The sequence below is a fragment of the Sphaeramia orbicularis genome, chromosome 10, assembly GCF_902148855.1.
Source record: "Sphaeramia orbicularis chromosome 10, fSphaOr1.1, whole genome shotgun sequence".
Lineage (NCBI taxonomy): Eukaryota > Metazoa > Chordata > Actinopteri > Kurtiformes > Apogonidae > Sphaeramia > Sphaeramia orbicularis.
In genome coordinates, this window is record NC_043966.1 from 10,160,613 (window position 1) to 10,304,791 (window position 144,179).

Consider the following 144,179-nt stretch of genomic DNA (forward strand, 5'->3'; position numbering starts at 1 on the left):
GTCATCACGCATACACAACGAAGGCGGAATTGCTAAGCAGAATCGTTAAGCAGGCAGGCAAACGATTCCAAGGAATTGAGCAATTGGGATCTGGTTCTCAAAAAAGAACCGGTTCTCGATTCCCATCCCTGTCCATGTATGAGTTTCAATTTGTATCATATTTGATACATCAGGTCTCAGTGCTCAAATTTCATTATTTTTGAACAAACAAAAACATAATATAACACAACCATTATTAATAAATTGGTAATTCCTTTTCTAAATTGGCAAAGTTCTGCCTCCTTCCACATTAATGTCAGTCTTGTAGTGTCACTGGAAAGGCCTCTGGTGAACGAATTCCTCCCCCTGGTGGATTATCTGTGTATTGCATGTATCTTATTGTATACATCAGGTTTTCCAAGAAAAAAAATGTCACACTGACCATGTAGAGGGCTTCAAAATTCATGTATCAAATATGGTACGTTTGGCGTTATAGGGTTAAAATTTTACCTTCATTTAACTAGGAAAAAAATCCCATTGAGATTAACCCATAAAGACCTAAACATCCATCACCGACCAAAACCATCTACCGATCTAAACTGTTTAATACCTGTTGATCCACTAATCCTATCAATACATGTAAATAACTGGTGTAAAATGCAGTTTATCATTTTTTCACGGTCATCAGTTATGACCCATTTGGATGTTCAGAGGCTCCATAGTTACTGTGGAAACACCATCATCTTCTACAGCATTGATTCATCAGTAAAACCCATGGAGTTGGATCAATGACAGTGGACGGACACACTGGGTTTATGTTCAGTTAATGAGAGATTTTATTGGTATCGGTTGAGCGGTATCGGCGAAACTATTCCTAAAAAAATCGGATCTGAGGCAAAAAAATCCAGATCAGGACATCACATTTTTTTTTGGCCACATATGGGCAAGGAACCAAATACAGTAATTTCATTGACCTTGATTTTCTACATGACAATAACAAATTTTGAACAATTTCACAAAAGTAATAAAGTCTTGTTATATCCTCCAATAACACACTAAGATTGAGATTTTGAATTTCAGGGCATTTCTATGAGTGAACTATAAAGGGTTAAATCTCTAACAGATGCACCTATTTGCACTGACTTTTAATACAAGTGTTTGACTTATTTGTTTTATCTCTGGCTGTGTTTTAAATCAAATATTTGTATTGATTTTCTGGCGTGAAAGAAGAGATACAATACATGTTCAATTAAAGACAAAGAAAACAAACATCAAACTCCCAACCGACAAAACAAAACCAAAATCAATACAAAATTTAAACAAATAAATAAATAAATAAATAAATAAATAATTGATAACCCCCCCCCCCCCAAAAAAAAAGAAAGAAAAAAGAAAAACATGGACCTTTGGTTTACTCCCTTTAGAGCCCCACACGATACAATAAATGAAATAATGTCTGACTGTGTTTTACTATTTTTCCTATTATCGTGCATCTCTTTTCTTCAGTTCAAGTCTATCTTGTATTGATTCATATTTCTACTAGTTTTATAGTATCTTATATTTTTATCTACAACTTTGTACAGCACTTGGGGCACTTTGCGTTGCTTTAAATGTGCTATAGAAACAAAGTTGACCTTGACCTTGACCATGAAAGATCTAAACAGCCACTGGCAAATAAAAGTATCTACTGAAAATATTCAACCCATAAAGACCCAGTGCTATATTTGTGGCTGTTCTCTCACATTTTTTAAGTGAGATATTACCGTTTATTATAATTTTTCAGTCAATATCCAGTAGTTTCCTTTATTTAATTTATTGATCATGTAGATCACAGGTGTCAAACATGCGGCCCGAGGGCCAAATCCGGCCCGCCAAAGGTTCTAATCCAGCCCGCGGAATGATTTTATGGAGTGCAAAAATTACACTGGAGATGTTAACAGTCAAGGGTTTTAGCCTAGTGTGATCTAAAGAAAAATAATAGTCTAATAACCCTTACAATAAAATGTGAAAACCCTGAAAATTAATTACAATTTTAACAATATTCTGTCTGTTACTAAATGTTTTGCGGATCCAATTTTTAAGTTGTGTTAATAAGTTTACACATAATATTGTAGACATTCTTATTTTAGTTACACGTTCCAAACTTCAAAATTTCAACAATATTATGTTTGTGTAACATTGTGTGTAATGCACATGTACAAGTGAAAAGTTGAGGCATAATATTGTTAAAATTTAGCTTATTTTTCTTAAGAAATTAAATTTTTTTTCTGATAATTCGCATCTTTTTTGGGAAAGATAGTTTGTAAATGTAAATATTTTCATAATTTAATGTTTTTTATTGCACTAAAATGAAGAGAAAAACTGGGAGTTGTCATGATTTACAGGTTTTTATGCTATTATTTTAATGGTTTGGCCCGCTTGAGATCGAATTGGGCTGAATGTGGCCCCTGAACTAAAATGAGTTTGACACCCCTGATGTAGATGTTCATAAAGGCTCAGATTAAAGTGGAGGATTATTATATCAGAAACAGAGAAAATGGACGTAAAGTGACGTTTTCTGCAAAGATATCTATAACTAAATGTAAGTGTCTGCAAGTGTCTGAATTCACTGTTGTTTATTAAACTACATGGGTTTTACTGGTGACAGTAAAAAGACATAAGCATATGAACACTATTTCTGTGAACTATAGATTGGACTCTGTTTTTATTAACCCTTAAAGTCCTAAAAGAATAGGTTTGTGACAACTTGTAATTTTTTTTTTCTAGTTCTAGTTTTAGCTTGAGAGAAAAGGCGACTTTTTCAGTGAAATATATCAAACTGAACATAAAAAAGCATCTAAAACCGCTGCTATTTTTCGAACTACATGTTTTTTTATGGTGAATCAGTGTTGAAGATAATGATAGTGTTTTCACATTCACTACGGAGCCTCTGAACATCCAAAAAATGCACATCTGATGACGCTGAATAGCTGAAAATCCGCATTTTACCTGAATTATTTAAATATATTAGTACAATTAGTGGATCAACAGGTATTAAACATTTTAGATCAGTCGATGCTTTTGGTTGACGGCGAATTCTTGGGTTTTTGAGGGTTAATAACTTTTAATTATGCCAACACTTTTTAATAATTTAGGTAAAATACAGTTGTTCATCTATTCATGGTCATCAGATATGACCCATTTGGACGTTCAGAGGCTCCGTAGTTACCGTGGAAACAAACCATCATCTTCTATAACAATGGGTACGGTTACATGATGTTTTTTAAATCCAATTTATTTTTCCAGAAGAAATTAATTCGGAACTAAAGTATTTTCTCTTCTGTTTACATGGAAATGTTAAACCTGAATAAAGGTTTACATGAGGTATTAATGAGGTAGATCAGTGAGCAGAAGGGTTTGTGCAGCCCTTCTGTTAGCTTAGCTTAGCATAGTCACTGCATTTCCATGGTCACACGTAGCCAGTTTTTTAAAAGTGATTTGTTGTCTTTTGTAAGTGATTTTCTGAAATCCGATTCTCCCAAATTATTTCTTTAGATCTGCGACTTACTGCACTCTTGGGACTGTTGTGTTGACGGAAGTTGGAAAAATCGTTTTTGTTGGAAGGGATGCATGCGCAAAATTAGCTTTGCTTTACCGTTTTAGCTTTGCATTAGTTTTATTTCCCAAGATTTTATTCCTGCAGTAAGTCACATGGCCATGATTTGAGCCTCAATTTGTGATCATATTGACCCCAGCGGACTAAAGGAATGATTAGGGAGAACTGAATTTCACAAAATCACTCATAAAATACTACGAGTCACCTATAAAAGCCTGGCTACGTCTGACCATAGGAATGAAGCCATTATGCTAAGCTAGGCTAAACTAAGCTAACAGAAGGGCTGCGAGAACAAGGCAATCGGTGCACTGCAGTGCAAACTGATTTGCACATTTATCGAACTCATTAGTGCATGGCAAATGAATGAAAAAAAACAGGTGATGAACTGTTCCTTCAGGGTTTTCCAGGCTGGTAGATCCCATCAGAATAGCCCACTGGAACGGTTTGGGTTGACCAGACTGCATTGCATATTCTTCCGCCAGCGCAGAATGTGTGCGTCATCGCGACGGGACAAGACAACGAGCATGTGCAGAATGGAAGGAATAAAGTCCAAACGGAATAAAGGGTTTACATGTCCAAGGAAGAATTTAGTTTGGAATAAAAAGCGGATTAAACCAGTGACTTTATTCGGATTTAAATTTAATCCGAACTAGAAGCACTCGGAGAGCGCAGACCTCCGCCAAGGCTGATCAGTGCCCCCCCCCCGTGGGCCCCCCCACCCCCGATCACCACCAAAATGTAATCATTTCTTCCTTATCCCATTTCCAACAAACCCTGAAAATTTCATCCAAATCTGTCCATAACTTTTTGAGTTATGTTGCACACTAACGGACAGACAAACAAACAAACAGACAAACAAACAAACAAACCCTGGCAAAAACATAACCTCCTTGGCGGAGGTAAGTAGTCTTTTTCAACTGGAATAAGGTGTTTACATGGGCATCTGAAATAGGATCTATCGTTTATTCAGATTAAACCAGGAATAAAAGTTGTCATGGAAACGCACTCACTGATTCATAAATAAAACCCATGTAGTTTGATAAATGACAGTGGTTTTGGTGCTAATTTTATGTTCAGTTGATAGATTTTACTGGAGAAGTCACTTTTTCCTCACTTTTCTCTGTTCCATGCAACACCAGGGTGCCATTTGTCAAAAAAAACAGAAGGGGGGAGCGGGGAGGCAGCTGTTATATACATGGGGATGAAATAACTAACGGAACTAACGCTGGCATGAAACTAAAGAGGATCTTACACGAAATTTTCACAACTTCTCGCCTGTATCCACTGGACCCCCTCACTAATGCTGGGTCCCATGAATTTGTCACGTTTACCCCCCCCCAAACGGCGAATTCTGAGACTGCCGACAGTTTGGTTCAGGTCAACGTAAGTGCCAGTAATGTAGTATATAGGTGGAAGAAAACTGTCACAACCTGCCTGTTAGTTCAGTTGGTTGGCTGCGCCCCCCCCCCCCCCAAGGATGAAATTCACTGAGCAGAAGGATGAAAAAAACAGAGGGGGTGTTGATCCACCCATCCCCCCAAACAAATCGCACCCTGCATACAACCACGTTTCTGGAAAAACTGCTATTTTCTCCAGCGTTCTTGCCTTTCATGCACAGAAAATCTCCAGTTTCGGTCGCTGAAAATGATCATTTCTGAAATGTCCGTAGATTTTGCAAAACTCTGTTTCTGTGTTTGTATGTTTTCAGATGGAAACTGGGTTCTAGGTCCCAAATGTGACAGTATGAGCCATAAAATGCACCAACATCATGTGTTTATCCTAACGCTAACCCCATGATAACGCTCCAGGGCTTATTTATGATGATGTAGATGAAAACCGATCTGGTGTGTACGACGACGATATAATGGAAAACTCAGGTGGGGAAATATGTGTTTCTATAAATAACGTACACGTGTGTCTGTGTCAGTGGGTTAAACTGAACGGTGAGACAATTTCAGCAGCAGAATGTGATTAGACGTGAAAATTAACCCTTTCATGCATGAATTATGAGAACCTTAGTCAAAATTTTTTTCTGGAGTGTTTTTATTCCTCCTTAGGCATGAAAAAAACAATGTGATTGAGTTTTTTTTTTCTTTTCATGGAGTTACATAATATCCATGCATTTAATTTTTCAAGTAAAGAAACGTGTTTACAACCCAATATCAGAAAGTGAGATGAAAACAATGAAATAAAAACATTTTAATGCTGCTAATCTGATGTTTTCTCACATTTTAACATATTCTAATGCTAGTTATTACTCACTTCATGGAGATAATATGCAAAAAAACAATTACTGTCCAACAAATAACAATTGATTTACACTTAAATATGTTAGTGCAGATCAGGTCTATCTAAAACAGCAAAGTAACAGTAATGGTCTGAATGTCAGTGTATGGGATGGTGCATAAGTGTCCACTGTGTTGGCTGATATGGAACGAAAACAACAAAACCCATTAATATACAAGAGAACAGCTGGAGAAGAACTGTCCACTGGAGTGACCACTATGCATGAAAGGGTTAATCTAACTCTGGTCTAAACTTGGTCTTAATCCCTCAAATCCAGGCCAATCCACTTTACTTATATCACACATTTAAACAACAAGAACATTTCCAAAGTCCTGCACATTATAAAAACAATAAAACCATTTAAAGAAATACTAAAAACAATGAATGAGTACATACAACTACAACAATGTTCTGAATAAAACAATAAAACAAAATGGTTAAAAGTGCTAAAATCAATAAAAATAAGTAAATAAATAAATTAGTGGTGGGCAGCGATTAAAATTTTTAATCGCGATTAATCGCATGGCTTTCTGCGATTAATCGTGATTAATCGCATAATTGTTGGGGGGGGGGGGGGGGGGGGGGGCATCAACAGCATGTATTGCCTTTCAGTGATATTCCAGACTGGAAGTACTCCGGTGATAAAAATAATCACACGTCAGTGCTTCCAAACAACTGTGTCCTTCTCCCCCCCACCATCTGAAGACATTTAAAATGAAAATGTCCATGTAAAAAACCACTACTTTTACACATGTTTATGTCCCCACCAGTGTATTTACAGTTGTGAGTGACTGACAGGAGTCTTAAGCCCACTAATAAGTACTGATACTAATAAGGCCAATAATATGTGATGTTCAGTTGTTCAAAGCAAGCAAAAGGGGCCCTGAAGTGGTCAGAATAAGTGGCACTAACGTATGTTTTGTCCTTTCCGTGTTACCGTAGTTAGTTCGGACATAGAACTAACAGACATGTTTCTTTCACTCTTGTTTGTATGGCCCCAAAAACGTTTGCCTGTGAGTATTTTATGTTCAGTTGTTTTAAGAATGAATAGTATCAAATATCTCTGATGTGAGCCTTTGTTGCTGAATAAAAAGACGTTGTAAATCTTAAATTAAACTGTAAATGCTAATCGTTAGCGTGTCTATGGATTTTCCCATTCAAGTTAGCATCGAGATAAAATGACTGCTAATACAACATTCACATCGTAAATGAGTAAAGGTTAGTTCAAAGGCTGACATATTAGACCTAAACACAACCAATGAATTTACATAAACTTAGCATGAGCCTGCATAAAGAATTAGCAACCCATCTGCGACTGCTAGCATAAACAAATTAGCTTAAACATCAGCATTACTTGTAAAGTTCGCCGGTTTTCTCCTCTCAGCCAGCACGTGCACACAGCACCGGTGTGTGGACCGGCAAAATAAAAGCATGAGTTTCAAAATAAGAGTCCGTATGTATAAATCAACTAAGACTTACTTGAAAGGCAGAACAATAATAAAACAGCGTTAACGTGAGATAAAAAAAATTGTCGGCGTTATTTAATGAATGCGTTAACGCGGTAATAATGTGTTAACTTGCCCACCCCTAAAATAAATAAATAACAGACACAGAGGACCACAGAACTTATGCGCAGTTAAAACCCACAGAATAAAAGTCGGTCTTAAGACACTCTCGTCTTGGTCTTCATATGGTTTTGACTCTAACACTAATCCATCCCTCCAGAAAAACGCGATTATGTGATCCCATAATTCAATGCATAATCAAGTAAATAGCATACATTATGCGGGGGTCCACATTTTTTCAGAAAGGACACATATTCACCGCAATAATAACATATTTCTGCACAAAATATGCAGGGCAAACATGATTTCATAATCCAAGCATTTTTCCACAAAAAGTTTCAAAAATATTTCATTTTGACTTGTTCATGGGTAGTGATGGAATATGCGATACACAACGTCATACGCGATACGCGAGGTAAACAAACCACAAACCTCAGATCCTGCAAGATGATGAAAAACGCAGCTCATTTGCCAACAAAAACATTTGCAAAAGTCAAATTCACCTAGAAAAAAAATTGTTATACCATTAGTACCCCCCCCCCCCCCCCCGCCCCCCCCCGGTTGAGAACCACTGACATAGGGAACTGTTCAGAAACTGGCAAATTAATCTCAAAGATCAATTTAACCCTTTCATGCATGAATTATGAGAACCTTAATCAAGATTTTTTTTCCTGAGTGTTTTAATTCCTCTTTAGGCATGAAAAAAAAAATTTGATTGATTATTTATTTATTTATTTTTTTAAATCAACCTGTTTTTCATGGAGTTACAAAAATGTCCACTCAGCTACACCATGAATTTTATTCTTGAAGCAAAGAAACATGTATTTAAAAACCAATATCATAAAGTGATATGAAAACAGTGAAATGAAACCATGTTTAATGCAGCTAATCTGATGTTTTCTCACATTTTAACATATTCTGATACTAGTTATTACTCACTTCATGGAGATAATATGCAAAAAATAAATATTAACAACTGATTTCCACTCAAGAACCGATCAAGAACAGCAAAGTTACAATAATAATATGAATTGCAGTTTATGAGATGATGCATAAGTGTCCACTGTGTTGGTTGATATGGAACTAAAACAACAAAACCCATGAATATACAAAAGAACAGCTGTAGATTAACTGTCCACTGGAGTGACCACTATGCATGAAAGGGTTAAAGACTCGTGTTAAAATCGAGATCATAATTTTTATTTATTTATTTTTTTAAATCGTGATATGATATCGCCCACCCCTACCACATAATCAAAGATTTTTGCCCACATTTTTCTGGAGGGCCTGACTAATACTCCAAACAACCCCAGTTTATTCCAACAAATTCAATGAGCTAATATTTGTCTTAAAACTGTCCATTTTCTCACTTTAGAATCTGATGTTTTCAATATTTGTGGAAAAAAATACGTGTTTCTGAAGTTCACAAATGATTTCATTTTGTTTTTATTTACATTTTATACAATGGCCCAGTTGGGGTTGTACACTAATAACTGTTCATGGCCTATTTACAAGGCAAGGCAAGGCAGGTTTATTTGTATAGCACATTTCAGCAACAAGGCAAGTCAAGGTGCTTCACACAGGACATTGAAATACAACGACAGGAAAAAAGAAACACATTTAAAACATTATAAAAGAAACAGGTAAAAGGTGATTAAAAACAGCAAGTAAGAAAACAAGACATAAAATAAAAAAAAAAAATAAAAAAAAAACACATTAAAGTAAGAGTTGCAGTGCAGAGTTTCGAAAGAGAATATAAAATTTAAAAAGTCAAAAGCCTTTTAGTCAAAGGCAGCAGTGAACAGGTGAGTCTTTAACCTTGACTTACAAGCTTTTTCTACATTAAAACTAGTTCTGAAGCTAACCATGAATCATGTTTACATATAATTTCCATGTAAACTGAGGAACATTTTCCCCATGCAATCGCTTCCAATAATGTGCAATAACCCTGTAAAATGTGAATTATGTGCTGTAAGTCATGCAATAATCCCCTGTTCTTACAAAAACAATACAATATTAATATTAATTCAATACTTATTCAAATACAAATGCACTATTTTTTGTTTACTTGCATAGATATGGATACTGTTAATAGTGTAAATATTTTGTCTGTTCATTTTTATGTTCTATTTGTATGCTACTTTTAGTTGTATTCTTACTTTTGTTAAATTTTATATTCTATTTTCTTATTTTACTTTTTAGGTTTTTTTTTTGTCATTTTATTTGTGCTGTATTCTTGTTTTATGACATATTGTTTTGTTTTTTGTTTTTTTTTTTCATATTGCAATGACTGGAGTAATACTTCTAATTTCACTCAATAGCAGTAAAGTCTATTGTATTGTATTGTATTGTATTGTATTCTATTCTAGCCAACAATATTAACCCTTTCATGCATAGTGGTCACTACAGTGGACAGCTATTCTACAGCTGTTCTCTTGTATATTCATGGATGTTGTTGTTCTTTTCGTTGTTTTTTTTTTTTTTTTTTTTACACATACAGTATCTTTAAGTTTTAAGACACTACATATCTTTTCTGACATGAATTGGTAACATTATGTAGATCTCTCCTGAGCATAAACCCCCAGAATCACAAGCCCTCCCCATAGTTTTCATACAATTTATCACTAAATTCATGTTTCTGTGCATCGAAAATTAAACATGTGGTGTCCAGCTGAGTGGACATTTTTGCACCTCAATGAAAAATTGGTTCATAAGAAAAAATTTTTTTTCATTACTATTTTTTTTTTTTTTAATTTTATTTTTCAGAAGAATTTTTTCGATCGCGTTGTTTTTTCATGCCTAAAGAGGAATAAAAACACTCAGGAAAAGATTTTGATTAAGGTTCTCATAATTCGTGCGTGAAAGGGTTAAACAATTTTGTTAAAGTAAAAACTATTACGTCTGGTACATTTTATTAACCTCCTGAGACCCAGGAGAGTGCAAATTTTGGCTTTTTAAAATTCAATAACTGCCTATATCGGAAACATCCTGATGAAACAGTTTTTTCCTGATGTATTTTTACAAAAATTTATGGAATGTTCTTTGCGGTGAGCAGTTTTGTAAAGATTGTAAAACACTGATTGAAAGACTGTAAAGATAAGATAAGATAAGACAAGACAATTTAAGATAAGGTTAAGATAAGACAATTTAAGATAATTTAATATAAGACAATTTAAGATAATTTAAGAAAAGACAATTTAAGATAAGATAAGATAATTTAAGAAAAGACAATTTACGATAATTTAAGAAAAGACAATTTAAGATAATTTAAGATAAGACAATTTAAGATAAGATAAGATAATTTAAGAAAAGACAATTTACGATAATTTAAGAAAAGACAATTTAAGATAATTTAAGATAAGACAATTTACGATAAGATAAGATAATTTAAGAAAAGACAATTTAAGATAAATTTAAGAAAAGACAATTTAAGATAATTTAAGAAAAGACAATTTAAGATAAGATAAGACAATTTAGGATAAGATAAGACAATTTAAGATAATTTAAGATAAGTTTAAGATAAGACAATTTAAGATAATTTAAGAAAAGACAATTTAAGATAAGATAAGATAATTTAAGATAAGATAATTTAAGAAAAGATAAGACAATTTTTTTTTTTTTTTTTTTTTGTGTAAAGCTGTCAAACCCATAGTTGGGTCTTCGGAGGTTAAACTGTATTTATTGTCACTTTTGCTGTTTCTAAACATTTTCTCAGAGACAAAGACTTCGTAGTGGGACCATTTCACATCATTCATTCAGCACCTTTTAAAAATACTCGTTTCATATATGAGTTTCTATCTAATTTGACGCATACATCAGGTGAATTTAGTTAAATCAAATGTGCGATCTGATTCGTACCTTCACAAACTGTCTTATAAATTTAGAATTTTTCTAAGTGGGGCTTTAATATATTCATGCTGTAAGGAGAACGGCGGGGGGGGAAGAGTGTGTTCTTTGGAGATGAGATAAAACTCTTCATTAATTTGCACTATTTAACATCTGTGGCTTTGGCAGACAGCTGCTGTGTGCGATCCTGCAGTGTTACCTTGGACTGTGGCGTACACACCCCTGTTAACCTGACAGTACAGTCACAGACAGTCTGTAGAACGAACTTACAACTGAAGATGCATTATTCAGGGAAGGATAATCACTACCCACATGATGTTCTGGGAGGATGAACACATCACAAAGCACGGTTCTAAGACCTGTAGGTTTAAGAAATACAGATACTGGTCAGGGATGGGAAAATATGATGGTTTTATTAATACTGGTGAACACATTTGGATTAATTATCTGTATAAACCGTGTCTAAAGCAAAAGCGAAACTATAAAGATAAGATAATTTGAGATAAGATAAGAAAATTTAAGATAAGATAAGACAATTTAAGATAAGTTTAAGATAAGACAATTGAAGATGATTTAAGAAAAGACAATTTAAGATGAGATAATTTAAGATAAGACAATTTAAGATAATTTAAGAAAAGACAATTTAAGATAAGATAAGACAATTTAGGATAAGATAAGACAATTTAAGATAAGTTTAAGATAAGACAATTTAAGATAATTTAAGAAAAGACAACTTAAGATAAGATAATTTAAGAAAAGATAAGACAATTTAAGATAAGTTTAAGATAAGACAATTTAAGATAATTTAAGAAAAGACAATTTAAGATAAGATAAGACAATTTAGGATAAGATAAGATAATTTAAGATAAGTTTACGATAAGACAATTTAAGATAATTTAAGAAAAGACAATTTAAGATAAGATAATTTAAGAAAAGATAAGACAATTTAAGATAAGTTTAAGATAAGACAATTTAAGAGCATTTAAGAAAAGACAATTTAACATAAGACAAGATAATTTAAGATGCGACAATTTAAGATAAGATAAGATAATTTAAGATAACGTAAGATGCGACAATTTAAGATAATTTAAGAAAACACAATTTAAGATAATATAATTTAAGATAAGACAATTTAAGATAAGATAAGATAATTTAAGATAAGGCAATTTAAGATAATTTAAGAAAAGACAATTTGAGATAAGATAAGATAATTTAAGATAAGATAAGATAATTTAAGATAAGACAATTTAAGATAATTTAAGAAAAGACAATTTGAGATAAGATAAGATAATTTAAGATAAGATAAGACAATTTAAGATAATTTAAGAAAAGACGATTTAAGATAAGATGATTTAAGATAAGATAAGACAATTTAAGATAATTTAAGAAAAGAAGCTGCAAGAAAAGATCTTTTTCTTGGAATCTGACCTTTTCTCCAAGTGCAGCACACACGAACCTGAAACAACCCTGATGTCTGATGGTTATCTGACATTTTAAAGTAAGATTCAAAGTCAAACATTCAACTTCCATTTAACGCAAGATATGTCTCACATTTTGTTTGTTTGTTTCTGTCTTTCTTTCTCTCTTTACCCTCTAAAGCCTGAATCATTAAATCATTGGCAGAAAATTCCAGTTCTTTGAAACTGGAGCCTTTATTGGTCCTTCTGAACAACCAAAACATTTTTTTTCAAATATCAATTTCCATGTATGAGTTTCAATTTTGTTTCATATTTGATACATCAGGTCTCAATGCTCAAATATTATTATTTTTGAACAAACAGAAACATAATATAACACAAACATGTCTAACAAATTGGTAATTCCTTTTCAAAATTGTCAAAGTTCTGCCTCCTTCCTCATTAATGATAGTCTTGTAGTGACACTGGAAAGGCCTCTGGTGAATGAATTTCTCCCCCTAGTGGATTATCTGCGTATTGCATGTATCTAATTGTATACATCAGGTTTTTCAAGAAAAAAATATCACACTGATCATGTAGAGGGCTTCAAAATTCATGTATCAAATATGATACGTTTGGTGTTATAGAGATAAAGGGGTCATATTTTACTAAACCCACTGTTATTAGTCTTCGGTACATTTATTTGTGTATTTGGACCCTAATACTCTTGTCCACTAAAGAGGACAAAAATGCATTGCTGTGTCTCAGGAGGTTACACAACATTATGATCTTGGGCTTTCGTTTCTTAAACCTAAAAGGTGTGAACTCCAATTTCCTTCCATCCCATTTACACCCTGTCTGAGGATAAAAAGGTAAAAACTATCCATGCATTCATTTATTTTCCATAATCGCTTAATCCTTGAAAGGGTCAGGAGGGGCTGGGGCCTCTTCAGCTGCAGATACGTGGACGGGTTTAGTCCACTTCAGATTTATTTAGATTACAGGTCTAATAATAACAACATGATTATATCGAGGGACTTCACAAATTCAGGTCAAGGCTTTAAAAATAGTATACGAAAAACAAAAAGAAACCTGGTAAATCCTCAGAGGACAGAGGGGACAGAACCAGGCTCTGGGTCGGAACCATCTGGACTCTTAATAGAAAGAGGAGAGAAAAGAATAAGGAAACAGCAACAAAACACAAACACAGGCAAACAATGGACGGGATGGAGGAAACAAGCACACATTAGGAAAACAGAGCTCCAAAAGTAGAGGAATGAGGAGGACAGAGAGGAAGAACAAAGGACTGCAGGGAGGTTTTCCACTTCATGGGTTCATCTGACCATCATCTGGATGTGGTCTGGTCTGGTTAAGGCCATAGATCACAGGTGTCAAACATGCGGCCCGGGGGCCAAATCTGGCCCGCCTAAGGGTCCAATCCGGCCCCTGGGATGAATTTGTGAACTGCAAAAATTACGCTGAAGATATTAATAATTTTAGTTCAGGTTCCACATTCAGACTAATTTAATCTCCAGTGGGTCGGCTCAGTAAAATACTGTCATAATAACATATAAATACTCACAACTCCAAATTTTTCCCTTTGTAAATGTAAACATTTTCATGCTATTTTACTGTATTTACACTAAAACAAACTAACATTTCACAAAAACACAAATAACCTCAACAAATATGAACATTCTGAAATGTCTGAAGTGTAATTTTATCAATATTCTGCCTGTTATTAAATGTTTTGTGTGTTTGTACATCCACTGTGATCTGTACGTTGTAATTTACATGTGTAAATGATAAACTGAGACAGAATATTGTTAAAATTGCACTTAGTTTTCTTAAGAAATTTCAGTTTGTTCATGTTATTCACATTATTTCAAAGGGTAGTTGGTACATGTAAGCCTTTTCATTACATAATTTTACTTTTTTTCGCTCTAAAACATAGAGGAAAGTTTGGAGTTGACATTTTTTATATATTATCATGTTATTATTTTACTGGTTCGGCCCAGTGCAGATCAAATTTGGCTTAATGTGGCCCCTGAACTAAAATGGCTTTGACACCCCTGCCATAGATGTATCTGCAGTAGAGGTCACACGAAATACGAACACTTTGAATAAATGAATGAATGAAGTTTGGTTTGTTATATTACAATAAAACACTCCTTTTTCAGAGGTGATGAACAAACCAAACTTTATTCATTCATTCATTCATTCAAAGTGTTCATAACCTCTGAAAAAGGAGTGTTTTATTGTAGACATGTGCACCTCTAACTAGTAATTATCTAAACCTGGCCTTAGCTAATTAACTTTATTTAAATATGTAATAATAACAATAACAATAACAATAACAATAACAATAATAATAATAATAATAATAATAATACATTTCATTTAGATAGCGCTTTTGATCAAGGTGCTTTACAATACAACAATAAAAGAGTAAGAGCATAGAATAAATGTGAATGAATTGTTTATTTTGGTTTGTACATTAATACCATTGCACATTCTGCTGTGAAATCAAGAGAGAAACCACTACGAAATGACTTGTTCATTTCTTGCACTGTAAATAAAACACACTCACTGTACTTCCTTGTTTCAGTTTAACATAATTTCAACGTTTTCTTGTTTACTTGGTATGATACGATAATTTTCTTAAAAAGGAATGGAGGGCTGAATTTATGTTTAAATAACTTGACTTTTTTTTTTTTTTTTGATGTAAGCCGACAATGAGCTTCCCCTGTCTGAAAGACGAGCAGCCGCCACTGGTTTGTAATGTTTGAGTCTTAGTTTATTTGGTTTAGTTTATTATCTTTGGTTTGTGAAATTTCCAATATGACATATTTAATTAAATCTTTAATGGTAAAGTTATTATTTTGAAGCAGTTTATTTCAGTTTCCAATGTGATTTGAACTCGTATAGACCCAAACATTTTATTTTTCATTTTGCAGTGTTAGACACAGTTCCATACCCAGGTTTGCATAAATAGATTGTGTTTTATGATCTTAGTTTATTAACTTTTCGTTTAGTTTATTTACACAACCGGTAAATTAAACATATGAAATTACATGATTTAAACTGGAAAATACATAGGATAATATTATAATAAATCACTTAGGCAAGCGTAAGCGTTAGTAGGACTTAAAGGATTAGCATTATCAGAGTCCAAACAGTAGTTAATAGAAATAATGTTCATATAGAAATAAAACTCTTCTTACAAATGTAAAATTTCCAATATGACATATTTAATGTAATTCTTTAATGGTAAAGTTATTATTTTGAAGCAGTTTATTTCAGTTTCCAGTTAGAGACAGTTCTGTACCCAGGTTTGCATAAATAAATTGCGTACAGATCAACTGCACCAACACTCTGTTACTGCGCCTGGTGTATGAAATAATTCTGAATTCTGTCACTTTTTCCTCTATTTTTTTCCGTTTAATTTTATGATCTTAGTTTATTTGGTTTAGTTTATTATCTCTGGTTTGTAAAATTTCCAATATGACATATTTAATCTATTTCTTTAACGGTAAAGTTATTATTTTGAAGCAGTTTACTTCAGTTTCCAACGTGATTTGAACTCATATAGACCCAAACATTTTATTTTTCATTTTGCAGTGTAAGACACAGTTCCGTACCCAAGTTTGCATAAATAGATTGCGTACAGATCAACTGCACCAACACTCTGTTACTGCGCCTGGTGTGTGAAATAATTCTGAATCTAAAATGCAAGAAAAGCGACAGACATCCCAGAGACAACCACATGTAATCTCAAGGGTTGACAGCCGGAGCAATCAACCCTCCAAATCATTCAGGATGATGGACGGCTAATTTTCCTTTTACATCTTAATGATTAATCCCCCTGCAGTTTGTATTTATATTTGTGAACAGCCGTGGAGCATCCACGCTGACGCTGATGGTCTGACTAACAGTGGCTCTTATTCAAATTAGCCTCCATGTCCCACTTTTGCCGCCAGAATGGAGACGCTCAGGGAGTCAACACTGGCTTCCAGACACGCTCGTATACGTTAGAAAAAGCTAAAGAGAGGAGTTCCTGTCACTGCTGGGTGTGTTTACCGGCAGTCGCATAAGCACCAAGGAAAATTAAGGAGCGCTCGTGGGCTGAATACTCGGTGTGACCCTGGCTTACATCTGAACGAGGTGTTTATTCCGATTAAACTCCATTTTCTGACTTTACATAAGTGAATTCTTGGCTGACATTTTTCAACCAACTGTAAATGGAGCTTAGAAAACACACTTTGGGTAAATACTTGACAAATAATAATAACATTCAGTCTTGAAAACAAGACGCACTTGGAATAAAATATTTGTTTTTACCCCGTCTCATGAAATGATTATGACAGTATGATTTATTCTTGATAGATGAAGTGTAACTAGGACTCAATATGGAATCACCGAACCTGGTCAAGGGTGATTATTGAGGTGAGTAAACAGGAATAAAAAGAGAAATGTGTCTGAAAACAACAAAATTATCCCAAAAACAACCAAACATCCACCAGCGACCAAAATCATTCAGTAATATAAAACACCTGTGTATTTTGTATTTGTGGACACTTGGAATGTTTGACTCTTGATCATTTATAATTGATCATATGTTTGAAAAGTTTTAACCCATAAAGACCCAGTGTGACCTCTGCGGTAGTTCCAAAATGAATTTTTCTCTTTATTTAACCTTTCTTAAATGGTTAATCACCATTTATCATAATATTATCCTCTGTACTTTGCGTTTCTACAATAAAAATCAGGTATTTTCCCATGTTTAATTTACTGGTCATATAGATGTTCATAAAAGCTCCTATTAAAGTTAACTGTCATAATGTCAGGAACAGAGAAAAAAGAAGAAAATGTGACTTTTTCAACAAAATGTATCATTAACTGAACATAAACCAAGTGTCTCCATCCACTGTCATTGATCCAACTCCATGGGTTTTACTGGTGAATCAATGTTGTAGAAGATGACTGTGTTTCCATGGTAACTGTGGAGCCTCTGAACATCCAAATGGGTCATATCTGATGACCATGAAAAGGTGACAAACTGCATTTTACACCAATTATTTAAATGTATTGATAGGATTAATGGATCACAAGTTATTAAACATTTTATATTGGTAGATGTTTTGCTCGCCAGTGGTTGTTTGGGTCTTTATGGGTTAATAGACTTTTTTCTGTTATGACGTATAACGCGGGTCACGTGTTGTGATTAGACGCTACATATAAAACACCTGTGTAAGTTTCTGTCCTCAGTCTGATGAAGGGCCTTGGCCTGAAACGTCACTAAATAAATGGTTTGGGAGCTCACAGGTTGTGCGGACCTTCCTTTATTTTTTCACGTTCTACTTTTTGGGATCCTGCACACCTCTAATTTTGGATGTGCGTGTCGTTTACCTTTTTTCATGTAAAATACATTTATTCATCTTTTCATGGTCATCAGTTGTGACCCACTTGGGCATTCAGAGGCTCCGTAGTTACCATGGAAACACCATCATCTTCTATAACACTGATTCACCAGTGTGTGCGCAGGGTGCGATTTGTCAAAAAACACAGGGGGATGTCTTTTTTTTTTTTTTTTTTTTTTTTTTTTTGTCAGAGGCGGGGGGTGGGGTGGGGGGTTGCAGGGCAAAACAAATCTATCACTTCACAAATAAATCATAAATCTGAGCATATTTCCGGAAAATCCATTTTAACTCACCATTTTATTTTTGTGCGTTCATATTTTTGTTCAGTGTAGTAAAGCACCTATAAGTTTCACTTTCACTTTATAGTCTGCGCGTTGTTATTGTGAGGCACGTACGGTAGTGATGCACGAGTCGGGTTTTTTCAACCCACGGGGCAATTGTGGAATTATTTGACCCGACCCAACCTAAATAAACTGACATTCTTTGACACGCACCAACCCGACCCGCCAGTAACCTACTGATCCAAGCATCGCTAACGTACGGCCCAGAACGCACCCACATATAATCCCTGGATGGTTCTGTCCATAGACGCACTACAGCAGTGGCAAACATACAGCCTGTGGGCCAAAAGCGGCCTGCCAAAGGTTCTAATTTGTCCCACAGTATGAATTTGGAAAGTGCAAAAATTATACAAAAGTTATAAAGAGTCAAAGGTGTCATAGTTGTTTTAGTTCAGGTTCCACATTCATCCCAAATGGTACCACTGGCTCCCTGTTTTATATCGTTTTCATTTCAAAATTCTGGTGCTAACTTTCCGGGCTCTACAGGGTGGGGAAGCAAAATTTACAATGAACATTTAGTTGTTTTTTCTCAGCAGGCACTGCGTCAATTGTTTTGAAATCAAACATATATTGATGTCATAATCATACCTAACACTATTATCCATACCTTTTCAGAAACTTTTGCCCATATGAGTAATCAGGAAAGCAAACGTCAAAGAGTGTGTGATTTGCTAAATGCACTCGTCACACCAAAGGAGATTTCAAAAATAGTTGGAGTGTCCATAAAGACTGTTTATAATGGAAAGAAGAGAATGACTATGAGCAAAACTATTACGAGAAAGTCTGGAAGATACTATTAAAGAAGAACGGGAGAAGTTGTCACCCGAATATTTGAGGAACACTTGCGCAAGTTTCAGGAAGCGTGTGAAGGCAGTTATTGAGAAAGAAGGAGGACACATAGAATAAAAACATTTTCTATTATGTACATTTTCTTGTGGCAAATAAATTCTCATGACTTTCAATAAACTAATTGGTCATACACTGTCTTTCAATCCCTGCCTCAAAATATTGTAAATTTTGGTTCCCCACTCTTTATATGTGGGGGTTCGGTCCATAACTAACGTAATAACTAACGCTGGCGTGAAACGAAAGTAAAACTTTACACCTTTACACCTTTCAACTTTTTTACAACTTCCAACTCCCGGGTTCTATTCCTCTGTTATACAGTGTGTGTGTGTGTGAGAGAGAGACAGAGCTAGTGTCAGTGTTTTAGAACTACCGTAGTTCCTAGGGGCCAAACAACGTCCGTCTTATTAACATCTCTTTCCTCGTTGTTGTCTTTCACCTGAACTGATCCCAAACAGGACTGTACTGATGGTGGAGGGTCTCCAGTCTCTTCCCTTCAGGCTGACATCATATCGGTTGTTTTTTTTTTTTTAACCTTATGGAAGCAGCTATTTCATATTTCGAGTCATTGTGCACTAGTTCCATATGTCTGTGTGGAACTTGTGCGGATTTAAAGTTCTGCATCGAACGACGCCTTTCGTTCCTTTTTCTTTTTCTCAACATACTGTGCTGTTTCGGTTCGGTACGTGTACCGTTACAGGCCTATTACACAGACCCCTGCAGCATTGGAACATGTGTCTATCTTAAGTTGTAAAAATAGTCTTAACACTTTACATTTAGACACACAACACGTCTGCAACATAAAACCGTCACACATACACTAACAGTCAAAAGTTTGGACTCACTTTCTCATTTAAATGGCATGAGATGGACTGCAGATGGCCAACAAGTGTTCAGCATCACTGGGAACTCCTTTAAGACTTTTGGAAAACATTTCAGGTGACTACCTCATGAAGCTCATTGAGAGAAAGCCAAGAATGTGAAACTCAGTAATAAAAGCAAAATGTAGCTATTTTGAAGAATCTAAAATATAAGACATGCTTTGAGTTATATCCCACTTTTTTTTAACTACATAATTCCATATGTGTTCATTCATAGTTTTGATGCCTTCAGCGAGAATCTACAATGCAAATAGTCATGAAAATAAAGAGAAAAAAAAGGCAAGTCCAAACTTTTGACTGGTAGTGTAAATGTACACTGCTACACAATATTCAATAAAACCAAAACAATTACTGAAATTGCAGCAGAGAGTAACAGAACCTACCTTTCCACAGCACATCTAGCACAAACTGAGGAAAAAGACCGCACAATGACATCATTAAGTTGCGTTGGCAGTTCAGATTTAAAGTGACAGTACAGCAGTGGCGATTTCTCATAGACTGCAAGTTCCCCTAAAATTACGAAAATTAAATGGTTAAATATGTACGGTTGTGTTGACATTTTATTGACTACAAATGTGCTACAACACGTTCATCTCACAGATGAGTTTGTTCAGAATCAGCTTTATCACAAATCAACGGACGTGATGTTGTTCACTTCTCCTCCATTCCCATGTCTGTGTTTTCTCCTCCATCTCTGCTCAGTGCATTTGTCCGTAGACTCCAGGCGTCTCTGGGCTTCAATGGGACTGAGTGGAACAGTTTTTTTCATTGCCTCAAAACTGGACGGTAATTGGATAAATGCCACAATGTTGTCCCGCCCCCGGACGCCGGGCGTCTCTGGGGGTGAATGGAGCTGTGGGCGGAGCTTGGCCGGGCTGGACGCCAGAATCCCACGTGCTGATTGGAGGATCGGTCAAAAGGCTGAATCCCATTTGATTGACAGCTAGTTTTCAGATCTGCTCCTTCACTGACACGGTTCAGTTTCATACCGTCGCACATTCTGCTGTGAAATCAAGACAGAAACCACTACGGAATTACTCGTTCATTTCTTGCACTGTAAATAAAACACACTCATTGGACTTCCTTGTTTCAATTTAACATAATTTCACTGTTTTCTTGTTTCAGTTCCATAATTGAATCATTTCTTGTCGAGTTTAATATTGTTTTGTAGATAGTTAAATCAATCAAACTGTCGGCTAGGTCGCAGTGAAAGGAGCATCTGTAGTTTAAAAAGGCTGAAGTCTTACACCTGCAACACAATGGGCCAAGGTAATCTAAGCAGAGAGGACACTGGTCCAGTCCCTGGAAAAGACGCCTACTTGGTACGATAAGGTAACTGAGCATTTTCTTAAAAAGGAACAGAGGGACGAATTTATGTTTAAATAACTTGACTTTTTTTGTTTTTTTTGTTTTGATGTAAGCTGACAATGAGCTTCCCCTGTCTGAAAGACGAGCAGCCGCCACTGCAGTACAGGTATGAACAGTACAGGTATAACATTAACAAAACTCATTATAAAACCTTCTTTTATAATACTAAAGTAATGTTTCTGAATACCCCATCAGGATTTGGTGACAAGAAAATACAACAAAATTTTTAATCTGGTTACACAAACAACGGGAAACGCATATGCAACCCATAAGTTACTTAAACTGAAGATATCTGCAAGTGTTTCTGGTAATATTCACTTCTGGAAACTCACTCTGTATAATGATAAAGTGAAATAAAGGTTGTTATCTCTGGCATGTAATTAAAACCAAGGGAACATCACAAGTGAAGACGCTAAACATGTTTCTCCAGGATGTGACGTCAATGCTTTTGACTAAACCTTATCTGTGTGGAATTCCAGATTAGCGAGTGTAAATGACTTCACCTCCAGCTTCCTTCTTTTGTCAGATGGAATCTACGACTTGAGAAGCAATAATTTCCATTAACACTAAACAAAAGCTCTTGGAAAGAAGTCATCCAAAGCACTAGAGTTTCCAGCTGCACGTTCAAGTCTCTTGTGTCACATGACGTGTCAACGTGGCTTCGCAGCGTCGTGAGTTCAGAGTCTGTGTTAATTATCGGAACTGACATCTGTTCAAAAGATCTGAGGAAAAACCCCTGATGCGAAAGTACGAGTTGACAGTACTCGCTTTTCCATTGACTCTCAAATATAACTTGCGCATAAAAATTTACCTAATGGAAAAATGACAATTTCGCCAAAACTCTCAGTTTTTGCACTGGCAAGAAGTGGTTTTTCGGTCGTAGCGCAAATGGTATGTCATGCAAAACTGCAATGGAAAGACCTTTTTTTTGCAACTAGAGTCAGGTGAATTAAAAAAACGGATGTTGACGGACGTTACAAGCGAAGAAGAAGAAACATGTCGCGGTATGTGTGGACACACCAGGAAACCCAATTATTTTTTAGTTTAGTATGAGATAGAGGGGTAATATATAATAATAATAATAATAATAATAATAATAATAATAATAATAATAATAATAATGAATATATCTGTAAATCAACACCATATTCATGTTCGTTACCATGTCTATGTAATGACTTCTCGTGTCATCTCGCGATAATAAATAAACAAATCATTGCGTTTGTGATTTAATGGCAAAACCAACATTACACAGTACTGTTTTTTCGACATTTAGAAAATATCGGTAAAGTTTTGCACAGATGTCCAATGGAAAAGTGACTATTGATGTTGTGCTGTGGTTCAAACCCTGTCTGTTAAATCTGAGCCAAAACATCCTCAGTGCACTGGGACTGGGCATCTTTAACCCTGAAAAGCCAGAACCATTAAATCATTGGCAGAAAATTCCAGTTCTTTCAAACTGGAGCCTTTATTGGTCCTTCTGAACAATCCAGTCCAGTCCAACTTTATTTGTAAAGCCCTTTAAAACAACCGCAGTAGACCAAAGTGCTGTACAGAAGAATTATTACAACCAAAATAGAAGGATAAAATACAAGAATAGATTAAAAAACATAAAAAGCCATACAATTAAAAACAACAAAAAATGTAATAAATAAATGAATAGATAAATAAGAACAATTAACCATTACCAAATAAAAACAATAGAAGAAAATAATACACTCCCCCAATTTTTTTTTTTTTTTTTTCAAATATGTGCAGATGAGTGCAGAACTAAAACAAATTGCCAGTATGTTTGTGTTTAAAAAGAGGCATAAATAAATGATTTTCCAGGGGTAGATTGATAAATACACTCCATAAGATGTTTGTTTGTTATTTAGATGTGAATTTTGCAATGTGTTGGTGAATGTGTTGTAATATGGATGAGTGACTAAATGTACATGTTTCAAAATTGCTGATAAATTTGGGACAGTGTTGTTTTCAGTAAGCATGGAAAGGTTTGAAGGGGTCGGATTAGATACGTTTGTACTTCTTCCTACTTTTTTTTTCACTCATGTAAATTTTGAGGCTTAAGACGTTGCAGTTTTAAGTAACCGTTTTGTTTTGTTCTCCTTCTCTTGATTATCATTTATTTGCATTTCTGTTTTTAAATTGTCATTTACATGATCAAAATAAAGATATCAATCAATCAAATATTATTTTCCATGAATGAATTTTAATTTTGTATCATATTTGATACATCGGGTCTCAATGGTAAAATATTATTTTTGAACAAACAAAAACATAATATAACACAAACTGGTAATTTCTTTTCAAAATTGTCAAAGTTTTGCCTCCTTCCTCATTAATGACAATATTGTAGTGTCAGTGGAAAGGCCTCTGGTGAATTAATTCCTCCCCCTGGTGGATTATCTATATATTGCATGTATCTAATTGTATACATCAGGTTTTTCAAGGAAAAAAAAAAATCACACTGATCATGTAGAGGACTTCAAAACTCATGTATCAAATATGACACGTTTGGCGTTAAAGGGTTAAATTGTGATGATGACTATTTTACCTGCACAAGATATTTCACCTAATCAAAAAAAAAAAAAAATTCCCATTAAGTTGTTTACATGGATAAAGAAAAGGAAGACGCCACTAATATTCCTGTTTACATGTAATTGGTTTAAAAGGCATCGATGAGTAAATGTGTCAGTTTTCACATGAAAACGTGGACAGAAGCTGGAGCTGCTTATGCCGTTCTGCTTCTTTGCACTAAAACAGGGTTTTTCCTGTTTTCCTCTGGTGGACGACCTGTTCGTCTGTACATACACAGACTCCCTCTTTCATTCCTTCAACCATTTGTGCATTTGTAAAGCACTGTCGATGTCTTTCATATAAAAGTAAATGTGTTTCTCCTCCTAAACTGTGAAATGGACTTTCTTCTGAATGTGCGTCTATTCAGCAGCCTTCAAAACTAGTGGTTTATGCACAACACCCTTTTTTATGGTGATTTCCAAATCAGTTTTTTCCTACATTCAACCTTCTCTCAGTAATTTATCACCAATTATTGTATTATTTTGCACATTCTGCATTTTTCAGTGACAATTAGGTATTTTGGTGTGTTTCATTCAATGACTTTAAAATGACTTTCCAATAAATTTTACTCTCCACTGAACATTTCTTCAGTGATTCATTAGCATTTGTTACAATATTATCCTTTGTATTTTGCATTTTTCAGGAAATATCAGGTATTTTTCCAGGTACATTTGGTTTTGGTTTTCATCATGTAGATGTTCATAAAAGCTCAGAGTATATTCAAAGGTTATCATATCAAAACAGAGAAAACTGAAGAAAAAAGTGACTTTTTCAACAATATATATCAGTAATTGAACATTAAAAAAAAGCATCTACAACCACTGTCATTTGTCGAACTACATGGGTTTTATTTTACTTTACTATTTTACTAGTATTTATGTGAAATAGCATTTTACCTGTGTTATTATTAAAACATATATTTAGTATTAGTGCTTCAAAAGTTATTAGATTAGATTCAATAGAACTTTATTGATCCTTTGGGCAAAACCCTCAGGAAAGTGAGGTTCCAATAGCAGCACAAACACTGAAGAGACACACAAGAAATGCTACAAGAAAATAGCAAAGTGAAGTAGGCTACTAGTAGGAACAGCAAGTAGCAAGGTGGTAATAATAATAATAATAATAATAATAATAATAATAATAATAATAATAATAATGATAATAATAAATTAAAACCACAAGCGGTGTTAAGACCCTCGCCCCCCCGCCTCCCCACACAACCACTGAGGCCACTGACAGTGTGAGAGGACACCTCACATTCTGTGAGATACACGCATTTGTACTTCTGAAAATGAACGTTTCATCACAGGCTCATCACAGCCACGTCCAACATTTGATCAAACATGTACGTGATAACTTTTGATCACACACGTGTGCAGGGGATTTTCCCCCAGTTTGGTCCAAATTGGATGTAAAAATTTTCCCATTATAACAGATAGGAAGTGGATTGAGCCAATAAATCAGTAAGTATCAATGATATCATGTTGGAATTTACATTTTTTTACAGATCTGATCGGAATATGACCAAAACATGGGCTATTTCTGTAATAGAATAAATACACAGAACTGGGTGATAATAAATGGCATCTGACATTTTCCAAAGCTTTTAATTTGGCCGGTAAGCTACAGGACCATTGGTTCTATTTTTTACTTGTCCTACCATGGGCTATGTCTGGACCAAGTTTCATGTTTGTATGTGAAAAAAATTTGGGGAGGGCTCCCATCCGCGTAATATATTTTGATTTTTGAGGGGGCGCTGCCGAGTCATGTTGCGATATTTTTTCTTGGCGACTTCAAATAAAAAAAAAATTTCACCAGGCTGGAATTTCTGGTCAAATAAAACTGACTTTTTGTTAACGTTCAGGGGGTCAAATTTGCATTCAAAGAGGTGAGAGGGAAAAAAAAAAAAAAAAGCAAAAACAGAACCATGCGATTTTAATTCAGCCCTTGCCAGCATGTATGTCTGGGCTCGGGCCTAAAAATAGGCAATTATGTTGTGTGTGTGTGTGTGTATATATACATATATATATATATATGTATATATATATATATATATATATATATATATATATATATATATATATATATATATATATATATAGTTTAATAATCACAGCAGTAATAGTTACAAAATGTCATCATCAATAAAAATATGTAATACACACACACACACACACACATATATCGATATCAACTTATAATATCCCATATGTTTAGCAATTTCTATCCCTCATCTCAAATAATATATTATATACCACAACACAATACAATACAATATAATATAGTGTAATATAATACAGTATAATATAGTATAATACTACACAAAACCATACAAAATATTATAATATAACAAAACAGAATATAATATCTTTATTGTCATTGTAACAAATACAATGAAATTCAAAAGTGCCATCCAATCCATCATATATAAAACCCACTACAAACACACAAATAAAAGCTGCTAAAATAAGTAAAAAAAAAAAACAATCAGAGCCCCATCACTCACACACTCACACACACACACACACACACACACACACACACACATACACACATACATGTGCATATATTCTGTTGTTGCACTGGTCCCTTTAAAACATATTTCACATCATATGTGTTTTTCTGTATGAAGTATGGTGCCTGCTGTTGGGTAAACACTGTTCTTAAATCTGTTTGTCCTTGTCTTTAGTGTTTGTTGTTGACTGTCCAGGGTGTGAAATGTCCTTTATGATGTTTTGTGTTTGTACAGTAAAAACAATAAAATAAATAAAAACTATTCTAAGAAATGACACTCACATACAACAGTAAACATGTGCAGTAATGACAGGCAGGCATTTGTCTTTGATAAAGCAGAATTAAATACTTCAAGTGAATTCTCATTTGAAGATGATTCCAGCTGAGTTGAATATGAGCTGAGTTTAGAAACACCGCGGTGTAATTCCATCGTGTCACGAGATGGCAATGCATCATCCTCGCTCCGATTCACAGATCAGCCCCATGACACGTATAGTTTACGACCAAAGAATATGGAACATGTAAATAGTGAAGAAATAAAGGGAATGGGGTTATGAGTGGAGGCACCGGGGGCAGCGTTTGGCCGGGAACGCTGCACAATTGACAGGCTGTCATAAAATGTGTAACGTGGCTGTATGTTTCCATTTGGAGCGTTTAGCTGACACCGTTGTACGAGTTCTGTCGAGCACGATTAAGATCTGCCATTCAGTGTGTGTTTGCGTGTGCATTTCTGAGCTGAGCTGAGCACAAGTGTTTTTGTTGTGTTTTTTGTTTAGAGTTTATATTAATGCACAGTTTGTATCCCTAATCTCTAGGACTGTTTTAGCATCCAGCTGTGTGCTGAAACATTAGCTCTGTCTGTCATAGTCTGTGCATATTTATGCATTTTTTAGCTCTCATGCCCTTGAAAAATACCTTCCACCATCTCCAACAGCGCGACTTAAAGCTCTAAAGATGTTTTTATGTTACATTTCAATGGCAGTGACTCTCCTACATACACAGTACCTTACCCTCTGAATTTATCTGGGTCATGTGTAAGTAGTGTAGTGATAAATTTAGCATGTTACTATTGAGACACGTGAGCTGTGCAGATATTTTTCAGGTTTTAGAAACATTCTTCAGACATGTGACCATAAACAACTAGAGCATCTACTGATCCAAAAGGTTTAAACCTTGGATCAGGACAACAACAACAATTATTATTATTTTTTATTATTATTATTATTATTATTATTATTATTATTATTATTATCAGTGTTAGGTGGGGGTTTATGTGATTTTATGAAGTGAAATTGCAGAAATTTGCAAAAATGCGTGAAGTTGCAAAAATATGCGTGAACTGGAAAAACATGTTTTAATGAAATAAACAGATTCTTCTCTCACACCTTTTTTTTTTTTTTTTTTTTTTTTTTAACAGTTAATGCACTTCTTGGTGTACTGCTTAATGAAAAATGTCTAATTACATCCTATGATAAGCAAACATACAGAAGTAAGCATACACTACATCACAGAAAGTGCTGGTCGTTTTAGTTCTTTATGGCTCAAACATGGTACAAGTGAGTCACAAGTGTCAAAAATAAAATCCAGTGAGGTAGAACAGGCAGTTTGTTTCAAGGCTTTTAGAGCCTTTATGTTCATAGGTCATTATTTTTGGCCTTTTTGAAAAAAGTGGATCCGCATGATGTGTGGTATTTGCTTCATATTGCACTGAATTGTGTGATCATATAATGGTGTTTTTCTGGAGGGACTGATTTTCCAAGCGTAGCTAAAACATGTCTGCCGCTGCAGGGAGGGAGCCTCTGTTTCCCACAATGCACGTCCCGACAAAAAAATTCCGAAGATGCTCGAGTTTCCTCCCGGCTCTGAATGTAAACACACGGGGTTTGTTTATGGTGGATGGCACTTTGAAACTGTTCACCATAATGCAAGAGATTCAGGTGAGTAATCACAGAAAGACTTACAGATTCATGATACTTAGGCTATGACTGAGGTTTGACAGATTTGACAAAAGTCTCCCACACCTTTAACATTTGTGAGGCATATGTTTTAAAAAAAAAAAATTCCTTCCTGCTTCGCAAAAGTTAAAATAGAACAGGCCATTTCAAGGCTATTAGAGCCTTTATGTTCATAGATCATTATCACGGCAGGAAAAAAAATTTTCAAATGTTTCATGCTGATAAAGTGGCTCAAGCGTCGATTTTCTCTTATGTTTCAATGTATGTTGCAAGTTGAGCAATTAAGTTGTACCACTAAACCACTTTTTTTTTTTCTTCCAAAAGCTATATTTCTTAAACAGTTTATTTCAAATCCAAAGTTATTGTTCCCAGGGATGCACCACATCCTGAAATACACGTATATACTTAAGCTGGAGGCATTACCGTCATGGGCTCACTTTAAAGTCACTCTGAGTAAAAACTGGTACAATCCACCCCACTCTCCCCAGCTGGCCACACAAGCAGACTGCATGAATGTAACTGTCTTCAACATGAGGAAAACACGGTGTTTCAGTTATTTTTTGACCATTTATTTACACAAAATACTTCAATCTGAAGTTGACAATGCATCCTTGTTCATATTTCACCTTAAATAAATCATTGTCTTCCACACATCTAAACCAGTCAGATAAACTCCAAAGTGCACTGTCTGTGATGTACACAATGTGTGTGATGCAGGACGTAGAGCCCCGCCCCCTGGGTGAAACGCCTGGCTTTTAGTGAGTCCCCTGTCTGTGTCACAGGCATGTGCACATATAAGGCCCAAAGGGGGCTTGAGCCCCTGCCCTTTTTGCCTCTTAGAAAGTGCGCTTTTTACTTTTAAAAACTAAGTAAATTCCTGTTCTGCAAAGGAATGTAAAAGAAAACGGCTGTATAAAAACATCATGGTTATCTAGCGTACGCATTTCCTTGTTATAGCGTGTCATGATACTGGATGTGTGTGGAGTCTGATGCGCTTCTCTGTCCGCTGTCTGTCACTGAGGGGCGGGGCTTCCCCATGCTCCCCCATGCTCACACGCTTGTCCGGAGAGAGAGAGAGAGAGAGAGAGAGAGAGAGAGAGAGAGAGAGAGAGAGAGAGAGAGAGCAAGAATAGTACAGTCCGCAGTCACATCTGCACTGTGTAGTTCCTGCACAGATGAGACAGGACAGTGGATTGACTTCAACCTTTGTGGTTTATAAAGCCAACCCCCCCCCCCCCCCCCCAACATTACTTGAATGTATTGAATCACAGCGGAAACAGGAGGAATCATTCACTCCACTTGATTTTACTGACAATTTACATTTGTCTCCAGATATTGAGTTTGTTGTGCCTTTGCTGCTGTGAATGTTTCTCCAGTAGGAACAGGAAACTCCGACAGCAGTCACAGTAGGACTGGTTTATGTGGAGCCTGGACTATTTTTATTAAATGAAAGCTGCATTAATGTGCTTCATGGGAAAAATAGCATATTAGCCTTAGCCTACTAGTTTGGAAGTTATGACTCGGTTTTGGGGAGTCGGGAAATTGTTGTGTTTATTGTGTAGCTAAACTCAGGTCTCAGACTATGTTAGCTGTGCTACGTCAACAACAAATCATTGAGATCAACATGTTGACTGCAGTCCTGTAGGGATGCAGGCTGAACTACAGACTAAACAGGACTGTTTTTTCTTGTATTTATTTCTGTATTTTTGTCAATGTTCAGTGTTTCACAGTTGAATGTTCATGTGTTACAATCTTTATCTTCAACAATACATAGCCTGATAATAAGCCAATGTTTTATTGCTTTTTAGAATTGCAGCTGAATCGCGTGTCCTCCAAACCTCAGTATTATGATCCATTTTGACAATAACACTGGGTTACAAAAAAATGTTTTTTGCAAGTTGTCGAGGTTTTTTCAACTGAATTAGGACCATTTTGCACCGCTAAATCCAAAAATGACATCTGTTTTTCTCAATCAGGTCAGGTTTTTTTGCTAATTTGATTTAGAAAAATTTGATCCTCTCACAAAATATAATAATTAATACCAAAATAAGACTGGTAAGCACACTTTATGAAACTTTTGACTTGATTCCTGTTAGGTACAATGGTGTATTCACCGCAGATGTAGCAGAATACGTCAGGCTTATTTTTGCAAGATCTTCTAGTCGAAGCCATTTCATTCACATGTAATATTAAAAAAACATTAATCATAAATTGGCCAAAGTAAAATCTTCAGAACTCGTTTATTGCAAGAAATATGAAAGAATTTTGTATCATATGATGTGAAAATGCCCATAAATGCAAGCAAAAATGTTAAAAAGCCAATATGTAGCATAGTTCAGAAAGTTGACCTGATTGAGCAAAATGAATGTGATTTTTGGATTCAGCACACCAAAATTATCCTAAATCAGCTCAAAAAACTTAAACAATAAATTTGTTGTTGACCAGTGTAATTTGATGACACAAGAGAAACAGCAATTGCATCACTCACAGCTACACGATATACACAGGTATGTTGTTGTTGTCATCTATGGCTACTTTATTCATTTTACATTAAGCCACATATTGTGTTATTAAGGCCTGAAAAAAATTTGGTGTACACATACTGCCCTTTTGTGACTTGGAGCCCCTGCCCCTCTATAATCCTGTGCACGTCCCTGCTGCACCATAGACATATATGTCAGGGTAGAGACTGCGATCTGGTAGGATCGGCGATTCTACCAGTAGAAACTCCGATCAGAGTCTCTACAGGTAAAAACTCCGATCAGAGTCTCTACCGGTAGAAACTCCGATCCTACCTACCTAACCCTAACCCTAACCCCTAACCCACATCTGGACTTTTTAGTTAGTCTCAGCATGCTCACATAATATATAAATAATTTATGGAAAGCACCAAATATTAAAACCATTTGTGAAATATAAAATGACAACAATTTTCTCAAAACCTTTGGAATTTCAACATTAACTTTGCATTTGGCAATTCTATTGGTAAGATCGGAGTTTCTATCAGTAGGATCGGAGTTTCTACCAGTAGAGACTCCGATCAGAGTTTCTACTGGTAGAGGCAACGATCGGAGTCTCTACTGGTAGAATCGCCGATCCTACCAGATCGCAGTCTCTACCCTGACATATATATGTCGAGGCCCAAAACGGAATCTGGCCCGATTCAGAATTGGGCCGGCCCAGAATGGAATTCTATTCTAGGCCGGCCTAGAATGGAATCCCGCTGCTGTAATGTTATTTTTATACCATGTTTAATGTAAATGATCCACAATTCCATAATTTGTCATAATTTTACATTTTCAGTCTTACATACCTTGAGTAACTATTGTCAATTTCAGTCGATTTCACTGTACCATATATTGGTGGGGAGTACCACTAGGTTCTATTTGTAAATAAAGTGTATTATAGTTTACAATTAAAATGTTGTTTGTTTCATTTTTTTTTCACATATTTGCAAATTCCATGTATTGATTTTTGTAATAATTTAGATCATTTGCATTAAACATGATATAAAAATAACATTATAGCAGCAGGATTCCATTCTAGGCCGGCCTAGAATAGAATTCCATTCTGGGCCGGCCCGATTCTGAATCGGGCCAGATTCCGTTTTGGGCCTCGACATATACACAGACGCTGCATTGACTGCTATTGATTACCCAATGGAACTGACTTTGCATGAATTTGGTCATTTAAATATGTAGTTTCTTATGTTTATCTCCATGTCGAGTTGACGCAAATTAAAGTCGCTTCACATGTAGTGAGCTACTTCTGCGGTGTTTGTGCAGCTTAGCTTTCTACATCTGACGGGGCGGTAGCTTCTGTGTAGTGAAGCTTCATGCATGGCAGAGTAACTGGCAGCTTAGCTCACTACATTTTCCAAGTAGCTTGCCCAACACTGCATACATATAAAATGATGATGACTGAAGTCGTTCACTTCTTTGACAAAGTTAAAAAAAAAAAAATCCTTAAGTATAAAATCATTCAGGAATATTAAGTTGATTTGGTATTTTGGTTATAATGAGAATGCTTGATGCTGTACACATTTAATTTAATGTAAGCAGTGGGTCAGGTGAAAAGGATAGGCAGAAGATAAGCTTTTGCTTCTAGCGTATTCCTTTTTTGGTTTTTATGTTCTTTATAATTATTGTGCTAAGTGATTGATTGATTGACTGATGTATTTATTTCGAACATGAATGTCAAACAGAAGAAAATAAATAAACAAAACACTTAAACATAAGACATATAATACATATTCGAAAAGGAGTGAGAAGAAGTACAACTTACAAACTCCCACCCCTTCTCCTTATATAATTAATAACAATAATAACCTTCCTCGTCTAATCATATCTATACACTATACCATAATATGGCTGATACTTACTAGTAAATAATTAGGTTTCTGGCTTTATATTATTATGAACAAATATAATATGATTTACATAAACACATATATGTAAATACACATTCATACACACATATACACCTACATATATATACACACACACATACACACCTATACATACATTTACACACACTTACCACATACTTGTACATCTTTAGAACACCCAGTGATCCCCAAGCCCTCCCTCATCCCTGTACCTCCAAAAAATAGTGTCTTTGTACCTGTTTTTAAATTCTTTCATGCTTGGACATTGCTTTAACTCTATATTGAATATATATATATATATATATATATATATATATATATATATATATATATATATATATATATATTGTATATTTAATGTACAAACCAAAATAAACAATTCATTCGTTCATATTGTATCGTATTCTATGCTCTTGTTCTTCTATTGTTGTATTGTAAAGCACTTTGATTGAAAGCGCTATATAAATAAAAAGCATTATTATGATTACATATTTAAATAAAGTTAATTAGCTAAGGCTAGGTTTAGATAATTACTAGTTAAAGGTGCACACGTTTACAATAAAACACTCCTTTTTCAGAGGCGATGAAGAAAATCATTACCCTTTTCGCTTAAACACTCCCTGTCTTAATTGTCAACTATGAATAGGAGGAAATATCTGGGTACTTTGAGGCGACAGTTTCCAATATTCAGTTAATAAACCCATGGAGAACCAATCTTTATTTAGACAGATCCAATTGTAATATGGAGATCATCACCGGTGTCACTAAAAATGCCACCCAGTCCTCTCCTCCCTGATGATGAAAGTCTCCGAGAGGAAAAACAATATCTCGCAGCTCATTGCGAAGATGATAATTGTTGTTCCTAGTATAATGCAGTGTGTGGGAGTGTGGATTACCAGCTGGCTTGGGAGTTGACGCAAAGGGCCGGCTTCAGCACAACAAGCGTATCATAAAATACAGATAAGGTACACGGATACACACCGACAGCAGAATATACCTGTAAGAGGGTGCATGGCGACGACCTTCCCCTCAAACCAGTGCAATAAATAACAGGAAGTGCCATTCATCTGGAGGTGAATAAGAGAAGGGAACACAATGTGACAACAGCTGGGCAGATGCAGCAGCCGACACAAGATTTGTTGTTGAGTAAAATAAGATTCAGGTGGAATAAATGCCATCCAAGGCCTTCTGGTGCTGCACGGTTTCAGTCTGAATGACTACAGGAACAAGTGGTTCCAGGTACAACAAACCAACAAACCCCGCCCCTCACATGTATTGTACAGTCTACTCTCGTTAAACCGCCCGCCGTTATACCACCATTTCCGCCTATCGCCATCCGCCAGCCCAGTTCCATGCACAAACAACACTTATACCATTGATTTCCCGACCGTTGTACCGCCAGCGTGATTGCCATCGAGTACACATACATTTTAACAATGCACTGAAACAAACGCGCCAGACGCTGATCGCGACAAGCTACGAGTAGGTCTACGGAACGGCCACCGTTCATTTATCGCAGAACACTCAGAAGGTCAGGATGTCGGGAAGAGGACGTGGGATTAAGCCAAAGCCTCAAGATGATGGGGTGTCATTTCCCGACACGGTATAATAATGTTTAAAATGTTTCCCCACTTTAAATGATCCCTTACAACACAACAGAATCAAGATTTATTTAGAAACGCAATTAGAACGGGTTAACGGAGGCAGACATCATATAGTAAAGACATGCACATTATGGACGCAACCCGTTGTAACGCCATTTTCGCTATACCGCCAATTTGGCCGTGAACGGAAGTTGGCGGTATAACGAGAGTAGACTGTAGCTTATTTTGGGATCGATCCAGCTGATGTCATCATGTCTTTATGTGTGTGCTGATGTCACCATATCAAATGCCCAGATACATGTTAAAATAACAGACAGAATTACAACTTCTAGGCAGTTTGTTTTTGAACATTTCTGAATTCTTGTGCTAATTCATGTGTCATTGTCAGCTTTCATCTCCTCTTTCATGGAGTTGATTAAGTTCGAACAATGTCCAACAAGAAAAGCACTCGGAAAGCGCAGACCTCCACCAAGACAGATCTGCCTCCCATGCGTGCATGTTTGTGTGTTTGTTAGCAAGATAACTCAAAAAGTTATGGACGGATTTGCATGAAATTTTCAGGAAATGTTGATACTGCCACAAGGAAGAAATGATTAAAGCCCCCCCCCCACCCCTGATCACCACCAAAATTTAATCATTTGTTCCTTGTGCCAGTATCAACATTTCCTGAAATTTTCATGCAAATCCGTCCATAACTTTTTGAGCTATCTTGCTAACAAACAAACATGCAAACACGCATGCAAACACACAAAGCAAAGTGATCACAATACCTCCTGGCAGAGGTAATAATACATCGAATAACAAGTGGTTCCAGGTACAACAAACCCCGCCCCTCACATGTATTGTAGCTTATTTTGGATCGATCCAGCTGATGTCATCATGTCTTTACGTGTGTGCTGATGTCACCATATCAAATGCCCCTATACATGTTAAAATAACAGACAGAATTACAACTTCTAGGGAGTTTGTTTTTGAACATTTCTGAATTCTTGTGTCATCGTCAGCTTTCATCTCCTCTTTCATGGAGTTGATTAACCCTTTCATGCATAGTGGTCACTACAGTGGACAGCTATTCTCCAGCTGTTCTCTCATATATTCATGACTTTTGTTGTTTTCACCCCCACAGTAGACACTTATGCATCATATAACTTTGCTGTTCTGGATAAACCTGATCTGCAGTAACATGTTTGAGTGTAAATCAGTTGTTATTAGATTGTAATAATCATTTTTTCTTAAACAAAATGTTTTTTTTTTTTTGGTGTATTATCTTCATGAAGTGAGCAATAACTAGTATTAGAGTATGTTTAAATACGAGAAAACATCAGATTAGTAGCATTAAAAGTGTTTTTATTTCATAGTTTACACAGGATGTCAGTAAATACACGTTTCTCGGCTTCAAAAATTAAACGCATCGTATCCATTTGAGTTGACATTTTTGCAACTCCATGAAAAATAGGTTCATAAAAAGGTGTCAATAGCATTGGGTTTTTTTTTTGTTTTTTTTTCATGCCTAAAGAGGAATAAAAACAGGGCGGAAAAATCATGATTAAGGTTCTCATAATTTATGCATGAAAGGGTTAAGTTAGAACAATGTCCAACAAGAAAAGCACTCGGACAGTGCAGACATCTGCCAAAACAGATGTGCCTCCCGTGTGTGTGTGTGTTTGCGTGTTTGTTTGTTTGTTAGTTAGCAAGATAACTCAAAAAGTTATGGATGGATTTGCATGAAATTTTCAGGAAATGTCGATACTGGCAAAAGGAAGAAATGATTTAAAGCCCACCCCCCACCCCTGATCACCACCAAAATTTCATCATTTCTTCCTTGTGCCAGTATCAACATTTCCTGAAAATTTCATGCAAATCCGTCCATAACTTTTTGAGTTATCTTGCTAACAAACAAACACGCAAACATGCACGCACGCAAACACACAAAGCAAAGTGATCACAATACCTCCTGGCAGAGGTAATAATACATCGAATAACAAGTGGTTCCAGGTACAACAAACCCCGCCCCTCGCACGTATTGTAGCTTATTTTAACATCGATCCAGCTGATGTCATCATGTCTATGCATGTGCTGATGTCAGCATATCAGCTGCCTCTATATATGAGCCAAGTTTGAAGTAAATTGAAACAGAATAGAAGTTTTTATACACATTTCAGATTTCACTCATTATAAGTAAATGGGAGAAGAAAAAGATTTTAAAAATTCTGAAAAAATTTAAACTTTGACTTACTTTTTCCAAAACGTGAACACATCTTTTTTGGGTCACTGGTAATCTGTAAACCCAATTTGGTATACCTAATAATGACCTCAGATAAATGCAAAAAAAAAAAAAAAAAATTAGGCTGTTGCTCTGAGCCATCCCAAAATTTATGATTTTTTAATAAACTATTAGGGCCAAAAATAGGACCAAAATTGGGACATAAAAAGCTACCTAGGTGTCAGTGAATTTTATCTTGAAAACATGAATGTAAATGGTCTTATATAGCACTATAAATAAAGACACTGTTAAATTTGTTGATCCTAGTGGTTTTTCTAATCCAGACATGTGGGTTTTTCATGAATCTCAGTCTCATTCCTGGTTTCGTGCGTAAACCATCGTGTCCACTGGCGTTACATGCAGAACCTGCCCATTTAAACACAAATAAATCGTGAGTGATTTTGCAACAGCGGTCATTTTTGTGAAACACTCTTCCTTGCATATTTACTCTGATTCCCAAAATGTATTTGTGAGAAAATAAAGAGATATTCAAAAAAATAGAAGCACGTAATTTTCATGTCCTTTTTACTGTGTTACACGCGGATTTTAGTATAAAAATAATATATAAATGTGTTTCATCTGAAAAATGCTTTCTCTTTTATCTCAGTAAATATTTATTGTAAAAACAGACCCAATGTGCTTCTAAACTTGCTTCATAACATTAGTCTAGATCTGGTTTGAATTTTGAGCCCCCATGTCCTGTTTTTAGGGACCAGTTTCATAGAAGCACCCACATAATAACCACTGAATTTACTCTGAGCTGTGATGAAAATCTGCTAGATAGATAGACAGACAGATACAGTCGCAGAGAAAATCATTAGACCATCAAAAGTCATCAAAAACAATGGTTATGCAATCAAGTACTAACTCATGTGTGTGTCATGTGACAAACAGACAGAAAAGAAAACATGGAATGTCTAAAAGCACTGTTCTTGTCAGTAAAATGACATAGATATTGATGTAAGAACTGAAGTGATTTTGGTTATTATCAAGAAAAATAGGACCAATGGCCCTGCAGCTTACCGGCCAAATTAAAAGCTTTGGGAAATGTATCCATATGCCATTTATTATCACCCAGTTCTGTGTATTTATACTGAACAAAAATATAAATGCACGACTTTTGTTTTTGCTCCCATTTTTCATGAGCTGAACTGAAAGATCTCAAACTTTTTCTGTGTACACACAAGGTTTATTTCTCTCAAATATTGTTCACAAATCTGTCTAAATTTGTGTTAGTGAACACTTCTTCTTTGCTGAGATAATCCATCCACCTCACAGGTGTGGCATATCAAGATGCTGATTAGACAGCAGGATTTTTGCACAGGTGTGCCTTAGGCTGGCCACAATAAAAAGCCACTCTAAAATGTGCAGTTTTATCACACAGCACAATACCACAGATGTCACAAGTTTTGAGGGAATATGCAATTGGCATGCTGACTTCAGGAATCTCCACCAGAGCTTTTGCCTGTGAATTGAATGTTCATTTCTCTACCATAAACCATCTCCAAAGCTGTTTCAGAGAATTCATGAAGAAGACTGTGCGAGGAAAATGGTGGTCACACCAAATACTGACTGGTTTTCTGAACCCCCTGGACCACCCAATACAGTAAAAGTGCACATTTTAGAGTGGCCTTTTATTGTGGCCAGCCTAAGTCACACCTGTGCAATAATCCTGCTGTCTAATCAGCATCTTGATATGCCACACCTGTGAGGTGGATGGATTATCTCAGCAAAGGACAAAGGAGAAGTGCTCACTAACACAGATTTAGACAAATTTATGAACAATATTTGAGAGAAATAGGCCTTTTGTGTTCGTAGAAAAAGTTTTAGATCTTTGAGTTCAGCTCATGAAAAATGGGAGCAAAAACAAAAGTCGTGCATTTATATTTTTGTTCAGTGTATTATATTACAGACATAGCCCATGTTTTGGTCATATTCCAATCAGATCTGGAAAAAAAAATTCAAATTCCAACTTGATATCATTGATACTTACTGATTTAATGTATCAATCCACCTCCTATTTGTTATAATGGGGACATTTTTTAAAGTGGCACCAAATCCAGAATCAGATCCGGATCCAAATAATTTCAATACCTTGTGTTGGCATCATCATAAAGAAGCTGTATACCAAGTTCGAAGTCAATCAGAATTGTAGTTTCAGAGAAGAAGACAAAACATGTCGGCCGGTAAGCTAAAAACAGAGGAAAAATAGATAGATATCAGCTCTGAAATTCAACTGTTATAAGGTATTTTTGTTGTTATCCTTATATGTGTCCAAACAAATGTACCTTTAGTTGTACCAGGCCTTAAAATGAACAAGAAATTGAAGAAAACGAGGGGTGGTCTAATATTTTTTTCCACATAGAACGATAGAATGATAGAACGATAGAACGATAGAACGATAGATAGATAGATAGATAGATAGATAGATAGATAGACACCAACTGTAATAATGGATATTGTGGTTTAATTATTGTATTTGTTTAGATAAAAAAAATATTCTATTAAAGTTTATTTAAATGGCACTCTTTGCAGAAAGATTTCACAAAGCGCTTTACAATAAAATCAGAAGGAAAATACATCTGCAAAAGGAAACACACAGCTACATACACACGCTCTGAGACCTTCCAGTATTATGGGATGGATGGATGGATGGATGGATGGATAGATAGATAGATAGATAGATAGATAGATAGATAGATAGATAGATAGATAGATAGATAGATAGACAGAACGATAGAACGATGGAACGATAGAACAATAGATAGAACGATAGATAGAACAATAGGTAGAAAGATAGATAGACAGATAGATAGATAGATAGATAGATAGATAGATAGATAGATAGATAGATAGATAGATAGATAGATAGATAGATAGATAGATAGATAGATAGAATGATAGATAGAACAATAGAACGATGGAACGATAGATAGAACGATAGAATGATAGATAGAACGATAGATAGAACAATAGATAGAACGATAGAACGATAGAACGATAGAACGATAGATAGATAGATAGAGCGATAGAACGATAGATAGAATGATAGATAGAATGATAGAATGATAGATAGAACGATAGATAGAACAATAGATAGAACAATAGATAGAACAATAGATAGAACGATAGAACGATAGATAGATAGATAGATAGAACGATAGAATGATAGATAGAACAATAGATAGAACAATAGATAGAACGATAGAACGATAGATAGAACAATAGATAGAACGATAGAATGATAGATAGAACAATAGATAGAACAATAGATAGAACAATAGATAGAACGATAGAACGATAGATAGAACGATAGATAGAACGATAGATAGAACGATAGATAGAACGATAGATAGATAGATAGATAGAACGATAAATAGAACAATAGATAGAACGATAGAACATAGATAGATAGATAGATAGAGCGATAGAACGATAAATAGAACGATAGAACGATAGACAGACAGACAGACAGGTTTACTGAGGTGTTCTTTAGTTTTCCTCAGTACAGATGGCCTTGGACTTGTGCTGTTTCAGGAGGATGTGGTCCTCTGGCCTGGTTCCCACCCCCTGTAGGAGCGCTCAGAGAAGCTCCGGCAGAGCCAGGTGAGACTGCAGAACCATCTGGAGGAGCTGCTCGCTTTCATAGTGCAAAGTCTCAGCTGGACATTAATGACAGTATTGTCTGGAGCCATAATGAGTCCTGGGTCTGGCTCGTGTTAAAACATCTTTGGCACTTGTAGGTGTGAGAAAAGGGACATGAAGACGCTTTTGGAAGAAACTTTCCTGAGAGAAAAAAACACATGCATGCGATGTGTTTCCCAAACTAAACTTATACAGGAAGTTTCTGAATATCCACACAAAAATAAGTTCTACAGGGACTGAGAGTACAGATTCAGTCACACTGAGTCTGGTGGCGATGGAGGTTTTATGAGCAGTGGATTCAACGGACGTAAAAGCCTCTGGTGAAGAGTTTACAGTTCTGTGTGACTACCATCAAATGTAATCATTCTTACTGCTTCTTTTATAAAACTGTTATTTATCTGATGTAAAAACCTATTATTACCCTCTTCTTTTCTTTCTGGAAAAATAGTAAAAAAAGACAGTATGACTTTTTTTCCCCCCTCCGTGTATTAAAAAGGGTTTCTCCAGCGGGCTCTAAAACACCTCCAAATAGGAGTTCTTAGGGGGAAAATACTAGTCTCAGCCCTGAGTGTTGCTATGCAACCGCATAAAACCCAACTGAGGGATGATACCTTTACTCAAGTTTGGATGTTTTTTAACTTTCAGCACCTACTGTGTTGAGTTTAAAACATGCTCAGCACCGTTAGGAAGTTCAACACAGATTCCTTTCAATGGGAAAACAAATGTATTAGTGCAGAGGCAGACCCCAGTGGATATGAAAACTGAGCTGTGAGTACAAGTTTGGAACAACCTGGGAGGAAACAACAAAAATCAGTTCATTTTTCCCATCTTTAACCCTTTCATGCGTAGTGATCACTACAGTGGACAGTCACTCTGCAGCTGTTCTCTTGTATATTCATGGGTTTTGTTGTTTTAGTTCCATATCAACCAACACAGTGGACACTTACGCATCATCTCATAAACTGCAATTCATACCATTATTGTAACTTTGCTGTTCTTGATCGGTTCTTGAGTGGAAATAAATTGTTAATATTTATTTTTTGCACATTATCTCCATGAAGTGAGTCATAACTAGTATTAGAATATGTTCAAATGTGAGAAAACATCAGATTAGCTGCATTAAACATGGTTTCATTTCACTGTTTTCATATCACTTTATGATATTGGGTTTTAAATACATGTTTCTTTGCTTCAAGAATAAAATTCATGGTGTAGCTGAGTGGACATTTTTGTAACTCCATGAAAAACAGGTTGATTTAAAAAAAAAAAAAAAAATCAATCACATTGTTTTTTTTTTTTTCTTCATGCCTAAAGAGGAATAAAATCACTCAGGAAAAAAAAAATCTTCATTAAGGTTCTCATAATTCATGCATGAAAGGGTTAAATACTATCCTATTTATGTCAGCCTGCTCTTTTCAACATGATATCTTGACTCGTGTAAATATAATTGCCACTTTTAATTGGCGTGTTATCTGTACGTAGTATTAGCTTTCTGCATGTTTTTATTAGCCTCCTGTCCAACCTGAAACGATGCGTCAAATACCACGCACTGAGGGTTCGGGTTCAGGTTATGTGAGCTGGAGATCGTTCTTTTCTTTTACCTTTATTTAATCAGGAAGTTCCACTGAGATCAGAAATCTCTTTTGCAAGGAAGACCTGGCCAAGGTAGTAGTCATACAAAGTCCAAACAGTATAAAACACATACATGATACACGATAAACAATAAAACACAATAACAACGAGAAAAGCACTCGGAGAGCGCCACGGTTCGTTTTTTTTTTCGGTTCAGTACAGGAAGAAAGAAAACCCCTCAAAATGTCTGTAATGCATTTATGAATTTTTGAACATTTTTCCCCCAATTTTTGGACGCAGTAGAATATAGAAAAACAGGAATAATATAATTCTGCTGCTACAAATCAAATAGAAAATATAATAAATTATTAATATTACTAAATGTATTTTAAACATTAGTATTGCACTTTTCCCTGAAAGGTAGTTTTGAACAAACAAGAAAAATCTAATCCCAGTTCTGTCAGTTCACATTCTGCATAAAAATAACAAAAAAATTCCACATGAAATGCAACATTAACAAGAGGACAAACTGGTATTCTGTTGAAACAAACTGAAGAGAAACACTGACAACACAATGAACCAAATTATTTATTTTAGGACAGAGAACAAACTGTTTAGGACACTGTGTATTTGTGTGTGCCTGTGTGCACGGGGGATTTTTTTTTTTGTCGGAGGCGGGGGGTAGGAGGGGCGCGCAGTTATATACCTGGGGTGCGGTCCATAACTAACGTAATGAACGCTCTTGTGAAACGAAAGTGAAACTTTACATACTTTCAGCATTCTATTTATTCCTCTATTATACAGCGTACGTGACAGACAGACAGACAGACAGACAGAGCAGGTGTCAGTGTTTTAAAACTACCATAGTTCCTAGGGGCCAAACAGCGTCCGTCTTATTAATGTCTCTTTCCTCGTTGTTGTCTTTCACCTGAACCTGAACTGATCCAAACTGGACTGTAATGATGGTGGAGGGTCTTCAGTCTCTTCCTTCCAGGTTCACATCATACTTCTTGTTTTTTTTTTTTAACCTTATATCAGCTGCTGTTTCATATTTCAGGTCAATGTGTGTTCCTTTAATATGTCTGTGTGAAACTTGTGCGGATTTAAAGTTCCGCATCAAACGACGTCTTTCATTCCTTTTTCTTCTTCTCATCATACTGTGCCATTTCGGTACAGCTGTGTACTGAACCGAACAGGTGTGTACCGAAACGGTTCAGTTCGGTACGTGTACCGTTACAGGCCTAATTAGTACCATTAGTTCATGGTACCTAACAAAGCAGGTCCACTCACTGTTCATGCACCGGTGGACCTTAAAGACAAGTAAAGTTTTGCGCAGATGTCCGACGGAAAAGCGACTACTGTCTTATAATGTATGTGGAAATTACCAAAAAGACTCACTTGCCCGATAAAGGGTTAAGCATCTTGTTGGACACAGTCATCTTTGCTTGGTCCATCACGAAAACAAACATTACACCGTCCCAGAATTACACCCTGTTTATGAGTGAGCTGCTGAGCACAAACAAAAGTGTTGTACATAGTTATTAGGGCGGGAAATATTAGTCTGGCGTCATCAATTTATGCAAAATCTGACACTTCAAAGTAAGTGTTCCACCCTGAGAATGTGTGAAACGGGTTATTTGGAACTATTTTGTCGAGAGTCCTTTATAAATGTTAGTGGTTAAGCGGCCATTTTTGGATCTAATCCCAGTCCTTGTTGAAAAGCAGAAAACCCTTTTAGTTCCACTGCTGTATTGATTGTGAGCAGAAATGTCTTCTGTGGATTAGACTGGGGGATAGCAGGGGACAAAACAATCACTCTTACCCAATCCCTCATTTAAATTACAATAACAAACTACTTTTCAAATGGTGCTTGTTCCAGCACGTTTGGCTTTACTGAAAAGGAGAAAGTCTTCATTTTGCAAAGCATTAATCAGTATTTACTGGGTGAAAATAAACGTGATAATGTATAGCAGTGGCGTAAAAATCGTACGTGACCTGTGAGTAACCCAGAAGGAAAATTAGCGTAAAAATGTGCCTTTTTCACCTCGACTCTAAACTAAAGCCTGTGCGAACACCCAGAGGAGTATGTTTACTGATAACACCTCCTCCCAGACATGAACAGACCATGAGTGATTTATTTTCCATCTTTTTCTGGTTCTGTTGACACCAAACAGCTAACACTTTTATTTAATTACCAGCATTGGAGAAAATGATTCATCAGCCTGAATAAGTGAAAGGACTTGTACTGGTTTGCGGTGTGTTCAATGTCTCGAAACCATGTTAAACTGCTGTTTCTGAACATTTATGCCCCCCACCACAATTTGCTTTCCTGAAAATAACACGGACTTCAGACAGATTTAAGACAGAATAGGATTTGCGAACTACAGTTAACGCTCGTCTGTTAGCACGTGTTGATCTGGGTCGACATGTTTTTCCATTACGGCCTCACAGCAGGTGGCATCTATGCACCAAGCTCCTTTCCCAGGGTTTTCCAACACTTACAGGACCAGGCATGGTCAAGATGACCCTGAATGAAGGTTGATGATGAAGGTTGTCTGATCTATATTTAACATGTTTTATCCCATGACTGACAGCTCTATTTTTTTTTTTTTTTTTTTTTTTTTTGTGATGATGCTTCACCCTTAAAGACCGAGTGGTACTTTTGCACTTCCCAAATATTTTTTTTCTCTAAATTTAACCTTTCTTCAGTGATTTATTTCCATTTACTGTAATATTCAGTCCCTCCAGAAAAATGTGATTATGTGATGTCATAATTCATTGCATAATCAAGCAAATAGCGCACATTATGTGGGGGTTAGTATTTTTTCAAAAAGACTGCAAATTCACCTCAACGTTATTATCATTAACGAAAACTAACGAAATCATGAAAACTAGAATTGAAGAAACATTTTCGTTAAAATAAGATAAGACAAGATATTCCTTTATTGATCCCACAATGGGGAAATTCAGTGTTGTCAGCAGCATAAAAACATACACAGACATACACATAAAAACAAACAGTCATATAAATTTGAATAAAAAAGTGTTTAAAAGGAGAGTGCAAATATTGTTCGATATGATGTAGTGCAAATGGTTATAAATATAAATATATATATATATATACATACATAAATACGGATTGAATATATACAACATAAGTGGAATGGAGGGAGGGTTGTTACTACACATTGTGCATTGATCTAATGGGAGCAGGACTGGTTGTAAATGAAATAAACAAAAACTATAATTAAAAGAAAAAACAATAACTAACTGAAACTGTATTGTGTGTTTACAAAACTAACTAAAACGTATAAAATTATGGATAAAATTCCCTTATAGTTTTCGTCTTTGTCAATGTCGGATTGATACAAAATCGATTTATTTCGCTCTAGCAGTTTTCACTAGGGGCACCATATGACACTTCACGGTCCGTCATTTGTCGTTTAGAGTCGTCTTCTGGTCCCCACTCTACCTGGAAACATGGAGATTAAAGTTGGGAGAAAGCAGCAGAGTCCTGTCTGGGATTTATTTGAATACAACAGCTAAGAAGATAAAAGATATAAAAAAAAAAAAAATTACAACTAAAACTAAACTAACACTAAGCATTTAGAAACAAATTAAAACTAATAAAAACTAGCAAACCTGCTCTAAAAACTAATTAACAATACCTGAATTAGAGAAAAAAAGTCAAAATTCAATAAAACTAAACTATAATGAAAAATCCAAAACTATTATAACTGATTCACCGTAATAATTGCATATTTCTGCACAAAATACACAAAATATGTGAGACTCACATGATTTCATGATCCCCGCGTTTTTTTGCAAAGTTTCAAAAATATTGCATTGTAGAAGTTTGTGACGTTACTGGCCAGACGCCTTATTCTGTTAAACTGAAAGAACAAAAATCCTCCAATCCATCAGACTGTGTTGAAAGACATTATGCAACACCTCCATTTGGAGAAAATCAAATTTTCACTAAAAGATAATGTGAAGTTATTTTATTCAATTTGGCAGCCCTTTATATATTACTTTAATATTAAGTAATCAAGGCAGACCCCACACACACACACACAGACTTTTTTTTTGTATGTGTGTACATGTGAGTGCAGGTGTAGTGTTCTTGTTCTGACATCACATATGTTGGATACTATATATGACTTTTTTTATATTGTCATTGTTCTAATTTCAATAAAAGGAGTTAAAAAAAAATTTAAATATTGCATTGTAACTGTAACACGCGACATTATCGGTTCGCACTTCCACAGAAGGTAAACTAACCACAAACCTCAGAAAAAAGCCTGCAAAATAATTAAAAATACAGCTCATTTGCTGACAAAAATATCTGCGAAAGACAGAGCAAGCCAATACCTTGATGTCCTACAGGAAATAATATTTTACACCCCATGCAACTGGAACATAAAAGAAAATCGACGCTGGACAACCACTTTTCCAGCGTGAAAGGTCTGCTGCAGCAGTGATAATGTTAAATGAACTTAAATAATAGCCTTGGAACAGATGACATGTTCTACTTCACTTTAGTGATGCACTTGTGACTCAGGAATGTTAAAGCCATGTTTAAAATAGAAAATAAAGAACTAGGCTGCTGGCTCGATGCCATCGAGGAGGTGGTGGACAGAAGGATGTTGGCAAAGCTGACCTCCATCATAGATAACCCCTCCCACCCCCTGCACCGCACCATAGAGACCCTGAGCAGCTCCTTCAGCACCAGACTTTTACATCCCCTGTGCAAAAAGGAGCACTTCTGCAGGTCATTCCACCCCACACCCATCAGTCTGTAGAAGAGGACACAGTGACCCCCCCCCCCCCCCAATATCACACCATGTACATGTGCAATCACTATGTAAATATGCAACGTGACATCATGAACTGCGTACAGATAACACACCACTTTTAATTGCCATGTTATCTGTTGGCATTATAAGCTTTCAGCGTGTACATTTATGCCACGTAAAATAACATGGCATTAGCACGATTAGCGGCTAGCACAATTACTGATTAGGGTTAAGTTTAGGGTTAGCGATTAGTGTGATTTCCGGTTAGAGTTAGCGATTAGCGGCTAGCGCATTGACATGCCATCAAATGGTTTTAAATAACACGCAAAAGGATGATAATGTGTGTATATAGCACGCCAAATGCAATAAACTGGCGTCACGTACAATGCAATTTCATGAGATCAGTCTGAAATATGTAAATATCATTAAATTTTATTCTTCAGTTTTTATACTTTTATCATGAATTGCGTACAGATAACACACCGCTTTTAATTGCCATGTTATCTGTTGGCATTATAAGCTTTCAGCGTGTACATTTATGCCACGTAAAATAACATGGCATTAGCACGATTAGTGGCTAGCACGATTACTGATTAGGGTTAAGTTTAGGGTTAGCGATTAGTGTGATTTCCGGTTAGAGTTAGCGATTAGCAGCTAGCGCATTGACATGCCATCAAATGGTTTTAAATAACACGCAAAAGGATGATAATGTGTGTATATAGCACGCCAAATTCAATAAACTGGCGTCACGTACAACGCAATTTCATGAGATCAGTCTGAAATATGTAAATATCATTAAATTTTATACTTCTATTTTTATACTTTTATCATGAATTGCGAACAGATAACACACCACTTTTAATTGGCATGTTATCTGTACGCATTATGATCTTTCAGTGTGTACATTTATGCCACGTAAAATAACACACCATTAGCGCGATTAGCAGCTAGCGTGATTCGTGATTAGGGTTAAGTTTAGGGTTAGGTTTAGGGTTAGCGATTAGTGTGATTTGCGGTTAGGGATTAGGGTTAGCGATTAGTGTCTAGTGCATTGACACACCATCAAATGGTATTAAACAATATGCAAACAGATGATAATGTGTATATATAGCATGCCAAATGCAATAAACTGGCGTCACATACAACACAATTTCATGAGATCAGTCTGAAATATGTAAATATCATTAAATTTCATACTTCAATTTTTATACTTTTATCATGAATTGCCTACAGATAACACATCGCTTTTAACTGGCATGTTATCTGTGCGCATTATAATCTTTCAGCGTGTATATTTATGCCACGTAAAATAACACACCATTAGTGTGATTAGCAGCTAGCGCAATTAGTGACTAGGGTTAAGTTTAGGGTTAGCGGTTAGCTATTAGCATAAATAGCGATTAGCGCAATTTGAGGTTAGGGATTAGATTCAGATTTCAGATTCAAGTTTATTTGTCATTTCAGCATGTAAAAATACACAGAAACGAAATATTTTACTCAGGTCCCCGATTGTCAGGAGCATTTAGTAAAAATAGTGTAAGTTACTGATAAAATACTAACAATAATAAAATACTGATATAAAAAAAATTAACAATAACAATAACACCCCCCCTAAAAATTACTTATAAATAACTAAAAAAAAAAAGTATTATTTATAAAGTGCACAGCAGTAAAGTGCCAATTTAAAAGTGCATTCTGGGCTCAAAGTTCAGCAGGAGTTCATCATTCGGGTTAGCAATTAGCGGCTAGCACACTGAACAGCCATCAAATGGCACTAAATAACACACGAAAGGTTGAAAATACGTATGTATAGCACGCCAAATGCAATACACTAGGATCACATACAATGCAATTTCATGAGATCAGTCTGAAATATGTAAATATCTTTAAATTTCATACTTCAAGTTTTATACTTTTAAGAACGTTTATTTCCTACCTTCCTTTTTTTTGCATTGATGTGTTGCATATCGCTGCTGTAAACTGTTAAATTTCCCCATGGGGGGCTCAATAGTCTTATGTTATGTTATGTTATCTTATCTTAACTAAAACAGAACCAGCCGTTTCTGTGATGTAGTGTATGTTTACCTCTTGTATGTTTGCTTATCATAGGATGTAATTAGACATTCTTCATTCAGTAGTAGCCTAGTTAGAACACGGTGCGGGAGAAGAATCTTTTTTTTTTTTTTTTTTTTACAATGAATAGCATGTTTTTCCAGTTCCCGCATAATTTCGTAACTTCCCAGATAGCAAAGAGACACTGGGCCGGATCTGGAACAGAATCGCTGACCGAGTCGGCCCGGAACCGTTTGGCGGATCTGGCCCAGTGTCCAAACGCACAACGGGCCAAAATTGGTACGGCTCCGCGAAACGGATATGGTACAGAAGCGGCCCGACTCTGGCCCAGCTCCGTCCCAAATAGCAAAAAGAGATATTGGGCCGGACCTGGAACAGAATCGCACCCCGACACGGCCCGAAGCCGTTTGGCGGATCTGGCCCAGTGTCCAAACGCACATCGGGCCAAAACTGGTACGGCTCCGCGAAACAGATCTTGTACAGAACCTGCCCGGTTCTGGCCCAGCTCCATTGTGCCGGAGTCTCCCGCATTCCAGATGCGTTTCAGACCCGTTTGCCAGATCGGTGCCAGACCCGTTAGCCCTGTAGAAGATCTGTTTTGCGGAACAGTACCTGTTTTGTCCAGATGTGCGTTTGGACACCGGGCCAGATCCGCCAAACGGTTTCAGGCCGTGTCGGGGTGCGATTCGGTGTCAGATCCGTCCCAGCGTAACCGAGCGTGTGGAAGATGAGCCCTGACGGCATGATGTGTAAAAAGGATGACAGTTTTAACTTTGGAGGCACTTTATTTCTTCACAGCACTGTCTTCAACATCAGCATGAACCTGCGTTTTTACACACATAACACACTTCCTGCCTTCACAATAAAAGCACTCTGTATTACATCCTGTCAGTCCGCATGAATAAATCATTCTATAAATCGGCAGCACAGAAACATTGCTTACACCAGCATCTCTTTGCTCTCTGAATTATGTATGGCATTATTATTGCTTTTGTTGTTGTTATTATTACTATAACTATCATCATTAACTGGCCTAATGCTGTAGTCGTTGTTTAGGCTATATGTAAAATACCAAGATCAGACCAGTCTAGACAGGTCATGAATTTGCAGGGGCTAATACCTGACTGTGGAAAAATTAAGACCAAAAATATCTACACGCAAATGAATGTTTGAAGCTGAATCAAGGATGTAGTCTATGTATCTGTTTAAAATGGCTTACTTTTTAGTCTGAGTCGTGTTTGTCTGTACAACTAGATCTTCAATCAAGAACCAATGCATATAGATGAAACAGTTTTATTTAACGCTAGGCCATATTAACAAACACATGTATGAAAAAATTTAAACAACTGATAGAACACAGTAAATTGCGACAAAAACTGAACTGACTGTCAAACTGACTGGAAAAGCCCGAAAACAAAAACTTAATGCCTGGCTCAGCGTTGACGCCTCTCTCCCTCTCCTGATGCCCGCTCCATCCAAACCATCTTACAGCTGCTGACTCCACTGGTGGCGGATCTGGTGGAGCCGCATTTTCTCACAGTACCTATAATGTAAAATAGACACAAACAGAGTGAATATTTTTTCAAATAATTTTTTAGGTAAGCCCATAGCTGCCTGTGAGTATGTGACAGTGGGAAGAGCGCATAAATGACAGAACAGATTGAATGAATATGTAATATGGGGCGTTGACACGCAATTGTGTGTGTGCTGGGAGGAGAAAATGTAAATACAGTATATTCAATCCAAACCCCCCACCCCCCCTACACACACACCTTTAAAATGAAAAATGAGTGAATGAATGAGTCATGCAATACCTTCTATGACTAGACTCCTCCAACGTTACATTTCCATGCATCTGGATCATTCAGCGCACTGTTACCATTAGTGCTGGTGTATCCCACAGCAGTTTCTACAGCGTATTGTCTCCAGTAACGTACACAAAACCCTCATAAAAATAGGGCTGTCTGCAAGACTTTGCACCTGTTGTTATTTGCGCAATCTTTGTAAATCACCCACAAACCGCGGTCCAGCCCCACACACAAAATTGTGCAAGCAAATTACTAAACGCAAATTATGATCTTCGTAGATCCGGCCCTTAATGTCCAAAAACTGCGATCAATCATCAACAAATTTATTTAATAAATTGTCTGTCTGTTTGTCTGTGTGTGTGTGTGTGTGTGTGTGTGTGTGCGTCTCTAAAATATGTAAAATGAAAAATCCATCTAATAAATGGTAATGATAAGTAACCTTTAAAAATAGAATAGAATAAGAACAAGTCCATCTCTAATGTGTTGATCCGCTGCTGTTTTCTGACATGAAACTACTTTAAGCTTTTTCTCTGATGTGTGCCTGATAAAGTTTATCATGACAACATCCATAATATTAGGGTTTTTGTTTTGATTTTAGAAGAGGTGAGAGTTGACATGATTAGATATGTTCACACAAAATTTGGTGACGATTGATCATAATTTTCAGACATTAATCCACCTTAAGCTTTTTTTTTTTTTTTTACTTTCACAGTTTTAGACTGTTCGTCTGCAGCCCTGTTATATGACCGTCATATAGCTTAGCATAGCATGTTAGCTAATATAACGGATGCTAATAGTTTGGTCACTACATTACCGTGTAATGTGTGACTGACGTTCACCTCTTAACTAGCATTTGGCATTCATATGCGCCTCAAAATTCACTACACAACATTACTATAATTTTTATTTTCAATCATTATTCAATTTATTTACATTATTTAATCATTCTTTTTCATCAGACACAGTCACGGCAGCTTTCCCCTTTCCAGACTGTAACAACCGACTATTCTACTAAAACAGACAAACAACTGACTGAGGTGAACAGAGTTATGTTTGGAAAAACTGTTACACCAATCATCATACTAGTTTGACATACTTTGAACCAAATACTGCAAATCAGAACAAAAAATCAGAGTACTCACCTGTAATGTGGAGTGTGTCCATACATCTGCATCCGGATGACAGTGGAGCTGGACTAACTGGACCAGTCAACTTCACTGAATGGGGTTAGACTTAATGAAACAACTAATAGATTTTTTTTTTTTTTTCTCATTCCTTTATTCAAAAATATGATTACTTATAATTAATTATTCAATTATGACACTTTTTATATTTAAATGTATTTATTTACTATTGTTAATTCCAAAAGGTTCAGATATATCAGAGGACATACACCCCCGTGATTTTTTTTTATTTGTTCCATTCCATTAAATTCCGGCGCTTCTGGCGTAAACCTGTAACACTGATGTGGGCCAGGTCCGTGTGCCTGTCCTGAGACAGAACCAAATCCCGCTCTTACACAGTTTCGGCGCTTTCGGCTGAGTTCCGTCAAACGGCATTTCAGCGGACTGGCAGGAATGTCACATTTCCATTGAGTTACTTCCAAGGGATAAAGCGATTTGGGGACATGGCCGCGATTGTCATTATTGATCATCAGTGATCACAGATCCCAGATCATTGATGGGGGGTAACCCGTGGGACCCGTGGGTGGGGCTGGGGTGGGTTAAGAAAATGTCACTTTATTTGGGGTCGGGTTGGAGCGGCTCAAACAGATACATCAGATCCAGCTAATGATGATGATGATGGCGGGGGTGACACCCCCCCCACCGTCCGTTCGCTGACCACCCCCACCCCAGTCCGACAAAGGAAAATACAATACTTTTCTATAGCCTTTGTGCTTTTCATCTTAATAGAATATTTCATTTGAATAGTCAGCAGAGCCTTTAAAAATTATGTGTAAAAGTCAAATGAGGCGCAGTGGCCACAGATGTGCATCTGAACACTTTACATATTGAACTAACATGGGCTTTAAAGTTTTACTGTGATTCCCCAGATGGCAAAGAGATACTGGGACGGATCTGGAACAGAATCGCCCGAAACCGTTTGGTGGATCTGGCCTGGTGTCCAAATGCACATCAGGCCAAAACAGGTACTGCTCCGCCAAACGGATCTTCTAATGGTCCGGCTCTGGCTCAGTTCCGTTCAATCACATCTAGAATATACACGAGAATCATGCTGGCCCAGATTTGTTTTACGACTCTGGTCCAGATTCGTATTACGATTGTGGTCCAGATCAGTATTACTACTTTGAAAATCAGTCTTGGTTGTGTGATGGGAGACTGTTCTGGGCCGAATCCGTAAGCCAGCACAACTCCAGAACTGCTAGAGAGAGCTGGAAGACGGATCCGATGCAGATTTGGTCCAAAGTCAGAAAACGGATGTGAGCTAGAAACGGATGTAAAGGCTTTCATGCGGATCCGGCCCAAAGGTAATTGCTATCTGGGTTTGCACAGTTTTTGCATACTCCCGCAATTTCACATAAAAACCCCACATATTCCATCGCATAATCAAATCTTTTTGCCGGCATATTATCCTCTTTCTGTATATATATATATATATATATATATATATATATATATATATATATATATATATATATATATATATATATGTATATATATACACTACCAGGCAAAAGTTTGGACTCACCTGGTTTTTCTTTATTTTTATGACTATTTTCATTGTAGATTCTCACTGAAGGCATCAAAACTATGAATGAACACATATGGAATTATGTAGTTTAAAAAGGTGTGACAAAACTCAAAGCATGTTTTATATTTTAGATTCTTCAAAATAGCCACGTTTTGCTTTTATTACTGCTTTGTGCATTCTTGGCATTCTCTTGATGAGCTTCATGAGGTAATCACCTGAAATGTTTTCCAAAAGTCTGGAGGGAGTTCCAAATGATGCTGACTTCTTGTTGACCATCTGTGGTCCATCTCATGTCATTTAAATAAGAAGGTGAGTCCAAACTTTTGCCTGGTAGTGTATATATATATATATATATATATATATATATATATATCCGATATAACCGATTCCTTGGAATCGTTCTCCTGCCTGCTTAACGATTCTGCTTATCGATTCCGCCTTCATTGTGCATGCGCGATGATGTCACATGTACGCTGCATTGTTTTGGTCAGAACATAGTCAACATGGTGTTGAGGCAGATATGGTCTAAACCAAGGTTATAATAGTTTTGGATTTTTAATTATAGTTTAGTTTTAATTAGTTTTGACTTTTTTTTCTCTTATTCAGTTAGTTTTAATTAGTTTTTAGAGCAGGTTTGTTAGTTTTTATTAGTTATCGTTTTTTTCTGAATGCTTAGTTTTAGTTTAGTTTAGTTTTAGTATTAGTTTTAGTTATTTCATATATTTTATCTTCCTCATCATCCTATTCAAAGAAATTAGTGAGGCGCGGATATGGGTTACCCTGGACACTTTATTTGGGAGTCGGGTTAGGGCGGCTCATGGACTGAGCAGAGACACAATGTACCATACAATGTATAAATTCCCTATAGCAGGTTGAGGGGGGGTGCAATCCATACACAACGTCACTTACGTGAAACAATGCGAAGATGTGCAAAGCATGAGAGGAGATGCACAAAGCAGCCAGCAGTTAAAGCAGATAGAAACATATATAAACCAGCTAACCAGCAGTTAAACCAGATAGAAACATATATAAACCAGCTAACCAGCAGTTAAACCAGATAGAAACATATATAACCAGCTAACCAGCAGTTAAAGCAGATAGGAACATATATAAACCAGCTAACCAGCAGTTAAAGCAGATAGAAACATATATAAACCAGCTAACCAGCAGTTAAAGCAGACAGAAACATATATAAACCACTTATAAACATATATAACCCAGTTCCTCATCAGTAAACCACACCTTAGCAGATATCTCATCTCTTAATCATCTCCAGTTCCATTATTAGCTAACTTTGCTTCAGTTCAGTTCAGCTAGCTGTAGCTAGTACCATCAAACGTTTTTTAACATTCTAACAGGTTCCATACCTCTGTAATTGGATTAGTTTTCATCCTCCTCTTTTCTCCTCTTCTAAACTGTGCAGTTCAGGGCTTGGAAGGTCTTTTCATGGTGATAAACTCTCCAGTTTTAACCTGGATGCTAGTTCAACACTGACTCTGTCCTTTAGCTCTGCTCTGTCTGTCACTCACGCGCACACACACGGTACGCCAAAAAAAAAAAAAAAAACCCCGACCCATGTGTCACTACAGTAAACCCCAGACAGGACGGTGCTCCTTTGTCCCAGCTTTAGTCTGTATGTTCCAGGTAGAGTGGGGACCAGAAGACCACTGGAAACCACCAGTGACCAGACATGACAGACTGTGAAGTGTTGTATGGTGTCACCAGCTCAAACTGCTGAAGCCAAAGAAATGAATTTCATATCAATCCGACATTGACAAAGACGAAAACGAAGGGAATTGTATCCATAATATTTATACCTTTTAGTTAGTTTTGTAAGTTCACAAAACAGTTTCAGTTAGTTATCGTTTTTTTCTTTTAATTAGAGTTTTTATTAATTTCAGTTAACGAAAATGTTTTTTCAATTTTAGTTTTCGTCATTTCGTTCGTTTTCGTTAACGATAATAACCTTGGTCTAAACAGACGACACCAGGTCCACTTACTTAGAACACTGTCAAAGCTTCCATGTCTTCTAAAGGGTGGAATCCCTCCAATATCCTCAAACATTTGTCCACAGCATGTGAATCATTTACAGGAATGTCACGTATTTGATACTCAGCGACGCTTGTGAATGTTTATTTTATTTTATTTTACCTTTATTTAACCAGGAAAACCTCATTGAGATTAAGAATCTCTTTTTCAAGAGTGTCCTGGCCAAGACGGGCAGCAGTACATTAAATAGTTACAGACAGACTTCCATACATAAAACAAATACATAAAAAGCACATAGACAAGTCAAACCTTCCAAAGTCAACTCAAAAAGTGCTCATGAAATGTGGACAAAAGTGCGTCAGGTAAAACATCTGCAGCCAGATGTCTCCCTCTCTAAATCACACAACATCCTCTTAAAAGTGTCCAACGAAACCAGATCCTTCAGTTTCAGGTCTTTTTCTAGTTCATTCCAGGTGAATGGGGCCGCATACCTGAAGGCCTTTTTCCCCTGTTCAGTTCTAACTTTAGGAACAGACAACAAGAAAAGATCCTGAGAACGCAGATTATAAGAGTTTGTGGTTCTCTGACTGAATGTAGCGGCAGAGTGAAGGCCGGGCCGGTTCTGGTGCGGGCAACAAATGTCGTAACTCCACAAATACAAGTTTCCGAAGGTAAGAAGGGAAAGGAAATGAGGTGCACAACAACAGGAGACAAGCCGAGCTGAGTCGAACCGGTTCCAGGTAGTAGAAATGCGGCAATAGAGGAATCAGTAAAGTGTCTTTAGTTTCACTTTGACTGTATGACCCCCCCCCCCCCCCCCCCCCCCCCCCCCCCCCCCCCCCCCCCCCCCCCCCCCCCAACCGTTACGGCGTCATCAGTTATAATTATTTGTACATACTGTATATGTTATATTTTCTGTGCAGAGATGGAAATATAAAAGACAGTTAATGCAAACACACCCGTTTGTACTCTTTTATTCCCTCACCCAATGAGAATCGCTAAGGAATAGGATCGATAAGCAATATCGATAATGGAATCGGAATCGTTAAATTCTTAACGATTCCCATCCCTAGCTGTGAGACATGCCACATCAGTAGGTATAGCTTTAAGATGCTGCAGCTCTTTCATAATTCATAGTTTGAGTTCTTGTTTGTTCAGTATTAATTATCAGCCTTGTAAATCACAGCTGGACTGACTGTACATATCCTGACCAAGGAAAATCAAATTCTCACTTTGTGCAGTAATCTACACCTGGCTTTTCTGCCTCCGTCCATAATAATATACATTACATAAACTGTATTTTACGCTAATTAATTGTATGTTTTGATAGGATTAGTGGATCAACTGGTATTTATTTATTTTTTTTATAAACCTTAAATATTCTTCCATCAAATCTCATTAGAAAAATCAAATACATTGTTGGAATTACCCATAAAGACCCATTGTGACGTTGTGTGCTAGTTCCCAAATTAATTTTCTCTCTATTTAACCTTTCTTAAGTGATTTATGCCCATTTATTATAATATTATCCTCCGTATGTTGCTCATTTTCAATGAAAATCAACTATTTTATTATATTTGATACACTGATCATGTAGATGTTCATTAAGACTTAGATTAGATTTGAGGGTTATTTTATCAGAAACAGAGAAAACTGAAGAAAAAATGACTTTTTCTGCAAAACATATCATTAACTGAACATAAAATGAGCATCTCCATCCAACGTCATTGATCCAACTCCATGGGTTTTACTGGTGAATCAGTGTTGTAGAAGATGACGGTGTTTCCATGGTAACTACGGCGCCTCTGAATGTCCAAATGGGTCATATCTGATGACCATGAAAAGATGAAAAACTGCATTTTACACTAATTATTTACATGTACTGATAGAATTAGTGGATCAACAGGTATTAAACATTTTAGATCGGTAGATGGTTTTGGTCGATGGTTTATATTTGGGTTTTTATGGGTTAAAATTAAAAAAGAAATGTGTAAAAATGCCAAATCATACGGTATAACTTTAAAACCCATAAAATTCTAATATACCATTATAATATAACACTGACTATGGAAAGTAATGAGTGAATTTGAGTTACATTAATGAATACACTGCCTTCTGAAGCATAACTGGTGCATCATTAAAGACTAAAGTTATAGTGAAGCAGTAGGCAGAGCCACCATTATTGACTATTTGGACCAGGAAATTAGTTTTACACCCCGATGACATTAATATCTCCTAAACTCTGCATGTTAGCCTGGTCCTCACACTTCCACTTCTCAAAAAAAAAAAGTATATTCCTCATTTGTCTTAATACAGTATGAAAACCAGTATGAAAAAGTCTCTTATTTCCGTCCTTTTGTCTGTTTTGTCTTGTCTTTTGCCTTGTCGTCATGGTTGTTTGGTCTTTGTTTTTTATGTTCTGCTGTTTCTTTATGGTTTTTGTTATTTCTTATTGAATAGCGCTGGTGTACTGTTGTTTTTAAATGTGTTCTGGATTTAGAAACTGCCATCAGCCTTGGGTCTTTTCTCTACACCGGCACAATCTGTGACCTTATTTCTTCTACATGCCGATGTAATCAGAGCTGTGAATGTCCCTGATTGTTTGTGCATAGATGAGCAGGTTACAGTGATTAGAGCTTGCACCTGATTTTTATACAAGCTGATGGAGATTTTTCTTTTCCTAATGAACCCATGAAGACCCTAACAACCACAGTCTGCCAAATCCATATACTGATCTAAAATGTTTAACACCTGTTGATCCACTAATCCTATCAGTACATGTAAATAATTGGTGTAAAATGCAGTTTTTCATCTTTTCGTGGTCATCAGATATGACCCATTCGGACATTCAGAGGCTCCGTAGTTACCACAGAAACACCGTCATCTTCTACAACATTGATTCACCAGTAAAACCCATGGAGTTGGATCAATGACAGCGGATGGAGACACTTGTTTTATGTTCAGTTGATGATATATTTTACTGAAAAAGTCACTGTTTGTTCAGTTTTCTCTGTTTCTGATACAATACCCTTTGAATTTACTGAGTTTTAATAAACATCTACATGATCAGTGACTTAAATATGAGAAAATACCTGATTTATACTGACGAAACTCAGAGGATAATATTCAAGTTTCAAGTTTATTTGTCATGTGTTCAGGGTACAAATACCATGGCTCTCCCTGCCAAATATATATAAAAAAATAAATAAATAACAAACAAATAATAACAATCACAGCAACAATACAAATACTTAATAAATAGCACTAGCCCTCCTATTGTGATACAAAATAAATAAATACAATTATAAAAGCTGTAAGTCAGGCTGCAGGTTTTATACATATATATATATATATATATATATATATATACATATATATATATATATATATATATATATATATATATATATATATATATATATACAGGGTGGGGAAGCCAAATTTACAATGAACATTTAGTTGTTTTTTCTCAGCAGGCACTACGTCAATTGTTTTGAAACCAAACATATATTGATGTCATAATCATACCTAACACTATTATCCATACCTTTTCAGAAACTTTTGCCCATATGAGTAATCAGGAAAGCAAACGTCAAAGAGTGTGTGATTTGCTGAATGCACTCGTCACACCAAAGGAGATTTCAAAAATAGTTGGAGTGTCCATAAAGACTGTTTATAATGGAAAGAAGAGAATGACTATGAGCAAAACTATTACGAGAAAGTCTGGAAGATACTATTAAAGAAGAATGGGAGAAGTTGTCACCTGAATATTTGAGGAACACTTGTGCAAGTTTCAGGAAGCGTGTGAAGGCAGTTATTGAGAAAGAAGGAGGACACATAGAATAAAAACATTTTCTATTATGTCAATTTTCTTGTGGCAAATAAATTCTCATGACTTTCAATAAACTAACTGGTCATATACTGTCTTTCAATCCCTGCCTCAAAATATTGTAAATTTTGCTTCCCCACGCTGTACATATATATATATATATATATATACATATATATATATATATATATATATATATATATATATATATATATATATATATACATATATATATATATATATATATATATATATATGTACAGCGTGGGGAAGCAAAATTTACAATATTATATTAATTATTACAATATAATACCAAGGAACCGGTTCTCAAAAACAAACCGGTTCTCAATCCCCATCCCCAGAGGCTGGTGGTTCATGTTCAAAGTGCTGTAAGACATACCAGATCAGTAGGTACAGCTTTAAATACTGTTTCAGCTCCTGGAGATGACTTCACGTCATGCTCAGTTCCGTGTATTGACATAAATCATTACTTTATTTAACTTCCTCTGAACTGGACAGAACAGATAAAAGGACCGGGACATGAAGTGTGAGGATGTGAAGCACCTCATCAGAGCCTCATTCTGTAAAAGATCTGATTTGGCAGAGCTAACGTTAGCTAGCGGCAACTTCTTTCTGTCGTTTAAGAGCTGTAACTTTACTTAACGATGTCATCCTCTTCCTCTGCTTTTTATCGTCACATGTAGAGTGGTAGAGAAAACAGATGGTGTTTTAGAAAAGTGAACAGAAGTGACTGTCACAGGTTAAACCATTCTATTACAGTCAATGAGTCGAAAAGGTTTTTTTTTTTTATTATACCACTGTTTACACATGATGTTTGTCAAATTAAGGATAATATCACACATCAGTTTTATGTAAAAGTGCCGGTTTTGGCCCCCGGGCCGCATGTTTGACACCTGTGTTTTAAAGTGCTATACAAATAAAGTTGGATTGGATAAAGTTGCATTTCGTGTTTGTAATTCTTGTTGTTAAAATTTATTCATTCATATTGCCAGGGTGAGATTTGTTAGAGGGGATCACCACCCCCACCCCCACCCCGGTTTTTACATCCCTACTTCTGCTGCATTAATTTCATCCTCGGGGGGAACAACCCCATCAACGATTAAAAAAATGCAACTGAAATAACAGGCAGGTTAGGCTGAGTTTTCTTCCATGTTTACATCTGTGTCAACAGAACTGTGGATTAACGCAGAAATCAGACACGTCTCTGTCTGCGTTGTGGGACCAGGCTGCGTCACATGACTAGAACTGAAACGATTAATCGACTCAAAGCGATCCAAAAAAAAATCATTCAGCCACAATTCTCCTGAATCAAAGCTTTGTTTCCTTCATTTCTCTGCTGTTAAACATTGGTTCCACTGTTGTGTTTCACACAGACTCTTATTGTGACGCACAAAGAAGCTTCGATTCAGGAAAACTGCAATAGAATATCTCCCTTCAATCAATTCGAGTCGATTAATCGAATCGTGAATTTTTCCATTCACTTCAAGCACCTAATCGATGAATCGTTTCAGCTCTACACGTGACCAAATAGGAGATAGTGCTCAGGGTTATTTTATTCATGATGAGTTGTTAATTGGTAAGTGGATGTGAAAGTGATTTGGTGGGTGAAGCTGTGTTTCAGGTTGTGGTTCCTGCTGAGTTTAAAGCTGAAGTGTTGAAAACGGCACATGGACATTTTGGAGTGTGTAAAACCCATCTGTTGTGACTTTATTTGGGGAAAGATAAAGTACAAGTAATTTGTGTTTGGATTTATTATAATTTCATGATACATACGCAATTTCATGTTGATTTATTTCGGAGTAAAAATATACAGTATATTTCATTTGTGATTTATGTTAAAAGTTGAGCTAAAACAAGCCATAGTGAATACTAAGATGAAGATAACTACGTTTCCCATGAGGCTTAGCATTACCCAAGAAGCATAGGAAATTTTCACGGAAGTAGATGAGTTGTGAGAAAAGTTGTATGTGTTTTCAAGTTGCCGCACGCAGTAAAATGACTGCGTATTTTTAAATCGAGAGTCTCGCTTCGTTATTTTTGGACGTAATTTGGATAATTACAACACCATCTGCATGTCCTTAAACACTTATATTAAAGATGAATGTTCAACTGTTTGACATGTAAAACGGCCTACTGTTAACTTAAAGAAGAATTAGGCTTGTGAATTGCTTGTTTTTACATGATTAAACAAACCCCAAACCTCCACCCTTTGTTTTTTTTTTTGTTTGTTTGTTTTTTTTTTTGACAAATCACCCCCTAATGTATTCTGACAGACAAAATATATACATAAAATATATAACACATTTTTTGTACGACTGAACTCATTCAAGAGTTTACAATTTTTTTTATGTTTTTTTTGCACAACTATCAATTAATATGTGTAACAGGGTCAATTATTTTGCAGCAATGTGGGTGTGTATATTATATTGTGTATTGTTATAATTACACAAAGTCTGTTCATTTTATTTTCATTTCTTTGGTTGGTACCTGACATTGTGGGCCTCCGGGTCAGTGGGTGGAACTATTGGTTTTGGTCTGTTCCCCTGCGAACAATTTACGGTGAGACACTGCGCACTTTAACCGGAGTTTTCGCGCCTTTGCCTCTTCCCTTTTGTTTTGGATTTCTGTGGGAGAGGTAAGCAGCCGTGTAGTTCGTAAAAATGTTTGGTTTAACCTTTGTTAATTTAATTTTTTTTTACATGAACCAGCTAGTTTAGGCTGTATTCGGCGCTTATCATGTATTTAAACATATTTCTTTGTCATTTGGTTTGTGCAGGAGTGTGTTTTACGTAGGATCGCTGACTGGAGGTCTTTATGTTTTATCATTTTTGTCAGGTATGCTGTATTTTGTTTTAATAATTCAATGTATTTTGTGCCCTTTTGTTCCGGATTTCTGTGGAAGAGGAGTGTGTTTTACGTGGGATGTTGACCGGAGGTTTTTATGTTTTCTGTCACTTTTGTCAGTCAGAACAATAAACGGAGACTGCCTCCAAGGACACACATGCGGGTCTCATCATTAAAAGAAAAAGAACACAACGCAGAGTCCGACACCACCGGTTACATATGCACATATTTCTATCTTACGCACACACATATTTTGACACCAACCTTACCCCATATGGTCGCATAAGTGTGACTTTCTTTCCCTGTGGTCTTTTTAGATCCACTGAAGATGTCTCTGCAGCTTCAACATTACCAGACTTGTGATTTCCTCCTCTTTTAATACTTTTTCCACATTCCTTTCAAAAAACGAGGTGAAAAATGCTAAGGAAACAGCCTTTTGGTGTAGATAATGTGCATCACATACTGTCAGAGACGCAGTCCACTGAGCCGTTTCACACAAAAACAGATGCTGCTTTACTATCTTTATCACTGTTGTTGGATCAGAATGCAACAAGATCGGACAACAAAGGTCTCAACTAAAGTCCTTCTTATAGTCGCTCATTATGGTAAGGTTTTGCAGCCCTGGGGGTACAGAACAGCTGGTAGAATGCCCTTTCTTATACATCAGTTTACTCAACAGCGCTCATGAAGGAAGACTGTATTTTAGAGCAGTGTTTCCCAACCTTTCTGAGCCACCCACATATTTTACATTAGAAAAAGCACAAGGCACACCACCAAACAAAAATGTCACAAAAAGTATATTTATTGAAATTTAATGCAAATCTAGTCTCAATTTCCTTCCTCAGTGTGAAACCTGGGCCTGTTTAGTTGAACACAAGGATGATATTCATGCAGGAATAGAAGAAAGACACACACAAATCTTCCTCAACAGCTTTCAGTCTTTCTGTTTTTGTCGGGGGGCACATCAGGGGTGCACGGGGGCGTTTGGAACAAGAAAGTTGAGAGGGGTGCATCAGCGACCCCTCAGACAAACCCCCCCAGCTTACGGACTGAGGTTTGTTGTACAATCAAATCTCACCTTCTCTCATGTGTTTTCTTTTCTGTATCTGTCTCTACCGTTTTGCTTCAGCATTTGTTCTTTGTTTGACCTTTTATATTAACTCTGCATCTGTTTTTACCCCATTTGTTGTGTGTTTGTCCCTTGGCTGCTTATTAGGGATGGGAATCGAGAACCGGTTCTTTTTTGAGAACCGGTTCCCAGTAGCTCGATTCCTTGGAATCGTTTGCCTGCCCGCTTAACGATTCTGCTGATCGATTCCGCCTTCGTTGTGCATGCGCGATGACGTCACACATACGCTGCATTGTTTTGGTCAGAACGTAGCCAACATGGCGCTGAGGCAGAAACGGTCTAAAAAGACGACACCAGGTCCACTTACTTGGAACATTGTCAAAGTTTCCATGTCTTCAAAAGGGTGGAATCCCTCCAATATCCTCAAACATTTGTCCACAGCATGTGAATCATTTACAGGAATGTCACGTATTTGATTCACAGCAGTGCTTGTGAATGTAGCGGCAGAGTCAACGCCGGGCTGGTTCCGGTTCCGGTGTGGGCAACAAACGTCGTAACTCCTCAAATACAAGTTTCCGAAGGTAAGAAGGGAAAGGAAATGAGGTGCACAACAACGGGAGACAAGCCGAGCCGAGTCGAACTGGTTCCACGTTGTAGAAATGCGGCAATAGAGAAATTAGTAAAGAGTCTTTCATTTCACTTTCACTGCACGCCCCTCCCCCCCTCCGAACTGGGCTGGCGTCATCTGTTATTATTTGTCCATGCTGTATATGTTATATTTTCTGTGCAGAGATGGAAATATAAAAGACAGTTAATGCAAACACACCTGTTTGTACTCTTTTATTCCCTCACCCAATGAGAATCGCTAAGGAATCGGATCGATAAGCAATATCGATAATGGAATCGTTAAATCGTTAAATTTTTAACGATTCTCATCCCTACTGCTTATTGTAAAGCATCTTTGAGTACTTAGAAAAGTGCTATATAAAACTGATTTATTATTATTATTATTATTATTATTGTTATTGTTATTGTTATAGTATGGGAGGTGTTTAAAAAATACACCCATGTAAATATGCCAGAACTAGGAAAAATAACTGTTTTTCATTTGCAGTTCCTGGGCAGGTGACAGAACAAGACATAAAACAGCCAATAATAATACATTGCTCCTTAGCTATAAATTAAAAAAAAACAAAAAACAAAACTACTCATTATGATGATGATATAGACATCATCAAAACAAACAAATAAACAAGAAACAAACAGACCTAGGATGATGACAGGGGCATTAGTGCATACATTCATCTGTATACTTACATACAGTTTAACAGGGTGATCAGATACTTATTTCATGCAATAAAATACAAATTAATTATTGAAAAATCATACAATGTGATTTTTGGATTTTTTTTTAGATTCTGTCTCACACAGTTGAAATGTGCCTACAATGAAAATTACAGACCTCTCTCTCTTTCTCACTTTCATTCACACTCCCCTCTTCCCCTTTTCCCTATCGCCCCTAACCAAGCTATATTGTTTAGTTGCTCTTTACATTTATTATCTTTTTCAACTTTTTCATTGCAATATGATATTGTCATTGTTGTTGTTTGTCACTACTCTGTTGTTGTTGTTGTAGTTTTTGGTTTGCTTATTTATTTGATTTTCCCTTTGTTTATATGTTGTTGTTTTTCTGTCCACAATGTCTTGATAATTATCACTAATACAAAAAAAAGAAAAAGAAAATTACAGACCTCTTCCATTCTTTATAAGTGAGAAAACGTGCAAAATCGACAGTGTATCATATACTTATTTTCTTCCCTGTATGTTCTCACTTCTGTTTCTCAGTTAAAAGACAAGCCGTAGCACTCTGGACCAACTGTAAATGAAATGAAATGAGATAAAATGAAATGCTAACAGCTACATGAAGTGCGTTACGGCAGTCAAGTTGGGTCAAGATAAAAGCAACCCTTTCATAGTAACTGATAAAAAGACTTCACCTTTGATTGATAAAAGCCTCAGTGGGAGAAAACTACACTTTTAGTTGGTGTTTCTGTTCGTGTGTTTTAAACCTGAATCTCCGTCCAATTAATGGATCCAGATTTAGAGGTGGTGAATGTGGGGAAACACTGGGTCCACACATACGCAGACAACACTGAACCTATGGCCATGTGAATTTATTTAGATTTAAACTGTGTCTGCAAAGGGCAAAGTTTCAGAAATAATCAGTATCCCTTCTAAAATAATCGATATTAACAGTCACAGTTAGGGATGGGAATTGATAAGAATTTAACGATTCCGATTCCATTACTGATTTTGCTTATTGATCCGATTTCTTATCGATTCTCTTATCAGTTCTCTCGCAGAGCCCTGGGTTCTGTCATAAACGAGCTGAAAGTCTGTAAAGATCTTGGTTTTGGAACATACTCACAGTTGTATGACGCGTGTGTATGTCCTGTCCTAAACTACGCTGCAGGTGTATGAGGGGCCAGGCAATGTCCAGCTTTAGACGCTGTTGAAAACAGAGCCATCTGCGGCTTTCTTGGGGTTCATAAGTTTGTCCCAGTTTTGGCAGCGCAGGGTGACATGGGTTGGGTTCCTGGTGCAATTCAAAGAAAATGTGAAATGGTTAGATTATGGAATCAGATTATTAAAGGTGGGGTCTGAGATCTTGGAAAAACGGTTCGAGCTAGCTACATTTTGAAAATGCTCAGTTCAAAAGTCCAAACCCTTTTCTTCAGACGTTCTTCTGAAGCCACGCCTCCAGAGTGGTGGCACTGCACAGCAACAATTTGCCGGCTCTGCTGTGCTCCATACCCGGGTTGGGCTCCGACACCGTCTACGGTCCGGTCTGGTCCGGCCGAACCATCTCCGACACCGGCTGAGGCTCCGTCCCCTGCTCTGGTCCCATACGGCTCGGGCTCCTACCCTGACTACGGCCCCGGCTGAGGCTCCAGCTGGTGTATCCCTCATTCAGTCTCCTCTAACACCCCCACTCTTCCAGAACAGTCCCAGTTCAGACCTATGTGACTAACGTTACATTTCCTAGTGGTTTATGTTAGTGACTAAACAGTTTGCAGGTGAACTTTCCATCCTAACAGAACTAATACAAGCTCTGGCTACGCTTCCTGTACAAGGCTCCAGCCTCTGGGAACGTGAAGAGGGGTATGTGCGGGGGGGGGGGGGGGGAGGGGGGGGGTGAATGGCAGTTGAGTTTGATCGACATATCACCGTTCAATCATTTTGAGTGGGCGCTCAAAATGATTGGATGGTGTTTTTTCAGTCCTACCCGTTCCACAGGTGACTGATTTTTTTTTAAATTTTTGTGTTAGAGCATTTAATTAATTAGTTGTAATCGGGGTGTGAAGGGGATTTTAAGGAAGATAATAAAAAAATGCTCCAGAAAAACATCTCAGACCCCACCTTTAATATGCCAGATCATCAAAAAAGTATTTGGTTGGGGTAGGACAAGGTCCCCTTGGGCGGCAGAGGTCAGAGCTGTCTTTGCGGAAGCACAACTTCAATATACAGGGTGTCCCATAAGTCTCCATCCATAGGAGACATAATACATTCCATACATATATGGTTCTAACATGTATTTCTTTATATTTCTTCTTCATAGTCCTTCAGCAGACATGCATTGAAATGTGTTCTCGACAAAATGGCAGTCATATAGAGCATATTATATCAATAAAAATGGTTTATATCAAGAAACGGTTATTTTTCCTATGTATGGAGACTTATGGGACACCCTGTATATTTCACAACAACCTTTCATGTAGCATTAACAAGATCAGAGCTAACCTAATGTCTGCTTTTGAAGAAAAATGGGTGAATGGGATCCTAACTAAACCGAAGCTGCGGACATGCATTCAACTAAAAACACATAGAAAACAGAGTTTTATGTCAGTGCAAACTTGACCAGGAGCCAAAGGTCCCTGATTGCTCAGTTGCGAACAGGAATCCTTCCCTTGGCTTTAGAAACTGGGAGATCTCCCCAAACCCCAGAAGAAAACAGACTTTGTGGACTGTGTGATTTGGGAGAAGTGGAAAATGAATCCCATTTTCTTTTGTATTGTCGTCTATATGATGAACTGAGAGCCTCTGTGTTTGATGACGTTTATCCGAAATCCTGATCTGTTCTGGAGCAACTGATGATGACAAGATGAAATGGTTGTTTAGTTGTAATGTATTTAAATTAGCATTATTTGTTTGTAAAGCCTGGAAAAAGTGGCAGATATGTTTGTTTACATAGGTCAGTATTTTGTTTGGCCTATATACTGTGCCTATTGTCTGGTTTTTGGTCTGTGGTTTGTATTTATGGTGTCTTATAAACCCATGGAAGGGCTGGGCATGTCTGTATGCAAGACACAATAATAAAAACATTCATTCATTCATTCTCTTATCAATTCTCTTGATTCTCATTGGGTGAGGGAATAAAAGAGTACAAACGAGTGTGTTTGCATCAACTGTCTTATATTTCCATCTCTGCACAGAAAATATAACATATACAGTATGCACAGATAATAACAACAGATGACGCTGGGCCTGGTTTGGGAAGGGGGGGGGGGGGGGGGCGTACAGTGAAAGTGAAACTTAAGATGCTTTACCAATTCCTTTATGTCTCTCACTTGTCACTTTTCCATTGACCCTCAAATTGCGCAAATATAACTTACGCATAAAAATTAACCTAATGGAAAAACGACAATTTCGCCAAAAGTCTCATTTTTCGATTAAAAGTTTTAGCGCTGGCAAGAAGTGGTTTTTCGGGCGTATCGCAAATGGTATATCACGCAAAACTGTAATGAAAAGACCTTTTTTTCGCAACTAGAGTCAGGTGAATTAAAAAACCGGATGCTGACGTATGTTACAACAAGCGAAGAAAAAGAAACATGTCGCGGTATGTGTGGACACACCAGGAAACCCAATCATTTTTTAATTTAGTACGAGATAGAGGTGTAATACATAATAATAATAATAATAATAATAATAATAATAATAATAATAATAATAATAATGAATATATCTGTAAATCAACACCATATTTATGTTCCTCGCCATGTTTATGGAATGACTTCTCGTGTCATCTCGTGATAATAAATAAACAAATCATCGCATTTGTGATTTAATGGAAAAACCGACATTACGCACTTCTGTTTTTTCAACATTTAGTAAATATCGGTAAAGTTTCGCGCAGATGTCCAATAGAAAAGCGACTACTCTTGTGCACCTCGTTTTTCCTTTTCTCTACCTTCTTAAACTTTTATTTAAGGGGGCAGGATGTTTGTTGCCCCCACCAGAACCGGGCCTGGATGGTGTTTGCGCTGCTGCTAGATTCACAAGTGTCGCTAAGTAACGTATCAAACACGTGACATTCCTGCAAATGCATCACATGCTGTGTGGACAAATGTTTGAGCATATTGGAGGAATTTCCCCCCTTTGAAGAAATGGAAGCTTTGCAAGTGTTACAAGTGGCCCTGGTGTCGTCTTTTTGTGTGAAATATAGCCATACTTTGGAGCATTTCTGCCCGACGCCATGTTGGCTGCGTTCTAAACCAAAACAATGCAACGTATGCATGACATCATCAACAAAAGCAGAATCGTTAAGGCAGGCAAACGACTCCAAGGAATCGAGCTACTGGGAACCGGTTCTCAAAAAGAACCAGTTCTTGATTCCCATCCCCAGTTGTCAGAATCATTTTAGTTCAGGTTCCATATACAGACCAATGTGATCTCAAGTAAAATAATAACATTAGAACCTATAAATTATGGCAACTACAAATTTTCTTCTTCAAAAATTATGTGAAAAAATGGAAATGAAAAAAATAACATTACACTATGAAAATATTTACATTTACAAACTATCCTTTCACCATAAAATGCAAATAAATACATAAATATAAACAAATATGAACCTGAAATGTGCAGTTTTAACAATATTCTGCCTGTTGATAAATGTTTTGTGCATTTATATCCACTGTGATCTGTAAGTTGTGACGTAAGATTGGAGAAATTGTTCTTATTTTACTTACAAACTCTAATATTTTAGTAATATTATGCCTGTTACCAAGTGTTTGTGTAACATTGTGTGTTAATGTACATGTATAAATAACACTGGTCAACAACAAATCTATTGTTTAAGTTTTTTGAGCTGATTTAGGATAATTTTGGTGTGCTGAATCCAAAAATCACATTAATTTTGCTCAATCAGGTCAACTTTCTAAACTATGCTACATATTGGCTTTTTTTTTTTTTTTTTTTTTTTTTAATATTTTTGCTTACATTTATGGGCATTTTCACATCATATGATACAAAATTCTTTCATATTTCTTGCAATAAACGAGTTCTGAAGATTTTACTTTTGCCAATTTATGATAAATGTTTTTTTTAATATTAAAGGTGAATGAAATGGCTTCGACTAGAAGATCTTGCAAAAATAATCCTGACGTATTCTGCTACATCTGCGGTGAATACACCATTGTACCTAACAGGAATCAAGTCACAAGTTTCATAAAGTGTGCTTACCAATCTTATTTTGGTATTAATTATTATATTTTGGGAGAAGATCAAATTTTTCAAACTCAAATTAGCAAAAAAACCTGACCTGATTGAGGAAAAACAGATGTCATTTTTGGATTTAGCGGTGCAAAATGGTCCTAATTCAGTTGAAAAAACCTAGACAACTTGCAAAAAATATTTTTTTGTAACCCAGTGTAATAAGTCAAGGCATAATATTGTTAAAATTACACTCTTTTCAGGTTATTCACATCTTTTTTGTACAATGTAAATGTTTTCATAATTTAATGGGGTTTTTTTTGGTACTAAAACAAAGAGAAAAACTTGGAGTTGTCATTATTATTTGTAGGTTATTATGTCATTATTTTACTGGTCCAGCCCGTTTGAGGACAGATTGGGCTAAATGTGGCCCCTGCACCAAAATGAGTTTGACAAACTTGGTCCAACACAGGTCACATCCCAGTTCATGCACTCTCAGTGTACTGTATGTACAAGTAAAAGCTTTTAACATCGACCCTTTTCATGAATTAAAGTTCCATGAATGTTCGCTGAAGGTTTGGCTCAGGCCTAAATGCATGTGTTAGACAAGACCAGACAAAAGTGCGGCTCTACTGCACTGACGACCCAGACAATGTCGGTTATAAATACACACACACTGTCGTTTGAATTCATAGGTGTAGATTTTTGACACAATAGCCTCTTTTTACTTGTAAAATACTGCATGAATGAGGACATTTCCACTATAAAGTGATAGAGGAAATGATTCAAGCTGTGAACAAAAAGGGAACAGAATGCAGGAAATAAAGTGTCCCCAAGGGATGAACCCAGTTTAAATAAATAATACAAACGTGTCCTAAACTCCAACTATGTGTCCTACAACTAGTTCAGGATGGGCTGGACTGAAACCCTAACCCTGGACAGTGGGACAAAGTGGACATCAGCTGTGAGTAGAGACGACAAGGACACAAACAGAGGTGTATTCAGCATCAGTGGTTGAACAGCAAAGTTCATGCCTCCTGGAACTTAGTACAAAGGACAGATAGTGACTAATAAGACACAGACGTGTTTGTGTTATTCAGTACGTTTACATTCACACCTTAGTCAAACTATGACTGTAGCTCAACAAATATAAAAAAAATTTTGGTAAAAATTAGCAAAATTTAACTAACAAAAATAATAAATTATCTGTAAATGTGTTGTCGGGGGGTGCTGTAACAACTGCAACTGGCATGAAATGAAACTGCAACTTAACTTTTCTATTATTCTATTTTATATTTTTGTTTTGTTTTATTATTATTATTTGTTTTTTTTTCTTTTTCCCTATGTTTTGTATTATGTTTGTGTCTGAAATAAACTAAAACTCAACTAAATGTCCGACTCCCAGCTTCTACACGTCTCTTTTACTCCGGAGCTTACACGTAATTTTCACAACTTCCGCCTATACCCACTGTATAAATGTATACATTGGAATATTCTTATATTGAGAAGTAATGATTTTGTTTTACTGTAACTATGTTTTGTTTTTTCTGTGTATGTGCTTTAAAAATTGTAATTCTTTCATATTGGGAATGTACCTCAGGAAGTATCGTCTCTGCTTTGGTAGAGACTGATGGGGATCCTGAAAGAAAGACAGAAAGAAAGACAGAAAGACAGAAAGAAAGACATTAATTAATTAATTAATTCTGTTTTTTCACACATGACCCAGGCTGGGTTGCCGCTACCAATTGTGGACCCCATGGAAGGTGAACGTTGTGGGCTGTTCAGAAAATAAATTATCTATACATGTGTTGTCGGGGGGGGGGGGGGCATTTTGTGTAGGGACTGGGGGTATAGGGTGTGTTTCATAAATGCCGTAACAACTGCAACTGGCGTGAAACTGAAGTTTAACTTTGGATGTCCGACTCCTGGCTTCTACATGTCTCTTTTACTCTGGAGCTTACACAAAATTTACACAAATTTTTCACAACTTCTACCTCTATCCATTGTATAAATGTATAAATTGGAATATTCTTATATTGAGAAGTAATCATGTTGTTTTTAAAACAAATCTTAAGAAATCTGTAACCAATAATGAAACAATGCTAAATTAATGTAACTGCTTTGTTTGTTTGTTTTTCTGTCTATGCTTTGTAAATGTAAAAACTAATACTTTAATATAGAATATTTTAATAATAATTTAATATATAATATTAAAATATAGAAATTCAGTTTTGTTGTGTTGTTTCTGTTTGTTCAAAAATAATAATATTTGAGCTTTGAGACCTGATCTATCGAATATGATACAAAATTGAAAGTCATACATGGAAACTGATGTTTGAAATTTTTTTCTTTTGGTTGTTCAGAATCAATCAATCAATCAATCAATCTTTATTTATATAGCATTTTTCATACATTGAGGATATAGCACAAAGTACTTTACATATAAGTTTAAAAATCAGCACCACCCACTCATTCACACATACACTTAACAAGACTGACTGAGCATGAGAGGACCAGAAAGTAAAAGTAAAAAAGGAGGCGCTATCTCATGGAGCCATCTGCACCAGGAGGCAGCCGCTGACCGATCAATAAAGGCTCCAGTTTCAAAGAACTGGAATTTTCTGTCAATGATTTAACAGTTCAAGCTTTACAGAGTTAAACTAAGAAAAACAATTCAAGATTTTGTATCTAAAATGCATCACATATTGTTTTTCCTTTCTTGAATAAAAAAATAAAAAAAAATCTATAAAAAAAAAAAAGTTAAACCCTCCAGAATGAAGTGTCTGCTAGGTGTAAAAGTTGTTCATTTTAACACAATAAATACACGAATGTGGACATGTCTCAAATGAGCTCCATCAGCTGAGGTCCTGCCTGTAATGTTTGAGTATATTAACATCTCCGTTCTATTCAAGTGTTGCACCAGGACTTGACAGGATGACAGTGCTGCATCAGGATCCTCACAGCGAAGCACCTGGACTTCAGCCATCATTACTTTTATTATTTACAACCGTGCATTTCCTCCTCGGACGTGTCAAAACGTCTTTCAGTAAAAAGGCCCTTTCAAAAAGTGCTGAAGGTGTAACACCACTGTGGCTCTTCGGAGCTCCCTTCACATGTCAAGTCAGAAGATATTTATAAGGTTCGGACTAAAGCCTGGTATAGGGTCTGTCACATCTAAAGCTGCACAGAAAAATATATTCATGTGGCCTCAGAGAAGAAGAAGAGCCACCAGAGGCTTAGTGTTGTCATACATGATGCAGTACTGGACACTAAACACACAGAAGGTTAACCCTTTCATGCATAGGTCACTCCAGTGGACAGTTGTTCTCCAGCTGTTCTCTTGTATTTTCATGGGTTTAGTTGTTTTAGTTCCATATCAGCCAACACAGTGATGCTAAAGCACCATCCCATTCACTGACATTCATACAATTACTGTAACTGTGCTGTTCTTGATAAACCTGATCTGCACAAACATGTTTGAGTGTAAATCAATTGTTATTTGTTAGACAATTTTTTTTTTTTTTTTGCATATTATTTCCATGAAGTGAGTCATTACTAGCATTAGAATATTTTAAAATGTGAGAAAACATCAGATTAGCAGCATTAAAAATGTTTTTATTTCATTGTTTTCATATCACTTTCTGATATTGGGTTTTAAACAAATGTTTCTTTACTTCAAAAATTAAATGCATGGAAATTTTTGTAACTCCATAGGAAAAAAAAAACAACAAAAAAACTCGATCAATTGTTTTTTTTTTCATGGCTAAGGAGGAATAAAAATACTCAAAAAATAAATCTTGACTAAGGTTCTCACAATTCATGCATGAAAAGGTTAATATAGAATTAAAGAGAATGTGTTTGTGGGTGATTGTCTGAATTCGGTGCCTTTTGTGTCCCACAGATTTACCTCAAATATTTTCACATACAGTAAACCACAAAATGCATTTTTAAGTCAGAAATGGAAAGGCTCATGTTTCTTTGACTATAACACACAAACATACTGTGAAAATCATGTTTTATTTGTTTATTTTTTTTATGGATTGCTGAAAGTGTAGAGGTCAGCCAAATATGCATGTCCCAAGTGACTAAAGTTATATTTTTATTGGATTTAAAACCAAGAATCGAGGGTATGCGCATGACGTCACCACTAGCGGAAGTCACCGCGGTTCCGTCCACTGAGTGGCAGAAAGAGGGAGATGAGTAGCGGCGTTGGCTTGAATACTGCGAAAACTTTAGAACAATCTGAAAAATGGGGAAGAGCTGTTGTGCCATTGATCGCACAAATAGGTTTGAAAAGCACTTGGAGCTATCGCTTTAGCGGCAACCTAAAGCCAAAGCCTATCTCTTACCTTACCTCACCTTACCTTATGTTATCTTATCTTACATTATCTTATCTTATCTCATGTTACCTGATCTTACCTTACCGTATCTCTTATCCTACCTTATCTTACATTACCTTATCTTATCTTACATTACCTTATCTTACCTCATCTTTTATTATCTTACCTTATCTCTTACCTTACCTCACCTTACGTTATCGCATCTTACCTTATCTTATGTTACCTTATCTTACCTCTTATCTTACCTTATCTTACATTATCTCTTACCTTACCTCACCTTACCTGATGTTATCTTATCTTACCTTATCTTACATTATCTTACCTTATCTTATGTTACCTGATCTTACCCTACTGTATCTCTTGTCCTACCTTATCTTATCTTATCTTACGTTATCTTACCTTATCTCTTACCTTACCTTAACTTACCTCACCTTACGTTATCGTATCTTACCTTATCTTATGTTACTTTATCTTACCTTACCTCTCATCTTACCTTATCTTATCGTACATTATCTTACCTTATCTCTTACCTTACCTCACCTTACGTTATCTTATCTTACCTTATCGTACATTATCTTACCTTATCTCTTACCTCACCTTACCTTACGTTATCATATCTTACCTTGTCTTATGTTACCTTATCTTACCTTACCTCTTATCTTACCTTATATTATCATATCTTACCTTATCTTACCTTATCACTTACCTTATCTTATCATACATTATCCTACCTTACTTTAACTTACCTCACCTTACATTATCGTATCTTACCTTATCTTACATTGTCTTATCTTACATTATCTTACCTTAACTTACCTCACCTTACCTTATGTTATCGTATCTTACATTGTCTTATCTTACCTTACCTCTTATCTTACCTTACCTTACTCTTACTTTACCTTACGTTATCATATCATATCTTATCTTACCTTATCTTACTTTACCTTACCTTAGGTGAATTTCCGGGAAACAGTCTCCAAAGGGTTAAGTCTGCTACTACCACTGGTGTAATTGCACTCAGGGGGGCTTTTAGAATGACTTCCCATCATTTGCAGAAGGCACTTAGATCTGGGCAGAATTGCCAGCAGGACAAATCTGTGACAGTGTCTTTGTAGCGCGACGTTGCGGAGGCGGCGGATAAATGGAGCGTCTCTGTATGACTGCGCTGACCCCTTTCACCCGGACCCCCATGTGTCTCCTCCTCAGTGGCACACAGATGACAGGTGAGCCCACAGAGCCTCGGACGACGCTCCCACCGGTCATCCGCTCTCACCGCTTCGCGCCGTTCGGCCGGAGCGGTCCTTCTCTGTCTTCACGGCCAGACAAGAAACCAAGACGAGGATACACTCCAATTCAGCTGTCAACCTTCTAGGTCGTCTTGCACACTTCTCTCTGCCTTCATGCAGAGACGGTGGCATTGGAAAAGGAAATAGATTCTCTCCTGAGGAAAAAATCCTTCACTGTGATTTTTTTTTTCCCCCTCTGGTGACACACACGGGATTTTGTTCCCTTTATTTCCCAGTCCACAACATGTCAGGGCCAGTGTTGTTCAGTCAAAAAAAGTCTGAATACGACTCTAAGATAAGATAAGAAAAGAAAAAATAAGAAAAAATAGGATAAACTAAGATAAGAAAAAATAAGAAAACATAGGATAAACCAAGATAAGATAGACTAAGACACAGGTGTCAAACATGTGGCCCGGGGGCCAAATCTCGCCCGCCAAAGGTTCCATTCCGGCCTGCAGGATGAAAGAGCAAAAATTAACCTGAACACCCCTGTTGTCCAAATCATTTTGGTTCAGGTTCCACATACAGACCAATGTGATCTACAGTAAAAAAAAACAACAACAACACAATAACCCATAAATAATGACAACTACAAATTTACTCTGTGAAAAATGATGTGGAAAAAATTTAAGTGAAAAAAACAACAACATTACACTGTGACAATATTTACATTTACAAAACTATTCTTTCACAATAAAATGCAAACAAATACATAAATAAAAACAAAGATGAACAACCTGAAATGTACAATTTGAACAATATTCTGCCTGTTACTAAATGTTTGGTGCATTTATGGATCCACTGTGATCTGGAGTTATGTTAATAATAACAGATGGAATATTGTAGAAATTGTTCAAATTTTTGTTCTAAACTCCAAAATTGCAATAATATTCTGCCTGTTACCAAATGTTTATGTAACACTGTGTGTAATGTACATATGCAGGGTGGGGAAGCAAAATTTACAATCAACATTTAGTTGTTTTTTTCTCAGCAGGCACTACGTCAATTGTTTTGAAACCAAACATATATTGATGTCATAATCATACCTAACACTATTATCCATACCTTTTCAGAAACTTTTGCCCATATGAGTAATCAGGAAAGCAAACGTCAAAGAGTGTGTGATTTGCTGAATGCACTCGTCACACCAAAGGAGATTTCAAAAATAGTTGGAGTGTCCATAAAGACTGTTTATAATGGAAAGAAGAGAATGACTATGAGCAAAACTATTACGAGAAAATCTGGAAGATACTATTAAAGAAGAATGGGAGAAGTTGTCACCTGAATATTTGAGGAACACTTGCGCAAGTTTCAGGAAGCGTGTGAAGGCAGTTATTGAGAAAGAAGGAGGACACATAGAATAAAAACTTTTTCTATTATGTAAATTTTCTTGTGGCAAATAAATTCTCATGACTTTCAATAAACTAATTGGTCATACACTGTCTTTCAATCCCTGCCTCAAAATATTGTACATTTTGCTTCCCCACCCTGTATAAATAATAAGTTGAGGCATAATATTGTTAAAATTGCACAAATTTTTCAAATGAAATTTCTGTTTTTTTCAGGTTATTCGCATCTTTTTTGTTAAGTATAAATATTTTCAGAATTTAATTGGGGCTGTTTTGTACTAAAACAAAAAGAAAAACTTGGATTTGTCATTATTTATAGGTTATTAAGTCATTATTTTACTGGTCTGGCCCGCTTGAGATCAAATTGGGCTAAATATGGCCCCTGAACCAAAATGAGTTTAACACCTATGTCCTGGTACTTTGTACAACTCTGGTCAGAGCACATCATTTTGTCTTTGAAATGGGGGAAGAATTCCCAAAAAAAAATGAATGTAAAGACTGGTACGAGATGATAAAACACAGGAGCTCTTTGTAGTGACAGACAGTGAAATAAAGTCTGCTCTGTACTGTCTCTCACTCCGACGCTATTCTACAGTGTTGTTGTTGTTTTATCGTGTACTTGTTGGATTCTTTGTTCCTTAACTCTTTGAATGTTTTTGTCCTGACAACCACATCACATGATTGTGTCTCAAAGTCACATTTTCCTTTTCCCTTCTCACCCATCACAGGAAAAATTCGTACTTCTCTGTCAGACCGGGCCTGACACACATCTTTGCTGCCTTTTGCCTTTGGGTTACAGATGAATGGTTGGACATGAGGAGCTGATGGTGAGTGTAATCACACTTTTTTGGCCCAGACTGGCTGCTCTGTTGCTCATCATTGTGGATTCAGGTCCAGGTAGACGTGCATTACATCCTGTATGGTCTTTACTTTTGGTCTTCAGAGGCCCAGAGTAGTGTTGGGAGTATTGATTCTGTGGTGTCAGTATATCGATATTCACAAACTACTCATCTGAGGATCTATTTGCAAATAAAGTATCGATTTGAATTAATAAATGCGAAATTAAAGCGTCTGTGTCACGTCTCAATCTTATCAGGTAACTAAGGCTATGTTCAGACGGCAGGTCTTAATGCACAATTCAGATTTTTGGGTGAAATCATTCATATTATACATTAAATGTGACTTCTGTCAGTTCTGAGTATGAACTGAAGTGCCCGCATGCTCAAAAGAGGTCCTGATGCAATACGTAACCACGCAGGCATGTGCTGTGTTTACAGAAGTAACAATCCTGGGACACAGAATTGTGATGTTTGTCGCATTTCAATGACATGAAAGTCAGATAAATGCGACTTGGCTGTTCAGATTGAAGTCACATTGCAAAGTATCAGATACGTATCGGATTTAGGACCACATATGAAAGTGGTCCGGGTCAGATTGGAAAAAATCATATTTGTGCTGTTAAACGGATCGTATTAAATGGTAGTTGAATGTGACTTTAAATTTTACAATGTCAGGTGAATATCATATATCATGAACCAAAATGGAGGAGGAGAGGAAAAGTAACATCATTAGTTGTCTGCTTAATCTTTACATTACAAAGTTGTTTTGCTTGAAGAGTCTTTTTATTTTTGCAAGTTTTAAGTTATATTCTGAGTTATATTTTCCTACTGTATCTTGTATTTTTATTTTCAGAGGTACTGAACAGTCAGGTTTGATTCGTGTGTGTGTGTGTGGGTGTGTGGTTTTGACTGAACTCACACCTGCCTGCGATGAACTCAGAGCAGAGGTCAGATTCTACCTAAAAGATGTATTTTTACACCTTTAGAAAGTAGTTGTGGTAAAGAGAGCGTAGAGCAGAAAAAACTGAACATGAACTAGGGGATTTTTGTGGTCAAGACATGCTAGCCTAACAGTGCAGGTGCTAAGCAAAAGCGGTGCACATGCAAAAGCATGTGCTTTTCTTAGAATTAGCTTCTGGAGTGACTGACATGTTCTGCCCAGTAACTACCATTAACCAATAATAAGCCTACAACGAATAACGTCATTGAATAATGGGGGTCTCCAACAGTCACTAAAGACTGTAAAAAGTAACAAAGGAAACTCCTATTCAGTGAGTGCGTGCGTGCGGGCCTTTTTGCTTTTTCTCTTTGTAACGAAATGTGTGTTTGATGCTAGATTTTTTAAAACTTTTGCCTGATGCAATAAACAAAGCTGTTGCTTTAACTTTTTAAATCTCATCCTTGCTTTTGGTGAATTTTTCTTCATTCTCCTGTTGTGTTCCCCCGACACTGACTTCAAGTGGTAAGTCCTTTTTACCATGTAAGTGAACCCCCATCTCCTGGCAGTTTGGGTTTTTACCCTAGCCCTTTAAACTTTATTCGGCATCTGCGTAGATAAAGAGACACCGATTTTGTACTGTGCATCACGTAGACGTTTCTTAATCCGCTAAGGCATAGGTGTCAAACATGCGGCCCAGGGGCCAAATCCGGCCCACAAAGGAACCAATCTGGCCCCTGGAATGGATTTGTGAAATACAAAAATTACAGTGAAGATATTAACAATCGAGGATGTCAAAATCATTTTAATTCAGATTCCACATACAGACCAATTAGATATCAAGTAGGTCAGACCAGTAAAATACAATCATACTGAACCTATAAATAATGAAAACAGCCAATTTTCTTTTTGTTTTAGTGTAAAAAAGTAAAATTACATGAAAATGTTTATATTAAAAAACTGTTATTTTACAAAAAGTGTGAATAACCTGAAGTGTCTTAAGATAAGTAAATCCAATTTTACCAATATTCAGCCTGTTATTAAATGTTTTGTGTATTTATAATTGTAATATAAGTTGTAATGCACATGTGTAAAGGATAAACTAATAATCTGAGGCCTAGTATTGTTAAAATTGCACTTGTTTTTCTTAAGACATTTCTAGTTGTTCATGTTATTCAGATTTTTGTGATGTAAACATGATCATAATTTAATTTAAATTTTTTAACTGTTATTGTTTTACTGATTCGGCCCACTTGAGATCGTATTGGGCTGAATGTGGCCCCTGAACTAAAATGAGTTTGACACCCCTGCACTAAGGCACACTTCCGGTGGAACAATAATGGAAAATTTTGGAACAACAGTCTCCTTAGGAGATGCTCGAGTCTATGTGCGTTACAGTGCCGTTCAAACTGTCTTTAACTCTTTAAAACCTGACGTGTCATCGCTGACACACCTGGTGCATATGCAGCTTGGATGGCTGTAACTCTTTCACTGTTTGTGCCATCGAAAAAATTCTGAAACTTTAGACGTTGCGCTTTGATTGGGTCATTACGGTAATTTCACTCACGGCTGTACCAGAAACTGGAGACGCAGCTGTTTTATCAGTATTATAACATGCGGTAAATTGTGAATGATTGCTAGATATTGAAATATCTGGAAAAAAACAAGGGCTCTGGAAAAATGGACAAACGGACTTGGACACAGCATATTTTAACATTTTAGTTAGTCAAAACCAAAAAAAAAGTCCAGGTGGACCATTTTAGGCTTAGGATTTAAAGGGTTAACAGATCGGATACATGTCACATATGGGCAAAAAAATCGGATTTGGGCCACGTTTGCCTGCAGTCTGAACGTAGCCTAACTTCAAGATTTTGTATCAACAGCATAAAACTGAACTAGTCCATCCATGTCATGTGACCAGAAGTGCGGCGATTCCAGTTAGCTGTTTTTAGCTCGTTAGCAACAGTTCAGTCTGCAGCTGCATGTGTCTGAACTGAAAGCACAGCTGAAAGAAAGAGGAGTGTGGTGGGGCCATACTTGTCACCTGTGGATGAAACTACGTTAAAGTGTAGTTTGTGTAGTAAAAATGTGATGTACAACACTGCAGCAACACCAGCAACCTTTATGAACACCTGAAAATTAGCCCAGTTCTGTCAGAACTGCAGTGTTATTCTGTTGTAACGTCATTTTGTTTTAAAAATGTGAAATTTCTAGGTTTTGTTGAAAACAAAAAGCTCTTTGGACATGTGACCATTACATTGTACTCTATTGTTGGTTTTGTTTTATTTTGAATATCAACATTTAAAACCAAAAACAACAAGTAAAACTGTAAAAAAATGAAAGACAGAAAGACAGAAAGAAAGACACAAAGAAAGAAAGACAGAAAGAAAGAAAGAAAGAAAGAAAGAAAGAAAGAAAAGAAGGAATACATTCAATGAAGACGTTCAAGGGCTGTTTTTTTTATTCATGTGTATTATTTCTTTATTTTCTAATTAATTTGTATATGTTAATTACTTATCATGTATGCGTTTTATTTTGACATTTTTATTCAATTCATATTTATATGTCTAATTTGTGTTTTATTTTTTATTGTAATTAATATTTTTGTTAATTATCTATTATTTATGTGTTTTTCTACATTTATTTCATTGCTTAAAAAGTAGTTATGCACATTAAAGCTGTTAAATAGGCAGTATTTGTCATATGAGATGTCTTTTAAGTCTAACATTTTAACTATATATCACTGAAAGTATCGGTATCGGGTATTGAATATTGAATATATATGCCAAAAAAGTATAATAAAAGTGTGTTTTTGCCCAGTACTAGCCCAGAGCTTGTATCAAACTTCTGTCATTTTTACTAAAAAAGCAACACTCACTTACAAGCTGAAAAATAATCACATCCTATTTTCCATTTCAATTTCTATTTAATCATATTCATAAAAAATTACTCTTGAAATCAGGATCCACATAATGTTATCTCAAGCAACAATGGATGTGTATATACAAATTGTATGGTAAAAAAATCCTCCGTTTCATCCTGAAAGCGTCCGCATAATGGCACACACAGGCAGCTGCGCACAACAAAGTGATCTTCAATTAACCCGTCAATCAAATACAGTTTTTGCCACATTCTAGATTCATTTCTCCCATCAGTCCAAGGTGAAAGGTCTCATTTTGCCATTACTTTCTCAAAAGCCTTCATATGTGCAGCAATTTAAATCTAACAGGCTTAATAAGGGGAAACTGAGGACCACACACCCCTAAAATGGACAGACTAATGTACATTCCCAAAGCTTTTGGTGCTGAAACCGTAATTAATTGAGAATAATTATTGCTTTCACCAACTGAATTACATTAAAATGGTTTCTGAACCTTCTAAATCACTTCTCGACAGCTTGGTTTGACTCCGCTCGGAATATTTTTAGATGACTATTTGCAGAAAGGATGAAACTTTTTGTTGAGACCCAGTTTTTGATTTATATGGTCTGGAAATGACTTACATAACGAACACACAGAACATATATGAATACTAATGCGAGCTCCAGTTTATTATAGTGCCTCTTAGGTAAGGTGCTTTCACATGAAGTCGTGTAAACAATAAATAATTAAAAGCATGTATTTTCTGCCTTGTATTTCTCGTGCAATATTTATAACGTAATTATTAGCAATGAGGTCTATGTTAAGTCTTCAAATGAGGAAAAATAACTAATAATATTAATTACTGTGAACAAAGGTACAAAAAAAAAGACAAAACAGAAAAAAAACATTATGCAGTAAATAATCCTCCATTAATTAATGGCTTGTTTTTAAGATTAAAAAGCTTGTTTTTCCCTTTTCTGCATAAACATGACCTGAAACATGATCCGATTTTCACAAAGTACCAAAATCATTAAACTTTAAATGTATTTATTGTGGAATATTATCCTGAATATTATCTAAAACGCTCAAAGGTTCCAACATTTTCACCGCTGTGTAAACATACAAATATTTTGCTCCGTACAGTGTCAGAAGGAAACTAAAGCAAAAAAAAAAAAAAAAAAAAGCAATATCAGCTACAGCAAATCCCCACGAGTGCACACATGATAACTCCCATGAGGCCGTGCACAAGGTAAACAATGCACTCAAGTCTCAAATGAGAACATGCAAGTAATTACACGTACTGTCGACATGTGCAAAAAGCCTTGAAAATACTATTAATGACAGACTGACATTGTAAGAAGAAAGTTAGGAAAATTAACTGCCTTCAAATGCTTTTATGGCTTATGCTTTAATCCAGTCCCGCTGCACCACACACCAGGGTTAATGCGTGGTCAGTGAATGAACATGTAGAAAATGTACCTGTTATAATCCATAGATGCTCAGTTTTTCAGATTATTATAGGGAAAGACCTTCTGAAGCATGTCTCCTGTACTGTGGCGATATGAGGTGGATACTTCAGTGCATTCTTTTGTGCATTTTGCTGCCATAGCACTGAGGCAACTGATGGAAGAAGCAACAAATTAGTGATAGTATATAGTATAGAATAGGAATTATTGTTCTAAACACTCTTTATGTTGTTTTACGGTGTTCTTTGCTCTAGAGCACAGGTGTCAAACCTGCGGCCCGAGGCCAAATCTGACCCACCAAATGGTCCAGTCCGGCCCTTGGGATGTAGTGACGGGAATTCCGGCTCTTTTTAAAGAACCGGCTCTTTTGGCTTGGCTCACTAAAAAGAGCCGGCTCTTTTGGCTCCCAAGTGGCTCTTGAGATTTTTTGGTGCTTAAATTAATTCATTACCGACAATAATGTAAAGTTATGCGCAATATGAATTACTAATGTTAAAAAAAAACATGCACTATATCAAATGTTTATGTAAATGCAAATACACCTTTATTTATACACTCTACAGCAGGGGTGTCAAACTCAGATCCTCAAGAGCCGGTATCCTGCATGTTTTAGATGTTTCCCTCTTCCAACACACCTGATTCAAATGATAAGCCTATCATCAAGCTCTGCAGAAGCCTGATAACGACCGTCAGGTGTGCTGGAAGAGGGAAACATCTAAAACATGCAGGATACCGGCCCTCGAGAACCGGAGTTTGACACCTGTGCTCTACAGAGTGATTAAAATAAATAAATTAGAAGGTAAGGGCGACACGGTGGTGCAGTGGTTAGCACTCGTGCCTCACAGCAAGAAGGTCCTGGGTTCGATTCCAACACCAGTTGACGGGGGGTGGGACCTTTCTGTGTGGAGTTTGCATGTTCTCCCCGTGTCTGCGTGGGTTCTCTCCGGGTACTCCGGCTTCCTCCCACCATCCAAAGACATGCACTGATACAGGGGTTGGACAAAATAATGGAAACACCTTCACCTCAAGATGATAATGCCCCAATCCATACAGCTAGAATTGTTAAAGAATGGCATGAGGAACATTCTAATGAAGTTGAGCATCTCGTATGGCCGGCACAGTCCCCAGACCTCAACATTATTGAGCATTTATGGTCAGTTTTAGAGATTCAAGTAAGACGTCGATTTCCACCGCCATCGTCTCTAAAAGAGTTGGAGGGTATTCTAACTGAAGGATGGCTTAAAATTCCTTTGGAAACAATTCACAAGTTGTATGAATCAATACCAAGGAGAATTGAGGCTGTAATTGCTGCAAAAGGCGGACCTACACCATATTAAATTATATTTTGTTGATTTTTTAAGGTGTTTCCATTATTTTGTCCAACCCCTGTAGGTTAGTTGGCTAATCTGAATTGCCCATATGTGAATGTGAGGGTGATTGTTTGTCTCTATATGTTCAGCCCTGCGATGAACTGGCGACTTGTCCAGGGTGTACCCCGCCTTCGCCCCTATGTAGCTGGGATAGGCTCCAAGCGACCCCCGTGACCCTAGTGAGGACAAAGCAGGTTCAGAAAATGAATGAATGAATGAATAAATTAGAAAGTACAAAAAGAAATGCTTAACTATTAAACTTTTATCTTTCACAGTGATACAGTAGATTCTGCAGTAGCAGCAGCAGTTGCAGTAGACACACTGGCACCTTCATTAATATCACGTTCACTTGCTTGTGTTTTTTCTTCCAGTTGCACTGATGGATGAACAGTTCTTATGTGTCTGTGCAGGTTGTTTGTAGAACCAGCTCTATATCAGATTTTTGTCTTGCACACTCTACATTCTGCCTTAGTTTGGTCAATGTCATTAAAATATGCCCAGATGTTGCTGCGTTTCCTGTTGTCACTCATTTTCTCAACTTTTTTTTTTACCTTTCCAGTCCATTTGCATTGTGCTCCCTGCTCTCTCTCTCGTCTCCCTCCCTCCTGTTCGTGCATGTTAGTGTAACTCCGCCCCTCTGCCCTCTGGTCGGGGGGGGGGCAACGAACGAACGGGACAAAGCGGTTCCCAATCAGGACCCGGCTCCCAAAATTCACGTCAAAGAGCCAGCTCTCAGAGCCGTTTCGTTCACGACCTACACATCACTATTGGGATGAAGTTGTGAAATGCAAAAATTACACTGAAGGTATTAACAGTCATTTTAGTTGAGGTTCCACATTTAGACTAATTCAATCTCAAGTGGGTCAGACCAGTAAAATACTATCATAATAATCTATAACCAGAAGCACTCGGAGAGCGCAGACCTCCGCCAAGGCTGATCAGTGGCCCCCCCCGTGGGCCCCCCCACCCCCGATCACCACCAAAATTTAATCATTTCTTCCTTATCCCATTTCCAACAAACCCTGAAAATTTCATCCAAATCTGTCCGTAACTTTTTGAGTTATGTTGCACACTAATGGACAGACAAACAGACAAACAAACAAACAGACAAACAAACAAACAAACCCTGGCAAAAACATAACCTCCTTGGCGGAGGTAACTACTCACAACTCCAAATTTCTCTCTTAGTAAATGTAAATATTTTCATGTATTTACACTAAAACAAAGTATAATTTCACAAAAAAAAAAAAAGCGAATAACCTGAATAAATATGAACCTGAAATATTTTAAGAGAAGTAAGTACAGTTTTAACAATTTACTGCCTGATATTAAATGTTTTATGTATTTGTAGACCTGTTGTTGTTGTAAGTTATAATGAACATGTGTAAATGACAAACTGGAGCATAATATTGTGACAATTCCACTTATTTTTTCAGTTTGTTCATGTTATTCACAGTTTGAAAGGATAGTCTGTAGATGTAAACCTTTTCATAATGTAAATCAGTGTTTTTCTCTCTCAAACATACAGAAAAGTTTGGAGTTGACATTATTTATATATTATTATGTTATTATTTTACAGGTTCGGCCCACTTCAGATCAGATTTAGCTGAATGTGGAACCTGAGCTAAATGAGTTTGACCCCGTGCTCTAGAGCAGTGTTTCCCAACCAGTGTGCCGCGGCACATTAGTGTGCCGTAAAAAATCATCAGGTGTGCCGTGGAAGATGATCCAATTTGACCTGACTGGTACTGGAAGAACAGCGTGATATAGATACATCCGAGTGGACGCACTAACTGTCATGTCTGCTCCCAGACTGTGTCTGTCTTTTCTGTTTTGTCTGTCATTTCCTGTTTTATTTTGTTAAGTTTCCCTCTTGTGTCATGTCTGGTGTCTTTACTTCCCCTCCTTGATTGTTTCACCTGCTCCTGATTGCCTGACTCCTCCCTGATTGTCTCCACCTGTGTCCAATTGTCTTCCCTCCCTCTTGTGTATTTAAACCCTGTGTTTTCCCCTGTTCCTTTGCCAGTTTGTGTTCTACCTTTGTGTGCTCACTTACCAGCGTTTTTGGATACCTGTCAGTCTGTCTGCCCGTTCTTGACCCGTTTTTGCCTTCCGACCACCGATCCTGCCTGTTCCTTGTCTGCCTGCTCGTCTGGTTCTGACCTGGTTCGTACATCGACTTCTGATTCTGCCTATTCCCTGACTACCTCAGCCTCCAACGTGTTACCTTGTGTTTCGACCCTCGCCTGGACCTTGACCGTGAGTAGCCTTTCCCTCATGTCCCGTTGCCTCCTGAATTGCCCTCCTGTGTATGACCTGGCTTGTTTTTTGACTATCCTCTGTTTTGCCCTAGTCGGGGTGTTGACGGGAATCCTCCGGCTCGGCCGTGCTGACCATCCATATTCTCCGCTCACAGCCCGGACGAAGAGTCCAGTATCACACGCCTTCATAGACGTGTTAACAATTTTGTGCTGTGTTTTTACTACCGTGATTGTGTTTAATAAACACTCTCAATTGGTCATCTGTGTTCTGGTCTTGCATTTGGGTTCAGCCTTTGTACTAGTCCCATTACAGTACAAACTGGCCAATAAGATGAACCCAGCAGACCTAGACCAGGTCCGGGAGGCAGTTCGGTCCCAGGGGCAACGCTTAGGGGGACATGAACAGATTTTGCACTCCCTAATGGATAAGATGAATCAGCTGTCCGTTCAGTTTTCCCAGTATTCTGGTAACCAGGCTTCTGCTCCGGTCCCGCCAGTCAAGAATATTAACTCTGTCTCACCCGTTAAAGCCTTGGAGGAACCCAACATCCCACCTCCATCTAAGTACACAGGTAACCCTGATACTTGCCGTAATTTTTGTACGCAACTCCAGCTCATTTTTGATTCCCAGCCCCGCCGTTTTGCTAATGAGTCAGCTAAGGTTGCATATATTGCTAGCCTGTTGGAAGGCCCTCCTTTAAGCCTTTTCAACGCAGCCTATGAACAAAGGTCTCCCATCACTCAGTCAGCCTCGAGTTTGATGGCTGAGCTAAAAAGGATTTATGACCATCCTATCCGTGGACCACAGGCCGGTCAAAGACGCATGAGGCTGAGGCAGGGAGATCGCCCTATTAGGCAGTATGTCAGTGAGTTTCGTTCGTTGGCAGCAGAATCTGAATGGAACGAGAAGTCTCTGATCTCTGCGTTCCAGAGCGGTCTTAACCGCACTATCAGTCGTGAGATGGCGCTCCGGCAGGAACTCCATTCACTGGATGAGGTCATCGAGGCAGCTATTCGGGTCTCTGACCAGTCGGCGTTTTGGCAGCCAGAACCATCATGGAACCGCCAGCCTTCTGTGAGTAAGCCCCACTCAGAACCCCCTCACCCAGTACCTGAGTCCAGCGGGGGTTCGAAGGTGGAACCGATGCAAGTGGGTCGGACTCGTCTGTCAGCAGAGGAGCGTCATCGCCGTCTGGTGGCTGGTCTGTGTCTTTACTGTGGTCAGGAGGGGCACCGAGTCAGCAACTGCCCAGTGAAGCCTAGAACGATGGCAGGTGAGGACTCTCTTTTGAGCAGAACGTTCTGTGTGTCCAGCGCCTCTCGTGTTCAGCCCTTGGTCTGTATATGCTCTAGTTCTGTGTCTCTGCAGCTTCCAGTCCTGATAGACTCCGGGTCAGACGCTAATCTTATGGACGAAGAATTAGCTAAGCAGCTCCACCTCAGTCTGCTCCCGGTTCTGAAGCCCCTGGAGGCGAGGGCTTTAGACAGTCACATTATCTGTAGAGTGACTCAACGGACTCAACCAGTTACTGTCCGGTTCAAAGATGGTCACTCTGAGGAAATCAGTTTTCATATTTACCACTCTGACTCTCACCCTCTCATATTAGGTCACCCCTGGCTTTCTTTCCGTAACCCCTGTATTAACTGGCAAACGGGGGAGGTCCAAGCTTGGGGAGAGAGGTGTGGTTCCTGTCGTGAGGGGGTCCGGGATCCTGACCCTCTGTCCAAGCCAGTCCAGGTCACTGTGGCTCCTGTCATTTCTCCAGAGGAGCTGGAGACGGTGTTTCCTGCTCTTAGTAAGGTACCTGAGTGTTATCACGACCTTAAAGAGGTATTTAATAAGTCACGCGCTACTGCGCTGCCCCCTCACAGACCGTATGACTGTGCCATTGATTTGCGTCCTGGTACCTGCCCCCCTAAGGGGAGGCTGTATTCTCTGTCTGGTCCGGAGACGGCCGCTATGAAAAGATATATTGATGAGTCCCTGGCGGCCGGCCTGATTCGACCATCCTCATCTCCAGCTGGGGCAGGGTTTTTCTTCGTCGACAAGAAGGATAAGACGCTACGCCCTTGTATTGACTATCGTGGCCTTAATGACATTACCATCCGTAATAGATATCCGTTACCCCTCATGTCTTCAGCCTTCGAACTATTACACGGGGCCAAAGTATTCACCAAGTTAGACCTCCGTAATGCATATCACTTGGTGAGAATCAGAGAAGGGGATGAGTGGAAGACTGCCTTTAACACCCCAAGCGGACACTATGAGTACTTAGTGATGCCGTTTGGTCTCACTAACGCCCCCGCTGTTTTTCAAGCATTAGTCAATGATGTGTTACGTGACATGCTCAATGTTTTTGTATTTGTGTATCTGGATGACATTCTTATTTTTTCTTCGGATGAGAGGTCACATGTCCAGCATGTCCGCCAGGTGCTCCAAAGACTGCTCCAGAATCAACTGTTTGTAAAAGCTGAGAAGTGTGAGTTTCACCGCCCGTCTGTTTCCTTTCTGGGTTTCATCATCGCGGAGGGGAGTGTCCAGATGGACCCAGACAAGGTCAGTGCTGTCAGGGATTGGCCCACGCCCACCAGTCGTAAGGATGTCCAGAGGTTCCTTGGATTTGCTAATTTCTACAGGAAGTTCATTAGGGGGTTCAGCAGTGTGGCTGCCCCTTTGCATGCTCTCACCTCTCCCAAGTCCGTTTTCAGATGGAATCCCGAAGCTGACGCAACGTTTGTGAAGCTGAAGAGGGCGTTCACTTCGGCCCCCATTCTGTCGGTTCCGGATCCAGCTCGTCAGTTCGTTGTGGAGGTGGACGCCTCTGATCTGGGGGTTGGGGCAGTCATTTCGCAACGCTCCCCAAAGGACAACAGACTTCACCCGTGCGCTTTCCTCTCCAGGAGACTGTCGAAAGCAGAGAGTAATTATGACATCGGCAACAGGGAGTTGCTAGCCATCAAGGTGGCCCTGGAGGAATGGCACCACTGGCTGGAGGGGACCGAAATACCATTCATGATCTGGACGGATCACAAAAACCTAGAGTATCTGCGGTCGGCTAAGAGACTCAACTCCCGTCAGGCCAGGTGGGCTCTGTTCTTTACACGATTCAACTTTTCACTGTCATATCGGCCTGTTTCTAAAAATGTGAAACCTGACGCTCTGTCTAGACTCTTCATGCCCGTCAACTCTGATTCTGAACCAGGACCTATCCTCCCTGAGACCTGTGTGGTGGGGGCGGTGCAGTGGGAGATTGAGAAATCTGTTATTGATGCTTTACAAGACTGTGATATCCCGGCTGGCGTTCCGCCAGACCGTCTGTTTGTCCCTGATCACCTCCGCCCGCAGGTCATCCACTGGGCTCACACATCCAGGCTGACATGTCACCCGGGAGTTCAGCGGACTGTTTTCGTTATTAAACAGCGTTTGTGGTGGCCTGCTTTGGAGAAAGAAGTGGCGGAGTATGTCGCTGCCTGTCCCGTCTGTGCTGCGTGTAAGACCTCCAATAAACCTCCGGTTGGTCAATTACACCCTCTACCTGTTCCCAGTAGACCCTGGTCTAATGTTTCACTAGACTTTGTGACGGGGCTGCCCCCGTCTGATGGAAATACCACTGTGTTGACCATTGTTGACCGTTTTTCGAAGATGGCTCACTTTGTTCCACTACCTAAGCTCCCCTCTGCTAAGGAGACAGCAGAGGCGATCTTATATCATGTCTGTCGATTACATGGTTTTCCCAGAGACATTGTTTCAGACAGAGGTCCTCAGTTTGTCGCACGTTTTTGGCGTGCTTTTTGTTCCCTTATTGGGGCATCTGTTAGTCTGTCCTCGGGCTATCACCCACAGTCCAACGGTCAGACTGAGCGGCTCAATCAGGTGCTGGAGGCCGGTCTTAGAGTTTTGGCCTCCCAGAACCCTGCTTCCTGGAGCCGCCAGCTGATCTGGGTTGAATATGCCCACAACTCACTGCCCTGTGCTTCTTCTGGTCTGTCTCCTTTTCATGTAGTTTGTGGTTATCAACCTCCTCTGTTCCCGGCCCTGGAGAAGGACGCCAGTGTCCCCTCAGCTCTGGCGCTGATAAGGAGATGCAAGAGGACTTGGATTCGCGCCAGACAAGCTCTGTTAAAGGCCTCGGGGGTCTACAAGACAGCTGCAGACCGGCACAGGACTCCAGCCCCAGTCTACCAGCGCGACCAACGTGTGTGGCTGTCAACCCGTCATCTTCCCTTGAGGGTGGAGAGCCGCAAATTGGCACCCAGGTTCGTGGGCCCATTTCCTATTTCAAAAATTATTAATCCTGTCTCTGTCCGTCTGAAGCTACCTAGGACCATGAGGATTCATCCTACCTTCCACGTGAGTCAAGTTAAACCGGCTAAGGAGAGCCGGTTAGTTCCTCCCACCCAGCCACCACCGCCACCCCGGATCATTGATGGAGGTCCAGCCTACACTGTACGCCGGCTCCTAGCGGCCCGTCGCCGGGGAAGAGGATTTCAATACTTGGTGGATTGGGAAGGATACGGCCCTGAAGAGCGTTCCTGGGTGCCCGCCTCTTACATCCTGGACCCGGACCTGATCCGGGACTTTCATCGCCGCCACCCGGAGGTTCCTGGGCCGTCCGGTGCCGTCCCCTAGAGGGGGGGGGTACTGTCATGTCTGCTCCCAGACTGTGTCTGTCTTTTCTGTTTTGTCTGTCATTTCCTGTTTTATTTTGTTAAGTTTCCCTCTTGTGTCATGTCTGGTGTCTTTACTTCCCCTCCTTGATTGTTTCACCTGCTCCTGATTACCTGACTCCTCCCTGATTGTCTCCACCTGTGTCCAATTGTCTTCCCGCCCTCTTATGTATTTAAACCCTGTGTTTTCCCCTGTTCCTTTGCCAGTTTGTGTTCTACCTTTGTGTGCTCACTTACCAGCGTTTTTGGATACCTGTCAGTCTGTCTGCCCGTTCTTGACCCGTTTTTGCCTTCCGACCACCGATCCTGCCTGTTCCTTGTCTGCCTGCTCGTCTGGTTCTGACCTGGTTCGTACATCGACTTCTGATTCTGCCTATTCCCTGTCTACCTCAGCCTCCAACGTGTTACCTTGTGTTTCGACCCTCGCCTGGACCTTGACCGTGAGTAGCCTTTCCCTCATGTCCCGTTGCCTCCTGAATTGCCCTCCTGTGTATGACCTGGCTTGTTTTTTGACTATCCTCTGTTTTGCCCTAGTCGGGGTGTTGACGGGAATCCTCCGGCTCGGCCGTGCTGACCATCCATATTCTCCGCTCACAGCCCGGACGAAGAGTCCAGTATCACACGCCTTCATAGACGTGTTAACAATTTTGTGCTGTGTTTTTACTACCGTGATTGTGTTTAATAAACACTCTCAATTGGTCATCTGTGTTCTGGTCTTGCATTTGGGTTCAGCCTTTGTACTAGTCCCATTACACTAACGATCCACTCAACCACAACAGTCTCCTGTTTGCCTTTGCAAAAATAAAAGTGAAAGTGAACCAGCCCCGATGCGGTGCGTTCTGCAGATAAAGCCCCCCCTCACTAGTGACGCAAGGATTAGCGAGTAACCCCCAAACCCCAGGTATCAAGTTGGGGCAGGGGGGATATCCCTCCCATACTATTACACATCGGACTTCAATCCGGAGGTTCCTCTGAGGGGTCGCTGACGAACCGCTCTCAGCTTTCTTGTTCCAAACACTCCGTGACAATGTGCCCCGATGTGCCCTGCCCCCCCCCCCCCCCCCCCGAAAAAAGAGAGAGACTCAGAGCTGTTGAGGAGTATTTGTGTGTGTCTTTCTTCAATTCCTGCAGGAATATGAGCTTTGTGTTCAACTGAACAGGTCCAGGTTTCACACCCAGTAAGTACATTGAGACTAGATTTGTATAATATTTCAGTAAATACACTTTTTGTGACATTTTTGTTTGGTGGTGTGCCTTGTGATTTTTCTCAAGTAAAATATGTGCCGTGGCTCAAAAAAGGTTGGGAAACACTGCTCTAGAGGCTGGAGGAGGTGGGCGGAGCTACATGTTAGATGCAGCTGTGGGACTTCAGTTCTGTGTCAGTTCAGTGCTGTGGTCCTCTGGAATTCTACACTCTGAACATTGTCCCAGCGGCTGATTTATATCAATGTTGGATTTATCTGCTGGCACCCCCCGTTTGAAAATCTTTAGGGAAAAAAAAGAAAAAAAGACATGCTCCAACCGGGAATTAAACCAAGTTGAAGATGAAGAAAAAGTGATTTTTAACAGTAAAATCTGTCATTAATTGAACATAAACATAAACGCCAACTTGTGAAAATCGGAAAAACATGCATTCCACGGAACCTCTGAATGCCCAAATGGGTCATATCTGACACCAATCAAAAGCAGAGAAACTGTATTTTACCTGAATTATTTTAAAGTACTGATAGGATAAATGGATCAAAGGTCATTAATGATTTTAGATCAGTCGATGCTTTTGGTCACCAGGGGCTGTTGAGGCCTTTGAGGGTTAAACACTTTGTTTTTATTTCCTTCTAGATCTTTCTGTTATTTATGTAAAGCAGTGGTTCCCGGCCTTTTTTGACTCGTGACCCTATTTTAACATCACAAATTTCTGGCGACCCCAGACATTCAAAACGGATACTTTTTTTTTTTTTTTTTTTTTTTTTTGCTAAAACTAATTTGTTTTTGATCATGTAATAGTTTGCTATACTATGTTGCAAATAAACGTTAATGTTAGACGACATTTAGTCACTATAATGTATATTATTATGGATGGAGGCAGAAAAGCCAGGTGCAGATTACTGCATAAAGTGAGAATTTTATTTTCCTTGGTCAGGATATGTACAGTCAGTCCAGCTTGGATTTACAAGGCTGAGAATTAATACTAAACAAACAAGAACTGAAACGATGAATTATGAAAGAGCTGCAGCATCTGAAACTGACCACAATGAACATTTGACGGATAAACAGAACCACAGTGCTTCAGTTTCAGCTTCACAGTTTCTCATGTCTTTTATGTATGACTGTTTCTCTCAACTCACCATATATTTTTATTAGTATATATATATATATATATATATATATATATATATATATATATATATATATATATATATATATATTTTTTTTTTTTTTTTTTATCAATTGCTAGAAATTTGAATTCCAGGCAACCCCACGTGGGGGTCCTGACCCCAAGGTTGAAAAACACTCTGACATTGAATTGCTTTTATGTATAGTATAATTTGCTTTGGCTGGTAAATCACCCTAAGTTCTGGAGCCCTCAAATCAAATCTGGCTTTACTTTATGGCATCCAAAGAGACCATTTTCCTCATTTAGGCATCTTAAGGTGTTTATGTAAAACTGTTTTGGCAGCTCAACAGTTAGCGTCTATCTCCGAGTGCCTGCCTAACTAACCATCCCACAGCGAAGCCTCTGAACAGACCTTTCACTGACAGAAACACAAGGCTGAGGCATGACCTCAATTTAGATGGAGATCTTAAAGAAACGCAAAACTTTCATGAAAAATGTAAACTTTGAAATATATGCAAATATGACTCACAGAGGATGTCTGTTATCTACGGTGTATTATGAAAATGGTGATGCAAAAAAAGGTCTGTGGAGTACTTCAAAACTTCAGAGAAACATCAGTTCGGTTATGCTTCAAAAATAAAAGCTGAAAAACGTATTTATTCATGAAGGCTGTGAAGGAAGTACTTCTATTCTGATTCATTAAAAGATTACTGTTCATCATAAAGACCTAGAAATTAGTCTTTGACATGACACAAAGGAGGGGACAAAATTCACAGCACACATAAAGTGGCATTAAATTGGATTTAAAGTAAAAGTTCATTCAACAGGACACGTCCACTGTCAACACATCATTAACGGTTCATCATCAGCAATAACTAATTAGTAACAGATTTATGACCTGTCCACATTAACATGGACATTTTCATAATTGTTTCTTTAAAAAAATGTGTCCACATGAGCTTACAAAAGGTGAAAAAGTTCATGCAAAAGGTAAATTTAAATAAGAGAAATAAAAACCGATTCTACAAGTAATTATTTGTCTGAATGTATGAATTAATAAGGAAACTACATCATTTACTGAACTATATCTTACAGAGCTACAACTACTCTTGTGGAAATTTCCAATTAATCTTTCTCTATATTTAAAGGAGTGATATTTAGTTTTTTTAAAATGGAATTATGCATGTTAAAACATTTCCCTGTGGTCTACATCAACTGTAAATACTATGTTTGGGTCTGAATTTTTCATTAATTCAACTCCACAGGTCCATCTTCAACCCTATTTCTGAGTAATGACACCAGAAAGGTTGTTTTGAGCCCTGGCCCTTTAAATGCAAATGAGTTACTTCATGCCCCACCCCCTCCAGGTTGTTGGCTGTGCTGCTCTATTCCGTTCAACCAGCAGCTGAACATTTTAGGTAATCCGCTTGAAGTTTGGACATATTTTCAGTTTTTACTACAACTGCTGCTGCTGCTAAACAATTATGTCGTACTCGGAGAAATGTTCATCAGAAGTCTTGACCTTATATGTGCAAATGTGGTGATGTAACTAGTTATAAAACGTAACAAATTAAGCAGGAATTCAAACAGGTTGTAGAAATCCACTGGATTTTTGCCGGAATGAATATGAAGATAGCTTTGCAGCACCTGGAGGGTTCAAATTCAAACTGTATGAACTATTAGGGTCTAAATACACAAATAAATAAACCAGTAGGTTTAACAAAATATGACCCCTTTAACTTTTCCAAAGTGATTTATCATCATTTAGTGCAGTGGTTCTCAATCTTTTTCTGTCGGGACCCCCTTTGGAGGACAAAAAATCTCCAGCCCCCCCCCCAACCCCAGCAACATTGTAACAGTGGTGCAATTATAACTTTTATTGAAAGAAATGTCAATATTGTAACAATACTTTTTGCTTTTCCTTGAATAAGTTGTTGTTCAAATTAAAAATAACTTAGATTTTTGCTTGAACAATACAAATAAACTCAACAAGACTGCTCCGAGACAATATTTTCCAAATTAAGATTAGAAATGCGCAATTGTCTAACAACTATGACAATAAAGCTACTTTTTTAGAACAACAAACAAATTTTGGTAACAAAGATGAACATTTTGACAGCATCAATGGCTGTAATGAGCCTGTTTCCATTGCACATCTCAGAACCTTAAAGTGCAAACTGTACAAACTGTGCAAAAACAGAAACATTCCACATTTTTCTTTTCCAGTCCAGTCCTTGTCCGTTGTCCAAACCTAAACTCTTGGTCTAGTCTAGTGACAGATCACCATGGTAGTAGATTTGTTTGTTGTACGTCACTAAAATGAGTCCAGGGTGCTCCAACACTAAAATATTAGTTCCACCTGCTACATATTTTAACCTGAAGGAGAAAAAAAAAACAACCACCCAGGAGAGATCCCATGCCCCCCCCGGCACGCCTTCGCGTCCCCCCTGGGGGGCCCGCCCCACACTTTGAGAAACACTGATTTAGTGTAATATCTATCTATCTATCTATCTATCTATCTATCTATCTAATAATACTGGAAGGTCTCAGAGCGTCTGTGTGTGTGTGTGTCCATACAGTTGTGAGAAACTGAAATGTTTTGAACTGGCCGATTTGGTTCCTACAGCTGAGGAACAGCTCCATCTCGACATTAAATATCTCGGCAAGTTGATCTGACCAATATTTTGAGAGGTATTAGTAATTTTAGAGTACAATAGCCTTACAGTCACGATGCTATGTCCATGATGTTTGACAGCAAGTGCAGTACCACACTGCATGATGGAAAATGAAGTTAAAAACAGGAACAACAGGTCAACACGCTAGCATACATATGTGGATATTTGGGTCTTCATGGGTTAACGCCCCCCCCCCCCCACACACACACACACACACACACACTTGGAACAGCAACTCTTCCCCAGCCTATAGAGGACATTCTGCCACCCTTTTCCAGGTGAGACCCATGGCCTCAGACTTTGAGGTTGTCATTTTCATCACAGCTCCAAACCAGCGCAGTGTAAGCTGGAGGTCACACCGTGATAAAACCAACAAGACCACATCAGCAGCAGAGATGTAGAGATGTGACCCTGATTTATTGGTCAATCCATGTCGTAAGAGATGTTTCCACAGAAGCTAAACGTCCAAATGGGTCATATCTGACAGCACTGGAAAAATGACAAACTGTATTTTACCTGTATTTTTGAGATGTATTGTTAGAAATAGTGGTTCACGTGTTATTAACCCTTCAAACCCTAAGTCTAAAACGATCCGCCTGGACTTTTTTTTTTCTTATTTTGACTGAATAAAAGGTTAGAAAATATGCTGTGAGTGAGTCTGTTTGCCCATTTTTCCAGAACACATTTTTTCCCTGGGTCTTTCAAAATCTACCAGTCATTTATAATTTACTGCATGTTATAAAACTGATAAAACCAGACTGATCTCATGACATTGTGTTGTATGTTACGCCAGTTCTTATGGCATTTGGCATGCTATACATACAGATTTTCATCCTTTTGGGTCTTATTCAACACCATTTGATTGTGTGACAATGTACGCCAAGATCTCTGGTTTACATATTCATGACCGCTAACGCTAACGGCTAATCCCACGATATTTGACGTGGCGTGAACATACATGTGGACAGGGTGTGATTTGTTGGGGGGGGGGGGGTATCAACCTCCCCCTCTGTTTTTTTCTTCCCTACTTCTGCTCAATGGATTTCATCCTCGGGGGCGGGGGGCAACCAACCAATTGAAACAACAGGCAGGTTATGACAGAGTTTATATCCTACATTACTGCCACTAACATTCACCTGAACCAAACTGTCGGCAGTCTCAGAATTCGCAAATGTCCCCATGCACTGGGGCGCAGTGAAGGGGGGGTAAACATGATAAATTCATGGGGCCCAGCATTTGTGTGTTCAGTGGATACAGGTTAGAACTTGTGAAAATTTCATGCAAGATCCGTTGTATAATAGTGGAATAGAGTTGGACGTTGAAAGTACGTAAAGTTTCACCTTTGTTTCCTGCCGGTGTCAGTTAAGTTAGTTATGGACCACACATGTAACTGCCCCGCTGCTCCGACAACCCCCCTGTTTTTTTGACAAATCACACCCTGCACACAGAAAGCTTATAATGCGTACAGATACAACACTAAAAGTGGCGTGTTATCTGTATGCAGTTCATGATATCATGTTGGATAAAACCGCTTATTCTCCAGCTTCTACTACAGGCATGAATGAAATGACCGTAATGACCCAGTAAAACTATAAAATATAAAGTGCAACGTCTCAGGTTTCAGAACCCGTTGAACTTTTTTCCAATTACACCAACAGTGAAAGAGTTACAGCCGTCCAAACTGCACACTCCTGTTTATGTATAAAATTCAGTGTAATCAAAGTACCTTGCCAGAGCATTTCATTTTGTATTTTGCAACCAGTGCTGCAGTTCATAGATACAATACTTGTTAAAAATCAACATTTTCATTTGCCTTCGTGTGTCACATCAAGAGCTCTGTTTTGTATTAGGTATATAGAGGGTGTAAACTGTGGAACTAATTTTCACGTTTTTGGAAATAGCACATCAGAGATAATCTTTAAGAAATATTTAAGGAAATCAATTATAATATTGCATTGATACATACACTACAAACAAAAAGTTAAGGATATTTCTTTTTTTTTTTTTTCTTTTTTTTGGTCATTTTTGCCATTTGTAAATACAATTACGTCTGGTCATAAAAAGAATGTGTTTCAATTCAATTCACACAAAAAAGTAAAAAGCACTGTGCAAGAATCCCAAGTGAAAAAATAGCTCAAAAATTAAAAATACCCTTAACTTTTTGTTTGTAGTGTATGTATATATTTATAATGTCTTTCTTTTTTTTATGTATTCTGAATGTGTATGGACTATGAAAGTCTCATAACTTTTATAATGTTTATGTATTTAGGCTTTCTGCTTCTCCCTGCACCTTTACTGTTTTATTATGACTTTGATCAATGTCATGTATGTGCAAAATAAATCAATAAATCAATAAATGCACCGGGTGTGTCAGCGATGACACATCAGGTTTTAAAGAGTTAAACATTTTAGATCAGTATAAGCTTCTGGTCGCTGGCGGCTGTTTTGGCCTGAGGGTTGATAGGCATATGAACAGCGTTCATCATACAACCCAGATCGACACGGTGGAAAACATGCAAACACACACTCCGTACATATATAACATTTCATTTAGTGCTGCAGCGATAGAGGGGATAAGACTCCTGTTAAAGCATGGACATTTACAGGCCACACTTCTGTATTTGTGACCAATGGGAGTAGAGTGCAGAGTGGGCTGGGGGGGCTGCCGGGGGTCATGTGTGATGATATGAGCTCTGCAAGTGATAGCTTTGTTGTTGAGGTCTGAGAGGTTGAGGTCTGGGAGGCCAGTACTTTTGGAGGCAATGTATGTGATAATGTGTAGTTGGAGGCGGTTAAAATGTTAAAGAAATAGGGGGAGGGGGAGGGGGAGGGGGAGGGGGAGGGGGAGGAGAAGAATGGACTGGGGCACAGGTGTCAAACATGTGGCCCGGAGGCCAAATCCGGCCCACCAAAGGGTCCAGTCCGGCCCTTGGAATGAATTTGTGAAATGTAAAAATTACACAAAGATGTTAATCATTTTAGTTCAGGTTCCACATTCAGACCAGTTCAGCCTCAGGTGTGTCATAATAACCTATAAATACTCAAAACTCCAATTTTTTCACTTTGTAAATGTAAATGTTTTCATGTGTTTACACTAAAACAAAGTAGAATATTGCAAAAATATCTGAATAACCTGAACAAATATGAACAACCTGAAATGTCTTAGGACAGTGTTTTTCAACCTTGGAGTCGGGACCCCATGTGGGGTCGCCTGAAATTCAAATGGGGTCGCCTGAAATTTCTAGTAATTGATAAAAATAAAAACTTACTCATTAAAAATATATGGTGAGTTGACAGAGACAATCACAATCCATAAAAGACAAACTGTGAAGCTGAAACTGAAGCACTGTGGCTCTGTTTATGTGTCAAATGTTCATTGTGGTCAGTTTCAGATGCCGCAGCTCTTTCATGATTCATAGTTTGAGTTCTTGTTCAGTATTAATTGTCAGCCTTGGAAATCCAAGCTGGACTGACTGTACATATCCTGACCAAGGAAAATCAAATTCTCCCTTTGTGCAGTAATCTACACCTGGCTTTACTGCCTCCGTCCAGAATAATATACATTATATAGACTAAATGTCGTCAAAATTAACGTTTATTAGCAACATAGTATAGCAAACTATTACATGATCAAAAACAAATTTTTTAGCAAATAAATAAATAAATAAAAGTCTCCATTTTGAATGCCTGGGGTCGCCAGAAATTTGTGATGTTAAAATGGGATCATGAGTAAAAAAAGGTTGGAAACCACAGTCTTAAGAGAAGTAAGTGCAATTTTAATAATATTCCACCTGTGACTAAATGTTTTGTGTATTTGTAGATCCATTGTGATCTGTAAGTTGTAATGTACATATGTAAATGATAAAGTGAAGCATAATATGATTAAAATGACACATTTTTTTCCCCGTTTATTCATATTATTCTCATTGTTTGAAAGGATAGTTTGTAAATGCAAATATTTTCATTATGTAATTTTACTTTTTTCATTCTAAAACACAGAGAAAAGCTTTGTGTTGACATTATGTCTATATTGTAGCATAGGTGGAAATTTTGCAGGAAGTTAATTCTGTGTCAAATAAGAGTACAAGTTATGCTTTTGATTTGATGAGCAGGAAGTTGGAACTTGGAAATATCGCAACAGGAGACCCATTGTTCTGCCTATGGCTCTCACTCAACTCAAGGGTGCAACTTTACAAATTACAAAAATACAGAAAAAAATAAACAAAAAGGCCAATAAGCATTGCTGTACACATATTAAGTCAAAACTAATACTAACACAACAACCCTGCTGAATTCTTGCACATAAAAATAACACATTTACAACAAAATACCCACTACCCATAATGCACTGTGGCAAACATGCCACAATATTATTATATTCTAATTTTACTGGTTCGGCCCACTACAGATCCAATGTAGCTGAATGTGGTCCCTGAACTAAAATGAGTTTGACACCCCTGGATCGGGGGATACTTTTAGAGCAACAACAGAAGGAGGGATGGAGGGGACAACAGGAAGTGCTTAGAATGACAAAGAGTCTTCTGTTGCGGGCGTTTATGGATGTGTCGGTGGAGGCTGGGTTTATGGTCCAGGATGTGGCTGAGGTATGTGAAAGGCTCCACTATTTCAACAGTTCCATTATTAATACAGGTAGGGTTTAGGGTGGAGTTTTAAGCTGTGCTGTGTGCTGCAATACCATGAAAAATAATAGTATCAGCCGTTTCAGCAAATGCCCTTTAATAACATAACGGCAAAAAAAGAGCAAACACTCGAATTTGTCACATGAAAACTGCTGCTGGCTTCTCGCTCACAGACACTGAACATTTTTTCTCACTCTACGGCCAAGATTTATCCCAATGTTTAACCATGTAGTTGTTTTAATCAAGGCACAGATGGTCGTCTAACTTTAATGAGGTTAAGAGATCTTCAGATGAAATGCTTTATCTTTGCAGCTTTGATTTCTAATGGTTTCCGAAAGGCATAGACTAGTCATGTACTGCCAAAAGAGATGACATGATGAGAAAATGCTTACGATGAATCACTTTGAAAGGATTTTTTTCACTGCGTTTGGACGTCTAGTAGTGTCTTAACAACAGCCTGTGCTAATGAAGAACTTGACTTAGGTAGATGTGTAGAAAATGCTGGTTTCTGTATATGATGGGTAAGGCTCAGAAATTAAAATAATTTATGTTCTTCAGTATTTTACCGTATCTATCCTATTGTGCGGAGGTCTGGGGAAACATCTATAAAAGCACTCTACAGCCCATATGCACACTACAGGAAAGAGCAATAAGGACAATTAACCAAGCAGGATAGAGAGAACACACAAACCCACTATTTATAAAATCACACACATTGAAATTCATGGATTTGGTTCAATTTAAAACAGCGCAAATAATGTACAAACCAAGAAATAATCTACTGCCAAAAAATATTCGGGGAATGTTCACTGAAAGAGAAGGAGGCTACAATCTAAGGGGGGAGCTAAATTAAAAAAAAACATAAAGTAAGAACAGCAATGAAAAATATGTGCAGAACAAGCTGTGGAGTGACTTTGTGGAACAGTCTAAGGGTGTATTCACACCTACCACGTTTGGTCCCTTTAAAACGGACCAGAGTTCGTTTCCCCAGAAGGTCCAGACTTTTTTTTAGGTGTGAATACAAACATGCGAACTCTGATTCAAACCAAACAAGCGGACCGAGACCACCTCTTCTAGGTGGTCTCGGTTCGCTTCCAAACGGACTCTGGGCCGGTTCACTTCTGGTGTTAATAGAACCGACCTCAAATCGAACCAAACCAAGGAATCTTGAGCCTTTTTGTGCTTGACGAGCCACCGTAGCTGCTGGAAGTAGCCGAGGTTTACGGGTGTTCAGAGCTAACAGCAGCAGCTATGAGCTGTGGACAGACGTGGAGCAACGAGGAAACTGAATGTGTCACTGACATTTGGTCAGATGCACGTATTATGAAACTGAGTCTGACTGAGCTTTTCTTGAGTGTTAACATTATTTTCGTAAATTTGCGTCTGTAAAAATACAATTTATATTCCGAAAATGATAACTGTATGTACGAGCACCACGTCTATTTTCATCAACACCGGCCGTCTCTGGTTCACCCCGCCCCCGACTTTTCTGCCCAATGCCAGCGCAGTTCGTCACATGCGTGAACAGAAGCACGCATTTTGTGTGATGTGTACAATGTGTATGATGTGTACAACAATGCAGAAACATGATACTTCGAATAAATTAAATGAATCGTGAGTGATTTTGCAACTACAGTCATTTATTTTGTGAAACACTCTGCCTTGCATTTTTACTTTGATATCCAAAATATACCCATCAGAGAATAATTATATATATATATATATATATATATATATATATATATATATATATATATATATATATATATATATATAAAATAGTAGCGCGTAATTTTCGTGTCCTTTTCACCATGTTACATGCGGATTTTTGTATACGCGTTTCAAATAAAAATGTGTTTTATTTGAAAAATAGTTTCTTTTATCTGCGTAAATATTCATATTTTTAAATAGACCCAAAGTGCTTCCAAACTTGCTTCATAACATTAGTCTACATCTGGTTTGAATTTTTAGCCCCATGTCCTGTTTTTAGGGACCAGTTTAATTGAAGCACCCATATGGTTTTTTTTTTTCAAATACTTTAAAGTACAAATATGACATATAGTCTCCTTCAATCCTTCAAAAAGAACAATCTGAAGAGCTGATGAGATGGATGTGACGTATGGCAGCATGCAGTAATGAACATTTTCCAATGTTTCAGCAGTTTGAGCCTCGACATCAGAGCAGGGGAATGATTTTGATGAAAAAAAAGACAAACACAGAGACTTTTGCTTATCCTGTACAAATACACTACATATGCACATGGAATGTTATTTTCCAAATCATCAGTAAACCTCAAGTAATACTAGTCCAGTGTTTTTCAACCTTGGGGTCAGGACCCGACGTGGGGTCGCCTGAAATTTCTAGTAATTGATAAAATGAAAAAAAAAAAAAAAAAAAAAAAAAAAAAATTACTAATAAAAAATATATGGTGAGTTGAAAGAGACAATCACAATCCATAAAAGACATGACAAACTGAAGCTGAAACTGAAGCACTGTGGTTCTGTTTATCTGTCAAATGTTCATTGTGGTCGGTTTCAGATGCTGCAGCTCTTCCATAATTCATAGTCTGAGTTCTTGTTTGTTCAGTATTAATTCTCAGCCTTGTAAATCCAAGCTGGACTGACTGTACATATCCTGACCAAGGAAAATCAAATTCTCACTTTGTGCAGTAATCTACACCTGGCTTTACTGCCTCCGTCCAGAATAATATACATTATATAGACTAAATGTTGTCTAAAATTAAGGTTTATTTATAACATAGTATAGCAAACTATTACATGATCAAAAACAAATTAATTTTAGCAATCTCCATTTTGAATATCTTTGTGAGATTGTGAGTTGGTAAGATTTAGATTTTTGCAGTACTCACTTTCTGCAGTAATCTCAACCTGACTTTTCTGCCTAATATACATTATATAGCCTAAATGTCGTCTAAAATTAACGTCTATTTGCAACATAGTATAGAAAATTATTGCATGATCAAAAACAAATTAATTTTTAGTAAAAAAAAACAAACAAACAGTCTCTGTTTTGAATGTCTGGGGTCGGCAGGAATTTGTGATGTTAAAACGGGGTCACGAGGCAAAAAAGGTTGGAAACCACTGATATAGTATGTGTAAATACACCACAAAATGTGTGATATGTGCATTTTGACAAAAAATAGAACTTTGGATATTACAAAAAAAATATGATGTGATGTTTTAATTACATATCAGAGTGGCTGTGAAATGTATGCTCTCTAATTTGAAAAAAAATTCTCCCTTTGTGCAGTAATCTACACCTGGCTTTTCTGCCTCCGTCCATAATAATATATACTCAGTGCCAATGAAAACGCAACACTTGAAGATTCTTATATTTTTTTTAAATCGATGAGGATTTTTATTTCATAAGCTCTTTGGAATTAATCATAGGCCATTTCTATACAGTAAAAATAAAAAATCACATCCAAATTTGTTGACAAAAAATAAGGATAAAGAAAGAAACTCAAGGACCCCCAAAACCAAAAGTCACAAAGCGGTCCCGGAGGTGCTGCAGCTCAGTGTAGCGGTCCTGCTGTGGCGTGGTCACACGTGCTCGTCCAGGGCGAGGTCTGTCTGCAGTTGAGCCAGTTTCTTCATGCCTCTGTTGCATCCTGACTATGGTGGACACATTGCATCCAAAACGGCGCGCCACCTGCCGAGCAGAGATTCCGGCCTCCAGGAGCCCCACAGCATGGCATCTGTGGTCACGTGTCAGTCTGGGCATCGCTGAGTTATTGCAAATGATTTTGGTGCTTTTCATCTTGCCTTTATATACAGAACATGACCACTCCTTAACTGACCACAGTTCCTTAAGTTGGGCAGTTCATTGCTGAGCAATGAGAAAAACAAGTCTTATGAATGCAGACAAGTTCATTCCAGCGTGTCAATAGCTCAACCCGTCTCAGGTTGTTAAGAAATTGTCTGGGATTATTTTATACAGGTGAAACTGAAACATATTGATGCAGCTCAGGAACAATAAAACACATTCAAGTGTTGCGTTTTCATTGGCACTGAGTATACATTATATAGACTAAATGTCGTCTAAAATTAACATTTATTGACAACATATCGCAAACTAGTACATGATCAAAAAGAAATTGATTTTAGCCAAAAAGTCTCCATTTTTAATGCCTGGGGTCGCCAGAAATTTTTGATGTTAAAATGGGATCACGAGTCAAAAAATGTTGGGAACCACTGGACTAGTCCCATGCGAATACGGCTCAGAAACTGAATGTTGAAATCAAGATAAGATTATACAAAAAAAAAAAAAAAGTCATCAGAATGTCATTTAACATTATTCTTTGCATTCAGATAGATGAGATATTTCCATGTAACACACAGTGAGATAACATTGTGTGTTGTTTGGTTGCAGTTCAGAGTGTCCTCTATTACAAGCCGTCCTTGGAGACGGTTTTTGTTTATACACGGGAGACAAGAACATGCATTTGTCCTTCGTGTAAGAGGATTGAAAAGAAACCTTTTGCTGACTAGGTGGATTACCACACCAGTTGGATGAACACCAACACAAAGAGGGAATGTATCAGTCAGTGCCATGCTGGCTGTACAACTTTACAAACAAAAGCGGTTTTCTCCACAAGTGAAGGGACACAGTTGGAATGGCAGCGGAGTATCATTACTGCAGCTTGTCTTTCTTTGGTCTCTTTGTTCATTGACGACAGGTAGACGTTTGTATTTTACACTCCATGTAGTTTCAGTGTTGAAAACTGTAGGTTTTGTCTAAAACACTTTACAATCTGTGTGTGTGTAGCTTCATATTAATACATTTTGTTTGGGAGGTTTTTGTGGAGAAGGAAAGTTACTTTAGGTTATAGAGTAGAAAACACTTCACATGATGCTTTATTTTATTCATTTATTCTTCCTTTCTTTCTTTCTTTCTTTACTTACTTACTTCGAATATGCAATAAAACGTGATTAATCACTTCAGAAAGGTTAAATGTAGAGAAAAAGAATATATGACAATCACCATAAACACAATTCTAGGTCTTTAAGAGTTAAATACACTGCAAAATTAAAGTGCTTCATAAATTTATGCAGTTGTTTATTCCATGTAATAATGTGATCATGTTAATTTGACACGTCTTTAAAGGCAAAAACAGTCATTTTTCCCTCAGTTTTCTCAGTTTTGATATTTGTAATGTACTCTGAGCTTTTATGATTATTTACATGATTTGTAAATTAGATATGGCAAAATGGCAGATTTTGATGAAAAAATGCAAAAATCTGAAGATGATATAATAAAATGTAATTAATCACTTCAGAATGGTTAAATGTAGAGAGAGAAAAAAAGAAGTCACCATAAATACAATTCTAGGTCTTTAAGAGTTAAACACACTGCAAAATTAAAGGGCTTCATACATTTATACAGTTGTTTATTTCATGTAATGATGTGATCATGGTAATTTGAAAGGTCTTTAAAGGTAAAAACAGTCATTTTTCCTTCAGTTTAATCTGTTTTGATATTTTTAATGTACTCTGAGCTTTTATGATTATTTACATGATTAGTAAATTAGATATGGCAAAATGGCAGATTTTGACAAAAAAAAAAAAAAAGAAGCAAAAATCAGAAGATAATATTATAATAAACTGATAAATCACTTCAGAATGGTTAAATGTAGAGAAAAAAAAATATGGAAGTCATTATAAACACAATTCTAGGTCTTTAAGAGTTAAATACACTGCAAAATTAAAGTGCTTCATACATTTAAAAAAATGTTTATTCCATGTAATGATGTGATCATGTTCACTTGAAACGTCTATAAAGGCAAAAAGTCATTTTTCCTTCAGTTTTCTCTGTTTTGATATTTTTAATGTACTCTGAGCTTTTATGATTATTCACATGATGCGTAAATTAGATATGGCAAAATGGCTGATTTTGACGAAAAAAATCTGAAGATGATATTATAATAAAATGTAATTAATTACTTCAGAATGGTTAAATGTAGAGAGAGAAAAAAAAAGTCACCATAAACACAATTCTAGGTCTTGAAGAGTTAAACACACTGCAAAATTAAAGGGCTTCATACATTTATAAAGTTGTTTATTTCATGTAATGATATGATCATGTTAATTTGGAACATCTTTAAAGGCAAAAAAGTCATTTTTCCGTCAGTTTTCTTTTAAATTACTCTGAGCTTTTATGATTATTTACACGATTAGTAAATTAGATATAGCAAAATGCCTGATTTTGACAAAAATAAAAAGAAGCAAAAATCAGAAGATAATATTATAATAAACTGTGATAAATTACTTCAGAATGGTTGAATGCAGAGAAAAAAATATGGAAGTCATTATAAACATAATTCTAGGTCTTTAAGAGTTAAACACACTGCAAAATTAAAGTGCTTCATACATTTATACAGTTGTTTCTTCCATGTAATGATGTGATCAAGTGAATTTGACACGTCTTTAAAGGCAAAAAAGTTATTTTTCCTTCAGTTTTCTCTGTTTTGATATTTTTAATGTACTCTGAGCTTTTATGATTATTTGCATGATTTGTAAATTAGATATGGCAAAACAGCAGATTTTGATGAAAAATTGTAAAAATTTGAAGATGATATTATAATAAAATGTAATTAATCACTTCAGAATGGTTAAATGTAAAGAAAAAAAGTCACCACAAACATAATTCTAGGTCGTTAAAAGTTAAACACATTGCAAAATTAAAGTGCTTCATACATTTACACAGTTGTTTATTCCATGTAATGATGTGATCATGTTAATTTGAAATGTCTTTAAAGGTAAAAACAGTCATTTTTCCTTCAGTTTTCTCTGTTTTGATATTTTTAATGTACTCTGAGCTTTTATAATTATTTACATGATTAGTAAATTAGATATGGCAAAATGGCAGATTTTGACAAAAAAAAAAAAAGAAGCAAAAATCAGAAGATAATATTATAATAAACTGATGAATCACTTCAGAATGGTTAAATGTAGAGAAAAAAAATATGGAAGTCATTATAAACACAATTCTAGGTCTTTAAGAGTTAAAAACACTGCAAAATTAAAGTGCTTCATACATTTAAAAAAATGTTTATTCCATGTAATAATGTGATCATGTTAATTTGACACGTCTTTAAAGGTAAAAACAGTCATTTTTCCCTCAGTTTTCTCAGTTTTGATATTTTTAATGTACTCTGAGCTTTTATAATTATTTACATGATTTGTAAATTAGATATGGCAAAATGGCTGATTTTGATGAAAAAATGCAAAAATCTGAAGATGATATTATAATAAAATGTAATTAATTACTTCAGAATGGTTAAATGTAGAGAGAGAAAAAAAGAAGTCACCATAAACACAATTCTAGGTCTTGAAGAGTTAAACACACTGCAAAATTAAAGGGCTTCATACATTTATACAGTTGTTTATTTCATGTAATGATATGATCATGTTCATTTGAAACATCTTTAAAGGCAAAAAAGTCATTTTTCCGTCAGTTTTCTTTTAAATTACTCTGAGCTTTTATGATTATTTACACGATTAGTAAATTAGATATAGCAAAATGCCTGATTTTGACAAAAATAAAAAGAAGCAAAAATCAGAAGATAATATTATAATAAACTGATGAATCACTTCAGAATGGTTAAATGTAGAGAAAAAAAATATGGAAGTCATTATAAACACAATTCTAGGTCTTTAAGAGTTAAAAACACTGCAAAATTAAAGTGCTTCATACATTTAAAAAAATGTTTATTCCATGTAATGATGTGATCATGTTCACTTGAAACGTCTATAAAGGCAAAAAGTCATTTTTCCTTCAGTTTTCTCTGTTTTGATATTTTTAATGTACTCTGAGCTTTTATGATTATTCACATGATGCGTAAATTAGATATGGCAAAATGGCTGATTTTGATGAAAAAATGCAAAAATCTGAAGATGATATTATAATAAAGTGTGATAAATTACTTCAGAATGGTTAGATGCAGAGAAAAAAATATGGAAGTCATTATAAACATAATTCTAGGTCTTTAAGAGTTAAACACACTGCAAAATTAAAGTGCTTCATACATTTATACAGTTGTTTCTTCCATGTAATGATGTGATCAAGTGAATTTGACACGTCTTTAAAGGCAAAAAAGTTATTTTTCCTTCAGTTTTCTCTGTTTTGATATTTTTAATGTACTCTGAGCTTTTATGATTATTTACATGATTTGTAAATTAGATATGGCAAAATGGCAGATTTTGATGAAAAAATGCAAAAATCTGAAGATGATATAATAAAATGTAATTAATCACTTCAGAATGGTTAAATGTAGAGAGAGAAAAAAAGAAGTCACCATAAACACAATTCTAGGTCTTTAAGAGTTAAACACACTGCAAAATTAAAGGGCTTCATACATTTATACAGTTGTTTATTTCATGTAATGATATGATCATGGTAATTTGAAATGTCTTTAAAGGTAAAAACAGTCATTTTTCCTTCAGTTTAATCTGTTTTGATATTTTTAATGTACTCTTAGCTTTTATGATTATTTACATGATTAGTAAATTAGATATGGCAAAATGGCAGATTTTGACAAAAAAAAAAAAAAAGAAGCAAAAATCAGAAGATAATATTATAATAAACTGATAAATCACTTCAGAATGGTTAAATGTAGAGAAAAAAAAATATGGAAGTCATTATAAACACAATTCTAGGTCTTTAAGAGTTAAACACACTGCAAAATTAAAGTGCTTCATACATTTATACAGTTGTTTCTTCCATGTAATGATGTGATCAAGTGAATTTGACACGTCTTTAAAGGCAAAAAAGTTATTTTTCCTTCAGTTTTCTCTGTTTTGATATTTTTAATGTACTCTGAGCTTTTATGATTATTCACATGATGCGTAAATTAGATATGGCAAAATGGCAGATTTTGATGAAAAAATGCAAAAATCTGAAGATGATATTATAATAAAATGTAATTAATTACTTCAGAATGGTTAAATGTAGAGAGAGAAAAAAAAAGTCACCATAAACACAATTCTAGGTCTTGAAGAGTTAAACACACTGCAAAATTAAAGGGCTTCATACATTTATAAAGTTGTTTCTTCCATGTAATGATGTGATCAAGTGAATTTGACACGTCTTTAAAGGCAAAAAAGTTATTTTTCCTTCAGTTTTCTCTGTTTTGATATTTTTAATGTACTCTGAGCTTTTATGATTATTTGCATGATTTGTAAATTAGATATGGCAAAACAGCAGATTTTGATGAAAAATTGTAAAAATTTGAAGATGATATTATAATAAAATGTAATTAATCACTTCAGAATGGTTAAATGTAAAGAAAAAAAGTCACCACAAACATAATTCTAGGTCGTTAAAAGTTAAACACATTGCAAAATTAAAGTGCTTCATACATTTATACAGTTGTTTATTCCATGTAATGATGTGATCATGTTAATTTGAAATGTCTTTAAAGGTAAAAACAGTCATTTTTCCCTCAGTTTTCTCAGTTTTGATATTTTTAATGTACTCTGAGCTTTTATAATTATTTACATGATTTGTAAATTAGATATGGCAAAATGGCAGATTTTGATGAAAAAATGCAAAAATCTGAAGATGATATAATAAAATGTAATTAATCACTTCAGAATGGTTAAATGTAGAGAGAGAAAAAAAGAAGTCACCATAAATACAATTCTAGGTCTTTAAGAGTTAAACACACTGCAAAATTAAAGGGCTTCATACATTTATAAAGTTGTTTATTTCATGTAATGATATGATCATGTTAATTTGGAACATCTTTAAAGGCAAAAAAGTCATTTTTCCGTCAGTTTTCTTTTAAATTACTCTGAGCTTTTATGATTATTTACACGATTAGTAAATTAGATATGGCAAAATGCCTGATTTTGACAAAAATAAAAAGAAGCAAAAATCAGAAGATAATATTATAATAAACTGTGATAAATTACTTCAGAATGGTTAGATGCAGAGAAAAAAATATGGAAGTCATTATAAACATAATTCTAGGTCTTTAAGAGTTAAACACACTGCAAAATTAAAGTGCTTCATACATTTATACAGTTGTTTCTTCCATGTAATGATGTGATCATGTTAATTTGAAATGTCTTTAAAGGCAAAAAAGTTATTTTTCCTTCAGTTTAATCTGTTTTGATATTTTTAATGTACTCTGAGCTTTTATCATTATTTACATGATTAGTAAATTAGATATGGCAAAATGGCAGATTTTGACAAAAAAAAAAAAAGAAGCAAAAATCAGAAGATAATATTATAATAAACTGATGAATCACTTCAGAATGGTTAAATGTAGAGAAAAAAAATATGGAAGTCATTATAAACACAATTCTAGGTCTTTAAGAGTTAAAAACACTGCAAAATTAAAGTGCTTCATACATTTAAAAAAATGTTTATTCCATGTAATGATGTGATCATGTTCACTTGAAACGTCTATAAAGGCAAAAAGTCATTTTTCCTTCAGTTTTCTCTGTTTTGATATTTTTAATGTACTCTGAGCTTTTATGATTATTCACATGATGCGTAAATTAGATATGGCAAAATGGCTGATTTTGATGAAAAAATGCAAAAATCTGAAGATGATATTATAATAAACTGTGATAAATTACTTCAGAATGGTTAGATGCAGAGAAAAAAATATGGAAGTCATTATAAACATAATTCTAGGTCTTTAAGAGTTAAACACACTGCAAAATTAAAGTGCTTCATACATTTATACAGTTGTTTCTTCCATGTAATGATGTGATCAAGTGAATTTGACACGTCTTTAAAGGCAAAAAATTTATTTTTCCTTCAGTTTTCTCTGTTTTGATATTTTTAATGTACTCTGAGCTTTTATGATTATTTGCATGATTTGTAAATTAGATATGGCAAAACAGCAGATTTTGATGAAAAATTGTAAAAATTTGAAGATGATATTATAATAAAATGTAATTAATCACTTCAGAATGGTTAAATGTAAAGAAAAAAAGTCACCACAAACATAATTCTAGGTCGTTAAAAGTTAAACACATTGCAAAATTAAAGTGCTTCATACATTTATACAGTTGTTTATTCCATGTAATGATGTGATCATGTTAATTTGAAATGTCTTTAAAGGTAAAAACAGTCATTTTTCCTTCAGTTTTCTCTGTTTTGATATTTTTAATGTACTCTGAGCTTTTATGATTATTTACATGATTAGTAAATTAGATATGGCAAAATGGCAGATTTTGACAAAAAAAAAAAAAGAAGCAAAAATCAGAAGATAATATTATAATAAACTGATGAATCACTTCAGAATGGTTAAATGTAGAGAAAAAAAAATATGGAAGTCATTATAAACACAATTCTAGGTCTTTAAGAGTTAAATACACTGCAAAATTAAAGTGCTTCATACATTTAAAAAAATGTTTATTCCATGTAATAATGTGATCATGTTCACTTGAAACGTCTATAAAGGCAAAAAGTCATTTTTCCTTCAGTTTTCTCTGTTTTGATATTTTTAATGTACTCTGAGCTTTTATGATTATTCACATGATGCGTAAATTAGATATGGCAAAATGGCTGATTTTGATGAAAAAATGCAAAAATCTGAAGATGATATTATAATAAAATGTAATTAATTACTTCAGAATGGTTAAATGTAGAGAGAGAGAAAAAAAAGTCACCATAAACACAATTCTAGGTCTTGAAGAGTTAAACACACTGCAAAATTAAAGGGCTTCATACATTTATAAAGTTGTTTATTTCATGTAATGATATGATCATGTTAATTTGGAACATCTTTAAAGGCAAAAAAAGTCATTTTTCCGTCAGTTTTCTTTTAAATTACTCTGAGCTTTTATGATTATTTACACGATTAGTAAATTAGATATAGCAAAATGCCTGATTTTGACAAAAATAAAAAGAAGCAAAAATCAGAAGATAATATTATAATAAACTGTGATAAATTACTTCAGAATGGTTGAATGCAGAGAAAAAAATATGGAAGTCATTATAAACATAATTCTAGGTCTTTAAGAGTTAAACACACTGCAAAATTAAAGTGCTTCATACATTTATACAGTTGTTTCTTCCATGTAATGATGTGATCAAGTGAATTTGACACGTCTTTAAAGGCAAAAAAGTTATTTTTCCTTCAGTTTTCTCTGTTTTGATATTTTTAATGTACTCTGAGCTTTTATGATTATTTGCATGATTTGTAAATTAGATATGGCAAAACAGCAGATTTTGATGAAAAATTGTAAAAATTTGAAGATGATATTATAATAAAATGTAATTAATCACTTCAGAATGGTTAAATGTAAAGAAAAAAAGTCACCACAAACATAATTCTAGGTCGTTAAAAGTTAAACACATTGCAAAATTAAAGTGCTTCATACATTTATACAGTTGTTTATTCCATGTAATGATGTGATCATGTTAATTTGAAATGTCTTTAAAGGTAAAAACAGTCATTTTTCCTTCAGTTTTCTCTGTTTTGATATTTTTAATGTACTCTGAGCTTTTATAATTATTTACATGATTAGTAAATTAGATATGGCAAAATGGCAGATTTTGACAAAAAAAAAAAAGAAGCAAAAATCAGAAGATAATATTATAATAAACTGATGAATCACTTCAGAATGGTTAAATGTAGAGAAAAAAAATATGGAAGTCATTATAAACACAATTCTAGGTCCTTAAGAGTTAAAAACACTGCAAAATTAAAGTGCTTCATACATTTAAAAAAATGTTTATTCCATGTAATAATGTGATCATGTTAATTTGACACGTCTTTAAAGGTAAAAACAGTCATTTTTCCCTCAGTTTTCTCAGTTTTGATATTTTTAATGTACTCTGAGCTTTTATAATTATTTACATGATTTGTAAATTAGATATGGCAAAATGGCAGATTTTGATGAAAAAATGCAAAAATCTGAAGATGATATAATAAAATGTAATTAATCACTTCAGAATGGTTAAATGTAGAGAGAGAAAAAAAAAAGTCACCATAAACACAATTCTAGGTCTTGAAGAGTTAAACACACTGCAAAATTAAAGTGCTTCATACATTTAAAAAAATGTTTATTCCATGTAATGATGTGATCATGTTCACTTGAAACGTCTATAAAGGCAAAAAGTCATTTTTCCTTCAGTTTCCCTGTTTTGATATTTTTAATGTACTCTGAGCTTTTATGATTATTCACATGATGCGTAAATTAGATATGGCAAAATGGCTGATTTTGACGAAAAAATGCAAAAATCTGAAGATGATATTATAATAAAATGTAATTAATTACTTCAGAATGGTTAAATGTAGAGAGAAAAAAAAAAGTCACCATAAACACAATTCTAGGTCTTGAAGAGTTAAACACACTGCAAAATTAAAGGGCTTCATACATTTATACAGTTGTTTATTTCATGTAATGATATGATCATGTTCATTTGAAACATCTTTAAAGGCAAAAAAGTCATTTTTCCGTCAGTTTTCTTTTAAATTACTCTGAGCTTTTATGATTATTTACACGATTAGTAAATTAGATATAGCAAAATGCCTGATTTTGACAAAAATAAAAAGAAGCAAAAATCAGAAGATAATATTATAATAAAGTGTGATAAATTACTTCAGAATGGTTAGATGCAGAGAAAAAAATATGGAAGTCATTATAAACATAATTCTAGGTCTTTAAGAGTTAAACACACTGCAAAATTAAAGTGCTTCATACATTTATACAGTTGTTTCTTCCATGTAATGATGTGATCATGTTAATTTGAAATGTCTTTAAAGGCAAAAAAGTCATTTTTCCTTCAGTTTTCTCTGTTTTGATATTTTTAATGTACTCTGAGCTTTTATCATTATTTACATGATTAGTAAATTAGATATGGCAAAATGGCAGATTTTGACAAAAAAAAAAAAAGAAGCAAAAATCAGAAGATAATATTATAATAAACTGATGAATCACTTCAGAATGGTTAAATGTAGAGAAAAAAAATATGGAAGTCATTATAAACACAATTCTAGGTCTTTAAGAGTTAAAAACACTGCAAAATTAAAGTGCTTCATACATTTAAAAAAATGTTTATTCCATGTAATGATGTGATCATGTTCACTTGAAACGTCTATAAAGGCAAAAAGTCATTTTTCCTTCAGTTTTCTCTGTTTTGATATTTTTAATGTACTCTGAGCTTTTATGATTATTCACATGATGCGTAAATTAGATATGGCAAAATGGCTGATTTTGATGAAAAAATGCAAAAATCTGAAGATGATATTATAATAAACTGTGATAAATTACTTCAGAATGGTTAAATGTAGAGAGAGAAAAAAAAAGTCACCATAAACACAATTCTAGGTCTTGAAGAGTTAAACACACTGCAAAATTAAAGGGCTTCATACATTTATAAAGTTGTTTATTTCATGTAATGATATGATCATGTTAATTTGGAACATCTTTAAAGGCAAAAAAGTCATTTTTTCCGTCAGTTTTCTTTTAAATTACTCTGAGCTTTTATGATTATTTACACGATTAGTAAATTAGATATAGCAAAATGCCTGATTTTGACAAAAATAAAAGAAGCAAAAATCAGAAGATAATATTATAATAAACTGTGATAAATTACTTCAGAATGGTTGAATGCAGAGAAAAAAATATGGAAGTCATTATAAACATAATTCTAGGTCTTTAAGAGTTAAACACACTGCAAAATTAAAGTGCTTCATACATTTATACAGTTGTTTCTTCCATGTAATGATGTGATCAAGTGAATTTGACACGTCTTTAAAGGCAAAAAAGTTATTTTTCCTTCAGTTTTCTCTGTTTTGATATTTTTAATGTACTCTGAGCTTTTATGATTATTTGCATGATTTGTAAATTAGATATGGCAAAACAGCAGATTTTGATGAAAAATTGTAAAAATTTGAAGATGATATTATAATAAAATGTAATTAATCACTTCAGAATGGTTAAATGTAAAGAAAAAAAGTCACCACAAACATAATTCTAGGTCGTTAAAAGTTAAACACATTGCAAAATTAAAGTGCTTCATACATTTATACAGTTGTTTATTCCATGTAATGATGTGATCATGTTAATTTGAAATGTCTTTAAAGGTAAAAACAGTCATTTTTCCTTCAGTTTTCTCTGTTTTGATATTTTTAATGTACTCTGAGCTTTTATGATTATTTACATGATTAGTAAATTAGATATGGCAAAATGGCAGATTTTGACAAAAAAAAAAAAAGAAGCAAAAATCAGAAGATAATATTATAATAAACTGATGAATCACTTCAGAATGGTTAAATGTAGAGAAAAAAAAATATGGAAGTCATTATAAACACAATTCTAGGTCTTTAAGAGTTAAAAACACTGCAAAATTAAAGTGCTTCATACATTTAAAAAAATGTTTATTCCATGTAATGATGTGATCATGTTCACTTGAAACGTCTATAAAGGCAAAAAGTCATTTTTCCTTCAGTTTTCTCTGTTTTGATATTTTTAATGTACTCTGAGCTTTTATGATTATTCACATGATGCGTAAATTAGATATGGCAAAATGGCTGATTTTGATGAAAAAATGCAAAAATCTGAAGATGATATTATAATAAAATGTAATTAATTACTTCAGAATGGTTAAATGTCGAGAGAGAGAAAAAAAAGTCACCATAAACACAATTCTAGGTCTTGAAGAGTTAAACACACTGCAAAATTAAAGGGCTTCATACATTTATAAAGTTGTTTATTTCATGTAATGATATGATCATGTTAATTTGGAACATCTTTAAAGGCAAAAAAGTCATTTTTCCGTCAGTTTTCTTTTAAATTACTCTGAGCTTTTATGATTATTTACACGATTAGTAAATTAGATATAGCAAAATGCCTGATTTTGACAAAAATAAAAAGAAGCAAAAATCAGAAGATAATATTATAATAAACTGTGATAAATTACTTCAGAATGGTTGAATGCAGAGAAAAAAATATGGAAGTCATTATAAACATAATTCTAGGTCTTTAAGAGTTAAACACACTGCAAAATTAAAGTGCTTCATACATTTATACAGTTGTTTCTTCTATGTAATGATATGATCATGTTAATTTGGAACATCTTTAAAGGCAAAAAAGTCATTTTTCCGTCAGTTTTCTTTTAAATTACTCTGAGCTTTTATGATTATTTACACGATTAGTAAATTAGATATAGCAAAATGCCTGATTTTGACAAAAATAAAAAGAAGCAAAAATCAGAAGATAATATTATAATAAACTGTGATAAATTACTTCAGAATGGTTGAATGCAGAGAAAAAAATATGGAAGTCATTATAAACATAATTCTAGGTCTTTAAGAGTTAAACACACTGCAAAATTAAAGTGCTTCATACATTTATACAGTTGTTTCTTCTATGTAATGATGTGATCATGTTAATTTCAAACGTCTTTAAAGGCATTACTCTTGGCGATCATACAAGTTCCATTAAATTTGCAGCTGAATGTTTCAGTGTGCTCACTTATGATCAAAGTCTGTTAAAGACACCCCTCCAGTGACTCATGTTATGGTGCATATTTAGGCCATCTTTACTGCTTTATTTCTTAGTGTATTGTATGAGTAATATTTGGCAGTTTCAGTCTGTATTGTCGCGCTGTACTCATTGCTATGATATCTGCATTATGGGTAAAGTCGGCCACGAGGCGGTTCAGAATGGTTGGTAATTTCTTTTAAATTACACCACTGTGCTGCTTTAGAACTAAGCAATTAATACAACAAAACAAGAGAGGTCGAGGAAGAGGACGAGTGGGTGGTTACAACATGGACGCCACGATACATAATTAAATCAAAGGGATAACAAATTAGCAGCAATGAGACATTATACCATTAATAAGGAAGTTAAGAATGTTAATGCCCACTGATGAACGAGGAGCCAAGTTCCACTGCTTTGGACAAACATCCCTTTTGTATCAAATATTTAGAGTTTGGGGGATCTAATTGGGATATAATATTCATAAATATTTTTTCATTTGAATATAGTGTCTGGAAAAAGTGGACGACTGCATTTTCCTTACCTTAGAAATAGTTTACATCTGCAAAGGGAATGAGTCCACCATGTTTGTGTCTGAAATAAACTAAACTAAACTGAACTGAAATAAAATAAAATAAAATAAAATAAAATAAAATAAAATAAAATAAAATAAAATAAAATAAAATAAAACCATGTTACACCATCATATTCCTGCAGGAACTCAAACTTTTTCGTTTGTTTTATTTTATTTTATTTTTGTAACTTATATTTTATTAGTTTTAAAAGAACAACAAAAAGAAAACACAACAACATAAATAATTCTGGGTAGCACAGTCTTATCAATTATTACCTCCACCAAGGAGGTTATGTTTTTGCCAGGGTTTGTTTGTTTGTTTGTTTGTTTGTTTGTCTGTCTGTTCGTTAGTGTGCAACATAACTCAAAAAGTTATGGACAGATTTGGATGAAATTTTCAGGGTTTGTTGGAAATGGGATAAGGAAGAAATGATTACATTTTGGTGGTGATCGGGGGTGGGGGGGCCCACGGGGGGGGCCACTGATCAGCCTTGGCGGAGGTCTGCGCTCTCCGAGTGCTTCTAGTTTTGCTTATATAATGTCCATTTTTTCCACTTTTTGTTCATTTGTGGTTCTTCCATTAGAAATATGTCCTCGACCGTAGTTATCAGTTGACCCTTTGATGGTACGTTCATCTTCCCCCAATTCCTATTTTATTTTCTAAGTGGATAACAGGTGCATTCCATTAACTAGCTTACTATTAATTCCTCACAGACTTGACACGTTAGAGTAAAAACTGAAATAAAGGCATAAAAAAGCATCAGGAATGCACAAAATCATACATATAAAATGTTAATAAAACGAGACATTTACACAAACTACACAATTTTATTTATTACTCATGAAAACAGTCAGCCTTAGCTTTAAGAGAATGGACACTACGCTAATGCTAATGGGCTAAGCTTGCTGTTAGCATGCTAACATTAGCACGTTTATGCTAAGGCTAAAATCAATAATGTTTCTGACATTTTACATATTTGAAACTGATCTAAATAATGTTATAAGCCCTAACATGTGCATAAGAACTAGGCTGTGTTTGTGTAGAAGGGGGAATAAAAAAAAAAAAAAAAAAAGAAAAAAAAAAAGAACTAACGGTGGTTAGCATTAGCGAGTACAGAAGCAGCAGGAGCAAATTTGCTACTTCCTGTTTACATTTTATATTTTACCACCGGCATTAACGTTAAAAAACCAAAACCATGAGTACTATCGTAATGATAAACCAAAACAAACCGTTAAAAGCTCTGAAAACATGTAAGAGCCAGATCATCTACATTTGACTGTGGAGTAGTTAATACCCTCTTAACAAAGAAACACCAGAAAAGTGCTAATGCTAATTGCTATTGCTAATAATAGGTACTGTGTGTGTATAGAGGAAATGCAGATACGTCACTTCCCCCCTAGGCCACGCCCCTCTAAGTCAGACTGAGTGGCAAAAACAAACCGGCTCAACATGGCGGAGCATAGCAGTAACTACAGCGAGACCCGGAAAAATGTGGAATATAACATGAAATTAAAAACAACAGGACGGGACATGGATCCATACAAGCTACCAAACAACAAGTGGTCCACGAACATTGATCTGTGGACGGAAATCACATATCCTGACATTTATATGAACCTGATTTCAACGCCGGGAAAATCCCCAATGCAAAGGCTGAAAGCATACAAAAGCCAAAGAGTTGTTGACATCCTCGTCATCGTTAATTAGAGGATTACAGCTGGTGAGCGCTTTCAATTCAACATACTATTGTTTTGGAGGTTTTCTGTCAGTGCAGACGTATTTTCTTGGCGGTGATTTCCAAGGTAAAGGCCCAGCAGTAGTGCTCACAGTTCACTACTGATTTACTGGAGTTGAACCCTTAGTATTGACCCAAGTGAGTGGATGATCTACTGGTACTGTGGAGATTTAAGTAGAGTTCACATCAAATACTTGATCCAACACAGATACAACAGCTTTGTGCTAGAGTACCCCCTTATTTGAAAAACTAGGTTAGCCTCAGTTTAAGCTAGTTTACAAATTATGTAGAGCACAAGGTTCAGAATCACACAAATGACGACAAAAACATTTCAGTTACGAAATATAGAACTAAATGATTGGTTTTTCAACAAACAAAAAAAAAGAGAGCAATGCTTGGACTTACATATTGACATAGATACCTGCACAAATTACAGAGAAAAAAAAATAAAATAAAAATTACAACGAGAGAGGGATTCATGTACAGGGGTTGGACAAAATAATGGAAACACCTTAAACTAGAAGCACTCGGAGAGCGCAGACCTCCGCCAAGGCTGATCAGTGGACTCCCCCGTGGGCCCCCCCGTGCCAAGGAGGTTATGTTTTTGCCAGGGTTTGTTTGTCTGTCTGTCTGTCTGTCTGTTTGTTAGTGTGCAACATAACTCAAAAAGTTATGGACAGATTTTGATGAAATTTTCATTGTTGTTGGAAATAGGCCCCCCCGTGGGCCCCCCCATGCCCGATCACCACCAAAATTTAATCATTTCTTCCTTATCCCATTTCCAACAAACCCTGAAAATTTCATCAAAATCTGTCCATAACTTTTTGAGTTATGTTGCACACTAACGGACAGACAAACAAACAAACAAACAAACCCTGGCAAAAACATAACCTCCTTGGCGGAGGTAAAAATCAACAAAATATAATTTAATATGGTGTAGGTCCGCCTTTTGCGGCAATTACAGCCTCAATTCTCCGAGGTATTGATTCATACAACTTGTGAATTGTTTCCAAAGGAATTTTAAGCCATTCTTCAGTTAGAATACCCTCCAACTCTTTTAGAGACGATGGCGGTGGAAATCGACGTCTTACTTGAATCTCTAAAACTGACCATAAATGCTCAATAATGTTGAGGTCTGGGGACTGTGCCGGCCATACGAGATGCTCAACTTCATTAGAATGTTCCTCATGCCATTCTTTAACAATTCTAGCTGTATGGATTGGGGCATTATCATCTTGAGGTGAAGGTGTTTCCATTATTTTGTCCAACCCCTGTAGCTCCGTGTAGCATCCGTTGGTTTATGCGAACTTGCAGTTGGAACAGAACTTGGCCCACGACTGATGACGTTTCACAAGATTGAAAGAACACGTATTGAGAAATGGCTTACAGGAATAATAAAGTGAATTAACCTTTGACCTCTTAACCTTTACAGTCAGACTAAGCACTAACAGGTGTTCTTTGGGTTCTAAATGGAGCTGAATGAGTGATGAAACATTTTTTACAGTTCAAGAACACACTGAAATTGAAAAATAACAGCCCAACTTGTCAAACTTCCTGAGCGTTCACACTTTGTTGAAGAGTGGAGTGAAACATCTGGTATGAGTCTCTTTCATTAAATTTCTATTCAAAAAAAAAAAAAAAAAATCAATGAAACTCAAGTGTTCTGTTCACCATGAGTCAGGTTTTCTCAAACATCATTCAATGCCATTTTAAATCAACTAAAGATTTTTTTTTTTTTTTTTTTTTAATTGCTCTATTCCAAACTACCAGACTCACAGGGTTATTATAATGGTTTTACTGTGTCGAACCACAGTGTTCCCATCAGTACATTTGTTTGTGGAATTGAACTCCCAATAATGCATGAAAACACCAGCGACACGACAACACTGGCAGCACGACTGTTCTTTTTGTCTGGGAACTCTGGTAGGTTTAAGAGGCTTCAGGGCTTCACACTTAAACACATATTGATTTTTAGGAGAGCCTTTCTTTGGTGGTAAAATCAGTAAAAAAAAAAAAAAAAAAAAAAAACCCTCAAACTAAACCTCTCACAGCTCCATATGGTTTTCCTGTGTTTTGTGATTCTCTACCTGATCTCCTGTCACTCGTCCACATTCAACACTAATCACTACTCTCTCAGCCTTTGTGTGACTTTGTAGAAAGTTTTAGAATCATGCAGAGTTGGTAAAGTTAGATTTTACAGCTGCAGCGCTTGATCAGTTTTAGAATCACCAGGCAAAAATTCCATAATTTAATCCCCTTTCAACAATTTCAAGTGGACTAAGAGGACATTAAACCTATACTTCTACTCATTACACTGGGTTACAAAAAAAATGGGTTTTTTTGCAAGTTGTCTAGGTTTTTTCAACTGAATTAGGACCATTTTGCATCGCTAAATCCAAAAATGACATCTGTTTTTCTCAATCAGGTCAGGTTTTTTTTTTTGCTAATTTGATTTTGAAAAATTTGATCTTCTCACAAAATTGATTACATTTTTGTGACTTTATCAGTTGATTTTTTTATATACAGGGTGGGGAAGCAAAATTTACAATGAACATTTAGTTGTTTTTTCTCAGCAGGCACTACGTCAATTGTTTTTAAACCAAACATATATTGATGTCATAATCATACCTAACACTATTATCCATACCTTTTCAGAAACTTTTGCCCATATGAGTAACCAGGAAAGCAAACGTCAAAGAGTGTGTGATTTGCTGAATGCACTCGTCACACCAAAGGTGACTTCAAAAATAGTTGGAGTGTCCATAAAGACTGTTTATAATGGAAAGAAGAGAATGACTATGAGCAAAACTATTACGAGAAAGTCTGGAAGTGGAGGAAGCAACAAAAAAACATACCAAAGCTTTTATTAAAGCTCTCAAATCCAAAATCCTAAAGGATCCAACCAAATCCATGAGAAAAATGGCAACTGAACTTGAGGTAGACAACGAGACCGTTAGAAATGCAGTAAAATATAATTTGAAGATTTAAATTCTCATGACTTTCAATAAACTAATTAGTCATACACTGGCTTTCAATCCCTGCCTCAAAATATTGTAAATTTTGCTTCCCCACCCTGTAGTCATTACACTGGGTTACAAAAAAATGTTTTTTTGCAAGTTGTCTAGGTTTTTTCAACTGAATTAGGACCATTTTGCACCGCTAAATCCAAAAATGACATCTGTTTTTCTCAATCAGGTCAGGTTTTTTTGCTCATTTGATTTTTAAAAATTTGATCTTCTCACAAAATTGATTACATTTTTGTGACTTTATCAGTTGATTTTTTATATAGTTCTCACCCAAAATAGGTTTTAAGAGAAAAAAATCATTTTCTAACAGGATTCCCGTTAGGTACAATGGTGTATTCACCGCAGATGTAGCAGAATACGTCAGGCTTATTTTTGCAAGATCTTCTAGTCAAAGCCATTTCATTCACCTGTAATATTAAAAAAAAACATTAACCCTTTCATGCATGAATTATGAGAACCTTAATGGGTCAAAACACAGTGATGTCCAGTCAGAGAGCGAACTTTAATTGATTGCCATTCCAACATTTATTTCAATATAAAGTAGCTCCTTGTTTTGGATAATCCCTTATGGTCCGACTAAAGCAAAAATGAATTTAAAAGTAAAAATGTGGGCCAAATTGTCTCTAAAATGTCACTTCAGAGAGATTTTGAATACAGTGTTTTGACCCTAATGAAGATATTTTTGTGTTTTTGTGCGTTTTTATTCTTCTTTAGGCAAGAAAAAAACAATGCGATCGAAACAATTTTTATGAAGCTATTTTTCATTGAGTTGCAAAAATATCCACTCAGCTGGACATAATGCATTTAATTTTTGAAGCCAAGAAACATGTATTTACTGATATACTGTGTGAAAACTGTGAAATATTTTTTTTAATGCTGCTAATCTGATGTTTTTCACATTTTAACATACTCTAATATTAGTTATTACTCACTTTATGGAGATAATAAGCAAAAAAAAAAAAAAAACTGTGTAAGAAAACTGTTACTTACAGTCTAATAATTAGCAATTGATTTACACTAAAACATGTTACTGCAGATCAGATTTATCAAGAACAGCAAAGTTACAGTAATGGTATGAATTACAATCTATGGGATGATGCACTAGTGTCCACTGTGTTGGCTGATATAGAACTAAAACAATAAAAATCCATGAATATACATGAGAACAGCTGGAGAAGAACTGTCCACTGTAGTGACCAGTATGCATGAAAGGGTTAATCATAAATTGGTAAAAGTAAAATCTTCAGAACTCGTTTATTGCAAGAAATATGAAAGAATTTTGTATCATATGATGTGAAAATGCCCATAAATGTAAGCAAAAATGTTAAAAAGCCAATATGTAGCATAGTTCAGAAAGTTGACCTGATTGAGCAAAATGAATGTGATTTTTGGATTCAGCACACCAAAATGATCCTAAATCAGCTCAAAAAACTTAAACAATAAATTTGTTGTTGACCAGTGTTATCTATGTTTTCAGGCTGTGGAGAATATTCTGTGATGCCCAGTTTTCATTCAGGTAGAAGGTTTGGACCAGGAGGAGAGTGTGCATAAGCAATTCTGATGTTTTTTCCTCCTGTTTGCACTTCCTGCACCTTTAAAAAAAAACAAAACAGGCAAAGCAGATAGTAGTCGCTTTTCCATTGACCCTGAAATTGCGCATAAAAATTTACCGAATGAAAAAACATCACTTTCGCCCCACCCCCTCCAGGTTGTCGTCTGTGCTGCTCTGTCCCGTTCAACCAACAACTGAACATTTTAGCTAATCGGCTCCAAGTTTGGACATATTTTCAGTTTTTACTACAACCGCTGCTGCTGATAAACAGTTATGTCGTACTCGGAGAAATGTTCGTCGGAAGTCTTCACCTTATATGTGCAAATGTCGTGACGTAACTAGTTATAAAACGTAACAAATTAAGCAGGAATTAAAACAGGTTGTAGAAATCCACTCGATTTTTGCCAAAATGAATATAAAGATAGCTTTGCAGCACCTGGAGGGTTCCAGTTCAAACTGTATGAACTATTAGGGTCCAAATACACAAATAAATGAACCAAAGACTAATAAAAGTGGGTTTAGCAGAATATGACCCCTTTAAAATTAGATAAGATAAGATAGCTGCCAGCAGCAAATCCAAAAATAAGAAAACAGAAAATTTGTGAAACAAAATAGAAAGAGAAAAAAAGAAATCTGCTATTTATATAATTTAGATTTAATTAAAATATTATATATATATATTTACAGTGTATGTGCACATGTACATGGTGTGATGTAGTCTCTAATGAGACTCTGTTACAGTTAATGTAACAGTTTTTAAGTTTTCTTTCCTTTTTTTTTTTATTTCCGTGTTGACTTCAACACTCATCAGTTTGTGGTATTACTAATGAAGCTGTTAATGAAGCTGATTAAAAACACAGTCTGTCTGGGCCACTAGCTGTAGTATCAGCACATACTGTATCTGTTCTGACACCAGCGGACAGAAAAATACCGTTCTTTTTGATTTTCTTATTGAGCATTTTTAACCATTCTGAGTTTACTGTCATTTTACTTAACTTTTATGTGACTTTAAATATTTACATATGCTGTATTGCTGTTTATATATTTTTTGGACATCTGTGATTGTACATTTTCTTTCTTTCTTCCTTTCTTTCTTTCTTTCTTCCTTTCTTTCTTCATTCCTTCCTTCCCTCAATTAATTATTATTATTTTAACTATTATGATTGATGTTACTGTTATTATTGCCTTTGTCATTATTACCTCCACCAAGGAAAGGCGAAGGTTATGTTTTCATCAGGTTTGTCTGTTAGCAAGATAACTCAAAAAGTTATGGACGGATTTTGATGAAATTTTCAGGAAATGTTGATACTGGCTCCGAGTGCTTTTCTAGTTATGATTGTAAATGTCAAAGACCTACCTACCTACATTCCTTCCTTCCTTCCTGTCTTCTTTCTTTCTTCCTTCCTTCCTTCCTTCCATCCATCCATCCATCCATCCATCCATCCATCCATCCATCCATCCATCCATTAATTATTATTATTTTAACTATTATGATTGATGTTACTGTTATCATTGCCTTTGTTATTATCACCTCTGCCAAGCAACGGCGAAGGTTATGTTTTCATTGGGGTTTGTCTGTTTATCTGTTAGCAAGATAACTCAAAAAGTTATGGTCGGATTTTGATGAAATTTTCAGGAAATGTTTATACTGGCTCCAAGTGCTTTTCTAGTTACGATTGTAAATGTCAAAGACTCTTTCTTTCTTTCTTTCTTTCTTTCTTTCTTTCTTTCTTTCTTTCTTTCTTTCTTTCTTTCTTTCTTTCTTTCTTTCTTTCTTTCTTTCTTTCTTTCTTTTCTTTCTTTCTTTCTTTCTTTCTTTCTTTCTTTCCTTCCTTCCTTCCTTCCTTCCTTCCTTCCTTCCTTCCTTCTTTCTTTGCTAAAAGCCTGACTACAGACTGCAGATGGAACCTACCAATATCTCTAATCTCTTTATGTGAATCATCAGTTCCTACAGCTCGTTTGTAACAGGTAGAAGTTATACTATATCATTTGCGTTGTCCCTGTCAAATAAAATTCACAAATAAAAAAGTGCACTAATCCTGGCTCGATGTAATATACTGAGCTGATGCAGAGGCTGCTTACTGCTGTAAAAAAAAAAAAAAAAAACCTGAAGGCCAAGTTCCATGCATCCCTCAGTAAATAAAGACGCAGCATCCTTATCGTAGATTGTCTAATTTGCAGAGTTGGCATCAGCAGCCGGGCTAATCCTGCCTTCTGGTTTGCTTGTTATTTGCCTGTGATACTCTGCCTGTTCAATACATTTGACACATGTTATTGCATTTGGTTGAACTTTGCACTGACAGCACAAATGCAAATTAAAGTAATTGCTCGAGAATACAATATTTCAAAGGTTAAATTCATTTAAGTAATTTAACACTTTTTTCTCACTGTTCCCTACAGGTTAGCTGTAGGAGTATGTCCAAGTCTATATGGAACATTCAGAGTGACCTTTAGTTTGTGCAGAAACCATCATTCAGAGTGGTGATAATTGAGTTCATTTCATTAAAGCAGGATGTCCCCCCGCTTTGTACGCCATTCTCATAAGAGCACTTTATGTTTTTGAACGCAAGTGAATAACATGTTTCAAAAAAAAAAAAAAAAAATAGCTGATGGGAGTGCATGCTGTGTTCAATCTTACCAAGTGTATTTTTCTTATTTCTGTCATCTGCTCCCTACACTGGAAAAAAATCAAAAACTTACCAAGTGTATTTTTCTCATTTCCAGTCAAAATATCTCATCACACTTAAAATAAGACAATCACCTAAAGAGTAACTTTTCAGTGAGATTTAGGAACTTATTTCTAGACAGTAGATCTTGAAATTCCTATTTAAAGAAATCTTACCAAGTGTTTTTCTCTCATTCCATTGGCAGATTTTTATTTTTTATTTTTTTTTTTGCGTAATTCAAGATTTTTTTTTCTTTTTTGCTTCATTCAAGTAAAAAATCTGCCAGTGGAACAAGTGAAAATTATCTTGGTAAGATTTCTTGAAATAAGATTTTCAAGATGTATTGTCTAAAAATCAGTTCTTATATCTCACTGAAAAGTTCCTCTTTAGGTGATTATGTCTTATTTTAAGTGAGATGAGATATTTTGACTAGAAAAAAGAAAAATACATTTGGTAAGTTTTTGATTTTTTCCAGTGTAGCGAGCAGATGACAGAAATACAGAAATAAGAAAAATACACTTGGTAAGATTGAACACAGCACGCACTCCAATCAGCTAGTTTTTTTTTTTTGAAACATGTTATTCACTTGTGTTCGAAAACATAAAGTGCTGGTACATTTTTTTCTTGAATTAAGCAAAAAAAACCCAAAACAAACAAAAACAAAAATCTGCAAATGGAACAAGTGAAAATTATCTTGGTAAGATTTCTTGAAATAAGATTTTCAAGATGTATTGTCTAAAAATACGTTTTTATATCTCACTGAACAGTTCCTTTTTAGGTGACTCTGTCTTATTTTAAGTGAGATGAGATATTTTGACTAGAAATAAGAAAAATACATTTGGTAAGTTTTTGATTTTTTCCAGTGTAGGGAGCAGATGACAGAAATACAGAAATAAGAAAAATACACTTGGTAAGGTTGAACACAGCATGCACTCCAATCAGCTAGTTTTTTTTTTTTTTTTTGAAACATGTTATTCACTTGTGTTTGAAAACATAAAGTGCTGGTACATTTTTTTCTTGAATTCAGAAAAAAAAAAAAAAAAAAATCTGCAAATGGAACAAGTGAAAATTATCTTGGTAAGATTTCTTGAAATAAGATTTTCAAGATCTATTGTCTAAAAATCAGTTCTTATATCTCACTGAAAAGTTCCTTTTTAGGTGATTATGTCTTATTTTAAGTGAGATGAGATATTTTGACTAGAAATGAGAAAAATACACTTGGTAAGATTTGGATTTTTGCAGTGTTGCCATGGTACGAGTGGGTTATGATTATGTGATGACTCCTGTTTCTCCATCTGTCAGAAGGATTTACCAAGAACTACTGCACAGATTTTATGAAAACTTGTTTGAAGGATAGGACATAAGCCAGTAAGGACCTGTGAAGTTCTGAGGCAGATCCATAAAAATGGGCCAGAGTCTGAACTTGTTTTTCACTTCATTTCTTAAAGGAGTGATATTTTGCTTTTTTAAATGGAATGATGCATTTTCAAACATTTCCCTGTGGTCTACATAAACTGTAAATGCTATGCTTGGGTCTGAATTCTTCCTTATCAATATAAAGATAGCTTTGCAGCACCTGGAGGGTTCAAATTCAAACTTTATGAACTATTAGGGTCCAAATAAACAAATAAAAGACTAAGAAAAGTGGGTTTAGAGAACCCCATTAAAACCTTTTCTCTCTAAAAGTGGTGCTAGCAACAAGTGTTGGAGAAACTGTGGTCTTGTCGGTGATCAGACACATATTTTGGGAGTGCCCCATTGTGAAACACTTCTGGACTAACGTAAAAGGCATACTGGATAGTTTACTTAAAGTGAACCTCTCTATGGACCCATTATTATTTTTACTGGACATATTCCCTGATGGTCTGTCCCACGACCAAGAATTCATACTACATCTTCTTCTGATGACTGCGAGAAAAATGATAACAATGTAATGGCTGAAACCTGAGTCACCTACAATTGGACAATGGATACAAAAAATTAAACAAGTTTGTCTAATGGAACAGTTAACAGCACAGCTACAGCTGAAGACTCCGACCTTTGAAAGAAGATGGAGACCAGTATTCAGTTTTATTGGAATGGATATTTAAGCCTGGATTGTTTTTTTTTTTGTTTTTTTTCTCTCCTTTTCTTCATTGTAACCAAATATTTTATATTGTAATCTTGGGCCCAATCTCAGGACAAATGTTGTTACTCTGTACATTGTTTATTTTATTTTATTTTTATTTTATTTTTTCAATAAAAGTTTAAAAAAAAAAAAAAAAGTAGGTTTAGCTAAATATGACCCCTTTAACATTATTTTTTGCCTGCGACCCACTGAAAACAGGTTCATGATGCACTTTTGGGTCATGACCCACCAGTTGAGAATAACGGGTCTAGTACATATTGTACAAATTGCTGTTCTTTTCCTGCTACTTTTTATTAGATCATTATCAGAATACTTTAGTTATCCCAAGGGGAACTGTATGTTACAGTCACATTCAGGTATGTTAGGCCTTCTACCTCTAAACAACATGAAATTAAAATGATCCTTTTGATAACACCGGGTTACAAAAAAATGTTTTTTGCAAGTTGTCTAGGTTTTTTCAACTGAATTAGGACCATTTTGCACCGCTAAATCCAAAAATGACATCTGTTTTTCTCAATCAGGTCAGGTTTTTTTGCTCATTTGATTTTTAAAAATTTGATCTCACAAAATTGATTACATTTTTGTGACTTTTTCAGTTGATTTTTTATATAGTTCTCACCCAAAATAGGCTTTAAGAGAAAAAAAATCATTTTCTAACAGGATTCCTGTTAGGTACAATGGTATATTCACTGCAGATGTAGCAGAATATGTCAGGCTTATTTTTGCAAGATCTTCTAGTCGAAGCCATTTCATTCACCTGTAATATTAAAAAAAACAATCATAAATTGGCAAAAGTAAAATCTTCAGAACTCGTTTATTGCAAGAAATATGAAAGAATTTTGTATCATATGATGTGAAAATGCCCCTAAATGTAAGTAAAAATGTTAAAAAGCCAATATGTAGCATAGTTCAGAAAGTTGACCTGATTGAGCAAAATTAATGTGATTTTTGGATTCAGCACACCAAAATTATCCTAAATCAGCTCCAAAAACTTAAACAATAAATTTGTTGTTGACCAGTGTAATTCTTCCCATCCTGACCATGAAAATGCTCATTATGTGAATACAGTTCATGTACCGCTGTGGATGAAGCTGGTAGCGTTGAACCAAAAATCCGATTAATTGTACACCGGTGTACGCTACGAGCTGCAGGTCAGCTGTGTAAAAGAATACATCCACTCTCATTTGTTTTGGTTTTAATTAAAAAGCAATCTCTAGTGTTTTTGTAAAGTTACAGAATTAATCTCCAATCACTCCACTTTACTTTAAACACATTTCACATGACAAAAGGAGCCAATCGTACCACTGGACACAAGACGACCTGCTGTGAATGTGTCAACAGTAGAGACAGCAGTGACAGAATCAGCTGTAATTCACCGTCATGTTGAATCAGACTCTGGAATCCTAAAACATCTGTGGCTGATTGTCATGGGTGAAGTCTTTCCTGCCTGTGGCCATCAGACTGTTTAATTCGACTGTAGAACCACAGAACTATAATAACACAGCATGTTCACACACTGATATATGTATATATCTTTTAATTATCATGCTGATTATTTGGCCTGTAACGGTACACAAAATTTTCAGTTCGGTACGTTTTCGGTTTTGAAAGCCATGGTTTGTTTGTTTTTTTCAGTTTGGTACGGGAAGAAAGAAAACCCCTCAAAATGTCTTTAATACATTTATGAATTTTTTAAAAACATTTTTCCCGCAATTTTTGGACACAATAGAATATAGAAAAACAGGAATATAATTCTGCTGCTATAAATCAAATAGAAAATATAATAAATTATTAATATTACTAAATGTATTTTAAACATTAGTATTGCACTTTTCTCTGACAGGTAGTTTTGAACAAACAACAAAAATCTAATCACAGTTCTGTCAGTTCACATTCTGCATAAAAATACCCAAAAAATTCCACATGAAGTGCTGTTTAAGTAGTACTTAAGTTAAGTAGAACTCTTTAAAAAAAACTGAAGAGCAACTTTGACAACAAAAAATTAACCAAATTATTTATTTTAGGACAGAGAACAAACTGTTTAGGACACTGCGTACGTGCACGCGTGCGTGCAGAGTGCGATTTGTCTTTTTTTTTTTTTTTTTGGTCGGAGCCGGTGTGGGGGGGTCCACAACTAACATAACTAACCCTGGTGTGAAACGCAAGTGAAACTTTATATACTTTTTTCCACCTCCTGGGTTCTATTCCTCTATACAGCGTACGGGGAGAGAGAGAGAGAGACAGACAGACAGACAGACAAACAGACAGACAGAGCTAATGTCAGTGTTTTAGAACTACCGTAGTTCCTAGGGGCCAAACAACGTCCGTCTTATTAACGTCTCTTTCCTCGTTGTTGTCTTTCGCCTGAACCTGAACTGATCCAAACTGGACTGGACTGATGGTGGAGGGTCTGCAGTCTCTTCCTTCCAGGTTCACATCATATTTCTTGTTTTTTTTTTTTTTTTTTTACCTTATATCAGCTGCTCTTTCGTATTTCGGGTCAATGTGCGCGTCCTTTAATATGTCCGTGTGGAACTTGTGCGGATTTAAAGTTCCGCATCAAACAACGTCTTTCGTTCCTTTTTCTTTTTCTCATCATTCTGGACCGTTTCGGTAGAGGTGTGTAGCGAACCGAACAGGTGTGTACTGAAATGGTTCGGTTCGGTACGTGTACCGTTACAGGCCTACTGATTATGTATTGTCTAGTACATATTGTACAAACTGCTGTTCTTGTCCTGCTACTTTTACTTTAACACACAACTATTTCCCCCTTGGATTAATAAAGTATTCTGAGTCTGATATGTTGTTAAAGGGGCACAAACTATCAGGGATGGATACGTAGTGACTGATAGGACTGGTCAGGAAGTGAATGTGTCGACATCGAGGGCAAGGACCTCAGCCCCCCAATCTATTTACTTATTTTTAATTATTATTAGACCTTAATTTAACCAGGTAGAATCCCACTGAGATTGAGATCCTCTTTTCAAGGGTGACCTGGCCAAGAGGTCAGCAGCACACGCCATGAAAGACAACAGGTTTTACAGACAGGTAGGAACAGCGTTTCCACTGGTAAGGTTTTGCTGCCACACATACATTTCATACAAAACAAATCATCAGCGTTGCATTAGACTTACATATGTGTAATATATCATAGCCCCGGACAAACATCCTGCCCCCTCAAATGAAAGTTTGCTAAGCTTCAGGAAGTTGGAAAAAAGTAAATGAGCGTTAAGTTTTATTTTCACTTCTGCGGGGGGTGGGGCACGGTCAGCACCACTCCACACCCACATAGTATTATAAATAGGATGGAAACTGATGGTATTGAAAATAAATATGGTATCTGATCTTCACTGGAAAAAATGCAAAATACAGAGGATAAATCACTTCACTAAACTGATTTGGGAACTGCCACACTAGCAGTACTGGGTCTGTATGGGTTTAAGCTGTGACATCACTGACTCTTATAACGTCCTTAGACTTGTATTAAACTTATCTCTGAAAACACTAAGTGGTTTTCACCATGATCTAACCTGGTTTATTTGGACGCTAATAAGTGTTGTGGTGAACAGAGTATTTTTTGTCTGTTGTTTTGGACAAAAACAATACCTTTTTTCCATGACAGACAGGTCTGCTGTAACTGTAGTTCATAGGCTGCACTAACAAGCACATAAAGTGACTTTGGTATTCTGTGTTTGATGACATTTACTGTTTTAATGGCTTGTAAGCTAGCACTTAGCATTAGCTAATTAGCACCCATGACCACTTGCAGATGGCTTACCCTCCAGCAGCTCCACCCCATTTGTCCAAATATGGTCACTTCTGGCTCCAAAAAGCCAACATGGTGATTGCCAAATCAGAAATTATGAGCTTTAAAATGACAAATTAGAAAGCAGTAAATGATTGAGTTATAATTTCTCCATCCAACAATTATATACAATCAACGCTCTAGTGACATGACTGTTAACAGCAGTTTCTGAACTAAAGCAGGAACAACTGCATTTAAGAAGTTTAAAGTCAGAGAAATGAGGACGCTAAGGGGCAAATGTAGCATGAATTATGCATATTAACCCTTAAAGACATGGAAATATTTTTGTGGTAACTTTTAAATTATTTATTATTATTATTATTATTATTATTATTATTATTATTATTATTATTATTATTATTATTATTATCATCATCATCATTGGTATTATTATTGGTATTGATATTAATTAACAACAACAACAACAATAATAATAATAATAATAATAATAATAATAATAATAATAATAATGATAATAATAATACATTTTATTTATGGGAGCCTTGACACTCAAGGTCATAGTATAGATAAAAGCAAAAATAAAAGGAAATGAAATATGAAGCAATACAATAAAGGACAATAAACATGTACTATGATCACAACATCTCCACCCACACTTGTGACCTGTACAGTCATCTGTTCAGGATTTCCACTGATGGAGACCAGGAAAGACCGAACAGATGAGAACTGAGTTGGGATTTGAAGTGTGGGAGTGAATCTGTACTGCAGAGGTCAGAGAGGAGTAACAGATGGTCCAAAGCATTTAACTTTTCCTAAGTGATTTATCACCGGTTATTATAATGTTCTCTGCATTTTTCAGTGAAAATCCGGTATTTTCCTGTGTTTGATGTACTGACCATGTAGATGTTCATAAAAGCTGAGAGTAAATTCAAAGATTATATCAAAACAGAGAAAACTTTTCAGCAAATCATATTATTATTTGAACATCAACAGGTATTAAACAGTTTAGATCAGTAGATGCTTTTGGTTTAGATCTTTGAAGGTTAAATAAAAACGTATTAGTATATTGTATAAGTGGTGAAAATGCTCTAAATATAACACACATTTAAAAACTGAATTTAACCCATAAAGACCCAAACAACCTCCAACGACCAAAAACATCTACTGATTTAGAATGTTTAATATCTGTTGATCCACTAATCCTATCAAAACATGTGAATAACTGGTGTAAAATACAGTTTGTCATCTTTTCATGGTCATCAGATATGACCCATTTGGACATTTAGAGGCTCCGTAGTTACCGTGGAAACACAGTCATCTTCTACAACATTGATTCACCAGTAAAACCCATGGAGTTGGATCAATGACAGTGGATGGACACACTTGTTTTATGTTCAATTAATGATAGATTTTACTGTAAAAGACAGTTTTTCTTCTCTGTTTCTGATATAATAACTCAACTTAAATCTAAGCTTTTATAAACATCTACACGATCAGTAAATTAAATATTGGAAAATACATGATTTTCACATAAAAATGCCACATACAGAGGATAATATTACAATAAATGGTAATAAATCACTTAAGGTTCAAAACAGAGAGAATATTTTTTGGGAACTGCCACAAAAGTATCATTGGGTCTTTATGGGTTAAGTTAATAATATATTTTTCAGAAAATTCTGTTTTTCTTCACTTTTTCTGTTTCTGATAGAATAACCATCAACTTTAATCTGAGTTTCTATGAACATCTACATGATCAGTGAATTAAATGTGGAAAAATACTTGATTTTCATTGAAAAAAGGCAAAATACAGAGGATAATATTACAATAAATGGTGATAAGTCACTTAAGAAAGGTTCAAAATAGAGAGAATATTTTTTGGGAACTGCCAAAAAAGTAGCATTGGGTCTTTATGGGTTAAGTTAATAATATATTTTTCAGAAAAAAATCTGTTTTTCTTCACTTTTTCTGTTTCTGAGATAATAACCATCGACTTTAATCTGACCTTTTATGAACATCTACATGATCAGTAAATTAAACATTGGAAAATACATGATTTTCACATAAAAATGCCACATACAGAGCACAATATTGCAATAAATGGTAATAAATCACTTAAGAAAGGTTCAAAATTGAGAGAATATTTTTTGGGAACTGCCACAAAAGTATCATTGGGTCTTTATGGGTTAAGTTAAAAATATATTTTTCGGAAAAATTCTGTTTTTCTACACTTTTTCTGTTTCTCATATAACCATCAACTTCATTTTGAGCTTCTATGAACATCTACATGATCAGTGAATTAAATGTGGAAAAATACTTGATTTTCATTGAAAAAAGGCAAAATACAGAGGATAATATTACAATAAATGGTGAAAAGTCGCTTAAGAAAGGTTCAAAATTGAGAGAATATTTTTTGGAAACTGCCACAAAAGTAGCATTGGGTCGTTATGGATGAAGTTAACACTATATTTTTTTGGAAAAAAAATCTGTTTTTCTTTACTGTTTCTGTTTCTGATAGAATAACCATCAACTTCAATCTGAGCTTCTATGAACATCTACATGATTAGTGAATTAAATGCGGGAAAATACTGGATTTTCATTGAAAAAAGGCAAAATACAGAGGATAATATTACAATAAATGGTAATAAGTCACTAAAGAAAGGTTCAAAATAGAGAGAATAGTTTTTGGAAACTGACACAAAAGCAGCCTTGGGTCTTTGGGTTAAGTTAAAAATATATTTTTCAGAAAAATTCTGTTTTTCTACACTTTTTCTTTTCCTCATATAACCATCAACTTCAGTCTGAGCTTCTATGAACATCTATGTGATCAGTGAATTAAATGTGGAAAAATACTTGATTTTCATTGAAAAAAGGCAAAATACAGAGGATAATATTACAATAAATGGTAAAAAAAAATCGCTTAAGAAAGGTTCAAAATAGAGAGAAAATTTCCACCCCAACAAAACAAAAACAAAAACAAAAAACAACAAATTATGTCTTTTTAAATTTTTTTGTGATTGTTTTAATCCACTAAACAGCTTCGTCCTCTCTCTTTCCCACACAGACACACTTTACCTCCACTATCTCCAAGTTAGCTTTAGGACGGTGCTTGTGTGCATCATTAAGTCTGACCTTTGAGTTTATAATTGAGTTGATCTCATTAAAGCAGAACCCCCCCACCATGTTGTCTATTCCCTAAAGAACACAAGTTTAGCTGTGTTTTTTATTCGTCTGTCTGGATTTCCAACAGGGGAAGTTTATTTCTACAGTACATGACATTTTGAGGGTGATTTACACGACGAAGTCAAATATTAACGGAAGACGTCGTAACAGCATTAAAACGCAAAAATAAAGATGAAGAAGATATAAACGACATCGGTAAAGACAAACAGTAAAGGTAGCGAGTGTCTCACGCCCAACTATCCCACTGGAAACATTAGATTTTACACTGCTGAAAGTTTGTACCTCAGCAATTTAGTCATTAAAACTTACAGTCACGAGGTAATAGCCCTGGTTTTCAACTATAACCTGAGCATAAGGCGTCAGCGTTTAATGAGACATCTGCTTTACTCATAAACTCACCCTAGTTAAAAGTAAAATAAAACAACCCGATAACTCTAATACCTTCCTAGTTTGCATAGGGCACCACAAAATATAAATTTCCCTCATAACAGCTGCTGTAAAAATCCGTCCGTGCATCTTTTTCTAGATGACTTTTCCCGGTTGGGGTCTTATGGGAAAGGAGTCCGTTGCGTGGGGAGAGCACACACTGGACTTGTCGACAGCCACCGAGCTAACACGTATGGACAAACATATTCACACTCACATTCACACCTACGGGCAATTTAGCTTCCATTTCACCTACCTTGCATGTCTCTGGTCTGTGGGAGGAAACTAGAGCACCAGAGGAAACCCACACAGACAGGGTGAGAACATGCAAACGAGGCTGTTTTTTTACCGCCGAAGTAGAAAACAAAAACTTTATTGGGATTGCGATCGGAGACAAATACATTGTCTTTTTGGTAACACTTTACTCGAAGGTTTAGTTCATGGGTGTGTTGAGTCACATTATGTAACACTGGTCTACCATTTTGGTATCACTTTACTTGAAGGTCTAGTTTATAATGTATTAAGCACACATTTATTAGACATTATAATGTATTTATAATGCATTTTAAAAGTCATTACAACAGTTTATGATCATGTACAACAACTTATACCAAGGTTAATAAAGTATTATAAGTGTAGGCATAATTTATTATAAATTCAGCTTTCATTATGTTTTATACATCCATACCAAAGCAGTGTGAAGGAATTTATTTTTTTAGGTGGAGAACTTTTGTTTGGTTTTGTCACTGGTCCCTATACCCATCTATTTTAGGGATTTCATATTTATTAAAAAAAAAATCTTGAATTTAGCCCCCCCCAAAAAATCTTCAATTAAGTAAAAAAAAATCTTGAATTGAGCCAAAAAAAAAAAAAAAAATCTAGAATGAACAACTTAATTTTTTTTTTCTTTGTTTCAGTGCAAAAAAATAACATTAAATTTTGAAAAATATTTACATTTACAAACTATCCTGTACCAATAAAATGTGACTAACCTGAACAAATATGAACAACCTGAAATGTCTAAAGAAAATTAAGCACAATTTTAATAATTTTTCTTCCTGTTCCTCAGTGTTTAGTGTCTTTGTAGATCTGATCCATAATGCACATGGAGAAATGAGAAGTTGAGGAATAATATTGTTAAAATTGCACTAAATTTTCTTACATTTGTTTTTTTAATTTAAATTTCAGTTTTTTCAGTTTTTTTTTTTTTTTTTTTTGGATAGTTTATAAAAATAAGTATTTTCATAATTTAATGGTTTTTATTTACACTAAAACAAAGACAAAAATTTGGAGTTGTCATTATTTATAGGTTATTATGTTATTATTTTTCTGGTTCGGCCCACTGCAGATCAAATTTTGCTGAATATGGAACTGAACTAAAATGGGTTTTACAGCCCTTATTAAAAAAAAAAAAGTACGTGTTTGAATTAACAAAGATTTAGAGCTGCCACATTATTTTTTATTTATGTATAAAGCAACATGTAACACTTCTATTTACTGTCTCTGTTCTTTTAATGTTTTGTTTTTGTAAAATAAACTTATTCAGAACATTTTGATGTATAATTTTTGACTTACACTTTCCTTAGAGCCAGCAGATACTGCTCATACGTCATCACACTTATTTTATAATGTCATACAATTGATAATGTGTTCTGTAACCAAGGACTTGAGATTCTTCCTACAAACACTGTTGTCACTTTGGTATGGATGTATAAAACATAATGAAAGCTGAATTTATAATACATAATGCCTACACTTATAATACTTTATTAACCTTGGTATAAGTTGTTGTACATGATCATAAACTGTTGTAATGACTTTTATAATGCATTATAAATGCATTATAATGTCTTATGAATGTGCGCTTAATGCATTATAAACTAGACCTTCAAGTAAAATGATACCACAATTTTTTTAGAAATGATTTGCTTCAGACATTAAATGCGCTAAATGTTACGTATTTTAATAAGATTAATTGGAAAATAAATGACAAAAGTGCCGGTTTGCTGATGTTTTCAAGGTATATGATTAAGTGTTATTACACATATATATTGTTTTATGTACATTTCTATAATAGTTTTATAAATCTTCCACTAAATAGAACCTGTAAAGTGAATGTATTCTAATGTGCAGACAGTGTTTTGAAGTCAATCTTGTAGCTCTGAGACAAATATTCCTTTTGAGTCAAACCCATTCTCTCGTTAATTCTTGAATTTCATATTTTGACCCAAGGCTGTATCTTGGAAAGTTCAGCCAACCAGCATTTTTGACTTGATTTTTCTTTATCGGTGACTCTCATGTGGTAAAATTTCATTACTTTTATTCTGGAAGCATTTTCCTTGTAGACCAGTGTAATAAATTCCCATTAAGTGTAATTTTGATAATATTACTGAATATTTAGTGTATTTGTAGATCCACTGTCATCTGTAAGTTGTAATGAACATGGCGTCAATGATAAACTGAGACAGAATATTGTTAAAATTGCACTCATTTTTTTTTTTTTTTTTAAATACATTTTAGGGTGTTCATTTTAATTATTGTTTTAAAGAGCAGTTTGGAGATGTAAACATTTTCATCATGTAAGGAAAGTTTGGAGTTGACATTATTTATATAGGATTATGTTATTTTACTGGTCCGGCCCACTTCAGACCAAATTTGTCTGAATTTGGCCCCTAAACTAAAATGAGTTTGACGCCCTGTTGAGTCGCATTATGTAATAAATTCCCATTATGTACTAAAAGTTCAAAATGTAATAAGAATGTCACGTCATCTTGTAATAAAGTTATTACAATTTGAGAAATTTATTACAAAATGCACTTGACACATTTTTATTTTCAGGAAAATGTAATGTGCTAAATTAATCTTTAAAATGTGTGGTTAAAGTTCTGATTCCATTACCTGTAGCTCCTGTGACTAATTTCTTCTAAATTGCTCTGAAATTATATTAATTTGGATTGTTATTACATAATGAACCATGTTATTACATTTTTTTTTAAATAAAATGTGTCTAGTGCATTTTGTAATAAATTTCTCAAATTGTAATAACTTACTACATAATGTGAAAAAAGTTGCTATATAATGCTGTTGAGCCGCATTATGTAATAAATTCCCATTATGTAATAAAAGTTAATAAAAGTTCAAAATGTAATAAGAATGTCATGTCATCTTGTAATAAAGCCGCATTATGTAATAAACTGACGCATTTTGTAATAAACTACGTCAACGCATTATAGAGTAAATTTTTTCACATTATGTAGTAAGTTATTACAATTTGAGAAATTTATTACAAAATGCACTTGACACATTTTTATTTTCAGGAAAATGGACTGGAGTTTATCTCTGTGACATAAATCGATAAAACACACAATAAATGTTTGCTGTTCAATCTGACGGTCAGGGTTAGGTTGTCAAGGAACATTTTTCCAAGATCGTAAGATACTGTATCAGACACAACTGACACGGCAATAGAATAACAATGTGCTAAATTAATCTGTAAACTGTGTGGTTAAAGTTCTGATTCCATTACCTGTAGCTCCTGTGACTAATTTCTTCTAAATTACTCTGAAATTATATTAATTTGTATTGTTATTTTATAATGAACCATGCCATTACTTTTTTTTTTAATAAAAATGAGTCACGTGCATTTTGAATTAAATTTCTAAAATTGTAATAACTTACCACATAATGTGAAAAAATGTACGATATAATACGTTGACGTAGTTTATTACAAAATGCGTCAGTTTATTACATAATGCGGCTTTATTACAAGATGACGTGACATTCTTATTACATTTTGAACTTTTATTACATAATGGGAATTTATTACATAATGCGGCTCAACAGCATGCACGAATTATGAAAACCTCAGTTGAGATTTTTTCCTGAGTGTTTTTATTCCTCTTTAGGCATGAAAAACCAATGTGACTGACTTTTTTAATTGAACCTATTTTTTTTATGAAGGTAGATTTGTTTCTTTATTGCTCTAACCATAAAAAAATATTTAAAATTTTTTTAAAAATTGCAATAAAAAAAACCCCTTTTCAATCAAAGAAAAAGTGTTTAAATGCAAAAAAAAAAAAAAAAAAAATTAAGATCCAATAAAATGCATTTGAGCACTTTTTTCATTGATTTTTTTTTTTTTAAATGAAGTGAATTTTTTTTTTTTTTTCTTTTTTTGATTGAAAATATTTGTTTTTGGTTTGTACTTGTAGCATAATAAATGTACTGTGGTTCATTCCACTACTAGAAAACCCAGTCAAATAAAGCAATTTTGGGTGATTTAACTGGTAAAATATTCAATAAAATTATCAGAAATATAATTAAACGTAACAAAATAAGACAAATGCAAAAAAATATTTAAGATCCAAAAAATTGCATTTGAACACTTTTTTCTTTGACTTCTTTTTCTTGAAGTAAATTTTTTATTGAATTTTTTTTTTTTTTTTTTGGTTAACAAACAACAAATCTACCTTCGTAATTTACCGTGGAGTTCCAAAAACGTCCACTCCGCTGGACACTGTGTGTTTAATTTTTGAAGCAAAGAATGCAATATCAGAAAGTGATAAACTGTGTGAAAACTATCAAATCAAAACATTTTCAATGCAGCTGATCTGATGTTTTCTCACATTTTATCATATTTCCATTTTTTTTTTTTTTTTTTATTAGCGATTGATTTACACTCAAACATGTCACTGCAGATCAGGTTTGTCAAGAACAGCAAAGTTACAGTAAGGGTATGAATATCAGTGTATTATTATGGGATGGTGCATAAGCGTCCACTGTGTAGCTGATATGGAACTAAAACAACAAAACCCATGAATATACAAGAGAACAGCTGGAGAAGAACTGTCCACTGGAGTCACCACTGTGTATGAAAGGGTTAATACAAGATCCAGGACAAAAATTAATGCAACTATAAATGGAAATAAAAGGCAGATAACCAACAAGAAGTGCATTATATAAAAAATTTCACCACAACACCGGGACATGCATCCATCTCCCGAACGTAACTTTCCTAACTTCAGTCTATTTCCTGGTAATACACTAACTTATACACCTAAATGACCTATATGTGATGTTTCAGGCAGACACATATACTGGTACAAAATGGGCATGTGTGAAATCTCTGCTCAGTGACCTAAAATGACATTAACGTGCGGATGGGATGTCTAAATATAGAGGAATATTTGTTTAAAAGGCATGACATGTTTTGGTTGAGAGCCTTTGTCAGGGTGTTAAAGTAAATGTACACTCTATGTGGCTGAAGGCTCATAGTCCAGGTGAGTACATTTTTAATATAAGAGTGTTTTTTCAGGTGTAAAAACTGTTGACAACCCTTCAAAGCCATATTCTGATCTTATATGAGAGTAGAGTTTGCCTTGGGATGTTAATGTTGTTCAGTAATGTTCATTATTTTTCTTTGTGTTAGACTATGAACGTGTTTGTGTTGACTGACTGACCGAAGGGGCAGAAATCCAGTTTTCAGGAGGTCAGAAATAAAGCCTTCTGACCAGACAGCATGTCTTTTGTTTCTTATTTTTTCTCTTTTTTTTTGGTCGAATACAAAACTAAATTTGTCACCACCATACCATGGCAACTGCAGTGTTTTGATTGTGAAAGAACCTGATAATGAGATGTTAACAGATGTGAAAAAACAGAATAACGACAGGCTGAGACAAGGCGGGTGGATGGTGGTGGTTTTAGGGGTGAAAAGACCAGTGTTACAAAAGTAATGGATTACAATAACAGATGGGTGCTTCTCTCTTTTTTTTTTTTTTTTTCTTTTTTTTGGATTAGAAAGTAATATTTTTATTGTTATCATTATTACCATATTATCATGTTATCATTATTATTATTATCATGTTGCTATTTACATTTCTGATCTTTTTCATTGTAATATGACGTTGTTTGTCAATACTCTGTCATTGTTGTTGTTTTTGGTTTGTTTATTTGTTTGAGTTTCCCTTTGTTTATGTGTTGTTGTTTTTCTGTCCACATTGTCTTGTTAACTATCACTAATTTAAAAAAAAAAGATGGGTGCTTCTCTGAAACTGGTCCTAAAAACAGGACATGGGAGCTTAAAATTCAAACCAGATGTAGACTAACGTTATGAAGCAAGTTTGGAAGCACTTTGGGTCTATTTTAAAAATAAATACTTACTGAGATAAAAGTGAAATTATTTTTCAGATAAAACACATTTTTATGTTATTTTACATTATATTTACTACAAAAATCTGCATGTAACATGGTCAAAAGGACACAAAAATTACGCTGTACTATTGTTTTTTTTAATATTTCTTTATTCTCTCACAGGTACATTTTAGGAATCGAACTAATTATGCAAGGCAGAGTCTTTGACAAAAATGACCACTGTTGCAAAATCATTCACGATTTATTTGTGTTGAACTGGGCAGGTTCTGTATGTAACGCAAGTGGACACGATGAGTTACAAACAAAACCTGGAATGAGACTGAGATTCATGAAAAACCTGCATGTCTGGATTAGAAAAACCACTAGGATGGACACATTTAACACAGTGTCTTTTTTTTTTTTTTTAGCGGTATAGAAGACCATGTCCAGCCATGTTTTCAGATCAAATGCACTGACACCTCTGTACGGCTGCACAATTAATCGATTTTAAATTGAAATCGGATCTTTTAATTAGGACAATTTTAAAAAAAGGGAAATCGTGAAATCGATTTCATCTTTTTCTTATGCCCCCGGGCTGTGCGCCTGTGGACTACTGTATATATATATATTTTTTTAAAGAATTAATTTAGTTCTCTTACTTGCTAAATTTTTAATTCACAAATGTAAGTTCTGTAACACAAAACCAAATATTATTTACTTTTTGAAAGATGTTGAACTTTATTTAAAGCTGTTAGATAAATGTGGAAACAAAAAGGCTCTAAAAACCATCAGTATTTGCTCTGATTTGGACATTGTATTGTAGTGTATTCCCCTGGCAAACTTGTTCTGTTATTTTCTTGTTGTATACATTGTTTGTATACTCTACTTCATTCAATAAAGATTTAATGAAGAAAAAAAAAACTTTTGTAGGTTCATCACGTGATACCATCACAGATTTGAGGTCGGAGCAGTGCCTTGCATCGTGGGCTGCTCACGAAAACGACATGCTGACTTCTGTTGTCTTTTGTAGTTTTACCCAGAAATCGAAATCAAAAATTGAGTTTTTAGAGGAAAAAATCAGGATTTTATTTTTTGCCAAAATCGTGCAGCCCTACACCTCGGTAGCTTTAATGTCCCAATTTTGGTCCTACTTTTGGCCCCAGTATTTATTTAAAAATTCATTAATTCAGGGTCGGCTCAGAGCAAGAATATAATTTTTTGGGGCATTTATCTGAGGTCATCATTAGGTACGTACTGGGGGAAATATGCCGAAATTTCTCTTTTATTATTGGGTCTAAAAAGCTGGCAAAGTGTCAGATACCAAAATGTACCCAGTTTCATAGAAGCACCCAGATTGCTTTTTGCTGTAACGCAGTAGTGTAAGGCAGTATTAATCAATTTCCTGTAATATTTTACTCTGTACATGTTCAATAGCGCTTGCATTACAACACACTTTTCATGCATAATTTAATTGCTCAAATGAAAAAAAAAAAAAAAGCAAGACCGGGAGACCTTAAGGAATCAAAAATGTGTTTGTCAAGTTCTGTTTCCTGTTGGTGTTCAGCCAATGGGTGAAGACGACAGAAGACAGTACATTGGCTGCATGGACGTATAGTCGTGGAAAAAATTATTAGTTCACCCTTGTTTTCTTCAATCTTTTGTTCATTTTAATGCCTGGTAAGACTAAAGGTCCATTTGTTTAGACAAATAGAACGATAACAACAAAAATAGTTCATAATAGTTTAATTTCAGAGCTGATATCTATCCATTTTCCATGTTTTCTTGATAATAACCAAAATCACTTCAGTTCTTACATC